Raw genomic sequence first — 143,141 nt, forward strand, 5'->3', positions numbered from 1 at the left:
GCTGTCGTCAATTTGATCCCATATGAAAGAGCATAATGTTCAAGTGAACTGCCAACCTTTTGGTTAACAATGGAGTGCTTAACCATTTTTACCACCCTTAAGGGGGTGAAGGTGGGGAGCAATTAGATCTGTATTGTTAAACAAAAACCCATTGAATCCATTCTGATTCCTAGGGACCCAATAGAATTAGCACTAAAACTGCCCCATAGCCTTTCCAGGGAACAGCTGGTGGATTGGAACTGCTGACCTTTTGGTTGGCAGGCCAGTTTTTTTTTTTTTTAATAATTTTTATTGTGCTTTAAGCGAAAGTTTACAAATCAAGTCAGTCTCTCACACAAAAACCCATATACACCTTGCTACACACTCCCAATTACTCCCCCCCAATGAGACAGCCTGCTCTCTTCCTCCACTCTCTCTTTTCGTGTCCTTTTCGTAAGCTTCTAACCCCCTCCACCCTCTCATCTCCCCTCCACATAGGAGATGCCAACACAGTGCCAAGTGTCCACCTGAGCCAAGAAGCTCACTCCTCACCAGCATCCCTCTCCAACCCATTGTCCAGTCCAATCCATGTCTGAAGAGTTGGCTTTGGGAGTGGTTCCTGTCCTGGGGCAACAGAAGGTCTGGGGGCCATGACCACCAGGGTCCTTCCAGTCTCAGTCAGACTATTAAGTCTGGTCTTATGAGAATTTGGGGTCTGTATCCCACTGCTCTCCTGCTCCCTCAGGGGTTCTCTGTTGTGTTCCCTGTCAGGGTAGTCATTGGTTGTAGCTGGGCACCATCTAGTTCTTCTTGTCTCAGGATGATGTAGTCACTGGTTCATGTGGCCGTTTTGTCTCTTGGGCTCATAATCACCTCATGTCCTTGGTGTTCTTCATTCTCCTTTGATCTAGGCAGATTGAGACCAATTGATGCATCTTAGATGGCTGATTGCTAGCATTTAAGACCCCAGATGCCACTCTTCAAAGTGGGATGCAGAATGTTTTCATAATAGATTTTATTATGCCAATTGACTTAGATGTCCCCTGAAACCACGATCCCCAGACCCTGCAGGCCAGTTTTTAACCATTGTGCTGTTTGATGATTGCAAAAGCCTATTCTGTAGAGAACAGATTGGGTGGGAGGGAGTGGAGTGAGATGGAGGCTGAGGACTAGTTACAGAATTATATTTGTTGGATCAATACAGTGGTGATGATGAAGAGAAGTGGAGGGACTTCAATATGGATGTGTGGAGTGGAGGTGGGGGGAGGCAGAGGAATGGCTGAGTTCAGGTAACAATGGGTAATTCAGCTCTTTGCAATGTGAGGTTGTGTGAAGTTCAGTGGGAAACTAGGTGGAAATGTAGGCAGGAGGTCAGATCAGGGAGGCCCTGAGTGCCAGGAGACAAGGTCTGTAGGTTTCCATTTAGTGGGTTCCCTGGAGATGGCTGCAGCTGGTAGTCACCAGCAAAACTGTGTTCTAATCCTAACTCTGTTAGTTCCTGGCTGTGTGACCTCGGGCCAGTTACTGAAGCTCTTTGTGCCTCAGTTTCCTCATCTCTAAAACGTTCATGTGAGTGTAAAGATTAGTTTAGTAAACGTTCACGAGATGTTGACTGTTACTATTAATCTCTTTGTCTGCATTGTCCAGATAGCAGCAAGCCGAAGCTCAAATGCAGCCAGACTCGCGCGCCCTGCCCCGCTGGCTGACGCGCATGCGCGGCGCTCCGGTCCAGCTCTGCCTGGGATTCCGTACCGGGCTTTGGCGTCCACCGTGTGGCATCTCGCGCACGCCCTGGGCGGGGCTGCCTCGAGCTTCCTCCGCGGCTCCGGTGTCCGACGCCGCTTTAGGGCTCAGAAGATGGACTCCCGCGGGCTGCCAGTCGCTCGGGCCGCGCGTGGAGGCCCACACGGAGGCCTCGGCCCCGGCCCCGGCCCCGCCTGGTTTCGCCGGCTCAGCCCGGGCCCCGCTCGCCGCCGGCTGCTACTGCTGTGCGGCTCCGAAGATGGCGGACCCGGGCCACGGCGCGAGCAGGCCCCGGCGGGCCCGGAGCTGAGCTCGCCGGCTACGGAGGACGCCTCCCGCGACGGCTCCTTCGTGGTGCTGCTGGAGGTGGCGCGCGGCGCCGCCGAGGGCCCCGGGCGGGCGCGGGCCGGGCGCGTCGTGGGTCCTGCGGGCCGCCCCGGGCAGGGCCCCAGCGGCCCGGCCGCCGGCCCCGCTGCGGCCTTGGCGGGCGCCGTCACCGTCGCCGGCCAGGACCTGCTGGTGCGCCTCGACAACGGCGTCTTCACGCTGGCCTCGCCGCCGCCGCCCGGGAGCCCGCCAGCGCCGCCCGGCGCCCTGCTCCTGGGCGAATCGGCCGCCCCCGCCCCGGCGCCGAGCCAGGACGCCGCGAGCGCCGCCGAGGGCCGCCGCGGGAGCGCGGGCGCGCCGGGCTACCGCTGCCCCGAGCCGCAGTGCGCGCAGGTCTTTGCCAGGAAGCATCAGCTCAAGGTACACCTGCTGACCCACGGAGGCAGCCAGGGCCGACGACCCTTCAAGTGCCCGCTGGACGGCTGCGGCTGGGCTTTCACCACCTCCTACAAGCTCAAGCGACACCTGCAGTCGCACGACAAGCTGCGGCCCTTCGGCTGCCCTGTGGGTGCCTGCGGCAAGAAGTTCACCACCATCTACAACCTCAAGGCGCACATGAAGGGCCACGAACAAGAGAACTTGTTCAAGTGCGAGGTGTGCGCCGAGCGCTTCCCCACGCACGCCAAGCTCAGCTCCCACCAGCGCAGCCACTTTGAGCCCGAGAGACCCTACAAGTGTGATTTTCCCGGTAACCGCGCGCGCATGCCGGCAGGGGCGGGCTCCGACGGCGACTGTTTGGCCCTGAGGGCCACCAAACCCGAGTGTGCGGGGCGGGAATGCAGGCACCACTTTGTATTGTTTTTTCCGGGTGGCTCCATGTGAAATCCTAACCCGTCATTGTGCGGGCATTTGCCTGTGCGGTAGGGACAAATGAGCACAGCCCTGTTTCCCAGTGGTGTAGGCAGCACGGGCTTGTCACCCGCTTTAGTTAGTGGGAGTGTTTATTCTCCGCACAGCCAGTTGCACTATGAACCAGGTCTTATAGTTTTCTCTTTATTTAAAAATCACATATTCGCCGAGTGCACACTGTGCCAGAAGGAGGTGACTGTGGTCAGGGCCAAAGCCTTGAAGCGCAGTGGCAGCACGGAAGGCGTCATCCCAGTGTGGTGCTGCACAGCTTTTGTGCTTTTCATACTTTTTTGTTTTAATAGACTTTATTTTGTAGGGCAGTTTTAGGTTTACAGAGAAATTGGGCAGAAAGTACAGAGGATTCACGTATACCTAGTGTACTTTTATATTCTTTGAGCTTGGTAGTTTTGTGAGGTTTTAAAAATATCCTCGTTTCACGGATGTAGGAACTGAGGTCCGGGAATGTGGATAAAACCATTGTGGATTCTTCCTCTTCTATTTGCCTGCAGGGGGCGGGGTGATGTCTAAGACACTCGGGCAGGCAGACTTAGGTGCTCCTGGAGGGACAGTGATCCTCCGGGGGAAGAAGAGAAGATTCTTGGCTGTAGAGCAAGGAGGCCCCTTTGGAGCAGGAGACAGGAGGAGGATATGGCCTGGGAAAATAGGGTGGAGAGCGGGGCAGGCTGGAGGAGCCACTTGGAGAATGTGGGCCGTGGTAAGGGGGCGGGGAGTGAAGTTGGAAGGGTGCTGGAGGGTCAGGTAGGGGGTGGCAGACCTTCTATGGCGGTGGACTGTCTCATGCATCCCCCTTCATGGAGAACGTGGCTTTAGGCCCCTGATTCAGAATGTTTTTCAGTCATACGTTCTTGTGGGAATCCCATGGTGGTTATAGACCCTCTCCCAAGTAAAATGCACGAAGAGCATCGTTCTGTGTATAATACTGGGAGGATCAGGGGTCTAACATGAGTCCCCGGAGGGTTTTGAGTTGGATGATCAGTGGGGGCTTCAGTGTGTGAAATGGGCAGAAGCAGGAGGGAGACCTGTGAAACAGCATTAAATGACCCAGACGTGAGTTTATTGAGGGCCCGAACCAGGTAGTGACGGGGGAAGATTTCCACGTAAGGAAGATACTCCAGAGATAGAATCAAGGGGCATGATTACTAATGGAAGGTGGGTGGCGAGGGCATCTTGCTAAGGCAGAGATCCGGAGTGTTCACTACCTAACTGACTGAGATAGTACACAGAAGCCCAAAATAGGGAACCTGTGAGGCCGGGGGCCAGATTTAGGCCAGAGACGACAGTTTCGGGGCATTTAGGAAGATCAGCATTGCCCAGTTAAGTGTTCTTGGGGAAGTAGGCTTCTGTTGTCTGATACGCCTGTGCAGTGCTGTGTGGCGTGTATCTGCTCGGTGATTCACAGGCACAGTGGTAGCATGTTAAAGGCTCCGAGAAGAGCTGCAACAAGGAAACCGGCTAAACATCTTTCAGCTTAATAATCTCCACCCTATTTGAGCACTGAACATTTCTGTCCAAGGAGAATGACTGTTGTGGGGAGTTTGGGAATTGCCGAGGTGGGCTCGTTAGGCTGGTGGCTCAGCCCTGGGGGCTGAAGACAGAGGTGCAACAAGTCCAGTGAGTGAAGATGACTCTCTTACTTTAACAAAGCTGTGAGAGCAGCAGGGTGGGGGTGGCAGCTGCAGGGAATGTCTGCTTACATTTCTGAGTAAAGATTGCAGTACAGCCCCAAAGGGTGAGAAAATCTGTATTGTAATAGTTTCTGGCCCTCCAGAGCTCAGCCTTACTAGGCCACGGCTGTTTCCTTTTTTTTTGAAATTTCTCTTGGATTTTTTTGGGTGTCACGGGAGCAGCACTGACGTTTGACCCTGAGGGCTTGGGCTACAAAGTGGGCCAGTAGATGACCGCGATGGGGGACTTTCTCTTGATCAGTAGCTCTATCTGGAAGTCCAGAGGTGGCCTGGTTGTACCTATTTCCTGCCGTTGACCCCTACTTTAGCTATTTCAAAGCCAGACATTAAAGGCCGTATCTTTTTAGAGGTGCGCCTGAATGAAGCATACCTCAGTATGAACAGTGTCCTGGCAACGTGACTAGCATTGACTGTGTTGTAGGATTTTTGCCACACCAGTGAGCAGAGCTTGTTTTTCTTTCTCAGGCTGCGAGAAGACGTTTATCACGGTGAGCGCTCTCTTCTCCCACAATCGAGCCCATTTCAGGGAACAAGAGCTGTTTTCTTGCTCCTTTCCGGGATGCAGCAAACAGTATGACAAAGCCTGCCGGCTGAAAATACACCTGAGAAGTCATACAGGTAAATGAGGTAGAGAATGCCACGGCATGGGGACACAAGGTTTGTCTTTGTAGTCGCTGTTACGTTTATAACGATGCTGTGTCGTTTTGTCTTTTATAAGGTGAAAGACCTTTTGTTTGTGACTCTGATAGTTGTGGTTGGACCTTCACCAGCATGTCTAAACTCCTAAGGCACAAAAGGTAATCTTTACATTTTGGTATGTCTTACCAGTTTTGAAAATGAATCATTTGTCAGTGTCACGAACTTATGGATCTATAGTTTTTTTTTTTAATATTGTGTTTAAGGTGAGAGTTTATACAGCAGATTAGGTTCCCATTTTACAGTTTCTACAGATACTATCCGGAAACCCTGATGGGATAGCGGTTAAGAGCCATGGCTGCTGACCAAAAGGTTGGCAGTTCAAATCCACCAGGCACTCCTTGGAAATTCTATGGGGGCAGTTCTCCTCTGTCTTACAGGGTTGCCATGAGTCGGAATCGACTCGACAGCAACGGGTTTGTTTTTTTTCGGGTTTACACATTCAGTGGTATTGGTTACATTTTTCTCAGTGTGTCATTATTCTCATTCTGTTTTGGTTGTACCATTTCCAGTACTCTAGTTTTCCTGCCCCCTTACCTTCTCATCTTTGCTTTAAAGTAGTAGTTGACCTCTTGATCTCCTGTAGTTGATTTTTTTTTTTTAAAGAAGCTCATTATTCATGGATGATGATCTGTATTTTAGGATCCATTTTGTTATTTCGCTAACAGGTGACCTCAAGGGATAATTTTTGTTTAAGGTTTAAAGTATATCTCAGGGCAATAGTTTCAGAGAGTCCTCTAGCCTCGACCAGTCCAGTAAGTCTATAGGTACTGTAGGTACTTCTATTTGTGCACACATATGTATTTACATATCTGTACTCATATATATATATTTGTGTAACCACACCCATGTTTTTTGGTCATATTGGTGTTTCCAAATTATATTCGTCGTATCCTTTACCAAAGACATACTTTTGTACACTTCTTAGTGACCTCATTTACCTTGGTCAAGCTATGTGTACTTCACCCATGTTCGATGCTATCTTTCCCATCACCAGAACTAACAAGGGTCTGCTATCTTGAGAGTGTTTCCCCTCATCTCTGGTAACCAACAATGAGTGTTGGTCTGTGTGTGTGTGTTCTTCATATAAAAGTGCAATCATACAGTTATTTGTCTTTTCGTGATTGTATTATTTTACTCAGCATAATGTTCTCCAGATTCATCCATGTTCTGATGATGTTTCGAGCACTTATTATGTGTATGTAGTATTCCATTATATGTGTGTACAACATTTTGTTCATGATTCATCCGTTGATGGGTACTTAGGTTGTTTCTGTCTTTTTGCTATTGTGAACAATGCTGAATGTCTATTCTGTGTCGCTTTTATTAGATCTTTAGGATGTATACCTACCTAGAAGTGGGATTGCTGGATCATAAGCTATTTTTATTTCTAGCTTTTTGAGGAAACACCATACCATTTTCAGTAGTGGTTGTACCATTTTACAATCCCACCAACAGTGGATAAGGGTTCCAATCTCCCTGCAGCTTCATCAGCATTTGTTGTTTTCTGTTTCTTTTTAATTAGTGTCATTTTTGCAGCAATGAGATGGTATCTCATTGTAGTTTTGATTTGTATCTCTCTAATGGCTAATAGGAAACCCTGGTGGTGTTGTGGTTAAGAGTTCGGCTGCTAACCAAAAGGTCTGCAGTTGGGATCCCCCAGGTGCTCCCTGGAAACCCTGTGAGGTAGTCCTGTTCTGTCCCATAGGGTCACTGTGAGTGGGAATTGACTCGGTAGCAGTGGGTTTGGTTTTGGTTTAATGGCTAATGGGGAGGAGCCCTGGTGGTGCAGTGGTTAAGTGCTCAGCTGCTTACCAAGGGTAAGTGGTTCAAACCCACCAGCTGCTCCACGGGAGAAAGATGTGTCAGTCTGCTTCCATAAAGCTTACAGCCTTGGAAACTGTGGAGCAGTTCTACCCTGTCCTATAGGGGTGCTGTGAGTCAGAATCGACTCAGTGGCAGTGGGTTTGGTTTGTTTGTTGGCTGCTTGAATGTCCTTGTTGGTAAAGTGTTCTGTAGTTTTGCCATAAAACTAGGAACTCAACGTAGACAATTTGGAAAATTCAGAAAACTATCAAAAGAAAATCACTAAAGATAATTTTTGTCTCTGTATACGAATATATATTTTTACTTAGTTTGTGTATTTTATATACAATTATGTATTTTTAAAAACCAAACATTATAGAATAAACTCTGCTTATGTTACACAGACACTCCATACTCATCTGAGTCCCTTGGAGTACTCAGCCTGTGTCTTAGAGGAGGCTGAGCACTTCACTTGTATATCTCATTGGCTCTTCTCAACTTTGAGATTTGGTGTTCTTATTCTCCCTCCCAGAAATGCTGGGTGGTTCATGCAAGGTTACGTACCTGAGGTTGAGGGATTTAATATAAAAACGTTACTCAGGAAAAGAGCATTTCCATGTTGGCCTTACTCTGTCCTGTAGGGTTGCTGAGTCAGAACTGACTCAGCGGCAGCAGGTGAAGACTTACATCCTGCTCTGTGCATATTTCCCACTGAGACCTGTAGCTGGGAGCCTTGTTTGTCATCTGGAGTTTTGAACAGTGGAAACAGCCTCATCAGTACGTTTGGGACTCAGCTGTTGCAGACTGTCGTAGCACTAATTGTTCTGTGTCTGACTCTGGGTTAACTTAGTCATTAAAGGAGTTTTTCTAATTACAGGGTAGTTGATTGCAAATCTGCCCACACAGATTAGAGGCAGGATTAAAACTTCTGAAATGTACTGGTGTTTTTTAAATGCATAGAGCTTGTACTTTCGTATATTTTGCAAAATTTTATTAAAGATTATCAAAACTCAAAGAATTTGAAACATGAAGTTTATTCTGAGCAGTTAATAGTAACTCTGTGTGTGTGTAAGGAGACCATTCTGATTATTAAAAAAAAAAGCATATGGCTCAAAGTAGGCTGGTTACAGTGAGGCTTATAAAGGGAAGAGGAGAGTGAAGAATACAAGATCAACCACTGACTACTCTTAACATGATTGATTGAACCCTGCCCCGCCCCTTTTACTGAGATCAACTGGTATTAGGTCATAAGGTGGTCTCTGGCCTTCTGCCCACCTGCAGCTATGATAGCTTTTGAAATTTAAATTCAGTAAGACTGGCTTTGAACAGGAAAGGAAAGATTAGCATTTTGCATGAAAAAAGCCACCCAAAGGATTTGGTCAGGAATTTTTATGGTTAGTATTTGGCTTTGTGGGAAAGAAAAACCGTAAAGTGAGATGTCTGTTATTATTTTCCTTTTTAACAATTTTAAACAAAAAATTGTCTCAGAGACCTTGTGCCTTTGAGGTGTGTGAGTAATCACTGGTATCTTTTTTTTCCCCCTCTCTGGCAGGAAACATGATGATGACCGGAGGTTCACCTGCCCTGTGGAAGGCTGTGGGAAATCATTCACAAGAGCAGAACATTTGAAAGGCCACAGCATAACCCATCTAGGCACAAAGCCATTTGAGTGTCCTGTGGAAGGTAGATTTTAAAACATTACTGTGAGCTTTAGACGTGTATTTTGAAAGTTAAAGTTAAGTTTTAGTTGCTGGAAGATAAGTTTAACATGCGTCATAGTGAAGCATCAGTTTTACACTCTGTTAGAAGTGAAAGCAAAAAGTTTTTTTGTAGAATATAGTGATTCACGGATTGGGATACACTTTAACATCCAGACAGGATGTCATAGTGTTCCATATTGGAGGGAGAACAGTGAGGTTTTTATCAGGTGAAGCAAACGAAGGGCTGTGTGCTCACAGGCACAAAGGGTGGGGCTACATAGTAAAAAGTTGTAAGGGGGTCGTTAAACTACAACTTTTTCTTGGCATACTTTCTTAACATTATCAACTGTGTTTTCTAACCTCCTAGAGCATATTGACCAAGGCATTCTTCTTGGATCAAGCTGTATAAATGTTCTTTGGCAAACATCTTTTAACAGATACTTCTTGTATAAGCTAAAGTCTTGACTCTTTTGTGCGTTACGAGCAGTTAAGACGTTTACAAGAAGCTGAGTTGTCTTGTCAGAAGAGCAAGAGCAGTGATTTTAGGTCAGACTGCAGTTTTGATTCAAAATGGAGTTTTAATTTAGATCTGGGACAGCCATCTTAGTCACGCCAAGCACCTTGATTTTGGGGACTGCACACGTTACTTCTCCCCTTTGATCAAGCCACCATTAGGTGGTGCAGATCACCCACAAAGGAGTTACCCATCTTTTGCAAGGACTTAGTATCTCAGGATGACTGCTCTGTTTAAGTTTTTAAGACCTCAGAACACTAGCTATTTTATTGGAGGTGGCTGGAAACCATCCGGTGTTACCTTGCAATAGCTTTGGGTCCCTTCTTCACCTTGCTGTAGCTTTGGGCTTCATCTTCAGAGTAAGTTGATTCTGATTGGGGCAAGTGTTACAGACAAAGCTGTGTTAGAGGAGTAACTTGACATTTCTAAAAAGGTCTAATCCAGAACTAAAATTCGTTTTCCTTTGAAAAATTATTGTTAGGTACCGTTGAGTCAGTTCTGACTCAACAGCCCTGTGTATGAGAGAACAAAACACTGCCTGGTCCTGCGCTATCCTCCTAATCGTTGTTATGCTTGAGCCCATTGTTGCAGTCACATAATTGTTTTCCTTGACAGATGTCTCCAGGGTTGGCTGTGGCAATGAGAAACACAGTGCATAGTACATTTAACAAGATTTATAATAATAATTACAGTGATTAAAAGGAGTAGACAGGCTAGTAGAAGGGAGTGTATCCCAGATCCAGTTCTTTGGGGTAACCAGCTAAAAATATCAAAGAAAGAAGGAACAGTATGTAACCAGGAGCCCTTTGGTATGTTTTAGATATGTATCTTGTTCTACTTCTCCAGAGGTATTTATCCACGAACAGCAAGAAGTATTAGCAGTAACAAACTCCTCCTCCTTGTTGAGCTAGGAGGAAATCAAGAGCTAGTCTGTTACCTAAAACAATTTTAGCAAGAGATTCTAAGGATTTTTGTTGAGCTATCATTCCATCAGCAATGCTATCAGCAGTTTGAGTGTCAGGTAAATTGCAAGTAGATTATTCTAATTGTGATATACCAAAAGAGAAAACAAGCACTTTAAGAAATGAACAGCCCCATTCAGGACTATCAGCAATCGGATTATCTGAGAGGACAAATTCTCTTTTATGTGTGGATATTAAGTAATTGTTCCATTGTAAATTGTCATTGTATGAGTGGATATTCACGAGAAGGAGCTCCAAGGGTACCTAAGGTGCATTAGCCTAGTATATTCCAACCATCGAAGCATGGCAAGGGCCAAGTATACATACCTGCCCCAGTTTGAAAATTAGGAAATGGAGTGGACTGATTGGCCCTTTCAAGCCAGCCTGGAGTTAATGAATCCTCCCAAATGGATAATTCTCTTAATTCTAGGGGATCCCGGAATTGAGCACAAACTGGGATATTTTGATAATTTTTAAAAGCTATCTGCTACTGTGGAATAATATCAGGCGTCATTAATGAAAAGACTGCATGGTGTGGAAAGGATAAAACATTCTAACCAGGCACAAGTAATACTTAAACAGGGACCTGATGGATAAGTGCATGATTCTGGAGGTAGCCATAATCTAACATGAATACCCCCGTTTAAGTAGTCTCTTAAAATCAATAGTAAACTTAGGTGTGAACCTATAATCCAGGACTGGCACAGCAAGAGGATCAGCATGTTCACGTGTAGACAGGAGGGGAGTGACGTACACAGCATTTAGTCACACTGAAGAAATTCCTTTCCTAGTAATGTACTATGGAAGGAGGTAGAGTTGGTAAAATAAAATTTGATTCAAAGACTGTAAGTATTAAAACAATGTACAACAATTTCAATAAAAGGTTTAATTCACTGGATTAGGGTTAAAGGTATTTGATTATTATCAAAACTACTAAGAAATAATTTCACAATTGTGCAAACACAGTCAAAATGTTAAAATCCCAGCAGTTAGGAAAGAGTCCAAAAATGTCGGCATCTTGTATGTAATCTTGTTCCATGACCTTGGAATCAGCTACCTGCTTCAGAAGCTTCCGGCTTCTGGTTGCTGGGGCGTTCCAGTCTGAGTTTGAAATCTCCAGCTGGCTGACAAGTCCAGATAGATGCTTAGCTTCCTTTAACTGTGATAAATGAATCCAAGAGTTAATTTCTTCTAGCTTTGCTGTGCAAGGGTATTAAAAGGGCTGGATAAGGCCCCTTCCAGCAAGGCTGTAAAGAATCTGTTAGCCGGTGTCTTTTCCATTAAACACAGTCTCCTGGGTTGATAGTAAGCAAAGAAAGAGAACCAGGTTTTTGCTCCTCAAAGTCTTCTTTAATTTGTGAAAAATGTTCCTTAGAGTATTGCATTAGAAATTGGCACTGTTTCAATAACTCAGATTGTATTAAGTTAGGGTCGGTAGAGGCAACGTAAGGAAGGGTCATAGGCCTTCCAGTAACTATTTCATGAGGAGTAAGTTTATGAGATCCAAAAGAAGTGCTTCTTAAATTTAAAAGGACTAAAGGGAAAACTTTAGTCCAAGACAAACCTAAGGATTCAGAAAGCTTAGAAACTAGTTTTTATTATACCATTAGTTCTTTCTACAAGTCCAGAGGACGGGGGTGATAAGAGCAATGCAGTCTCTGATATATAGGGAAGATTTGGCATAATGCTTGTATACCGTGTTCAGTAAAATGAGTTCCTCACTCTCTGCAAAGAATTTTCCGTGCTCCCCAAGTAGGTATTACGTTTTCGAGGAACTTTTTTGCTACAGAAGAAGCAGTGGCGTGTCTGCAGAGGAGAGCCTCTACCCAATGTGAAAATTTACAAATCATCACTAAGACATATTTATAGCCATTTGAAAGTAGAAGCTGGGTAAGATCTAATTGCCATTCAAGCATAGGTCCAGAGGGTAAAGGGTATTGCCCAGGTAAATTCTTAAGATGTTTCCTAGGATTATAACCAAAAACCAGACCAAACCAAACACATTGCTGTTAAGTCGATTCTGACTCATAATGACCTATAGGACAGAGTAGAGCTGCCCCATAGGGTTCTGGTGGATTCACACTGCCATTCTTTTGGTTAGCAGCTGAGCTCTTAACCACTATGCCACCAGGGCTCCAAGTGGTAATTAGGAAACCCTAAAGCAGGGGTGTTAGTCATAGCCTTTTTCAATTTAATCATTGCCACTTGACCTTCTGGGGTAAGATGGAATGGATCAGGCTCAGAGGTTTTCGAATACTTGGGTAAGGGTTGGACCATGAAAGAGAAGTTAGGAATCTAGGCCTGACAATAGCTGCAGATTTCTAAAAATTCCTTGTTTCTTTGTTTTAGGTAAAGGAAAGGCTGTAGTAGCTTTTTTTCCCTTGGGTTCAATAGAAATACCTTCTGCAAGGATTAAATGACCTCAGTATTTGACAGAACGTTGTGCTAATTGTAATTTTCCCTAGAAACTCTATGTCCTCCAATAGCTAAATGTTATAATAAGGTTACACTGCCCTGAAGGCAAGCCTTTCGAGAGGTGGAGCCCCCAAATAAATCATCAACATATTGTAATAAGGTAGATTCATTTGGAAATTGCAAAGTTCACAAGTCTACCTGCAAAATATGAAAAAAATACGTGGGAGAGTCTGTGAATCCTTGTGACATAACAGTCCAGATAAATTGTTGGTTGTCGCAAACAAAGGAAAATAAATATTGGCTTTAAGCGTCAACAGGAATACTGAAAAATGCACCACAAAGGTCTCTTTCACAGTAAAGCATCCCAGCATCAGGGTCAACATTGGGCAAGTAACAGATGGGGGTTGGAGACAACTGGAAATCTAGGGATAATGTAAGGCCTGAACAAATCTCCAGCCTTCGTTGTGTGGCTTCTTAAATGAAGGACAGGAGTGTGGCAAGGACTAGTGCAGGGGGCAGTTATCCCTTTAGGGAGAAAATCCTGAATAATAGGAGTTAATTCTTCCTTTGCTTCTGGTTTAAGGGTGTATTGGGGAATCTTGGGCAAGGGCTTGGATGTGTGTATTTGAATCTTAATAAGCTCAGTGGATAGAACTCAATGTCTGTAGAAGTTGTGGCCCACAGGGTTTTAGGAATCTGACAAATGATGTCAGTGAATGAAGGCCTGATGGAACGGGGTTTTGAAGGGGCATAATAAGGGTTTGCATATGGCAGAGGGCCTCCTCCTTTTGAATGTTATCCATCCTTAGGCTTAGAGTCTGAGGCAAGATCAGTAATAGTTTCCCTTTTTTATTAAAATGTACGTGGCAATTCTATTTAGACAAAATATCTCTATTAAATTAACAGGGGTAACAGGGCTTAGCAAAAAGGGGTGTAAATATTCTGTGGGACAAAGAGAAATTGGTACGAATGGAGAATGAACTAGTGTTCTTTGCAAAGCCCACTATTTTTGAGGTCTTTTTACTTCTGGTCAGGGGCTTTTGTAAACACTTGGGGTTAATGACAGAGAGAGTAACTCCTGTATCAATTAAAAAATGCAGGGTTCTTCATTAATGTACATAGTTATTTCTGCTTGGAGTTTAGAGCCACCATAGGAGAAAACCATGTATAGTCCCCAGAGCCCCTTCATTCTGAATCAGGGTGGAGGGGCGGTTGGGGTGGAAACCTTCAGTTTATTCTTGATTTTAAAGCATTCATTTTTCCAGTGGCCAGGTTTTTTTTTTTTTTTTTTTACGGTAGTGGCAAAGACTAGTTTTAGGTCCATTAGAGGGTTTAAAATTTCTTTTTACAAGGGTGGGCCCTTGTAACTGCTGTAGTTGAAGGGCTGTTAGTCTGTTAGATCTTAACAGTCTGCTTAGTTTTTAAGGTTTGGCCAAGCTTATAAGCTAAATTAGTCAATTTGGCAGTGGGGGCAGTCTTCCAATCTAAACAACATTTAAACTAAGGTTGAAATTTTAGGCTTGAGCCCAGATATAAATACTATATTAAAGGCCTCCATAGTTCCTTCGTCTGAAGAAATCTAAGCCAGGATGTTCCGAAAACTTCCGGAATAATCAGGCCTGATAATCATATATATACTTTAGTCTCTGTTTTATATGCAAGAATGAACTTTTGTCCAGTCAGTTATGGGGAAAAGCCTCAAGGATCGTTTCATGTAATTTTGTGCCCCTCTCTAGCTTCTGTGAGAAGGGTTTCGGCAGTTTTGTTTGTATCCAAGTGTAAACTGCCTTGGGGATGTTTCCATTCAGCATATTCTAACCACATTTTGGCTTCCCCAGGGCCAACTAACATATGGACTAATTGATATAAAATGAACAACACAGGCTGATAAGTGTTAATAAAGACTTTGAACTCTTCAGCAAATCTGTAAGAATCATCGCCTAAATTTGGAAAATCTTTAGTAATGGTATGTAGTTCTGTGAAAGTCCAGGGGACAAAAGGAAGAATAGTATTCTTTGAATTTTCTCTGGTGCTTGCTCCAGATTCTGTAGGGCGAAGCTTAAAACGCGTTTCAGGAATGAGTTTTGGACTTTCTGGCTTTGAATCCTTAGCATAGTCTTTACGGAAGAAAGGGAAGTTCAGGAGAAGTTTTTTCAAAAGGGTAAGAAGGTCGAGGAGGGTACAGAAGAGAAATGGCAGAGGTGCAGAGGGACCTGCAGCAGAAGGTGAAAGTATAGCTCTGAATTTGTAATTCCTTATTTTGCTTGTGATTTCAGAAACTGTATTCTGCAATTCTTTGTTCTGTTTAGTCAATTTGGAAACAGTATTATGCAGAGAGGTTATTTTGCTGTTTTGATGTCTTCTAGAGGCCTCATTGCCAATTAAAAAAGGCTTTCAGTCATATCTGCTTAATCTGTGAGTCTTTCTATTCTCATTTGCTGCACAGAAAAATTAATTTAGAAAGGTCAAAGACTTCCCAAAGTGGCCAGTGTTATCTGAACTGCCATTAGTTAGGCCATGCCAAGTACACAAAAACAAACATGCCACAGAACCAAAATGTTTGTGTAATGAGCAAGAGTCCCCAGAGGAGGCTCAGTATCACTCTTATATTTGGCATTTCTTGTATGCCCAAAGGCAGCATAAAATTAGCTCCAGAGACTTTTAAACAAAATTTTGGAGCCTCCAGGGTCTCAGAACAGGCCTAAAGAAGGAGTGCCACAGAATTTTGTGTAGTGTTTTTGACCTGGCCTGTGTCGTCCAAAGTTCTTAGTGACGTTAAGGTTCTGAGATTATTAGGCAATGACCTTATGGAACCTAAAAACCAAAGAAACTTATGTCCCATTTTAAAAAAGACAGAGAAGAGACAGACAAATCCCACAATAAAGCTCAAGAAGTGTCTACGCAAAGAAAAGTGGAGGCACGGACCCTAGAGGTGTTTACCTTGCCGCAACTCCTGAATTCAGCTGTGAAGTCAGAGGGCCCAAAAATGGTCCAGCCTGATACCGTGAGCCTGAATTCCTGGCGTCTTGGATGTTGCAAAGTTCAGTTCAGCTTTGAGTCCTTTTGGGGTCCCAAGAAATGTAGCGAAGCATCAGTCTTACACTCTGTTAGAAGCGAAAGCAGAAAGTTTTATTGTGGAATGTGGTGATTCACAAATCGGGATGCCACTTAACATCCAAGCAGGATGTCACAGTATTCCAGATTGCAAGGATAGCAGTGAGGTTTTTACCACGTGGAGCAAGCAGAGGGCTGTGTGCTTGCAGGCACGAAGGCGGGGGTGGAGGTATGTGGCAGAGAGTTACAAGGAGGTCCTTAAACTACAACCATAACAAACTTTCTTAACATTATCAACTCTGTGTTCTAACCTGCTGGAGCATGTTGACCAAGGCATTCTTCTTAGATCAAGTTGTGCAAACATTCTTTGGCAAGCATCTTTTAATAAACAATTTCTCGTACAAGCTAAAGTCTTAATCCTTGCTCCTTTGTGTTACAAGCTCTTAAAACTTTTAAAAGAAGCTCAATTGCCTTGTCAGAAGAGCAGGAGCAGTGATTTTAGGTCAAACTGCAGTTTTGATTCAAAATGGAGTTTTAATTTAGATCTGGGACAGCCATCTTAGTCATTTCAGGCACACCAGTTGTGGGGTCTGCACACAAGTTGTAAGCATTATATTTAACTGGTTAATTAATTGTTTTATTTTGGGGAGCAGCGTATTAGAAAGAACAAGCCATGGTGGCACAGTGGATAAGCACTCTGTTATCAACTGAAAGGTCTGTCGTTTGAACTTACCAGCTGCTCCATGGGAGAAAAATGGGGCAGTCTGTTTCTGTAAAGATTTACAGTCTTGTAAACCCTATGTCCGTAGCTCTACTCTGTCCTGTAGGGTTGCGCGAGTCAGAATCGACTTGACAGCAGTGTGGTATTTTAGAAAAAAGATGCCCTGGTGGCACAATTGTTAAGCACTGAGCTGTGAACTGAAAGGTCAGTGGTTCAAACTCACCAGTGGCTCTGCAGAAGAAAAGATCTGTTGATTTGCTCCTGTAAAAATTACAGCCTAGGAAACCCTATGTGGCAGTTCCATTCTGTCCTGTAGGGTTGCTTTGAGTTGGAATCAACTTGACAGCATACAACAGTAATATTAGAAAGAGACCAGACTTCAGAATCAGACCTGCTCTGAATCCTAGCTCTACCACTCACTAGATTGGTGACTTTAATTTTCTGTTTAATTTGGTGGTTGTGAGGATTACACAAAGTAACATATGAAAAATGCAGGCCAACATGGTGCTATAGACAAAACATGAAAAATGCCTATTTTGACATCTGGGACATAGTAGATACTTAATACGAGGTAGTTACTCATTGCTATTGGACAGCAGTAAAGGTAAGCTGACTTTTAAAAAAGGGTATTTTGAGTAAAGTGTTGTGAAGATATAATTCATTTAGCAAAAATCTGTTTCCTGTGTGAATCGTTGGTGTCATCCCTGCCCTAGGGGTGTAGATGCACTGGTGAGGCAGGGCTAAGTTAGTCAGATGATCAGGACCTCAAATCCTAGTTCTACCTTTAGCCAGGTTGTGACCTCAGGCAAGCTTCTTTGCGGGCCTCAGTTTCCTTATCTGGAAAATGGGCATAATAAATACCCACTTAAAGCTGTGATCAGTTCTTAGAACATAATGAAGATTTTACAAGTGGCATAAACAAGACATAACTTTCTCCTCTCATCAAAGTTCCAGCCAGGGGTACAGACAGGTAAACAGGTAGCATTCAGGTTGCAAAGGATGTTCACCCAAACCGCTTTTAGGAAATGGCCTCCCAGTTGACTGAAGAATGAGGAAGAGTTAGCCAGGCACACATGGGTCTCGGTGCTGGAGGCAGAAAGACCTGTGTGGGAAAGACCTAGAGGTGCAAAAGCAGTAAGCTGAAGAATGCTAAGGCAAGGGAGTAATGTGATCATACATGAGTGTAAGCCGTTTCAAGGCAGCAAGACTCTTGGGAGGTCCTGCCATCATCTTGGTGAGATAAGATGGTACCCTAGCCTGGGCTTTGGCAGTGGGGAGGGGGAGAAGTGGATAGGTGAAAGAGATAGCTGCTACCAAAACAAAAAACCAAACCCAGTGCCATTGAGTTGATTCCAACTCATAGCGATCCTATAGGACAGGGTAGAACTGCCCCATAGAGTTTCTAAGGAGCGCCTGGCAGATTCGAACTGCTGACCCTGCGGTTAGTGGCCGTAGCCCTTAACCACCATGCCACCAGGGTTTCCGGAGATAGCTAGGCGTTAGAATTACTTGGTGATTGATTTGGATCCAGGTGGGGCTTGAGGGAGAAGGAATGAGTTCAGTAACACGGGTGAGATGGGAAGCACAAGTGGGCTGGTTTGGGGGATGAGGTGTTTGGGGTATTGAACATTTTGCGTTTTAGGTACCCACAGACTTTCCTAGTTCAAATGCTCAGAAGGCAGTGGGACATGCTGTATTGAGGCTCTGGTGTGTAGGTGGGCCTGAAAGTGCAGTGGGTGGTACATGACTAAGCCTTTAAACTGTGGAAGTGGATCACATTCTCCAGAAAGTGTGTCAGTTGAAGAGAGGCAGTATAGCAGAGTGATTAAAAGCTTGAATTCTGGAGTCACACTGCCTTGGTTCAAAACCAGAGTCTGCCACTTATTAGCTGTGTGACCTTGGATAGGGAACTTAAGCTCTCTGGGTCTCTTTTTCTCAAGCAAGGTGTTAATAAAACCTCGTAGAATTGTTGTGAGGGCTCTGTTAGTTAATAAGTTTAAAGCATATAGTAAACATGGATATATGGCAGCTACTGCTGTTATTATTACTGTTAAGTAAAAAAAAGGGAGCCTAGGAAAAAACCCTGGAGAAAGCCTCAAATTCGGGTGGGAAAGTAGAAGGGGAGCCCCAGAAGGAGACTAAAGAATAGCGAAAAGAGTGCTCTAGGGTGGTGGTGTTGAAGCCAAGAGAGGGGGTTTTTGAAAAAGGCGGGAGAAGTCAGGTTTCAGTACTGAGGTGAGTCAGGGTTGAGACTGAGAAATGTCCCTTGGACTCCCCTGACAGGATTAGTAGTGTCTTGCTGAGCAAGGCTCAGTGCAATAACTAGGGTGGGAACCTTGCTTCAGGGCCCCAGAAGTGAGTAGAAGGTGGACCAGGAGCTGGTATTGCCAACACCTTCTAGAGGTGATTGAGGGAAAGCAGAACGGTAGCTGACTGCGCAGGGGAGGGGCTTTGTTTGTTTTATAATTTTTCAATAACATTACATTCTTGAGAACTTCCAGCAAGTCTCAGTGTTGAGGAGCTGGTCGAGAGGTTGACTATAATGGGAGAGGAAAGGGGTGACTCTTCAGTGGTTGGTTGAGAGCTTCTTTGGTGAGGTGGTGGAGATCAGGCCAGGAGCCCTGGGGGTGGAGCGATCTCAAACCTGTTTTTCAGGTTGGCTTTTTGTTGATAATTTTTATTATTTTTGAGTTTATTATATTGAGAATATACACAGCAAAACATACACCAATTCAACTGTTTCCTACATGTAAAATTCAGTGCCATGGAGTACGTTCTTTGAGATGTACGATCATTCTCACCCTCCTTTTCAGAGGTGTTCCTCTCCCACTAACATAAACTCGCTGTCCTCCCCCCCAACCAAAAACCTGTTGCAGTGGAGTCGATTCCAACTTGTAGTGACCCTGTAGGACAGAGTAGTACTGCCCCATACGGTTTCCAAGGAGCGAGCGCCTGGTGGATTTGAACTGCTGACCTTTTGGTTAGCAGCCATAGCTCTCAGGCACTACACCACCAGGGTTCCCCCACCTCCACCCACCCAAGGTTCCTGTCTAATCTTTCAAGTTGCTCTTGTCACTTTGATCCTATATATGCTCTTAAAGGAGCATAATGCTCAAGGCAGACATTCCTTACTAAATCCTTAATAGTTAAGCTAAACGGTTGGGTTTTAAGAAGACTTCTGGGGACATTTTTGTTTTAAGGTTTAAAGATTATCTCAGGGAAATAGTTTCAGGGATTTGTATAGCCCCAGAGAGTCTGGAGTCCATGAGAATTTGAAATTGTGTTCTGCATTTTCCCCATTTTGATCAGGATTCTTCCATAGACTCTTTGATCAAAATATTCAGTAATGGTAGCCAGGCACCATCCAGTTCTTCTGGACTCAAGGCAAATGGAAGCAGTTAGCCACACATTCCATATCCTATACCTGACTCTTCTTCCTGTTGCTCTAGGCGAATAGAGATCAGTTGGCATGTCTTAGATGGCCACTTTGCAAGCTTTTAAGACCCCAGGCACTGTGCAAGAACTAGGAGGTAGAACAGAAGCACTAAACACATTGTTAGGCCAGTTAACTGGGATGTCCTGTGAAAAAGTGACCCTAAACATCCGAACCAAGGAACCAGATCCTGAGGTTTTTTGTTGTACATAAGCAGTGTCAGCAGCTACTCTTTTTTTCCTTTTGTCATTGTTGTAAATACATATATCACAAAACTTTTGCAGTTCAACATTTTGCTGGTGTACAGTTTACTGACATCAGTTACAGTAATTGCCTGTGCAGCCCTACGCTTAATCAGTGCGATTTTTCCATCACTGTTAACCCCCTTCTATCCCCTACCTCTTCCCCCTCCTGTTGTTGTTAGGTGCCGTCAAGTCGGTTCTGACTCAGTGACCCTACGCACGACAGAATGAAACACTGCCTGATCCTGCACCATCCTTACAATCGTTATGCTTGAGCTCGTTGTTGTAGCCACTGTGTTAATCCATCTTGTTGAGGGTCCTCCTCTTTTCCACTGACCCTTTACTCTGCAAAGCATGATGTCCTTCTCCAAGGACTGAGCCCTCCTGACAACATGTCCAAAGTATGTAAGGTGCAGTCTCCCCGTCCTTGCCTCTAAGGAGCATTCTGGCTGTACCTCTTCTAAGACAGGTTTGTTCATTCTTTTGGCAGTCCATGGTATTTTCAGTATTCTTTGCCAACACCACAATTCAAAGGCGTCAGTTCTTCTTTGGTCTTCCTTATTCATTGTCCAGCGTTCACGTGTGGATGATGCGATTGAAAATACCATGGCTTGGGTCAGGCGCACCTTAGTCTTCAAGGTGACATGTTTACTTTTCAACACTTGAAAGAGGTCCTTTGCAGCAGATTTCCCAAATGCAATGTGTCGTTTGATTTCTTGACTGCTGCTTCCGTGGCTGTTCATTGTGGATCCAAGTAAAATGAAATCTTTGACAGCTTCAGTGTTTTCTCCGTTTATCATGATCTTGCTCATTGGTCCAGTTGTGAGGATTTTTGTTTATGTTGAGGTGCAGTCCATACTGAAGGCTGTGGTCTTTGATCTTCGGCAGTAAGTGCTTCAAGTCCTTTTCACTTTCAGCAAGCAAGGTTGTGTCATCTGCATAACGCAGGTTGTTAATGAGTCTTCGAATCCTGATGCCCCGTTCTTCATATAGTCCAGCGTCTCGGATTATTCGCTCAGCATACAAATCGAATAGGTGTGTTGAAAGGATACAACCCTGACACACACCTTTCCTGACTTTAAACCAGTCAGTATCCCCTTGTTCTGTCCGAACAACTGCCTCTTGATCTATGTAAAGGTTCCTCATGAGCACAATTAAGTGTTCTGGAATTCCCATTCTTCACAGTGTTATCCATAGTTTGTTATGATCCACGCAGTTGAATGCCTTTGCATAGTCAATAAAACAGAGGTAAACATCCTTCTGGTACTCTCTGCTTTCAGCCAGGATTCATCTGATATCAGCAGTGATATCCCTGGTTCCACATCCTCTTCTGAATCCAACCTGAATTTCTGGCAGTTCCCTGTCGATACACTGCTGCAGCCGTTTTTGAATGATCTTCAGCAAAATTTTGCTTGCGTGTGATATTAATGGTATTGTTCTATAATTTCTGCATTCAGTTGGATCACCTTTCTTGGGAACAGAAATAAATATGGATCTCTTCCAGTCAGTTGGCCAGGAAGCTGTCTTCCATATCTCTTGGCATAGATGAGTGAGCACCTCCAGCACTACATCCATTAGTGGAAACATCTCAGTTGATATTCCATCAATTCCTGGAGCCTTGTTTTTTGCCAGTGCCTTTAGAGCAGCTTGGACTTCTTCCTTCAGTACCATTGGTTTCTGATCATATGCTACCTCTTGAAATGGTTGAACATCAACTAATTCTTTATGGTATAATGACTCTGTGTATCCCTTCCATTTTTTGATGCATCCTACGTCTGATATTTCCCCCATAGAAATCACTATTGCATCTCGAGCCTTGAATTTTTTCTTGTTCTTTCAGCTTGAGAAACGCTGAGCGTGTTCTTCCCTTTTGGTTTTCTATCTGCAGCTTTTTGCACGTCATAGTACTTTGTCTTCTCAAGTCGCCATTTGAAATCTTCTGTTCAGTTCTTCTACTTCATTTCTTCCTTTTGCTTTAGCTGCTTGACATCGTGAGCGAGTCTCAGAGTCTCCTCTGACATCCATCTTTCTTTCCTGTCTTTTAAGTGACCTCTCGCTTTCTTCATGTATGATGTGCTTGATGTCCTTGCACATCTTGGCTGGTCTTAGATCACTACTGTTCAAGGCGTCACATCTATTCTGAAGATGGTGTTTACGTTCAAGTGGGATATACTCAAGGTGGTATTTTGGCTCTTGTGGACTTGCTCTGTTTTTTTTTTCAGTTTCAGCTTGAACTTGGATATTAGCAATTGATGATCTGCTCCACAGTCGGCCCCTGGCCTTGTTCTGACTGATAATATTGAGCTTTTCCATCATCTCTTTCCACAGGTGTAGTCAATTTGATTCCTGTGTGTTCCATCTGGCAAGGACCATGTGTAGAGTCACCGTTTATGTTGGTGAAAGAAAGATATTTGCAACGAAGTCATTGGTCTTGCAGAATTCTGTCATTCGATCTCTGGCATTGTTTCTGTCACCAAGGCCATATTTTCCAATTACTGATCCTTCTTTGTTTCCAGCTTTCACATGCCAGTCACCAGTATGCATGTTCGATCAGTTTCAGACTGCAGCAGCTGATAAAAATCTTCAGTTTCTTCATCTTTGGCCTTAGTGGTTGGTGCGTAAATTTTAATAATAGTCTTATTAACTGGTCTTCCTTGTAGGCGTATGGATATTATCCTATCACTGACACCATTGTACTTCAGGATAGATCTTGAAATGTTCTTTTTGACGATGAATGTAACACCATTCCTCTTCAAGTTGTTATTCCTGGCATAGTAGACCATATGATTGTCCAATTCAAAATGGCCAGTACCAGTCATTTCAGCTCACTAAGGCCTAGGGTATCGATGTTTATGCATTCCATTTCATTTTTGATGATGTCTTATTTCTCTGGGTCCATCTTTTGTATGTTCCAGGTTCCAGGTGTTAATGGATGTTTGCAGCTGTTTCTTTTCATTTTGAGTTGTGCCACAACAGCAAACGAAGGTCTCAAAAGCTTTACTCCATCCATGTCATTAAGGTCGACTCTACTTTGAGGAGGCAGCTCTTCCCCAGGCATCTTTTGAGTGCCTTCCAGCCTGGGGGACTCATCTTCCAGCACTATATCAGACAGTGTTCCGCTACTATTCATAAGGTTTTCACTGGCTAATTCTTTTCAAAAGTAGATTACTGGGTTCTTCTTCCTAGTCCGCGTTAGTCTGGAAACTCAGCTGAAACCTGTCCTACTTGACCCTGCTGGTACCTGAATACCAGTGGCATAGCTTCCAGCATCACAGCAACACGCAAGCCCCCACAGTACGACAGACTGACAGACACGTGGGGGCTGCCCCTCTGAACCACTAATAAACTTTGTTCTCTATACATTTGCCTTTTCTTGTCTTTTTATATAAATGACCAAAAACCCAAACCAAACCTATTGCTGTCTAGTCGATTCCAACTCATAGTGACCCTGCAGGACAGAGTAGAATTGCCCCGTAGGGTTTCCAAGGAGTGGCTGGTAGATTCGAACTGCAGGCCTTTTTATTATTTGGCTGAGCTCTTAACCACCGAGGCAACAGGGCTCCTGTGTAAGTGAGATTGTACAGTATTTCTCCTTTTGTAACTTATTTACTTTATTGACTTATTTCACTCAGTATAATGTCTTTAAGTTCCATCCATATTGTAGCATGTATGAAGACTTGATTTCTCTTGCTGTGTAGTATTGTATGTATGTACCACAATCCGTTGATGGGCATTTTAGGTTTTATCAATGGGCATTTGGGTTATTTCCACCTTTTGGCAATTGTGAATAGTGCTGCAGTGAACATTGGTGTACAAATCTCTGAGTGTCTGCTTTCAAGTCTTTTGAGTGTATACCTAGGAGTGGAATTGCTGGGTCATATGGTAGTTCTATTTTTAGTTTCTTGAGGAACCGCCACATTGTTTTCTACAATGACTGTACCATTTTGCATTCCCACCAATAATGGATAAGGGTTCCAATTCCCCCACATCCTCGCCAACATTTGTTATGTTTTTAATCTTGGTTAACCTAATGGAAGTGAAATGGTATCTCACTGTGGTTTTATTTGCATCTCTCTGATGGCTTATAGGAAACCCTGGTGGTTTTTGGTTTTGATGACTAATGACGTTGAACATCTTTCATGTGTTTGGTGGCTATTTGAACGTCCTCTTTGGTGCAATGTCTCTTGAAGTCCTTTGTCCATTTTATTATTGGGCTATATTTATGTTTTTGTTGTTAAGTAGTCGAAGTTTAATATATATTTTGGTTATTAGAGTCTTATCAGATACATGGTTCCAGAATATATTGTCCCACTTGGTAGCTTGTGTTTTCACTTTTTCGGTAAGGTTTTTTGAAGAATAAAAGTTTTTAATTTTTATGAGATCCCATTTATTTTCTCTTTTGTTCTTTGTGCTTTTGTTACTATATTAGATAATCCACTGTTAAAAGCTAGGCCTGACAGTGGTGCCCCTGCATTTTCTGCTGAGAATTTTATGGTTTTAGTTTGCACATTTAGGTCCTTAACCCATTTTGTATTTGTTTCTGTGCATGATGTGAGACATGGATCCTGTTTTATTTTTCTGTGTGTGGAAACCCAGTTTTTCCAGCACCGTTTATTGAAGATTCTTCTTTCCCCATTGAATGGACTTAGCATCCTTGTCGAAAATCAGTTAGTAGTGTATCTGTGAGTTGATTTCTAGACCCTCTATTTTCTTCCATTGGTCTGTGTGTCTTTTGTTATTACCGGTACCAGGTTGTTTTGATTACTGTAGCTGTACAATATGTTTTAAAATCAGAAAGTGTGAGTTCTTTGTTCTTTGAACATTACTGGAGCTATTCGGGGCCATGTTGAGGATTGTTCTTTAGATTTCTGTAAAGAAAACTGTTGGGATTTTGATTGAGATTGCGTTGAATGTATAGATGGCCTTGGGTAGTATTGCCCTTTTAACGGTATTAGGTCTTCTAACCCAAGAAAACGGAACATCTTTTTATTTATTTAAGTCTTATTTAATCTCTTTCCACAGTGTTTTTTATAATTTTTATGGTATAAGTCTTTCATGTCCCTGGCTAGATTTATTCCTAAATATTTTATTCTTTTAGATGTTATGGTAAACGGAATTGTTTCCCTCAGGTTTCGCATTTATTCTCCTTCTTGTTCCAGGGTGCTGTGCTCGATTCTCTGCGCGCAGTAGTCTGTACATTCACTCTAAGAAGCACCTCCAGGATGTGGACACTTCGAAAAGTCGCTGCCCGGTCTCCAGCTGTAATCGACAGTTCACATCCAAACACAGCATGAAGACTCACGTGGTCAAACAGCACAACCTGCGTCAAGGTCTTGTCACTTGATATGTTTCTTAGGGAGCGACAGAGATATATGTGCTTGACACGTGTAAGAGTTTTCTACTGAGAGAAGTGAAGCAAAAAGAGTGTAGCTCCTTTCTTATCTCATTTCAGAAATTATCCAGTTCTTAGTTCAGATTATTCTGTTATAGTGAAGGTTTACCAGCCCATGGACCACGGTCACCAGGCCTAGTGGCTTCTCTTTAGACTCTGCTGCACTTCCCTGCCTCTGACCTCTAATCCCTCCCTTGTCTTTAAAGTGCTTTCCTTGAAGAATTTTCAGTCTTCCCCTTGTTGGTTTTTCCTAGCATAGGTCTCCTAAATCTGTCTTCCACTGCAACCTTTGTCCTGAATTCTGAGTCTGTTCCTCCAGTGTTTCCATCCCCTTTGACTCTGATTCCTCTTTCTAAGTCACGTTGTTCTTTCTAAGGAGTGGCACTTAAATCTGTCTCCTTTTCTCCATCGGCACTGTGAAGTTGATTTCAGATTGTTGAGGAAACTTGTTTCCTCTAGGAAATAGGAAGCCGCTGAAGATCAGAAGAGAATTGTGTTTAAGGATCTGCTCTGGTGGGGGATGTGAGGACCAAGAGAGGGGAGAGATCAGAGAGTGGAAAGAATACAATGACCCGGATGCATATAGAGGGAAGAATTTTGGAGCGTGGTTCTCTCAGACCTTCTGCAGCATTGTGGCATGGGACTTAGATACCTGCCTCTGGGACCTTGTCCACATTCTCACAGGCAGGAAGTTGCGTGAGTCTGGGTAGCAGCAGTGGCTGCCTCTCCCCTACCCTTTCCAGGCCAGAGACTAGAGAACTCACACCACGCTGTCTGGGCGTGTGGTCTGAGACCTGTGTGTCACTAACCAGGCCCTTCTTATTTGCCACCTGTTTGACAAGGAGCATCATGGTGTGGGTGGAACATCTGCCTAGGGACATGGCCATTTCCCATCTGTTTGAGCCCCAGTCTCCTCATTTTTAACATGGCGAGATAATTTGAGTAGTTCTCAGAATGAAAAGCCTTGTTAAGATGCCTAGTGCAGAATTTTTAATTTTTCAAAAGAAGTATACCATTTTCTTTGAAAATGTTTCCTTGGTACTTCTTGTCAGCTACCATCAAGTTGGCCCCCAATTCATGGCAACCCCACGTATGACAGAGTAGAACTGCTCTCTAGGGTTTCCTTGGCTATGATCTATACGGAAGCAGATCGCCAGGTCTTTCTTGCATGGTGCCACTGGGTAGTTTGAAACCACCAACCTTTAGGTTAACAGCCAACCACAAACCACTTATGCTACCGAGGCTCCCTTCATTGATAGTAAGAGATATTTATTGAAGAAACGATAATATATCGATCCTTTTTTTGTTTGTTTGTTTAAACTGAAGAGTATGGCAGCTAGAGAAGATATATTCTGAATTTGGTTTTTCCTTTTGGGTCTAGAGTAGATTTCTTTCACAGGTTGCATTAAAAATACAATAGGCACTCTGGGCATTCACAGCTTTGGAGTGGGGATGTGGGCTTAGCTAGCAGTTGATGGGGAGGGGTAGAACATAGAAGTGAGAGCACTTTTCCCTCTGGGCACTGGGTGATTTAATCTAGGAAGCTGTAGCTAGAGATTTCTTGGGAAAGAATGTAGAGGCTTTATTTGGTTCTTTTGCTCAAATTCATTGTGCTCCCATTTTCCTCTTTGCTTGGTGTTTAGAAAGAGGTCTTAGATTTGGTATGATTGGTATGTGCTTGTATATGATCCAACCTGGGTGTTCATTGAAATTTTTTTTAAGTATGTTAACATTCATTATTCTCCCAAGGGTATTCTGATTATTTAAGTTACTTAACTGAATAATAGATAATCCTCATCTGAAGAATGTTATGGTCAAAAGTTAAAACTCCAAATGAAGAGGCATCTGTTAGATTTATTTCTACTATAATCATTAAATGCTGCTTATGGGCCAGGCACTGTGCTAGGTGCTGAGGGTACAGAGATGGGTCAGACAGGGTTCTGCCCTCAGGGTGATTGCTGCCTGGGAGGGCAGGAAGAGGGGAGAGGGTACTCGAGGTTGGAAATAGAATGGTGGGGGAAGGGCGTCACGCAGGATGGAATGGTCCGTCTCTGGGCTGGGGAGCCCAAGAAGAAAAACTTCACTGAACTGGACACATGTCCAGAGCACTGGGTAGAGCCTGATATCCTACTTCTGTGTTTTGCATCCGCCTAGAGCTAGGCCAGGCAGGACAGTTTTGTTCCTATTGGTCACCCCCAGATGACTCAAGTCAGTTTTGGGGTAGCAGCTTGTTATGGAGTGAGGGTATAGAGTTTTATGAGACATAGCTGACACAAGCTGATTCCAAAAGTATACTTAGAGTCAGAGTTCAGCTTGTAACTGACTTCTTCTGAAGGTTTATGTTCCATGACAAATTTTGCATTCTTCTCAGGGGTAGTTGCTGTGTTATAGAAGAAAGAGTACGAGCTTTGAAGCTTGAAAGATATGGATTCAAATCTTGCCCCTTAACGTTATCAGTTAATGTGACTTTCGAAAAAGTTATTTACTCCGTTTGGAGTCTTTTCCTCTGTCTAGAAGAATCCCTGTCAGCTTGAGAAGTTGAGAAAATGTATGTATGAAGCACACCATTGAGCATTCTTTTCCTTTAGTTGTGTTTTTGGTCTCCTTTGATGGGCCAAGCATGGAGTCCCAATCAGTCATAACTAGGCAACAGGGTAATGAAGGAGACAGTAAATGTTGCTTTGGTGGGTCACTTGCTTACATCTTGAGCATAAACAAAAAATTCTTAGTCTTCTGAGGTCGTAAAATAACTGGAAAATTCCTTCCTTTTTCAGATCTCTTGTCTCAGCTAGAAGCTGCAAGTTCTCTTACACCTAGCAGTGAACTTACCAGCCCAGGACAAAGGGAGCTCAATAATATAGACCTTGTGTCTCTCTTCTCTAATGCATCTAGTGATAATAATAGTTCAGCAGTTACATCGGACATGGCATTGGTGAACTCTGGAATCTTGACTGTTGATGTTACTTCTGTGAACTCATCTCTGGGAGGGAACCTTCCTGTTAACAGCAGTTCCTTGGGACAGATGGACCCACTGGTCCTGGTGGCCAACAGTGACATTCCTTCCAGTCTGGATAGCCCTCTCATGCTTGGGTCAACAGCCACTGTTCTTCAGCAGAGCAACCTAAATCCAGGTGTTGTGCAACCTGTAAGAGCAGAAGCGTTAGGTTCTGTGGTGTCTCTGCCTGTGAAGAACTTGAGTCAAGAGCCACAGGCTTTGAGCTCCAGCAACAATTCAGCATTGAACAAATCCACACCAACCCCTTCAAACAGCCCCAATGGAAACAGCCACGTCCCAGAACTGCGGGCTCCAATCAAAGTGGAACAGAACTCACCTCCTGGCCCAGAAGTTGGGCTGCAGGAAAGAGGCAGAGTGCTCTCCAACCCAGCAGAAAACTGCAGTGCTCAGAAAGACACAGACCTCAGTGCAGTGCCTGGAAACTTGTATCTGGTATGAAGTACTATATTCAGTCACCGCCACATAGCTCACTCCCATTACTCTCAATTTTGAGGAGATTCTGGATCAATCATTTATATGCAGACATTTCTTACTGGTTTACAAAAGAGGACAGAGCCCTGGCCTACAAATTTGGAAATCTGAATTCTGATCTTGAGTCTGGAACTGACTAGCTTTCACAACCTTGAGCAAATCACTTAACCTATCTGAGCCTTAAATTCTCACTTATTTCTAAAATGAGGGGTTTGGCTAGATGGTTTCTAAGGTCCTGTTGAATTCTCTGATTCCATGATAATGTGTTCTTTTTCTTGAAAAATATTGGGATGTTCTTAATGTTACAATGTTTTGCCTTTGTGCTTCTCACATAATAAAATGACCTTAGAATTACTAATGACCAGAGGAGGAGGAATCACGATACAAACTACCTTTAAGGTTTAGTGGAAACTTTAAAACCATGCCAAATATTTTTTTTTAATTAACAAGAGGAAAAAAAAGGGAATGGTCTGTGAACCTTCATTCCTAGAGGATTGTAAAAGTACTTCACCAGTTTTCAGGCTGGACGTTAAGTATGCTTTAATTATTTCTCTCAATTACACATTTAATATAATTTAGAATAATTTAAAGACTCATGGGTTAATCGTCTTAAGTCTCAGATGGGAACGATCAGACAGTTTTTGTGGCGCAGGTTAAATTTGATGGTGATCTTTATATTGTGAACATATGTTAAATCTTTTAAATTAGAATTAATTGTGAGGGAACCTAGTAACTGATCTAGCATGGAGCCAGCTTTCTTTATTTTTAGTTTGAAAAAAGTACAGTCTCTCTGTCCTTTTCTGATGTCTTACTTTGTCACTGTCATAGCCATACTTTGTAGCATTTGCTTAGGTTGCCACAGTGATTGCTAAGTGGACAAGTGAATGGGCAGTGAGTGAGAGATGGGCTGCAGTGCAGAGGTTAGGGGGCAGTCAGCCTCTGTGTGCAGGGGCCTGGTGTCTTGGAAGTTGTCTCATGCCCCACTCTATCTCCCAGAAGCGGAACTGTGGGTGGAGGCAGGAGGAGCTAGCAGGACCTCGATCCTAACCCCTTGTTCATTTTCTTGCTAGCTATGTGACCTTGGGCAGCCTAGCTTCTCTGAGTACAAATGGTGTGTGGTGAATGGGTTTCAGGTATGCCACGAGCTGTTGAGGGGTGTTCTTTATTCTTTTTTTTTTTTTATAGTAATAAATATTAAACCACTTTTCTTATAAAACATACATAGATTTACAACAGTTGAAGTCCTCTTTGCGTACTGTTTGTCTGGCTCCTCAGTAAACTTCTGAATTCATTAACTTAATTATAGTTTTGGTGGATGAGACTTTGAGGATAGCACGTGCTGCCAGGGAGGCCTCTGCAGGGGGTCTGTCGGATAGGACCTCCCCCAGTCTGCTGTACAAGTACTGCTTTGTGGCATATTTTCGGAAATGTTGGGAAATGCTGCAGTAAATTAACCCTGAGTCACCAAGGGAAGGCCGGTTATTCATTTCAGAAAGCAGAGAAGTGTGTAATTCACTTGATAACAGTTTCTATGTAAATATTTTAACATGTTTTAGACTGGAGGAATAATTTGCTTCTCTGAATAATGAAATTATATTGTTCCAACTCTGAGTTTGTTTAGCTATCGCTAATTGGATGTGGCATCCGATTATTCCTATGCCTTTGCATGTAATCGTCCTAGAATGGTTATTGGAGCTTTAATATGTCCCAAAAGCAGACTTCTAAATTTCAGTAGTTCCTTTGCTACCCCTTCCTTTGCCATTTAGATCCAGTGACTGACACACTTTTCTTTGGTCTCAGGAAAGTGGGGGCTCAGCAAGAACTGATTACCGAGCCATTCAACTAGCCAAGAAAAAAAAGCAGAAAGGAGCTGGGAACACTGCAGGTGAGGACGTGCGTGCTTCAGTGACTGCGGCTTCCGAGTGCTCTTTTCTTCTCTTGGAAATAACAGTTAGCTTGTTAACTTAATTAAGCACAGAGGAAATGCATAGAACAGGCATTTCTATATTCTTTGCATTACTTTTATGTTCCAAGTACTCTTTTATCCTTCATCAACTCCTTAATTTTTTTTTTAATTGTATTTTAGATGAAGGTTTACGGAACAAACTAGTTTCTCATTAAACAGTTAGTAGACACATTGTTTTATGATATTGGTTAACAACCCCACGACATGTCACATGTCCACACTCTTCCTTCTTGATCTTGGGTTCCCTATTACCAACTTTTCTGTCCCTTCCTGCCTTCTAGTCCTTGCCCTTGGGCTGGTGTGCTCCTTCTGTCCTTTTGTTTTACGGACCTGTCTAATCTTTGGCTGAAGGGTGAACCTCGGGAGTGACTTGATTACTGAGCTAAAAGGGCGTCCAGGGGCCATATTCTCGGGGTTTCTCCAATCTGCTTCAGGCCAGTAAGTCTGGTCTTTTTGTGTATCAACTCCTTAATTTTATCAACTTAAAAAAAAATTAGTAACAAAATTTCCAGCCTCAGTATAGCCAAAGCCCATTGCCGGCGAGTTGATTCCAACTCATAACAGCCCCACAGGACAGAGTAGAACTGTCCTGTAGGGTTTCCAAGGATTTGAGTGGCTGATGGATTTGAACCGCAGCCGAGCCTTAACCACTGTGCCACCAGGGTATCGGTATGGACATGTTTTATTTACCTAAAAAAGCTGTGTGAAAGTTGAGGATTGCACACTCTGTTACCTGGAAGGTTTCTGAGGTAAATGACGAAAAACAGGCCAGGTGTCAGTAAAGCGGAGGTGAAAACTGATAACAAATGGCCTTTGGGATTGAGAAGACCCTGAGAGTGGGACTGACGCTATCCCCAGGGGCAGCCATTCCATGGCCCCAGCCACTGGGTGCAGTGCGGCATTGTAGGCCCCAGTTCAGAGTGGTATTGAAATCATTGTAAAGGGTTAGCAATTTTGAATTTTTAAAAGACACCGTGTGGACCAAACATAACCTGCTAGTTTGTAACCTTGTGTCTTAGTTCCTCTTGAAAATGTAGTAGTGGGACCCAGTGTTTAAAAGAAACTGGAAAGTCCTTTTGTAAAGGTAACAGTGAACTCTTTTAATACCTGCTTCCCCCATGTATTTTTTGTGTATTTTATTTGTCTTACTTATTTAAAAAATGTTAAGGTTAAAAAAGCCCATCGTTGTCAAGTTGACTCCAACTTAGGTGACGCTGTATGTTACAGATTAGAACTAAGCCCCATAGGGCTTTCTTGGCTGTAGTCTTTACTGAAGGAGATTGCCAGGCCTTTCTTCCATGGAGCTGCCGAGTGGGTTGGAACCACCCACCTTTTGGTTAGTAGTCCAGTACAAACTGTTTGCTGCACCCAGAATGCCTATGTAGGATCAACAATACAATTTTATATCTTGCTGTCAGTGCTTGGTAGTATCATGCCTTTTTATTTAAAATAAATAACCATTTTCTGTTAATTTTCTTAAAACAAATATTTCCCTGTAATGAATGTCGTACATCTCAGTGTTAATTGTGATATAGGAAGGGTTACCTCCACAGTTCGTAGAGTATCAAGATGGAGTTGACAAGAGACAGTAGAATAAAGTGTGGTGGTGAAAATCTGTAGAATGACAGAATTCACATACACCAGACAAAATTAACGAAAGAGACCAAATGCCTTTTTCAGGGATTTATCTGGTAGATAAGCTTGAACTGGAAGGAAAAAGAAAACTACAAACATTCAGGTAAATAAAGCATTTTGAATTCCCGGCATTGCATCAGAGTGACACCTGTAGAGGTGGTTTTTTTCTCATTGTTTTTATAAATATTTCAATATTATCTTTAAAAAATCAGGACACTTTAAAAAAGCATAGCCACATTCTTTCAGGAGGCACCTGAGGGCTGATGGCCTGTCTTTCTGTGTTGAGTAGCCATTGAAGATCAGTGAGTAGATCTGTTCTTCAGGGTTTGAAGAAAGCAGATAGTCTAATTCTGTCATTCCTTTTTCGTTTATTGGCGAGCATGCTTCTGTAAAGAGAAACTTCTCATACCTTGAGGCACGGTTCGTACAGAAATGTCAGGGTAAATGTTTTAATCTTTATGTTTTCAAAATAATGAGTTGGTTTCTTGGCATCCTTCATTGGTGATCAAAGTATTCTTATACACTCATCAATTTAGACATTTTTCACTAGTGTTCTTTTTTCTGGTCCAGGATGCCATGTTGCCTTTAGCTGTTTTATCTCTTTAGTACCCTGTGTGTCAGTCAGCTCCTCAGTCTTTTGATGTCGTTCATGACACTTTTGAAGAGTACTGGTCAGTTATTTTGTAGCATGTCCATCAATTTGGGTTTGTCTGATGTTTTCTCATGATTGCACTAGGGCTGTGAAGTTTTTGGAACCAGAGTGATATGCCCTTCTCATTGCATCCTACTGGAGTACATGGTGCCAGCATGATTTATTACTACCAATGTTAACTTCTCGTCACTTGGTTAAGGTGTTATCTGCAAGGTTTTTCCACTACGAAGTTACTATTTTTTCCTTTGTAATTAATAAGTATTTTGAGGGAGAAATTTTGAGACTGGGTGCAAAGTTTAGGGGTCCCCAGGACCACCCTCAATTCCCACACCAGCTACAAGTTCGAGGGTCCCCAAGACCACCCTTAGGTTTGATAATTCTCTAGACAGACTTACAGAACACACTCAAACTTGTTAGTTATACTCATGGTGTAGTTTATTACAGGGAAAATCAGCCAAAGGAAAATAACAGTTTCGTATCACAATAATAGGTCACTGAAGAATTTTATTATTTTCTCAACAAATCCTGTATTTGATTTTTAAAAAATTGATACTCATTACTGATGGAAATAGGAATGAAAAGGCGCCTCCTGGATGTAGTAAAGATTGTCACCCAAACCTCCTTCATAGGGAATTACCAAGGACGTTCTAGACACACAGCTACGAATTACGTAGGGAGTTAGTTGTATCACCGTTGTTACCTTTGTCATTTAACATGGGTCCGGAGGCTTTTGCCATTGAAATAAACCAAGAAAAATATGGTAGGGAAGAGACAATAATTTAGAGAAGATTTGACTCTTCATTAGAAAACCCAAAAGAATCATTTGAAAAATGACTAGAATTAGAAGATATTTAAGTGACCAGTTACAGAATAAATGTATGCCATCCGGAGTTGTGCTACGTGGCTGCAGTACCAAAAAGAAAAGCCAAAAACCTGTTGCCGTCAAGTCAATTCCAACTCATAGCGACCCTATAGGACAGAGTAGAGCTACCCTCCTGGGATTTCCTAGGAGCGGCTGGTAGCTTTGAACTCCCGACTTCTTTGGTTAGCAGCAAGCAGACAGGAACTAAATGGAGGAAACCCCAAAACCTGTAGCGTGAGAGACAGAAGAATCAGTGCTCTGGGTGGGATGATGCCTCCCTTCTGTCCTGTGAACGCCTCCTGCTGTGCAGGCAGTCTTCTAGTTTCAAAACGTGGCAATGGGCAGAACGGGAAGCGGCCCTGCTTGCGTTCTAGTGGTGGGGTGGGGAACATGCCAAAGCAACGAAAACAGAGTAAATCAAATTACTAACGTGATGAGGAAAAAACAAGGAAAGAGGTCCCTGACAATGTGTATGACAATAAGTAGGATAGACTGGACAGCTTCAGAGAAAGTAACACCTGAGCAGAGACCTGAAGCAAGTGAGAAAGGGAACCATGTGTGTCTAGAGGGAAGAGCATTCTGGGCAAAGGGAGTGATCAGTGCAAAGGCTTCGAGGAAAAGCCAGGAGGCCAGTGTAACTGGAGCAGATTAAGCCAAGGGGAGAATTTTAGGAAAAGATCAGAGGGAACAGGGAGCCAGGTCATACAGAACCTTGTGGGTCATTGTCAGGGCCTTGGCTGCCACTTGGAGTCTGGTAGGAAAACGTTGTTGTTACCTCCGACTCATGGTGGCCCCTTATGTTGCAGAGTAGAACTGCTCCATAGGTTTTTCAAGGCTGTGATCTTTTGGAGGCAGATGGCGAGGCCTGTCATCGAAGGCACTTCTGGGTGGGTTCAGTCCGCCAACCTTTTGGCTGATAAGCCCCACCCATAATTAGAAACATGATGTGATAATTTTCAAAGGATCAATTTAGTTGGTTTTTTGAAAATAAACTGTAAGGTGGCAAGGGAGGAAAGGAGGAGAATAGTTAGGTATTTATTGCCATCATCTAGGCAAGAGATGAGGGTGGGTTAGTGGTGGCTGAGAGGTGGTGAGAAGTGGGCAGATGCTGGGTTTCCTTGAAGGTAGAACCAACAAGATTTGCTGACAGATTAAATGTGGGACGTGAGGTGGGGCAAAGAAATTTCTGCAAAGATGTTATTTCTTCCGAAGTATTTTAATGCGATTCTATTTGAAATTCCTAAACGATTTTCAGAAAATTGTGGAAGAATTTACGGACAAGCATCCTAAGAAGACATTGGGAAAATAGCGGAGGGGATTTGCGCTGTAGTTATTAAACTAGCACAGGGCTACCACGGCTAAAGATGACGTAGCCCTGGTGCCTCACAACCCTGAGCCAGAAACAAACGTAAGAGCACGTTCACCCTCTGTATGTGGTAAAGGTGGTTTCCAAGTTATTGGCAAATGGGAGCTGATGGGCAAATGAATGCTAGCCTTTTGGGGAAAAATGTGTTAAAATGCTGTGCAGAATAAAGGTCTACGGATTTTAAAAAGTATACAAAGGTGTAGAAATAGCCAGTACTTACATTTGCTTTGTTATTCTCTGTGGGGCCCTGGTGGTGCAGTGGTTTAGAGTTTGGCTGCTAACCAAAAGGTTAGCAGTTTGAATCCACCAGCTGCTCCTTGGAAACCCTATGGGACAGTTCTACTCTTTCCTGTAGTGTTGCTATGAATCAGAATCGACTCAACAGCAGTGGGTTTTTTTGTTTCTTTGTTCTGCATTATGTGTGCTTTACACATATTAAGTCATTTAGTCCCTACAGCAACCCTGTAAGGCAGATACTGGTATTATGGTTGACCCCTGTTACAGTTGGGCCGCTGAGCCCATAAGGTATGTGATTTCTTAGTGTCACTGTGATGGGCCAAGTGCCCTGGGGGAAGGAGATGGCCTCGCAGGCTGACAGCAGAGGCACCAGCCACAGAGAAGAAGGTACCAGTGGATCTGTCAACATTATTTCTAATTGGCCAAAAATAACTTCACATGACAAGAAAGCAGAAACTGATAAGAAAGATGAACGGCCTGTGGAACAGTGGGTAATGGGATGAGCAGGCACTTCACCGAAGACGCTGCTAGGCATAAGGGACGTCCTCTCCAAGGTCAGAATGGAGCGTGGCTGGGCCTGCAGATGGGACGAAGACTCTGCGCTGGCTGAGGTGAATGGGGACACATTCTCATGCTGTGCTGATGAGAGTTTCGCTGGGGATCCACTCTGACATTGTTGGAGGGCCATTTGGTAATGTTTTGAAAAACTAAGAAAAATGCCTAATGTTCACCCTTGACAATTACATGTCTTTGGAATTCATCTCAAGGGACTGTCCAGGGATGTAGGCACAGGTACAGTGGACCAGCTGCTGTTCAGTACGGAACTGTTGCTAGTGAAATGCTTAGAGCCAGAATGTCCTTTGTGAATGTATTTGCATAGAAACAAAACTGGTAGAACATATTACCAGTGAATGGATAGTGGTTCTTCTGAGTGTTAAGATAATGGATTTTTTCGTTTTATAACCTTTTCCTTTTTGTATTTGAAAATAAATTAATTGTGTGAACAAAAAATTAATAAAACCCCTGTTTAAAGAGTGAGAAAAAGAGAAACTGGGATAGAATACATCAGCTGAAGGTTTTTTGAGTGGTACCTGGGTTCAGGGATAGCCTTGTAAGACTTCCTATGAGGATCCTCGGTTGTCTTCATCTGTAAAGGAATCTAATCTAGAATCATTTCCCCTTCGCAGAGCTGGGGAGTGGGAAAGGAGAGGGCAGTGGGGAAGGAGAGCCTGTCACCAGTATGACTTGGTAGCATTGGGGTGACCCCTGGATTCTCCGACGCACGTGGGGATGAGCTTGGTGCCACTCATCGAGGAGGGATGCAGCTTAAATCTGTTGTTAAGTTACCAGCTCCTCCCTTTCTCCCTGTAGCTAAGGTGGGAGAGCTGAGCTGGTCCCTAGGGCTGACGGGCAGAAGGGGAGTGGAGGCCCTGCAAGCGGCAGTGCTGGCCAGGTGAACGGAAATGTAGTGAACTGGGCTTGTAGCAGTTTTAACATATTCTCGTAGAATTCTTGTAACACTCACATGCAAATTTAAAAACTGTTGAATTTTTAAAACATCAGACCCTGAAGCAGTGGTTTGTGACCTTGGGACCAGGCATCACCTAGGTGGGTCTGGGTGGGTGGGCTTTGGGCTGCTGTTTCAGAAACACTGCTCTGGGGGCAGTGGAGGGAAGTGTGTATCAGAATCCCCTAAGTGGGCTTTTCACAAAGTACTAGGGTACAGAGAGGGAGGGAAAAGAATTGCAGGCCTTGCCAGACTCTTGTTTTTCCTTTCGTTTTCTTTACAGAATGATTTTGTTCTAGCTGTCCATATTTTCCTCTTCACTGCTCGGCTCCATGTATTCAGGGTTAGAATCCTGAAGGTTAACAGTAGAGAGCAGTTTCTTGAGGACAGCTGCTTGTCAGTGCCTAGGCCTCTGCAGACCCCTGGTAGCCACAGGGCTGGCCGCAGGGCTTCCGGTACTCTGGAGACAGGCTAGCTCACTCGGGTTCAGATTGGCACTGGGTTCAGATTGGCGCTGGTCGCATAACTAAAGCTTTCAGTGCTGAGATAGGCAGGGGTCTTCTGAAACGGGTAAAGGGTGCTTGGTGGTAGCTGAGGTCCTCTCGTGACTGTAAAGGATTTCCATCCATGGTCAGCTCACAGGCGGTGTGTTGTTTCCCTCTTGGGGCACCCAGTGCAGGTGTGTTGTGTTTCTGTGGTCTTACATGCCTTCCTGGTTGTTTCTTATGCTGTTTCCTCTGCTTGGAACATGCGTCCCAATGCCCATGTTGTCTGCTGGGCAAACTCCTGTCCTTCTGCAGGTCCTGCTGTTGCCCCCTCCAGCCTCTTGCACATTGCTGTCAGCGGGACTGAAGATGACACCCCGTCCGGAACCCTGCTTAGGATTCTGCACTGGCTTCTCGCCATCTGTACCAGGTTTCTGACCTTTTCGAGGGTGAGGACATCTAGTGAACACGAAAAAGTTTAATCAGCTTCTCACCACATTCAGTAGCTGTGCTTTTACTACTGATTTAATGAGAAAATTTACAGTGAGCCTGCTTCTGAGAGGCAGTGTAGAGGGCTTCATGACGCTAGTTGTGGAGTAGGAACGTGAGGCCGTAGTCTGGCTTCTGTGGCTGTAATGGCCTTAGACAGGCTGTTCCCGCTCTGTGCCTCTGTGACCTTTTCTATATAGTGGGGGCAGTAATGAGGCCTGGCTTTTAGAGTTGTTGTGAGAATTCTGTGGAAGAATTCTTGTAGAATACTTAGTACAGGCTGACTAAAAAGATTGAGTGATACGTTTAAATGTAGATTTTGTTCATTACAACATCTGCTTCACATATTCATTTTACATTTTGTTGGAGCAGACTAAATCAATGCCAGGGCTTTGTGTGTATGGGGCTTTAGACCCTGGCCCTTTGTAGTTCACGTGATAGAGGTCAGAACCACTGACCTGTAGGACAGATTTCCTCTTTCAAACTGGCTTCGCTAAACCCTAGAGCCCCAGGTCCTATCATTCTAGTGGTACAGAGCTGCGGTCCCCTTGGACCTGCTCTTGTCACCCTGGGAGTTCCTGTTCATCCTCTCTGTGAGTTACAGGCTTGTCCTTCTCTGCTTTGCGTCACCACCATCGTATTCTCAAATCCTCGCACAATGTGTTTCCCAGGTACCTTGTCAGCTGGCTTCCAGCTAAGTTGGACCAGTGGGAGGCATTGAGCTAAGTTGGACCAGTGGGAGGCATTGGCTGTAGGCGATTAGGAGGAGCAAGGAAGGGGGAAGCCAGGATCAGTCTGTGTGTGTGTCTGTATGTGAGAGTTTTATGATAATGGCTGTGTCTTCTCTGTGGTGCAGTTCTTGCTAGGCAGCCCTGTTGCCCTGTTGTAGTTTGGCTCCTGTGAACTGTCCCTCTTCTGAACTCCGGTGACATCACCTCCTCCTCTTGCTCCTTGAGCCTTGAGGGCTGGGAGGTAGTGGCTCCTGCTTTGTGAATCTCTGGATGTGTGACCACTGTGTATATACTACCATATGTATAACCAGTTTTCTGTATGGAATTCCTCTGTTTGAAATACCTAGAGTGTTCCTGTGTCTGGTTGAACCCTGGCTGATACCCCCTCTACCGACAGCTTCCCAGGGGCAGTGAATTACAGCCACCTCAGTGTCCCAGACGTTGCCCTGGCCCTCCTGCCAGTGGCCCTTCTGTGTCCCCAGGGTGCCTGTACTCATCCTAGCAGGTGTCACATGGCATTTTGGTTTTAGGTTTGTTTATATGTCCCTGGAAAACATACATACCTGGACTTGGAACACTAGCCAGCAGAAGTAGGCCTGCTGATAAGGTGGGTGTCTGTTCACCATTATAGCCCAGTGCCTAACACCTAGTGAGGCACCAGTAAGTACTTGTTGGATGAACTGTAACACATGAACAGGCCACCAGTCACTGAACAAGTTTTACATAAAAGATGTTAAGTTTATGTAGTTAGCATAACCCTAGTACTAAAACCTGACAAAAGCGTGATCTCTAACATCTTAAGGCTTATTGTGTACCGCCATCGTTCTGAGCTCCTTACGTTCATGGCCTCATTTAGCACTCACAGCAACTCTGTGAGGTGCAGGTACTAATATCTTTTTTTTCCAGATGAGGAACCTGTAGCAGAGAGATTGACTTGATCGCCGGGGCTGAGTAACTAGAGAGGGAGCCCTGGTGACACAGTGGTTAAGCACTCAGCTACTAACCTAAAGTTTGACGATTCAAACTTACCAGCTGTTCTGCAGTAGAAAGATGTGGCAGTATGCTCCAAAAAGATACACATCTTTGAAAACCCAGTGGGGCAGTCTCCTCTCCTCTGGGTTGCTATGAGTTAGAATTCGACTTGATGGCTTTTGGCTCTTGGTATGCAGCTAGAATGTGGCAACCAGAAGTTGAGCCTGAGGCAGAATGGCTAAGAGCCTCCATCGAGTGGCTTACTTCTGGAGTGGGGAGCTGATGTGGAAGGTGAGTGGAACACGAGCACCTTGCCTCCAGGACGAGGAGGGCTTATTCAGGGTTTTGAGTGACTCAGTGAAGTCGTCTACCAGCAAAATATACCATCAGAAGATCAGAGGAGAACCATATTATCTTCACAGACGCCGAAAAGACAGTTGATGAAACGTAGTGTCCATTGCTGATTTTAAAAACATTGCAAACCCTAATCAACTAGGAACCAAAGAAATTTCCCTAATAATAGCGAATTGGACTCACAATCAACATTATTTTCAGTGGAAACACTCTGGAACTATTCCTATTACAATCACAAAAGGCAACAAAGCCAATTATGGGATAATACTTGACGCTTTTATGGAAGTTTTAGAGAAAAATAGATTAGCAAATAGAAAGGAGGAATGGATGATTGTTTATAGATATGATTAGAAAACCTTAGAGAATTGACACAAATAATTAGAAGGAGGATGTGGGAAGTTAGCAGCTTTTCTGTTAGAATAATCAGAAAAAAATCATGAAAAATAGATCTCATTCATAACGATAAAACTAATAACATATCTCGGGATCACTGTTGACAAACATGCTGTGTAGGTTTGGGTGGAGACATCCAGTTCTCCGTAATTTTCATATTTTATTCACTTCCTTGAAATCCCAAAGGAACTTAACAGAAAAATAAAACCTGTCAATTTTAAGTTCATCTGAAAGAACTGAGAGGAATAACGTGGGAAACCTGCCCTCTGACTTCAGAGTAGAGCTGCAGCAGTGGGCATGTGAGATAGATAGGAGACGCGCGTGAGAGCAGCGCTTTTCAAGTCGTCAGGGCAGGGAGGGAGTGGTCAGTAAGTGGGTCTGCTCACACTGGCCTACTTTTTGGAAAAAGTCAATTTGTATTCCATATACACTTTGACCTGCAATTCCACCACCCAGAGAAAACCACCTTTAACCTTTTGATGTTAACGTTTTCTTACGTTTGTAACCTACACAAGACATTATTTTATTTGCTTTTTGCTATTAGTAACGAAGTTTTTTCCTCATGAATATATAGATGGGTACAGTATGTTCTATAGCTTTGTAGTGCAAAATGCGTCAGGAATTTACAGGGTCCAGCAAGGGAATTAAGTCTTATTGCCCCCTAGCATCTGTTCTATGTAATAAGTCAAATCTCCCATCCTGGAATGGCGGTAAAAATTGTCACTTAGATCATTTTCTGTGTTCTGTGGTTCAGATGAGGAGCCCCAGTAGAGAAGTTCCAGAAGATTCCAAAGTGATTAAGAGCCCCCTACACATCAGTTAGGGGAAAGGGAGAGGCTCCTGAGACAGCGGCTTGGAGGATAGAGCTGTAGTGTTAACATTCTGTCGTCTTTCCTTCAGATCCTTCCCAGGGTAAGAGTGATGGCCCTGGTGGTCAGCTGTTACCTGCTGTGGGTGTGTGTGCACCGGGCTCTGTGCTGTCTGCCTCACTTGGTTCTCATGATGGCTCTGAGATGAAGGCACTATTCTCCCTTAGTTCACGGATGAGTCACATGACCAGTGAGCCTGGAGTTCGAACCCACACAGTTCAGGTCTAGGCTCTGGGATCTTGACTGCTTTGCAGTTTAATACCCAAATAGAATTTTTTTGGGGGCATATTTTTATTGGTACAAATATATATATATAGCACATTTACCAATTCAGTGTTTTTCATGTGTACAGTTGAGTGACACGAATTACATCAGTCATGTTGTACAACCACCACTAATACCCATTGCCAGGTTTTCCATCAGCATAAACAGAAACTCAGTGCTTCCGAAACAGTGATTTATCCTTCCCACCCTTGCCCATGGTAATCACAGATGAACCGTGTTTTTCTACGTTTGACTATTCTAGATATTTCATATAGTTGAGATCATACAGTGTTTGTCTTTTTGCGGTTGATTGATTTTACTCAGCATAGTATTATCAAAGTTCATCTGTGTCGTAGCATGTATCAGGACTTCATTTCGCTTTATGGCTAGGCAATATTCCCACTGTGTGTATAAACAAAACCATGTTTTGTTTATTCATCTGTTGATGGGCGTCAGGGTTGTTTCCACCTTTTGGCTATTGTGAGTAGTGCTGCAGTGATCATTCCTGTACATGTGTCTATTTATGTCCCTGCTTTCAAGTCTCTTAGGTATATACAAATAGGGTTATCTTTCTAGATTTATTTACATATCTTCAGAAGAGTGCTTGCTGGTTGGAGTTACTTCCTCCCCCACACCTTAAAGTTACCTAGAGTAGTAAGTGTTTTAGATAAATTCGACAATGTTGAAGCAAAGTTCAGTTCAGTATGAAGATTATCTTGCTATGTAAGGGTTTGCAGTTTTCCACAAAGAGAAAGAAATTTATTATTTTTCTTCTGGTTGGTTTATTAATTAGATTGGTCATGTCGCCACTCATCTGTGACTAGTGATGACTGGGGCTTTGTGGTTATTGTGGGGATTCAATAACGTAGATCTTTTGCTTTGCCTTTGCATGCCTTTAGACATCCTAGATAAACATACTTGCTTAATTAACTCAGGAAGTAAATAGCTAATTTTTAGCCACCTTAAATGGTCATGACGCATTAGCAGATGGCAAGATTTATCTTTGGGCTCATGTAACAGCACACCCTTCCCCAGTGGCTTTAACAGGTAAAAGTTTTTTTTCTTGTCCTCTTGAGCCAGGAATCTAGGTGAGGGCTGAGGGGCAGCTCAGCCGTGCCCTGTGGGGCCCATGCCCCTCCTCATCCTGTCCTTCATGCGCAGCCCTCTTCCCATGGTGCCTATGGGCAGCCTTCAGCCTGGGCTCCAGTACCCTTGGGAGTCTGAGAAGAGCTTTCAGGGGGTGCAGGCATGGATTGTTTTTAAAGGAGCCAACTTTTAGACCCTTACCTTCCACATATGACCTTCCCTAAAAGTAAATTGCCTGAGAAAGCATGTTTTAGTCCAGGTGTTCGCAGATGATTCTTCCTCTCACAGCCGTCTCTCTTCTTTACCAACAAACAAACAAAAGATAGATTGCCCAACCAAACTGACTTTTACCATGGTGCATTGCCCTGGGGTGTAAAAACAAACAAAATAATCTTCCAGAGCCTCAAACCCAGAGTCAACTCAAAATATTGGCTTCAGGGAAGTGTCTTTTAATAGATTAAGGCATCAAAAAGTACCAGGAGGCATTGTAGCCAGCATTCCCCTTTGCGCAGGGCTTTTTCTAAGGGTGAAGTTTGAGATGTCCTGAATTGAGAGATTGTGTAGAGGGGGATGGAGGAGTGCTGACAGTTTCTGTTTAAAGTCCTCACCTTTTCCAGCCCTTCACTCTTGTGTGAGAATGTGCTGTGTTTGAGGAAGGTGTGCCCTGAAAGCAAAAGCGCTCAGGCATGTGAACATAAGCTGTTGACTTTGCAACCCCGGATGAGTTATTATCTGGAAAGGAAAATACTTTCTGATGTGCAAGCAGTACAAGTTAGTGGTGATGGTTCTTTTAAATGTAACTACAGTGTTTGCAGGCCTACCAGGTTTTCAGAGACATTAGATTAAACCTGCAAATTAAAATCAATTTATACATCATGAAATATTCTAAAGTTTATCTTATTTCCTATTGTTAACATCTCTACATCCTATTAACAAAAATGCTATTTTTAATTACGTATAAAGGAAAAGTGTAATTGTGATGTCTAGCAAAAGTAGTGGAATTATTCCTGGTTTTTCACACACGATTTGTACTTGATTTTCCCAGAGTTGAATAGCATGCATACTTGCCATATTTAGTGAACGGGTACCATGCTTTAATTACATTTCTTACTTTGTAGATAACTTAACGGCCTAACTTAAACATACTTGACATTGGATTATTACAAAATAAATAACACAAAATGGCATAGTAGTTTATCTTGTTTTTATAAGTTAGGAAAACAGGTAATAAATATTAGATCTATATCATTTAATTCTTGACTGGTTTTAAAAGTAACCTAGAAGGATGCATTACTTGATGACTTTCTTAATTTATTCTTCAGTGGTTTTGTAATATTCCTAGAAACATGTTTCAATGTGTTTATCTGAATTAAAAAGGGAAGTCAGAGTTTTTATCTGGAACAAGTGTGCTGTGAAGGGGAACTCCTTGAAGAGGCACTGGCAGGGCCAGTTGCCCATGGCAGGTGCTTCCTGAAATTGAACAAGCCATGTCTGCAGCTTCAGGGTTGTGATGAGATGATATTTAAAGCACACCATACTCTGTTTTTAAGAGATGTATTTTTAGTTGGCAAAAGCATATGCTGTCCATGTTGAATTCTAGCAGTAAGTGGGATTTACGCACATATGCATGAATATCTGGGGAGACCAGTCTGTGTGCCCCCTTGGCATCAGGTACATTTTTGCTTTTGGTGTTTCTTCGTTACCTGTCAAAGTTTCTTACATATTTTGTTTTGATTGGTTTTGCATCACGCTTAATTGGAATGCTAACTCAATCTAAAAGAAGAATTTCAACAAGCCGTCTACTAGTTGACTGACTCATGGCAACCCGATTTGTGTCAGAGTAGAGCTGTGCTCCATAAAGGATTCAGTGGCTGATTTTTTAGAAGTGCATCTCCAGGCTTTTCTTTGGAGGTGCCTCTGGGTGGACTCGAACCTCCAACCTTTTGGGTAGCAGCCAAGCGTGTTAACTGTTTGGACCACACAGGGACTCCAGCAAGCACATAAAAACAAACCCGCTGCCGTCAAGTTGATTCCAACTCATAGTAATCCTATAGGACAGAGCAGACCAGGCCCATAGAGTTTCCAAGGAGCGCCTGGTGGATTCGAACTGCTGACCTCTTGGTTAGCAGCCATAGCTCTTAACCGCTGTGCCACCAGGGTTTCCAGCAAGCATATAGGAAATTTGAATAAATAAAATTTTAGTTTATATACATATTTGTATTACAGGAAATGTGCTAGAGTGATAAAATACTTTAAAGTCTATAGATGTGCTCAGGTGAAATTCTGGAGGTGAGTGGAATAGTGTCCAAGTTCAAAGAGACTAGGGCATGATGTCAAATCTCCAACTGTTGGAGAAGAGGGAGTAAAAGGTGCACCCAGGTACCTTGCCCACTTCACCCTGACCCAGCCCCGCTTTGCATTCTGAACACGATTAGAGCAATGAGAACAATTAAAAAGGAGGAAGTAGAGGTGGAGAACAGTCAAGAGAGACTTCACCTTGAGGCTTATGGGGTTCCCTGAAGCAGAGAACCCGACAAATGGGACCAAAAAGGAAATACCAAAGCTCTAATGGAACCGCACGTTCCTGCAGGGAGGACAGCAAACAGCAGACGTGGCAAACAGCAGACGTGCTGGCTAGGAATTGCAGGTGGCCAGGAGGAAACAATTCATCCACACGGGGAGAAGATGGCAGGCTGTCCCCAGGAGGGCGCAGTGCCTAGGAGGGCTGAGGGTCAGGGAGTGTGGTCCCCAGGGTTTTATGTGTGCAGCCAGGCTGTCTGCTGAGTGCATGAAGACTGTGAGGACAGGCAGGGCAGGGAAAGATGCTGAGGTGCTGTGTGACCATCCACTCCAACCACCCGTGAGATGAGCAGGATCCGAGGAGCAGCAAACATCTTGCTGAAAAGCACTGTGGCTCTCCCGGGGAGTGGCTCTAGGGATTAGGGCCTCACCAGCGTGGCCAGGGCACCCTGATGTAAATGCATCTGCAGCAACAGCCAGTACGTCCTGTGAACAGAACTTCCTGTGCCTCCCGAAACGGGAGCCTTAGTGCACAGGGGTCCAGGCGGAGGACCGGCCTCTTCAGGCTTTGTCTCTTTCTTCCTTAACTTTAAATCAAGTAGAAATTCTTAGGAAGAAATATTTTTCAGAAGTTTAGCAATTCTTTCAGTTTCTTTATCTTCAGCACTTGTTAAATTTGACAAGATAAAATGTAATATTTTTATGAAAGATAACTTGTATGGTAGACAGCTTGTGAAATTACCAGGGTAAATCCATATGTATGTGTCCAGGGGCATCTGGACAGAGCAATAACAACAGCTAAACGGGCTTTGGAGCTTCTGTGAACCAGGCACTGTCGACATATTTACTAACATAGTCCTCCCAACAACTTTACGATGTACAGGCTATTATTCCCATTTCACAGGTGGAGAACACTGAGGCCCAGAGGTTAAGTTATTGCCCACGGTCACACAGCAGGGTCAGTGGTGGAGCCATGACTTGACTCCACAGCCCTTGATCTGAGCTACTACTCTCTGCGGCTCCAGTGTTTCCTATTGCTTACATGGTTACCTCTGGGTGTTAGGATTTTCCTTTCTTTGTACTTTAGTTTAATGAAAAGTATATTTTTATAAAACCAGTGAAGTGGTCATTTTTTAAAAAGGAAACTGGACAAAAACTTGCTGAAGGATTCGGTAGTTCTTCAGCATTCCCTGAGTTGAATACGAGTGTGGTATGACGGCCTGCCACCTTCCCATCTTCCTCTCCATGGTGCTGCTGCTCAGTGTGGTTGGTCGTACCAGTGAATGAATGTCCTGGGTGCCAGCAGCTGCTGAGATAGAGGGATAAGGAAGCGCCTCTGCCCTCCAGAAATAGGCAGCTTGGGTCTGATGACTGGGTGTCTAAATGATGGGTATCATACATTTTTTAAATTTGTCCAAATAAAAATCCTGGGTTTTTAAAAATTATTGGTTTTTACCTCTTACTTTGTGGCTATTCCTGTTGAGCACTTCTAAATCTGCTGGTCTGTGCAGAGTCACACAGTGTAGACTGTTTTCCTATAGTGTGACCCCAGTAAGGGAGGGGTCCTGACCAGTAGATTGTGTATTGGATGTGTTGGTTTGTCTTTCATTTTAGGATCCTCAGGGCCTGCTCAAAGAAAAATAAAAGGTGACAAAATCAGTCCTCACCTCCACGCAAACCAGAGCAGTTGGCGGTGTGGGGATGTTGTAGTGCCACGCAGAGGCCTGATGGGACCAGAGCCAGCGGCCGGGGTGCGGTGTGTTCAGGTCCAGCTACTCCAGGTAAGAGCCAGGGACCCGGAGGAGGCAATCTGCAGACACTGGAGGCGGGCCAGGGTGGGCAAGAGTGGTGTAGACTAGTCCCCTGTGGCCTGCTCCCCTCAGCTCCCCACAAGCCCTGCCTCGTGATTTCCCTCATCTCAGCTGACTGCCTTTTCACCACCTGCCTCCATCCCACGTGTGACCACTCCCCGAGTCCTGTTGTTACATCCTGAACCTCTTTATAGCCCTGCTTCTTCCTGTTTCCCGCCGTGTGACGCTGCATTTGTCTAGGCATCTGCCTTTATTTGGTCTTCACCATCGTCTCTATGTCTGGCTTTCCCCCAGTGCAGTGTACCTTCCACTCCTCTGAGTTATCCTAAAATATGAGTGGACTCATAGCCCTCTCCTTGCATCAGGATGAAGTGCTGGTCATGGCTGTTGCTAGTTTGGCCACAGAAAGTCCTTGCAGTCTTCTCTGGCCATACAGACTCCTGGCAGCACACTTCATGGGCCCAGCCCCAGAACCCTGGCTCACTGACTCCCCGCCAAGCCTCTGCTCACTTCCTCAGGCACATTGGTTGCCCCTTTCTCTGTGCGCTGGGTGCTGATGTGCCCCCCGCACCCCTGGCAGTAGCCTTCATTGTGCTTTATTGAAGGTACTTTATTTTCCTACCAAACGGAGCCCCTCAGGGACAGGGCACTATGTCGCAGACCCTGCTGTGTCTGGCCAGCAGGTACCTGCCTTGCAACCATTTCTTCACTGGCTCCACATATGCCTTAATTTTCAGTTTCATTTTTAGTGGCCAGAATGGGGAAGTTAGAGGATTTGGGGAGAGAAGCGATTTAAAGCTGAGTATATATACATGGCTGTGACTGGCTGTGACTGGCCCAGTGACATACCACCTCTTTATCGAGCATGTCCCGTACTCCTGGCTTCCTGGGCCCTGGATTACTGTGTAGCTAGGAAGGCAGAGTCGTAGCCGTCTGAGCATGTCTGCATGGCGAGCTGGCTGGTTGTGACACTTGGAGGGAGAGTTAGAGGGAAAATCAGTGGGCCTGTAGCTGGGGAGTGCTCACGAAGGGAACGGGCTCACTGGCTGCGAAGAGGCAGGATTCAGAGAGGTGCGGTGGGACCAGCAAGGGGCGGAGGCTTGTTGGTGGGGTGAGTGGGGATCATGGTGAGGGGGCGTGGGGAGGCCTTAGAAGAGCAGCACAACAAGGTGCTCTTGCTCACGTAGAAAATGAAAGGCCCTTGTGAGTATTTGGCAGGGGCAGGAGACTGAGGAAGGTTTGTCTGCAGAGAAGAACAGGAAAACCTGTCCTTTCTTCAGGCTTGGGACCAGTGCTGGCTCGGAGCTTGTGAAAAAATTGATATAGGACCTCCAAAGATAGGGGCAGTGTGAATAGGGAGGGGAAAGGGCCAGTCAGTGACCTCTGAGCGTGGAGCTTCTGAGCATGGGCACAGCTTGCAGATCAGAAGTGGACAGGGAGGATCACAGGGAGTTTTTTTTTTTTTTTTTTTAATTGTGCTTTAGATAAAAGCTTACAGATCAAGTCAATCTCATACAGATATTATACACACCTTGCTGTGTACTTGTAGCTGCTCTCCTCTTAATGAGACAGCACATTACTCCTTTCTACTCTATATTCCCCAGGTCCATTCAACTAGCTCCCGTCCCCCTCTTCTCATCTCGCCACCAGACAGGAGCTGCCCACATAGTCTCATGTCTGCTTGAGCCAAGGAGTTCATTCCTCACCAGTATCATGGTCTGTCTGAATAGTTCAGGCCAATCCCTGTCTATAGAGTTGACTTCGGGAATTCTTCCAATCTTGGGCTATCAAAGCGTTCGGGGACCATGACCGTCAGGGTCTCTCCAGTCTCAGTCAGACCATTAAGCCTGTTTTTTTTTTTTTTTTTTATGAGAATTTGAGATCTGCATCCCAATGTTCTCCTGCTCTGTCAGTGATTTTCTGTTATGTTCCCTGTTGGGGCAGTGAGGATCAGAGGTTCTGAAACGGAAACTGGAAGAAAGCTGGTGCCATGGGTAGATAAGGAGTTGGTTGGGAAGGGAATATTTTTTAAGAGGCATCCAATTAAAGATGAAAACTTTGATGTCAGAGAAACCTGAGTTTGAGTCCTCTATCTTCGCCTTATCAGCTAGTGTAATCTTGGGCAAGTTACTTAACCACTCTGGGCCTCCATTTTATCACTACAAAATGGGAATGATAGCGTTAAATCCTTGACACATGGAAGGTTCTTGAGGCTGTAGGAAGAATCAGAGATGTGAGCCTGAAATGTTGTAATGATGGGCTGCGAACTGGCTGGACTTGGAGATTACAGGCGGGCAGGTGCCAGATAGTACTCATTTTCTTAATTAGATGCTTAAGGACCTGGTATGGTAGCCTGGCCCCTCTCTGGGCACCCTCGATCTGCTCTGGTCCTTCCCAGCTCTCCTGTGAGGTGGCTGGTACAGAGGGGCTGTTGGAGAACATCTGCGGGCAGAGGCATGGCACTTGGGGCGGGGTGGGCAGCCCCTGAGAGGAATACAGAAGCAGCCCTAGCAAGAAAATGGGCATCAGGACTGAAGAGGAGTTCGGACTGCAGGGCAATATGGGCACGCAGGAGAGTTCCCAGAGAGGAGTCTGGGGAGGGTGGATGAGCAGGATGGTGGAAGGTTCAGGACCCAACTTGGTCTTTGGGCCTGCTTTCTCACCTGGACTGTCTGGGTGGGGCTTAATTCTGCTTAGTGCCACAGGAAAGAGGATTTTCTGGCAAGGATGAAGATGTTGCCAAGCTCTATATAAGCATGTGAAAGATGTTTTTCATTGTTGCTTCCCTAGGATGATCCCTCAGGTGAAGGAGTCTTGCCATTCACACTCAGCTTGCAGCCCCCCCTGCTCCGTCCCCTGCTCACCGTGGACTTGCCCGTCTACGTCCTCCAGGTCTGGATACCTTACAGCTCCTTATCTTTATTCTTAGAACTCGTAGAGAGTTTCCTGGCTCCCTGGAGGCTCTCTGCAACAGCAGGTTAGTCACTGAGCTAGGCTCACTGTAGAGCCTGGGCTGGTTTCCGCGGACGTTGTGCTGTTTCTAGAAGAGGCGGGTAGATGACAAGGTGGGGGGCATGGATAGCTCGGATTGGCTCGTCTTGGAGCTCACTGACCAGGTAAGATGTAGTATGCTCTGGGAGTATTTTATACTGAAAACTGCTAGTTACTTTCTCTTATGGGAAGCAGGCTGGCCAGTTTTTCATATGTGAAGAAAAGACCCAGAAGAATTACTGTTAAGTAGTTGCTTAGAACAGGTGGCGTTGGAGAGTTCAGATCTGGATATAAAAGAACGGAAGCATAAGCTTGCCTAATTTCTATCAGTTAGGTTTCCATAGTTTTTTAAATGCATGCAAACAGTCGTTTTAGTTTTGCTGCACTCAGATTGGGCTGTTCATCTTTTTCTTTAACATCAGAAATAAATACCGACTAAAGCGTTGGCGAGAAACGGGGCTGGCGCCCAGACTGCCACGGGCGTGTAAATTGGAGCGTGGTTTATGTATCCACTGCATAGCCCAGACCCCAGTAGTGTCTCTTCCATATTGTTTGGCAATTCCACTCATGAGGCTTTATTCCTAAGGAAATACGGTGGTGTGTAAGTAATCAGCCACACGATGTTCATTGCGTCATTGAATCTAATTGTGAAAAGTTATCTTTGAACAAGACGAGATGGATTTGATGGGTATGGTATAGCCGTGTGGCTGCAATACTTCAGCCATTGAAAATAATATAGATGAATACTTAGTAACTTGGGAAGATGCTTACCATGAGTGAAGTGGGCTAGAAGGTTACAAAACAAAATAACCTCATTCAGGTCGTTCTCATTTTTGAAAAAGATACATGGATGCGGGTGCTGCAGTGTGTGTGGGTGTGTAACACACAGTATGTGTGGGTGTGTATTCATCAGTGTGTGTGTAACATACACCTGCACAACAACACAGTCTTCAGTCCATTTTCCCTCCATTTTGTTTATATTTTTAATTTTTTTCAGAGTATGCTTTTAAAATATGGGAAGACATGTTATTTTTAATTAAGAAAGGTCAGATGTGCCTGCTGGGTTGGCCTCATTGGTTTCTGTTGCTCATCAACACTGAGACCATGAGGACATTTGGGTGAGAGCTGAGGTGTCGCCTCCTCTGAGGTGCACGTGATTCTCCTGGTCCCAGTCAAGTCACCGGCCCTCAGAGCCCCACGGCCTGTTTCTGGTCCAGCCCCACTCCCTTGTCCCTCACACTCTCTGCTTGGCTCACAGGAGGTGTTCCCGGCTTCGGAGGATGCCACTAGCCCTGAGGCTGCGCAGTTTGCCAGAAGCACCATCAACCTCCAGGACTTACAGTGAGAACACTGGCTGCGGGAGCCCCTGAAGACTCAATTAGATGGTCCTGGTGGCGTGGCTAGGACTCCCACTCAGCTTCTGCTCCAGAGTCTGGCCTAATTCTTCAGAAAACTTTTTGGTACATTTATGGAAAGCGTTTTTCTTACATTTTATCAGGAATCAGTCAGGGGCTATGCTGTTTGAATGTGCCCTGTACAGATGCAGTGCTTTGGGATGTTGGGCTCACGTCCAGAGAGGCTCGTGTTGGGTCCTCACCAGCCACCCACGCACAACATCCTTTCTTTCCTGCATGGCCTGGGCTGTACAGCCCTTGTTGCATCAGAAAGAAAAGGGAAAAGACGTCTGTAGGAATAGGTAGAGTTCAGGTCTTCCAGTCGAATATAGCTTTCTCTGTAGTAAACCAGATGAGGTCTGTTAGCTTCAGTGTTTTAGTGTTTTGCCTGAGAGGTACCTAGAAAGACCATTTTCCCTGAGAGCTCATGTAACAGGCCACCCCCCAGTCACGGGGACGGTGTTTGTGGTCAGGCAGATTTTGCCATGTTGTCAGGTGGAAGTGGCCACGTCAACAGGGAAGCTAAATTGTAGTCCACATTCTTGGTGTGAAAGCAGACCAGGCAGGGCCAGGCAGGTGCAGGACCAGCAGGCAGCCCATTTGGGAGGTAGTTGTGGTGAGTGCAGCTGGCTGTCATTGGACCTGAGTGAGCCCTCTTCATAGGCCCCGTCTATTGTTCATAGTTTGGGTGCAGTAGAGTTAACACTTCTAAAATAATCTTTCTAAATTCTGTTGTTGGGTATTAATGTTTAATGATAATTTGACAGTGGTTTATACAGTGATGTTCTGAATACTATAAATTATGTATAGGACTGTAATGATGTATGTGTATGTTTTTATTGTTGAGGTTGAAGATGTGCATATACTACGTCAAGGTATATTTTTACAGAGTAAGGTCTGTCTTGAAAAAGACAAGTTGATAATCTTGCACATATTTATTTGTTAATTCCAGCTGATGGGATGGACACAGGGTCATTCAGAAATGCTTTTATGCCTTGTGCCTTTCGAAGTGGCTGATTGTTCAACAGATGCCGTTTTGGTTCTCAGACTGGAGTCATCCAGACTCTTCCAGTTTTGTTTGTTTCTTGAATTTGGGGCTTTGGCTTTTTGGAATGACTCCAGCATTCTCTGTGATTCCTCTCTGTCTTGCAGAGGTGCATCTGCCCAGGCTGCCTCTGCCTGCAAGAATTAAAACGCCATTTGTAAATGGTTCTTTTCCACAGACATCTGTGCTGCATCACAGACTGAAGTTCAGGGCTTGAATGTGCCTACCTGGTCCTTGCCCCAGACCTCCTAAGGCTGACAGATAGTGACCCCCTCTCTCTGGGGAGACAGGCACCCCCTGCTGGCATGGTTGTGGGCCCTGTGCGGCCTGATGGGCCCCCTCACACCTCCCCTCCCGAAGGGAGGAGGGTCTGGGCCACAGGAGTGCTTCCTCTCAGAGGTGTTGTTTGGATCTCTTTCCTGCCCATGCCTTGGGGAACACACACCACAAACGATTGGGGTGGGCTGTTAGCCTCTTGTGGGCACTGAGGTTCACTACTGGCAATGGGCCCAACTCCCAGTGCAAATGAATAAAAGTTTTTGTATAGTCACACACCAAAGGCTTTGTTTGGTTTAATTCAAGGAACTGTGGGTATAGATTGTTGAAACCTTTTTGTTTTTTCAGTCAGTTAGTAGTAAGCTCCTGTTCATCTGCCCAGTTTGCTGCTTACTTTCCTTGTCTTTGCATCGGGGATGATCAGTGCCACACTGCATCTCTTCAGGAAGTTGGAGCTTCCACCCAGTGCCTGTGTCTCTTAAAGAAGCTACTTTAGAGGAGAGCCAAGATGGTGCTCCTTCAAGCACAGGCTTAAGGCTAAACAATGAAGGAGGGTTTCTGATATTGGTAACAGCATCAGCTTCCTTACACAGGCCTCAAGACACCAGAGAGACACGGAGTTTATTTCACTGGGAGAAAGGGAATGTACAGAAGAGAATTGCTGGAATGCCCAGGGCCTGGCATGAGCCCTGTCCAGGCTCTGCTCCCACTGCTGGCTTCTTTCGTGCACTGTCAGCCACACTCCCCAGGTGGCTCCAAGACAGTTAGGTGAAGAAGAAGAGCTGCTCTTCCTTGTCCTTATCCATAAGCGTGTGGCTGGGCGCCATCTTCGTTTTGAGAATTGGGGGCTGGGAGCGGCACACCAGTTTTCTGCCTTTCTGCCAAGAGGAAATGAACGTCATCAGTATCTGCTTTATGTCATCACTGCCCCAAAAGCCCAGCTTAGAGTGATGATTCTCAGACACCCTCAACCCTTAATAGGGGAGGAGGGCAGAGAACCTCAGGGCAGGGGCTTGGCCTGCCTGGGGGCCTTCTAAGTGGCCCCAGTCAGTACTCCTGGCCAGCCCAGTGGGACGAGGGCTGGATTGATTCTGATACAGCTCAGGTGTGTAAAAAGTCTACACTGGCATTTACTAAAATCAGCGCCATAGAACACTAACTCCTGGAGGCTGAGGGGGGGCAATTGCCTGGCTGCATCACTTGGGAAATGCTGGGTTGGACAGTCCGTTTCCTTGGCTGTGGGAATCGTGGAGACCCTGCAGCATTTGCGGGGCTCAGGGGGGAATGCTGGTCTGAGCAAGAGGATGTCTCTCTGCCTTACTGGTCAGTTGGGAAGATGCATCCAAGCTCCCGGCCTATTTTGGGGACACACTCCTTCTGTTGTCAGGGCTTCCTTTGGCCAGAACTCTCCTTGGCCCCAAGGCCTGTGGCTCTTCCAGCCCATTCATGTCGGAGGGGAAGCCAGGTGACAGCATATGAGGGGCTCTGAGCGACAGGCCATGCTCTGGGCCTGGTGGGAGCATGGAAGCGGGGACTGACTTGTCCTTACCAGCTCCTTGGGTGGAGTATGTGGCCGAACGGGGATATGAAGGCTCTGCCTGGTGGCCAGTCATAAACCAAGAGTGTGTGGAGGAGGGGAGGGTGCTTGTGGACCTCTTGAAGGGAGAGCTGGTAGCCCCATTCCCGAGGCAGAAAGGCTCCCCAAGAGAGGGTATTCCTGGGAGGAAGCCAGTCCCACAAGGAGGTAGACTCCAGGGCCTGAGTGTGGGAAGCCCTGCTTCCACTTGCCCAGCAGAGCTTCAGTGATGCCAGAGGCAGGGTTGGGGGGGGAGGTGGGGAGGTACAGGGCTTGAGCCCCTTGCCAGCACTGTGTGCCTGGTTTTGGGACCTTGCCCCCCAGGCTGGCCACTTACTTTCTTCTTGATCTCAGCCTGGGCCCGGGCACGGGCTCGCTGCAGACGCTCTTCCTGGAGCTGCTTCTGTATCATGGCCTTTTCTTCCCGCAGCCTGGGTGGCAGGAGAGGGCATGAAGAACTGGGGAGACCCCGCTTACCTGCCCACCTCAGCCACACAGTCCCGAAAATCAGGCCATACCTGGCCTTTCCCTGCCTTGGCAGGGCCTTGCCACCTCCCCACAGCCAAGGATGGTGCTTTTCTGGCAAAGACACCTGGGCCAGAGGGATGGACACAGCCCTGCCCAGAGCCCTCATCTTGAAGGCCCATCAGACCATCCCCACAGGAGGCACAGACTCCCATCTCCCCGACTGTCACTGCATGGGGCCATTGTGGCGCCAGCCCCCACAGGATGGGTCAGTGCAGTCTTTGTCCTGTCCTTTGGGTCGGCTAGCATTTACCGATCCCTGCTCTGAGCAGGTTGCCAGGCCAGGGAGAACAAGCTCCTATGCTTGTGGGTCAGACAGACCAGTGGTCCTTGGCAGGTAGCGTGGTCTCAGGGCTGGGTAGGCAGGGCCATGAGTGCTCAGGGCTGCTGGGCCCCTGTGGAGACCTCCCAGGTCTCCCACCAAGGATGGGCCAACGCTGGGCTGTGTCGTGTTTGACACCTGGAGCTGGCACCACCTGCTCCAGCCCTGAACTCTGAGCCTGGGATGACCTCAGGCTCCCCCACATCCCACCTGCCCCTCCTTCATCTCCAGCCTCTCCCCCCACCCAATCCAGCCAGAAAAAAAATTGTAACCAGGTTAGATCTGCCCAAATTTGTCCCCTGTGTAAAGCCCTTGCTGATGACTGTTGTCTTCGGGGCCAAGTCCCTGCTGCCCACCTCTCACTCTGGTCCAGTTCTTCTAGACCCTTCCCTGAGTTTCCTGGCTTGGCCCTTGCTCTTTGTCAGTCAGCATTACTGTCACCTCTGAGAAGCCTCCCTGGCCGCCCCCCCCCACCCCCCGCCCAGGCTGGGTGGTGCCCCCCTCTAGCCTCCAGTCAAGGCCTCTGGGCTGCTGTCTCTCAGCATGATGCTTGTGGGTCCTGCCCCCTCCCCCCCCCCGCCGCCAACTAGGAAGCTCTCGGAGTGCAGGGTCCACATTTGTCCTCACGCCAGCCCTTTGAGGATCCGTGAAAATGCAGGTGGCCCGCTGCCACCCCAGCCCGTCCTCCTGTGTGGGACCCCTGCTATCAGCCCTGCAAGAAGGCTGGCGCCCACCTTATGCGGCGCTCCTTCTCCTTGGCCTTCTCAGCCTGTTCGATCTTGGACTGGGGCACCCGCTCCAGGCTCTCAAGCAGCTCGTCCAGCTGGTGCTCGATGACGGTCAGCATCTGTACTGTGCCCAAGTTGGCCTCCTGCTGGGTGCCAATGCAGTGCCGGTACACGTCCAGCACCTTGCAGTTCAGGCTCTCCAGCAGCTTATCCTGCAGGAGATGGGTAGGCTTTTAGTGGCCTGGCTACTCCACAGCCACCTGAGGTCCCCTGGGGGGGGAGGGGAGGAGGACAGTGAGTGTGCCCCAGGTGCTGCCTGGCACAGAATGCAGAGTCCAGGCTGGGAAACTCCCTCACCCTGCTGTGGTCAGCCAGATGCTGGGCTCCTGCTCTGGCAAGGGCTCACTCCTGCTCCTTGGCACCTCTGCCAGCTGCTTCAGTGTGCCCATCAACACCTGGCCTGTGCTCCGGGAAGCCTCCAAACTGCTCCCCCACAAGACCACTTCCTGTTCCCTGCTTTCTGTGTGGCCTAGGGCAAATGACCCCCCTTTTCTGAGGCTGTTGGATACTTGGGGGACGGTTTATACCACCCGCCTCCCAGGTTGGGTGGAATGAAGTGAGCGGCGGCAGCGAGAAAGCCCCACAGAGGGCCTGGTATGCAGTGAGTGGCTGTGAATCTCAGAGGCAGGGCCATGCTCTCTTGCTCATGGCTGTACCCTAGGACCTGGCCCAGCACCTGGTACACTGTGTATGAATGGGTGAGGAAACCAGGTCCATGTGGGTGATGGCCCTGGGTGTGTGATCAGGGAGGGTGCCGACTAAACCTGGAGCATCACTGGCCCCCTGTTCCCTCAGGATCTCTCGCCCTCCCAGCTAGGCTTGGGGACACGCCTCTTCCTCCCCACAAGGTCACTTTGCTGGACACCTATGTATTTAAGAAACAGAGTTGTTGCATGAGACCAAAGGCTGAGTGATGTGTGGCTCTCACAGGGCTGGCTGGGGTGGCCTCCAGGGTGGAGCTCCCAGCCCGTCCAAGGGAGGGCTGCAGGCAGCCCCGTAATGCCCAGCCTCACTCCTTAGTGGCACAGTTTACTCACCTCTTGGGCTGTCAGAGCTGAGGGGCTCCTCTCCCGCCCTGGGCCTGTGGCCATCCCAGGTTCCAGGGTGACATCTCTTCTGCCCTCCCCTGACCCTGTGTCCACTGCCTGCTGGCCCACCTGCTGAGCGCCATGGTATTCTCCGAAGTGGAAGACTCGGGATTTGAGCTCCAGTTCGGCGGCTGTCTCCTCCTCCTTGGCGATGGACATCATCATCGTGCTGATCCACTGCTTTAGCTGGTTGACCTCCCGGTCCCTGGGTGAGAGGAGGACCGGCAGGGCTGGCTCACTCAGCCAGACCCAGGCCTAGCCACTGTCCTGGGGGTTAACTCAGGTTGTGTGTGTTTGCACAGGGCCGAGCGTGCAGTAGCGGCCAGATCATTCACGTATCACAATATTCTCTTTTCTAAAGTGTACATACAGTTCAGTGGTTTTTAATATATTTACAAAGTTGTCGAACCATCACCGCAATCTTAAGTTTAGAACATTTTCATCACCCTGAAAGAAAAGCCTGTACCCATTAGCAGTCGCTCCCTGTTCCCTCTCCCCTAGCCCCTGGCAATGACTGTGATCTACTTTGTTTCTCAGGATTTGTCTATTCTGGACATTTCATATAAACAGAATCCTATAATATGTGATCTTTTGTGTCTGGCTTCTTTCATTGAGCATTGAGGTTCATGTGGTGGCAGATATCAGAACTACATTCTTTTTTATGGCTGAATAGTGTTCCATCGTATGGATATACCACACTTTGTTCATCCATTCATCAGACATTTGGGTTGTCTCCACTTTTTGGCTCTTAATACTGCTATGAACATTCATGTAGGAGTTTTTGTGTGGACATACGTTTTCAGTTCTCTTGGGTGCACATTTAGGAGTAGAATTGCAACAATCAACTTTTAATAGAAGTTAAATCTTTATCGTTAACGGCCCAGACATTGGCCATCATATGGGGTTGGGGTTTCTAGAGTGGTAATCCCAGCACTCGGAGAAGTGGCAAGGGTCCAACCAGTGTGTGCCAGCTGCAGGCACGTCCTGGTCACAGTGATGGCAGTGACAGCCAGCGCTCAGCTGGCAGTGCCTGGGAGCCTCGGGTGCCCCTCCTCCCCCCATAATGTCCATCAGCTCCCCCGTGATGGAACCGCCTGATGCTGTTTCATCTTACATAGAACACCAATGGCTGCAGCTGCTTCTGCCCACGGGTCCCCTGATCCATTGGCCACAGAGGTGCGGGCCATAACCCCCCAGCAGTCCTCAGGCAGCACTCCTCTTGCTAAGGGTGGAGTTGACTCTGGGCTGGGCTCCTGGGGAGACAAGGCGAAGGCCAGGAGGCCAGGAGCCAGTGAGAAGTCCAAACCCAAAGTCCGCAACACGTGCTGGTGTGGGCCCACTGGGGAGGTGAGTGTGCTTGGCTCCAGAGAACTTGTAAAGAATACCCAACTGCATTGTTTTTCACTTCCATTGTCATACTGGTAAGTCGGCTGTCACAGCTGTGACTGTGCTTGAGCTCTGCCTTCTGTCTTTTGGTACATGGACTGTGCGTCACGCTATTTCTTCTTGGAGTGACTGGGGAAAATATATTTTTTCTTCTAGTTATCTTTTAACTAAAATTCTTGGGTCATAACCTTTTCTCCTCAAATTAACGCCAACTGCCAATGTACAGGAACTACAAAGGAATGACGACTCCACGAAATTCTTCTCCAAGGGTGGCCCATGGGTGTCAGAAATGCAGAGTGTCAGGCCTCCCCCAGACCTGCTACATCAGACATTTCATTTTAACAAAGTCCCAGGCGTTGAATGCACATTCAGCGTGAGAAACACTTCACTACAGGAAAAATGACCTGGTTTCTTAAATAAACTGCACGGGGGAAAAAGATGGAGAAATTTATAGATTAAAAGAGATTTAAGACACATACCAATAGTAAAGTGTGGACCTTGTTTGGATCCTAGTTCAAACTGACAATTTAAAAACCTTCAACTATTTGTGGCATTTATGAAACTTTAGAAAATTGAACATGGATATTTGATGATGCTAGGAATTACTATTTTTTTTTTTTTTTAGGTGTGATGGTGTGATTGTTATATTAAAGAGTCTTTATCTTGAGAGGTACCCACTGGACTATTTGTAGATGAAATATGTACTGTCTGGAATTTGCTTCAAGTTAATATGGGAGTTGTAGAAGTGGGTGATGTCTAGAGGGACCAACTGGCTCTGTGGGATCACAGGTTAAACTGGGGGATGGGAACCTGGGGCTCATTATACGTTCTGTCTACTTCTGTATACGTTTATATGTTTGAAATTTTCTTAATGTTATTGGACTGAACGGGAAAAGAAGTTTAAGAAGTTAAAAAAAAAAATCCCTTCATAAATGCCTGGGGACACCAAAGCAGAAAATTTATTAGCCTGGTATTAAAAAGAAAGACCACCAAACCCTAATAAAGGCCATTCACAAGATCAAGCAAAACAGATCCACCATGCTTTGCAGATGCATCAGCAACAGTACCGCCATCAGCACACAGGACTCCAGCAGCCCAAGCACCAGCTCCTGCTGCTCCTCACTGGCACCTAGGATTTGCGAGGGAGGAACCGGGTGAGGCACGTGGTTCTTGGTTCCCTTATAGGCGCCTGGGTGTTTTGTTTGTTGTCTTGACTGCTTTTTTTAGTGGTTAAAGATATACTTGTTTTGATTTCTGCAGTTCCACTGGGATGTGTCTATGTGTGGGTCCCTCCCCCAGCAGGGCCTGGGCCATGAGCTGCAGGGCCTTTTCTAATCAAGAAGGTTCTCCTCCACTGTGCCACTGGCTTCTGCTTCTCCTCCATTTGGTCTGTCTTCATCTCTTGGATTCCTATGGTGTCACTCAGCGTGTCCTCCTCATGGTCCTTACATTTCTCCCTGTTTCCTTCTCACCCTTTTCATCTGAGTTCTGGGAGGGTTCCCCCAGTACCTGGCTTCCTGCTGTTTCTTGTCTTCCTCATGGTCTTACCTGTGTTCTCCCTGCTCGAGAGGGGTTTCTCAGGCGGCATGGATGCAGTACCTTCAGGAAGAGGAATTGGATGTTTTCTCCCACTTCTTGCAGTATCTACATTGTAGGAAGACATGGCCCCTTTTCTCATGTCCTTGGTGAGGCTTTGTTTGTCCTTAAGAGCTGGAAGTCAAGACAAGTTGTGCCATTTTCATCGAGTTTTGGGCTAGGATTGGGCTGGGGCTGGTGTGCAGGATGGTTCACCTGAGCCATGGAGTTTCGTTTTCACATGGGTGGTAGCTGCCCATGACTTGCCACCTCAGTGCCCTGTCCTCTGCTGGGATTGGGGTACCAGGAGCTGGCTGAAGTGCCTCATCTGCAGCTGGTGGCCCTCCCTGCCAGAGGCTGGTGCTTCCCTCTGGCCCTGGTGCTTGTAGCAACGGGGAGTCTGGGATCCTGCAGGGCTCAGACTGGCTCATTTTCTGACTTATTGGCTGGGCTGGGCTTCCCTGGAGAAGCCAGAAGCTCTGCACATGTCCAGGAAGGGGTTCAGGCTTGGTTTCTTGCTTCTATTCCCTTGGTCACTGTGGTGGGAACCTAGGAAGGCCTGGGTGCCCAGTCAGGGTTCCGTCTCACCAAACACCTCTGGTCGCCTTCCTCTTTTTGGTTCATGAGATCGCGTACCCTGCAAGTCCTTCCACATGTGCTCTGGTTGCCAGGAAGCGCAGCACTAACTCTTGTGTTCAAGCTCTGTTGCTTCCCACTGCCATGCTCTGGGACACTTGTGTTCTCTCCGTGTCCCAGGCTACATCTTCCTGGGTCTGGGCTCTCCTCAGCCCCTACTGGAAGGGGCTGGGGTGTGAGCATCTCAATTCACTCTCAGCAAGGTGGGCAGAGAACAGGGCTGGCACTAGGGAAGGTAGGGGAGGTGCCAGGGGCACATACGTTAAGGGGACCTCACTCGGGCGTGCGCACACCTCCTTAAACTTTGTGCCCTAGGCACCCCCTTGCTCACCCTGGCCCTGTGGAGAGAAATGATGCTCTGTCCTCTTGTCCAAGGAGGTGGCAGAGATGGTTCAGCCTAAAACTCTTAGGCCCCTAAAGCCAATGTGTGAAGTCAGGTGACAATGTCAGCCATAAAAAGTCCTAATTTGCGACTGTGTATTTTGTTATTGAGGTATACTTTACAAATCATAAAACACCCGTTTTCCAGCTACAGTTTGATGAATTTGACACATTTATACACCTGTGTCGGCAACACCATCAGGATACAGAACACTGACATCACCCCCGAAGTTTCCCATGCCCCTTTGCAGCCGTTCCCTCCCCATCCCAGCCACAGGCAACCAGCAAGCTGATCTCCCTCTCAGATAAATTAGCTTTGGCTGTGCGGTAAGCAGCCCTCTAAGAGGCTCCATTGACCCCCGCCTTGTGGTGCTAACACCCTTGTGTAACCTCTTCCCCTCAAGTATAGGATGAACCTAGGGACTTGCTTCTAACCGATAGACTATAGGATGGGATGTTACTTGTGGGATTAGGTTATAAAACATGGTGATCTCCATCTTGCCAGCATTTCCAAGCTGCCATTTGGAGAGTCCACAGGGCAGGGGACTGAGGGCAGCCTCTGGCCAACAGCCAGTGAGGAACTCAGGCCTCATTCCACTGCTAGCAATCACGTGGCAGCAGTTCCTCCCCCAGTGGAGCCTTGAGATAACCACTACCCAGCCAATGTTGATGGCAACTGTGAGAGTCCTGAAGCAGGGGACTCGCTAAGCTGTGCCTGGATCCGTACCTACAGAAATCATGAATTAATAAGTATTAAGTTACTAAGTTTGGGGGTCATTTGTTACGTGGTAATAATATGGGTGGTCCTAGAGCATTTTTCCTTCAGTGTGTCTGTGAGGTTTATCCATGTCGCTGCCCATGTTAAGCTTGTTCCTTTTTTTGCTGAATATTATTCCAGCCCCCACTTCTTCTGCCTCTGGGTGTCAGAGGTCAAATGTTATGCTGGTTCTTATGCATTTAGCATCAAGGTGGGTCCCTTTTGAAATGTATAAAGCTCAGTAGACTGGAGTTGGAGCCTCATTGTGTAGGTTGAGCATTCTTTTAAGTGATGCTTCCTGGATGTTTTAGTTTTGTAAACTTTTGCCTTTTTCCTTTATTTCTGTGAGATAAGGCTTGCAAGCATAATTATGGCTTTCCTGAATGACAGTTGGGAGCCTTGGCAGGTTTGTTTTGGTTTTTGTGTGTCATACTTAGAAAACCAAAGGTTCCCCATGTAACCTAATGAAGGGCACCGGCATTAAATTATTTTTCTAGCTCTCATTGGTATATTGTTGTACCACAGATCTGTGGCGCCAGAGTGCCACTCGCCTCATTGGTGGCTTGTATTACCAGATCATATTTCTCAAAGTCCATATTACCAACCCAAAATTTAATAAATACACTCAATTGGTAAGCATGCATTCCAATATTGAAAACACATGTCATCAAAAAAAAAAAAGAAAAAAAATGTAGTAATGAAAGGTAAAGACCTCCCAAAGATGTCTACATCCTAATCCCCAGCACCTGTGAATATGTTATTTTTCCTTGAAAGGGGGAATTGAGGTTGCGAATTATCTGACCTTGAGATGGGGAGATGATCCTGGATTATCTAGGTGGGCCCAATCAGATCACCAATTTCGTATAGTTGAAAGAGGGAGGAGGCAGGAGAGTCAAAGAAAGAGATGTGAGGAAGACTGAATACGCCATTGCTGGTTTGAAGGCAAGAAGGGCCCACAAGCCAAGGAACATGGAAGCCTCTACAAGCTGGAGAAGCAAGGAAATGAATTCTCCCCTAGAGCCACCAGCCCTTCTGACCTCTAGAACTGTAAGATAATAAGTTTATGTTGTTTAAAGCTTCTCAAGTGTAGTAATTTGTTACAGCAGCTCCAGGGAACTAATACACATGGTATGGAAGCACCACACTTTGTTTATCCAGTCACCTGCTGATGGACATCTGGGTTGTTTCCGTTCTTAGCAATTATGACTGACTCTGCTGTGAACATTCTTGTTGATATGTTTTTTTTTTTTTTGTACACTGTCTCTAACACAACCACACTCTCTTGCTTCCAGTGTTGGAAAAGATTGCTCACTCTGTGGCCTATACTTTAAAAATTGTATTTTGTTTTTGCTGCAAAAGGGTGGTTGAGTTCATGGAAGTTAAGTGCACCTGGGTTGGGACTCCCTGGAAGTAAAGTGCTTTCAGGGACAGCTCACCCTCAGAGTGGCTGCTTCCACTGAAGACCAGCTCTGGGGCAGCACCTGCAGGTTCTGCTCTGGTATGTGTGTGAGCACGTGTATGTGCAAATGTACGTGAGTGTGCATAAGTGTGTGTGTGTGTGTGTGCATGTGCTGGGGACGGACTGTACTCTCGCCAGCTTCTCTGGGACACAAGGAGGCTGCTTGCCTCTCCCCGGCTCACCTGTCTTTGTCTGTGCCACCTCCCAGCTTTCCAGGGTACAAAATCTTGCCTGAGAACTGGTGGTTTCACATCATCCTGTAGACTCCTACCCCCTGGGTATCACAGGACATGGGTACTTAAAAGCATGGCTCACCCATGGGACACTGAGGCCATCAGGCAGCCCACACCTCAGGGCCTTTGCACTGTCTGTTGCCTCTGCCTGGAACACTCTTCCCCCAGGCCTGCATGTGGCTGGCTTCCTTCCTGGTCCCTTGGTGAGTTCTTGGCCTGTCCCTCCCATCTGCTGTCACTGTCCACCTCAGTTCCACCTTGGTCACTCAGTTTTATTTTCTTCCTAGCATGTGTCAGTATTTAGGCATCTGTTGTCTGTGCCCTATGGGAAGGTCAGCTCCAGAAGGGCAGGGCCTTGCTCTATCCTTGCAGGGCCTAGAATCAGAGCTGGCCCAGGAGAGAGGCTCGGTGAGTGTTGTCTTAGGAATGGGTGACTTCCTGTTCCCTCCCAGCAGGCCTCACCAGTACCCTGCCCAGCTTTCCTGGGCCCAGGTGGCAGGTACCTGCGGAGCCCCTGCCTCCACCAGCAGCTGGTGGCCACACCCAGCAGGAGGGACAAAGCGCCCAAGGCTCCAGGGGAGAGCTGGGCAGCAGTCTGCCATTGCCCACCCCCCTTTAGCCTGACTCCCTGGGACTGGAATTTCCCAAGGATCTTGCCAGGACCCTGGCTGCACTGACAGGCTGGACGCACTGGTACGCCTCCCTTCCAGGAATGCCATTCTGGCTCAGGCTGCAGAGCTCCTGGCCTGCTCCCTGGGCCCAAGATCCTTAGCCTTGGCCCCCACTGTTCTTGAGGTGGCCAGAAAGCCCCACCTGGCCCAGGCCCAGCCCACATGGGTCCCAGTTGCCTACCTGTCAACCCTGACTCTCCATGCCCTCCATCCCTGCTCTCTCATAGGCCTGTTCCTACCCCATCTGTGCTGCCTGGTCCACTGAGCAATGGCTGAGGGCAGAGCAAGTACAGCTGCACCTAATGGCATGGGTCTCCATTCTGCGATGGGAACACCTGTACATGCAAAGGCAACTTCCAGCCACCTGGACTCAGTTTTCTGCTCTACCCTCTGAGTGAAGCCTTGGGCACCTCCAGGGAGCAGGGCTTCCAGGCTGGCTGTGCACCTTTGTTCCTCCTCGGGGCTCGCTGGCCTTCTTCAGGGCATCAGGGGCCCAGCAGAAGGAGCCTGGGATGCGGAACACTTGGGCATGCCTCTTCGCTCTGGCCACCTGCCTCTCCAGAGGGGCAGGACCAGCCCTGGAGGGTCTCCCATGCCCTAGGACAGAGCCCTGACCCACCAAAATGCAGGACCTACATGCGGATCTGGGTGTTCTTCAGGGTAAAGTTCAGCTCCTCCAGAGTCTCCTCCATCTCCTGCGTGTTCTGGATCAGGGAGAGGTTCTGCTCCTCCAGCTGGTTGAAGACCTCCAGGAGCTGCTGGGGCTCGGTGAAGTACAGCTCCAGCTCCTGCGACCAGAGGCGCTTGGGTGCCAGCCTGGCCCGCCCCAGCCTGACCCCACCCCCACCGGGCCACTGACCTCACTGTCGCTGTCCGGGTCCTCCTGCCCCAGGAGGAAACTTGACCTGAGGAGAAGCAGGGCTCAGCCAGGCCAGCGGAGGGCCGAGAGGGGCCGAGCTGCAAGGAGACGGGACGGCCAGGGGCGCAGGATGGCCCTCCCCCCGCCCCCGGCCGCAAGCTGCCCCCTCGGGTCACGAACTATCTTGCAGCAGTCCGGGGGGACTTGCCACCTCTCGGTCAGCACGCTTCTGTCCCCACTTCCAGAAAGGCTTCCTGCCACATTGGGCAAAGTGCTTCCATCCCTCGAGTTCCCGGGCTGCAGCCTGGTGGGTGAGGTCGCCTACCCGCACCCCATCCAGCCGTGGCCACTGGTCCTTGGTGGCGGCACGGGTGGTGGTTGTGGGGCATCCGCGTCCAGGGCTAGCCTAATGAGGGGCCTGGGGTGCGACATGGAGGCGACCAGAGGGCGGCCGGATGAGGACCCACCTGGGCCTGATGATACCTCTCAGCGCCTGCCCAGCCTGGGTCTCTGCCCAGGAATGCGGGGTCCTGTGGCTAAGACCGCGCCCCTGGGACCGGGCTCTAGCTCCTTAGCAGCACAGGCACCCAACGGCCTGGGGGAATGGAGAGGTTCCCAGAGGAGGGGCTAGTCACAATTAGACCTCCAGCAAGCAGTGCCCTGGGTGTCAGGTGCACATGCATTTATGGCCACTTTACAAAGGAGGAGGAGCCCTGGTGGTGCAGTGGTTGAGTTTGGCTGCTAACCAAAAGGTTGACATTGAAATCCACCAGGTGCCCCTTGGAAATCCTGTGGGACAGTTCTACTCTGTCCTGTAGGGTAACTATGAGTCAGAATTGACTCGATGGCAATGGGTTTGGTTTTGTTTTGGGTTTTACAAACAAGGAAGGGGCGGCTTAGAGAGGTGGGTCACTCACTACGGGTCACCTGAAGGGCACCAGGAGCCCATAAGATGCCTTTAGAAAACTCACCAGGTGGAGGGGCCAGGATTCACAGGTCTGCTGTCAGCCGCTCCCCAAATGGGGACTCCTCTGTGAGAGCAGTATTTGCATACCTCCCCTTTAGGGGTCTCTGTTGTCCCCCCTGTAAGGAGTGTGCCTGGCCTGCCCTAAGGCTGCTCGTGGTAGCTGTCTTCTGGACAAATTCACAGCCACAATGGGTAAGGATTAAAGCTTGGAGGGATGAGAGCCAGCTTGAAAACTGGTGACAGTTCCTCACCCAGCCTGAGAAGCAGCTGTTGGGGACATGGGAGGCTAAGGGTGGACATCCAAAAGGGTGTACAGCTCAGGGACAGGTGGTGACACACCCAGGGCAGTGGTTCTCCAGGTAGTTACAGAGAAAGGAGGGCAGAAGATGGGACGTGCAGGGGATGAGCTGAAGACAGTGAGCTTGCAACAGGGAGGATGAGGGAGCGCAGCTGGGATCCCCATTCATGTCTGAAGCCACTGCCACTGCCTCATCAAGCCACCAACACCTCCAACTGGATTATTGTGGCAGCCTCCTGGGGGTCCCCACTTCCACTCTCACCCTGCAGTCTGATCTCCATCCTGGTCAAGTTTCAGTCACTCTCCCTTACTCAAGACCTAACTCAGAACAGTCACAGACCTACTTGTTAAAAAAAAAAAAAAATTGCCATTGAGTAGGATTCCAACTCATAGCAACCCAATAGAACAAAGTAGAACTGCCCCATAGAGTTTCCAAAGAGTGCCTAGTGGATTCAAACTGCCGTCCTTTTGGTTGGCAGCCATAGCACTTAAGCACTATGCCTTCAGGTTTTCCTAGTTGGAAAAGGTAAGCGATAAAGCTTCCTGAAGAAGACACGGGTGAGTATCTTAGTGACTTCAGGGTTGGCAAAGATTTCTTAAAACACAAACACACCAACCACAAAAGCCTGGTAAATGGGCTTCCTTAAAATAAGAATTTCTGTTCCTAAAAAGACAGTATTAAGACGGTAATGAGGCAAGACACAGACTGGGAGAAGATATTTGTAATACACTTATCACATAAGGGGCTGAATATATGGGCAAAATGTATGCAGAACTATCAGCCATAAGAAAAAGGCCAGTGAACCAGTACAAACGTACAAAAACCGAACAGGCACCTCACAAAGAGCGGTGTCGGAATGGCAGAAGTACATGAAAAGTATTCATATTTGTCATCAGGAAAACAAAACCATGATGAGATCTCACTTCACCTCCATCAGAATGGCCAAACTGGTCATCAAACCTGAAATTGATTCTGCTCAGCCAACAGATCCAGCCTTAAGTCCCCAACCCCTACTCCCTGGGGCCGTAGGCAGGCACTGCCACGGCTTCCCTGGTCCTGCCAGCTGCCTGCTAGGGCCCCTCGTCTGGGGGGCCCAGACTCTACGGCGCAGGCCAGGGCTCTGGCAGCAGCCCTGGAACTCTGAGGGGCCCCTCATCACAGCCATGGAGGTTGAACATCACCCCCACTGGCACCTCGAGGCCAGGGGGCTGGATAGGTTGTCGCCAGGGAAACCCCCCAAAAAGAAGGCAGAGGAAGCTTAGGAGCAAGCAGCAAAAATTCTTTACAGCTCTGGAGAGGGGATGGTCTTTCTAATCACAATTCAAAGCCAGATGCCACAGAGAAAGCCTGGCAAACCGACCTACATTCAGAACAAAAGAAAACAAACTTCTGCATGGCAAAAATCACCCTAAGCAAACTCAAGAGGCCCATGACCAACTCATATCCAAGAGCTGGCCTTACTAACAGGTGAAGGTTTCCTAAACATTGAGCTGAAGAAGACCAACATCCCAGGGGAAATAGGCAGAAGATACAGACGGTTCCCAAAGACCCATAAATGGCTCATAAAAAAACCCTGTTGCCGTCGAGTCAATTCTGACTCATGGCAACCACCATGTGTGTCGGAGGAGAACTGTGCCCCACAGAGTTTTCAATGCCTGATTTTTCAGAATTAGATTGCCAGGTCTTTCTTCCAAGCTGCCTATGGGTTGGACTTGAACCTCCAACCTTGCAGTTAGTGTCTGAGTACATAAACCGTTTGTCCCACCAGGGGTGCCAAATGGCTCATAAAGAACTAAACCCATCGCTTAAGTTGATTTTGACTTATACTGACCCTACAGGACAGAGTAGGACAGCCCCGTAGGGTTTCCAAGGAGTGGCTGGAAGATTTGAACTGCTGACCTTTTGGTTAGCGGCTGAACGCTTAACCACTGTGCCACCAAGGCTCCAAGTGCCACACAGATATATGAAAAGAGGCCAGCCTCACTCACTCCAAGCGATTGTCAGATACGTTTCTCAGCCTTGGTGAAGAACCTTGCTGGGGAGGCTATGGGGTACCTGGTTCAGCAAGAGGAGGAGGATCAGCCACAGCTGGCCAGGCTATAGGTGAACCCCTGACTCAGCTGCATGCTCCTTTGGCAATGTCTGCTGCAGCTCCCCCTGCACACCCGCCATGACACATGTATACAAACAGCATAGTACAGAATGACCCAAGCACCCGCCTACAGAGGACGTAAGTCTACAAGGGCGTGCATGGTGGGGCAATGGTGCAGGAGGCAGAGGACAACCTGGACATGAAGCCAGTGCAGCTTGCAGCCCCGGTGCTGAGAAAGAAAGGAAGTGTGCGTGGCCAGCTTCCTTTTTGACAGGGAGGGGTCACAAGAATATAGCCTTTACTTCTTTTAGGTAGACTGAATCGTAAGAACATTCGAATATGAGACTATTTTTGGCCTACAGAAGCAGCAAATTCATTTGGTTCAACCTACGCATGCATAAAAAGGGCTGGAAGGAAACACAAGAGGACAACCACAGTCGCTGCAGGGCCCACCTGTGGCTTCCAGCGGCTTGGGTGGGGGCTGGAAGGAGAGGGACAGAGGTGGGTTGAGGAGGACTGCTCAACTCACACCTCTTTCTACAGTTTTGGTTTTTCAACCATGTGATTGTATAACCTATTGAGAAAATTTAAATTTAATCTAAAAAAAGAAAAAAACTTCCCGTGAATGGGGGAGTAATGCGATGTTGCCACAGCAAGGGGGTGAGTGAGGGGGTAGGCCTGGCCTTTTGGGACAAGTTCTTGTAAATGGGGTGGAGAATGCAAACAGCCCACAGATGAGTTTGGAGTTTCTGTTTGGTCCCCATCATATTTTTAAAAGACTTAAAAGAAATTGTTAAATTTAAAATCTGGGTAATGTTACCTAAGGTTCAGGTTTTTGGCTTCTCTTGAAGGACTCTGAAGTTCTGGCCTCCTCCCAGTGTCTCCCCAGGCCCACAGGACCAGCCGGGGCACGTGTTGCCTAGTTCCTATTGGTACCCGCTTGGCTGGCCTCCCTCCGTCATTGGCCCGTCAGCACTGAATGCAGGGGAGCCCCCTCTCTCCCAGGCTCCAGTTGATGGAACCAAACAGAAATGACCTGCCTCGTGGCAGCTTCCACCACTTATAAGACATGTTGGTTTCTGGGCTGGGAGCTCCAGAAGATGGGCCCTGGCCTGGTGTCCCGTCTGGGGCCATGGTGGGCAGGACACTGACCCTGGCCTGTGGCCGTCCCCGCCCACTCACCCTTTGGACTCCAGCCCGCTGGGCACACTGAACTGGCTGCTTGGCTGGAGGCTGCTGCTGCTCGACAGGGTCGGCCCCAGCCGGGTCCCCTGGAGCAGCTTCAGAGCCTTCCTTGAGGTCTGCCCCTCTGGAGGAAGCAGAAGAATGGTTTCCAGGTGCCCCCATAGGGGCTTGGAGCACCCTCCCACCTGGGGCCACCAAGTACCTTTGGCCCATGGGGAGACAGTCTTATTCCTGCTTCCCGTTCCTACAGGAAGCAAAGAGAAATCCTAGTGGCTGCAGCTGGAGGCAGGCCTCAGGGGTGCTGCTCATGGACACAAAGCCTCCCTGTCTTTCCCCGGCCTCAGAAGGAGGGAGGGGCTTGGGAGAAAACCCAACTTTGCCACGCCAGTGCCGGCCTGGGCTGAGTGGAGCTGGCGGAGCTGGCTAGAGGGCCCTGCCCTGAGACTGGGCTCCTCCGAGTCTTATCAGCTGAGCATGGGTCTCAGCCGGCCACTAGCAGACCTGCCCCTGTGAACCTCCCTTCCCCTTCTGCTACCTTTGTTCCCTGTTGTGGAGGGCAGGTTGGTCTCCTTGGGGGCTTCAGCTGTCTCCTTGGCCTTTTTGAGAGCCTGCTTCTTCTCCTGCTCCTCAAACCACTCCTTGGGTGACAGTTTGTACAGGAAATCCTTGTAGACCTTGTAATGCTGCAGAGTGTCTTCAAACTTGGAGATTTCGCTAGACTCAGGGGAGTAGGACAAGGCCAGGCTCATGCCTTGGGAAGGCCATGTAGGTAAGACTATCCTACCCTCCACTCTGGCCAAGCCTGGGGTGGCTCTTTGCTGTCTTGCCATGTGAGAGAAGGAGTGCTCACCCAGGGGATATCAGAGTGGGGAGACCTCCTGAGTTAACGTGGGGTTACTAGCTCACCGTGACAATCAGGTTCTAGTCTGCCCTAGGGGCTCTGCCTGTCCCCCTCTCTGGATGTCGAGCAGAGGTGGCCTTTGGCCAAGTCATCCTTGCCTGCAGTGGCCAGTGGTATGACTTTGGGAAAGCCACTGACTCTTTTTTGGTCTCCTCATTTGGAAAATGGGCAGTACCATCTCCTGGGGTTTTGAGACAATCCCTTTGGCTACCAGAAGAAATGCTAGAGGGATATCAAGGCAGGGCTGTCTGAACTTCTGCTCAGTTTGTGGTTGCTAGCCTCACCTTTTGATGTTCATGATGTGGGTGGTGAGGTCCCGGATCTCACAGACCTTCTCTATCTTCGCTTTGGTCTCCTTCTCAGCCCTGGGGTAGAGTGGTTGCAAGGAGCCAGTGGCAGACTATTAAAGGACAGAGCGAGTGGGGGACAGGGGCCAGAGGTGGCAGGGGTGGCCAGGCTAGGGCTAGGCAGGGGTTCAGGCCGGGGCACAGGACCAGGGCATGTGAGGGTCAGAGTCATGCCCTTGCGGCCCCCGCAGTCCCCACCCCACAGACTCACGTTCTCATGGCCTGAACTGAGCTGCGGTCATTCTCCCTGAGGAATTCGTCAAACAGGGCCACATCCTTCTCCAGGGACTCCTCGGCCCGGTCCAGCCTGGCCTCCTCCCTGGCTGCCAGCATCTCTAGCCGCTGGATCTCGTTCCGCTTCATCTCCAGGGAATACTGAAGGCCACCAGAGCAGTCATGGTGCCACACCAGACTGGCATGCCCACTGACAGCCCCTTGCTAGGCAGCTGGGCCTACCTGGATGAGGAACATCTGCCGCTTCTGCTTGATGTACTTGCTCATGCTATCCAACTCCCCTCTCCTTTCTGCAATGAAACAAGGGAGGCACCTGGGGAGAGGGTGGGAAGCCCTGCAGCGAGGAGGGCACACACACTCCTGGTCTGGGGCTCTGCTGTGTGCCCGCTGCCATGCCAGGTTATGCTGGGTTTGTGGGAGATGGTGCTCTTGTTCTGTCTCCAGCAGAAGTGGAAACACTGCATTCTCTATGGCTGGAGATTGTACCAGGTGAGAAGTCCTTCCTTAAGTCTGACTTGGCCCTCTCTTGCTATAGCATCCTTCTCACTTAGAATGAGGCCCTCGGACACCCCACCCTGGAAATGTCACCTACCTGGACTTAATATTGGCCAGTACCTGAAGGGGGGCTCTTGACTTGGGACGCCCTAAGCTCTCAGAGCCCGGTTTGGGCAGCAGCAAAGCCTACACTGCCAGGGTTTAAACCAGGCAGGACAACATTAAGGTACACATCTGGACGAGCTTCCTGAGTCCCGGCAGAGACACTGAAGCCAGTGGCCAAGGCCACTGGGGCCTCTTCCTGGCCTTTCTGGAGGGGAAGGTCTCAGCTCCAGGACTTTGGAGAGCCTGGGGGGTGTGGAAAGGACCTTGAAACTGTGTAGCTCTCTGGCCTTGCCACTTGAGTCCTTTTCTTTCCCAAAGAAAAGCCCTGGCATACTGGCAAGAGCCCCTGCCTCCCTGGTAGCCTTGGAGAAGGCCCTGGCCTCCAAGAGACCCAGCTTCCTCCCTGCAGAAGAAGGTTGGGGCACTGAGGCGTCTGCAGCCCAAATGCACTGGGGGCTCACCCTTTCTGGGGGTCCACACCTGTCTCCTTGTTGAACCTCATCTACTTCTCTGCTTGGGAGCATTTCTGTATTTCCAGAGGAAGGCATAACTCCCCATCCAAATACCACCTCTCCCAGGTATTAGGAGTAGAAGGTGGACAAGAGAACTTAAATGTCTGGTTAGTGGCCAGCCTTGGTACAAGAAACATCCACACAAACTCGGGGTTTCCTAACAAAAATAACAACCCACCTGGCCTGTCCGAGGTGGAGGCTAGGCTGTCCCTTTAACGTTTTATACTTACAGTTAATACCACTGTAATTCTTCTATATTCTGGAACTCTCCAGTCCCAATTATTTCTTTCTGGCTTTGTGCTATTGTGCTTTATTATCTAGGTTGGTAGGATACTAGTGTGTATTTAGTATATAAGATTTCCTAAGGGTACTACTATTACTAATAGCTCACACACACGTAGTTCATTCTGTGTGGCGGGCACTGTTCCAAACATGTTAGATGTATGAACACATTTAATCTCCATGATCCCATGAAGCTGGCAGAGGAGGAACCGAGGTGCAGAGGGATTATGTAACTTGCCCACCATCATACAGCTAGTGGATGGGGGGTGGGAGCCTGAGATGTGAACCCAAGAAATCTGGTTCCAGAGCTGCCGTGTGTAACCGCTGAGCCAAATTGCCTGTATTTGATCTCTTGTACAGTCTGCGTTCATTGTGTGTAGTCAGTATTCAGAAAGCAAACAGTATTGTGATTCAGATGGCTTCCTCACCACCTTAGCTTTGCACTCCTTCTGGACTTATATTTGTGATCGGTCTGAGGTAGGGATCAGACCCTTTTTTCCATGCAGATATGAAACGAACCCAGCACCATTTCTTTCAAAGCGCTTTGAAACACTTGCATGGCAAATGGCACTTGGGTTCCAGCTTCTTTGAAAACAGGGCCTTCCCCTGCACCAGCATGTACAAGGCTGGAGTCTTCTCAGAGTCCCCTGAGGCTGGTGGCCAGGCGGGAGTGAGGTGGGGGGTAAAGGAGGTGCTAACCTTTGGTGATAGAGAGTTTCCAGGCCGTGTTGTCATGGAAGGTTTGCAGCTGCTGGGCCTCAGCGAGTATCTCGCGCTGGTCAGCGTCATCCTCCAGCTGCAGCTCACGCCGCAGGCTCGTGCTCTTGGACGACGCCTTGGAGGCGTACGTCATCTTCTCGTGCACGCGCATGGTTTTCTTCTGCTCCCTCTCCTAGGGGTGGATTGGACCACGTCAGGGAGTCTCTCCCACCCTGGGCCTGTGGACTGAGCCTGCTTTCTTCATCGTGCCCACCTGGGGTTACAGTTGGGATGCAGAGAGGCTGTGTGAGGAGGGGTGATTGGGTCTGTGTGCTGGGGAGCCGGGCTCTGGGGACAGGGAGTGGACAGGATGGCAAACAGAGAGACACAGGGAAATCATGGGGCACCCAGAAGGACAGCTGTGGCCAGGTGGCGCCACTGACCACCCAAGAACAGAGTCCAGGTAAAATGTACGATGCCTAGTTAAACTTGACTCTCAGATAAATATTGCAAGGGACATGCTTACACTAAAAGATCATTCCTTATTTATCTGAAACCCAAATTTAACTGATTTTCTTCTATTTTGAATAGCTAAATCTGGCAATCTGCAGTTCCGAAATAAACTTGAAGTCCAGAACTTAAGCCCCATCAGCCTCTCCCCCACCCTGCCCCTCCTGCTCTGCTCTGGGCCCCCTTGCCCTCCAGCTGGGGTAGGGGTGGGGGCAGGATCTCCTTTCCTCTGGCCCAGGCCCCAGGGCAGGTCTCTGAGAGTAGGCTGTCCCATTCCTCCTGGCGGCCCAGCCTTCTGTGGCTGGGGCACCCTGGCTGGCTCCTGTGCCTTCTGGGAGTGAGGGTCTGCAGAGCTCTACCTGGTCTGGGCTGTGAGCTGGGGGTAAGAGCTGGGGCTGCCGGGCTGAGGGCGGAAGACTCAGGAGTCAAGGAGAGGAAGGCAGAGGAGGCCTGAGGCTGGGCCGGGCCTGGAGAAGAGGAAAAGCCTGCAGTGAAGGGAAGAAACGGAGGGTTTCCAAGGTGGAGGCCTGAGAGGTTTGTGTGTGTGCTTGCAGCCACTCCTTCTCCACCTCCATGTGGGAGTTTCAGGGACATGGGGACCACAGCACCAACGGGTGAGTGCTCCTTCCAGGCAAGCCTCTCATGTGGCTGCATCAGCTTCGTAAGCAAAGAACACTTCTGAATCAGTTCATCTGGGCCAGGCCAATAATGTGTATTTCCAACAGGTTTCCAGCTAGCGCTGCTGCTGTTTGTCGAGGACATCCTGAGAACCAAGTGCTAAGGAATGTCAGGGGTACTAAGCCCTGAGTTGGAGGAGACAGGCTGTGTGTACGCCGTGGGGGCTGGGACTCCAGTTGACTGCTGGGCGAGGCGCTATACATGCTGTGCATGTCTGCATGGGTGCCAGCACCGTGCCCCTTTCACCGAGGCTGGGGGAGGCTCCAGGCCAAAGCAAGGAGGTGTGAGACTCCTCTGACCCACCTGGGCATTTCCCATGGCCGTGGAGATGCCTGGCTCTAGTAGGACCTCTCCAGGCTGTCCTGGGTGCTTGTGGGGAGTGGGCTGTCTTGACCTCTGGGCACACAGCTCTCAGGGATGAGAGGACAAGAGAGACCAGGAATAGCTCACACGATAGGAGCTGGCCCTGGTGACTCCAGGTATGGATGAGGGACGTGTGTGTGCATGCGTGTATGCATCTGTGTGCATATCTGGCCTCCAGGAACTCCAATGAGCAAGGCTGAGTAGTCACGGTGGCTCCTGGAGAAGGTGAGCAGGAGGGGGAGGGTCAGCAGGGTCTGTGATGGCCTTGGAGGACAGAGGTCTTGGAAGGGGGTGGCATCTCGTGCAAGGAGCAGCAGAGGAGGAGGCCTGGTGGCTGAGGTTGTTAACATGTGCAGTTCCAAAGAGCCACCCTGCCCGAGGCCCAGGAACAGTGGGGACCTGACTGGGTAAGATGGAGGCAACCAGGTCAGAAACGTGAGAGCCAAGAAGAGCTTTGAGTTGACTTAGAAGGAAATGGTGGGCCATTGATTGTTCTTGAGTAGGAGAGTGACCCAAGTAAAATACTGTTTTGAGAAGGGAAATCTGGGTTTGAAAGAAGGAAAATTTGAGGGCAGGGAAGCTGCAATGACAGGATGGGGGACAGGCCTGGCCCCAGTGCTGGGTACTCACTGAGCGAGCCTTATTCCGCTCCTGGTCTCTGAGCAAGAAGAAATCCACGTCTCCAGACATGTGGAAAGGGTTAACTGGATGGTCAGGAACAGCCACAGGCACTAGGGAAGGAGACAGCTCCGTTGGCTGGGGGACCTACTGTGCCCTTCCAGTCTGCACAGGGAGGGCTACAGCAGGTGCCAGGCAGCTTCTTTGAATGTCCTCTTGGAAGCACCCCTGTACTTCTCAGCCTCCTGGGCCAATAACTTAACCACTGGGCCCTCCCTCACTGACTGTCCCTCAGCCTTGCTGGCCTATCCTCCCAGACCCATCTTCTCTCTGCACCTGGGCTGCCAACCTCCACCTGCAGGAGGGCACTGCCACCACAGTCCTTGAGTCTCCCCCTCAGCACTCCTGGGTCACTTGACACCACTCCCTGCTCTCAAGGCCCTTTGTCTCCACCTGTGTTCTCTCGATGACTCTGGGCATCCTCACAGTGGGGCCATCTGATCTCCTTGGTGTCCACCCACCATTTCAGCAAAGGGTTCTAGTTGCAGCCTTCATGGTCTCTGCACCAGGACTCTCCACAAACAGCTCTTCTCTGTCTCGATGCACTGGTCTCTCTAGAACTGGCCCGCTCTGTGCTCAGGATCCCGCATCCTCCAGCCCCTGAGCCCTCACTTCCACTCAGCTCATCAGCACCAGGCTGATGGGTTCTCTGAGCATTGGCTGGGGATGACAGATCGTGTACAGGAGAGCTGGTTGGGGTACAGGGTGCTCCCGGTACCAACTGCTGTACCAACTCCCCATACAAATGCCTTTTGGGTCCTGGTAGTCCCTTTCCCTTTGCCCTGTCAGACCAGGGTGGGAAAGGCTCTCCACTGTTAGAGCCCAGAGTACTGATCATCCCTCATTGCTTCCCTTACCTGGTAAATAGTCCCTTACTAAATATGCCTCAAATTAATCTGCTTGTGTGGGCCTGGGTTCCTCCTGGGGTGCTGACTGTGGCCCTTCCTCCTCTCTGCACTGCATTCCCTCTCCTGTCACTCAGCCTTTTCTTGAGGGCTGTCCAAACTCATAATCCCCCATAACTCTGTAACACCCCCCCCCCATTCTGGCTTCTGCCCCCATCACCCACCATAGCGCTCCCTCTGAGTTCACTGAGAACCCCCCTATTACTCTATCCAATAGCACTTCACCTCTCAGGTCAACTGTATGGTGTCAGGCCCCCTCTACCACTCTCCTTCTCAAAACCACTTTCCTCTGACCTGCTTGGCTGCTTCTCCTCAGCCGGCTCCTCTACTGGTCAGAACCCTTCAGGCTATGTCCTGGGCCTTTTATTTTTATTTATTTTTTCCCCTTCTCCCTGGATAGCTCACCTATGACCATGGCCTCAATTGTCATCTATTTGCTCACAAGATCTGAATTTCTACCTGTAGTCAACAGGACTCTTCTAATGCTCAAGCCCAAATCAACAGCAGCCTCTTTAGTGTTTCTACTTGGGGGTTCCCACAGGCACTTAGACTCAACACACCCCAGACTAAGCTCCTGGCCTTCCTTCTTCTCCCAAGGCTGCTCCTCCCTCTTTGCCATTTCAGCAAACACCACCACGAAGCACACAGGTGTTTGGGGTCATCTGACCCAACCTCTTCTCTCTCATTCCCATACCCAAGCAGTTGCCAATCCTGTGGACTCTATCTCCTGAAAAGCTTTTGAACCCACTTACCTCTCTCCAACCCCACTTGCTACCACCCTAATCTAAGCCATCCTCTTAGCTGGTTTTCTGTGATTGCCTCTTCACCAGCCTTCCCACATCAAGTCTTGATCACTCCCCAAAGCAGCCCGACAGATAACTTCAAAATACAGATCACAAGACCGGTCATATGTGTATATCCTTTGTGGTAGCCAACATCTAAAATGGTCCCCGATGGTCACAGTTTCCTGACATTTGGAGATTATATAAAAGAATCAGGGGAATGGCATGATTCAAAGTGTAATTCGGCAGACTAGAGGCTGGTATAACTTGGACTGGGCTTGTGGCAGCTGATGGGAAGATGGTTGGGAGGGAGACACAAGAGGACACTAGATATGGAAATGAAGGATGTAGAGGAGTCAAGGATGGCGTCCAGGTTTTTGGCTTGAGCAGCTGGATGACGTTTTTGAGATAGAAAGCCTGGTGAAGGGCAAGGAGGGGATCAGGTTTTGCTGTTGTGGGTTAAGTTTGAGCGGCCTATTGGACACTCAAGGGGAGAGGCTGGGTAGGCAGTTTGATAGAAGTTCAAGGGAGGGTTTGGGCTGGAGGTTTGAACTTGAGAGTCAGTAGCACACAATACTGTATACCATCGATCCCATGGCTCTGAGTTTAGCATTTCAGCCTTTCTGAGGCTGGAGTGTGTCTTAAATCCATGGTAAGTCAGGTGAGGTAGGATGTGGTGGTCACTGTGTATGCATACACATCAAATGCACAGGACAGTTACCTTGTCTAGGTAAAACTCCCTGAAATGATAAGGAGCTTATTTAAAGAAATGTCACATCACAGAGGGCAATCAGATGTGCAGCATCACATCCTGGGTCAAAAGTGATTCAGAATACTTGAATTTGGATTGTGAAGGGGTTTAAGAATATTTTAACCAATTGGTTCCACTTATATTTTTAATGTATGCACATAAGTGGTATATGAAAGAAACCTAAGTCTAAATACATCTATCAGAACTGTTTCAAGAGGCTCCCTTTAGACCCAAAGAAACAAATGGGTTGAAAGTGAAAGAATGGAAAAAAAGTATCCCATGCAAATAGTAACCAAAAGAGAGCTGGGTGGCTATATTAATATCAGATGAAATAGACTTCCAGTAATAGAAACCATTAGAAGAGACAAAGAAGAATATAATGGTATAAGGATCAATTCATTAAGAAAATATAATAATTGTAGACATATGCACCTAAGAACAGAGCCCCAAAATATATGAAGCAAAAGTCAACAGAAATGAAGGGAGGAATAGACAATTCTGCAATAATAATTGGAGACTTTAATACACCACTTTCAATAATGGATAGAACACCTAGACAGAAGGACTTGAACAACACTATAAACCAACTAGATCTAACAAACATATGTAGAATACTCCACCCAACAACTGCAGGATACACATTTTTCTCCAGAGCACACGGATTATCCTCCAGGATAGACCATATGTTAGGTACAAAACAAGTCTCAATACATGTTAAAAGATTGAAATGGTACTAAGTGTCTTCTCTGACTGCAATGGAATGCTACTAGAAATGAATAACAGAAAGGAAACTGGGGAATTCATAAATATGTGGAAATTAAACAACACACTATTTAGCAACCAATGAATTGAAGGGGAAATCACAAATGAAATTAGAAAATACTTGGGGACAAATGAAAATGGGATGCAGTAAAAGCAGTGCTGAGAGGAAAAGTTATAGCTGTAAAAGCCTACATTAAAAAAAAAAAAAAAAAGATCGCAAGTGAAACTAGAAAAAGAAGAGCAAACTAAGGCCAAAGCTATTGGAAAAAAGGAGATGATAAAGAATTGAGTGGAGATAAATAGAGAATAGAAAAACAATAGAATGAAATCAGAAATTGGTTCTTTGAAAAAATCAATAAAATCGACAAACTTTTAGCTATGCTGACAAAGAAATAAAGAAAGCAGATGCAGATAACTAAAATCAGAAATGAATGTGAGAACATTACTACTGATCATACAGAAATAGAGGATTATAAGAGAACACTATGAACAATTGTACACCAACAAAAAACAAATAATCTAGATGAAATAGACAAATTCTTAGAAACACACAAATTATCTAAAATGATTCAAGAAGAAATAGAAAATCTTAAGATGTTTGAGAAGAAAAGAAATTGAGTCAGTAATCAAAAAACTCCACAAAGAAATGTCCAAAAACAGAACTTCACTGCTGAATTCTACCAAACATTTAAAAAGGAACTAATACCAGTTCTTCTCAAGCTCGTTCAAAAAATAGAAGTAGAGGAAACACTTCCTAACTCATTCTATGGGACTAGCATTACCCTGACACCAAAGCCAGGTAAAGAGACCATAAGAAAAGAAAACTATAGACTAATGTCCCTTATGAATATAGATGCAAAAATCCTCAACAAAATACTAGCAAACTGAATTCAACATCATATTGAGAATTATATACCATGGCAAAGTGGAATTTATCACAGGATACAAGTGTGGTTCAACATATAGTCAATCAACATAATATAGCACATTGATAAAGAGAAGGGGTAAAAACAAAACTTGATCATCTCAATTGATGCAGAAAAGGCATTTAACAAAATCAAATAGGCTTTTATGATAAAAACACTCAGCAAACTAGAAATTGAAGGGAATCAACATGATAAAAGACATTTATGAAAAACCCATAACTAACATCACACTCAATGGTGATAGGCTGAAAACTTTCCCATAAGATAAGGGTCAACACAAAGATACCTGCTTTCACCACTGCTATTCGACATTCTGGGATTTCTAGCCAGAGAAATTAGGCCAAAAAAAAAAAAAAAAAAAGAACTAAAAGGAATCTACATCAAAAAGAAAAGTAAAATGTCTTTGTTTGCAGATGACATGATCCTAGAGCTTATAGATGAATTCAGTAAAGTTTCAGAATACAAAAATCAGTTGTGTTTCTATATACCAACAATGAACAAACTGAAATGGAAATTAAGAAAACAACCTCTTTTGCAACAGCATCTAAAAGAATGAAGTACCTAAGAATATATTTAACCAAGTAGGTGAAAGACTTGTACACTGAAAACTATATAACATTGTTGACAGAAATTAAAGGAGGAGACTTAAAGAAGTCCTCTGTTCATGGATTGGAAGGCTTAATATTGTTAAAATGCCAAAATCACTCAAAGAGATCTACAGATGAAACAGAATTCCTATCAAAATTCTTTTTGCAAAAATGGAAAAGCAGGTCCTCAAATTCATATGAAATTATTAGGATTCTAGAATAGCCAAAACAGTCTATAAAAAGAGGAGAAAAGTAGGAGGGCTCAAACTTCCTGATTTCAAAATTTACTACGAAGGTATAGTAAGCAAATCAGTGTGATACTTGTATAAGGATAGACACATAGATCGATGGAATACAACTGAGAGTCCAGAATTAAATCCATACGTGTATGGTCAATTGATTTTTGAGAAGGGTACCAAGACTATTCAGTGGGAGAAAGAATGTTGCTGTTGTTAGGTGCTGTCAGGTCAGTTCTGACTCATAGCAATCCCATGTACACAAAGTGAAACACCACCCAGTCCTATGTCATCCTCACGATCATTGTTATACTTGAGGCCATTGTTGCAGCCACTGTGTCAATCCATCTCATTGAGGGTCTTCCTCTTTTTCGCTGACCTTCTACTTTACCAAGCATAATGTCCTTCTCCGGGGACTGATCCCTCCTGATAACATGACCAAAGCATGTGAGATGTATTCTTGCCATCCTTGCTTCTAAGGAGCATTCTGGATGTACTTCCAAGACAGACTTGTTCGTTCTTTTGGCAGTCCATGGTATTATTCAATATTCTTTACCAGCACCACAATTCAAAGCCATCAATTCTTCGGTCTTCCTTATTTGTCATCCAGCTTTCATGTGCATATGAGATGATTGAAAACACCAAGAGAACAGTCTCTTTAACAAATGGCGCTGGGACAACTGAATTTCCATGTGCAGAAAAGTAATGTCGGACCCCTATTTCATGCCATGTGATGGTTAATGTTATGTGTCAACTTGACTAGGCCATGAGTCTCAGTGGTTTGGCAGATATTATGTAGTCATCTTCCATTTTGTGGTTTGATGTGAGCAGCCAATCAGTTGGAAGAGGAGTTTCCTTGGGGGTGTGGCCTGTATCCGATATATATGGATGTTCTGGCAAAGCTCTCTCTCTTGATCTTGTACTCATTTCGTGGTCTGACCTCCGGTTCTTGGAGAAGTCTTCAGCCAGCCACCAGCTCCTGCAACCCTGTGAGCCAGCAGTCTGCCATCTGACCCGCAGATTTTTGGTCTTTTAGCCCCTGCAACCATTGTCAGGAGAAGCCTCCAGCCTGACCCATGGATTTGGGACTTGCCAACCTCCACAATTGCATGAGCCATTTCCCTGAAATAAATTTCTCTGTATATATTTACATATATGCTTCACTGGTTTTGCTCCTCTAAAGAACCCAGCCTAAAACAGTTGGTACTGAGAGCGGTTCTAGAGGAACAAAATCTTAACGATGAGTTTTCTGAACTGGTTTTCAAGTCTGACTAGTCTTAAATGCACTGAAGACTCTGTCCCCAGTAGTAAAGAGAGCACTGATAACCCATGGCATGAGGTGGCAATAGAAATAAAATATCACCATTATTGGATCAAATATTTGTGAGAGACAAGGTTCTGGGTGATCATATATTTGATACTTTCAACAATTTTGTCAGACTGAGCAGGACAAGAAAGCTGGTCTGTTGGTTCTGCTTTCTCTAGACAAAGTGGTGCAAGAAAGGGATGAGCTCAGGGCTTCCGAGTCACTGCACAAGCACCGCATAAAATACCTGAAAGTTGACACTTGTGACCTAAAAGAAAGTCTTATTTCTTGTAGTAGTAGAGCTGATATTGATGAAAACCAGACCCAGGGTCTTATTCGAAGAGTGGTAAAATTACAACGCCAATTGAAAGGTGTCTGAAGTTAAAATGAGGACGTTTATTGGGAAGAAATGGGATCCTGAAACTGAGGATGGAGATGTATGGGCAGATATGGATGAAACAGGAAACAATGAGCCCCTAAATTCTGTTGAATTACCCTTGGAATTAGAACCAGCCCTTTGACCCCCATCTGAAGAGATTAACCCAGCTTTGTCTGCTAAATCACTTTTGCCAGTAAAATCAGCCCTCTTACCCTCATCCGATGAGATTAACCTAGATGCCTCTGAGGAGTCCTTGCCTGAGGCGTTGCTGGGGGCATTGCCTGCAGTAGTATCTGAGGTGTCACCTGAGGCAGATGCCTTGCTTAATGTCTCCATTTCTTAATGTCCCCAGGACCCACCCCACTACCCATTTTTGCTTCTAGACCTATAGCTAGACTTACGTCCCAGTAAGCACCAAGAGGCAAGTACAAAATGTGACCAAAGAGGAGGTACACTACACCCCAAAAGAGCTGTTTGATTTTTGTAATATATACAAACTGAAGCCTGGGGAATATATGTGGGAATTGCTGTTAAGGGTGTGGGATAATGATGCAAGGAACATAAAGTTGGATTAATCTGAGTTTATTGATATGGGTCTACTTTTTTAAAGCAGATTCTTCAATAAACTTTTCAGCTAGAGAGGTTAGAAGAGGATCCAATGGTTTATTTGGTTGGTTGACTGAAGCATGGACTAAGAGTGGCCTACACTAAATCAAGTTGAAACACCAGAACTGCCTTGGTTCATGGTAGAAGGTGTCCAGAGGCTTAGGGGAAACTGCCATGTGAGAATGGATTTATCACATTAGACCCACTCACTCACTCATGGAGTGCCCAAAGGACACACCTTTCACCACAACTATGAGGAACAAATTTGTGAAGGGAGCCCCAGCATCGTCGAAGACTGCAGTGATTGCTATTTTATGTAAGTCAGATTTGACAGTGGGAACTGCCCTAACTGAATTGAACCCTGGGATGGCAGGACCAAAGTGACAGCATTTAATTGCCAAAGACAGAGTGGGTGTGGTTACCATAATGGACAGCAGCGTCAAAGCAGTAATCGTAATAGTCTGAATCCTATGGACTTATGGCACTGGCTACTTAGTCATGGTATCCCTAGGAGTGAAATAGACAGGAAATCTACTAAATACTAAATATTTACCTGATTTGTACAAGCAGAAGAATTCTAGGTCAAGTGAATGTCAGTCTAATGAATTGCCAGAATATAGAGTCATGGCCCCTCAATCAGTTCCCAGATTTGAGCCAGTTTATAGCCCCACATGGAAACTCTGGTGGTGTAGTGGCTAAGTGCTACAGCTGCTAACCAAAGGGTCAGCAGTTCGAATCTGCCAGGCGCTCCTTGGAAACTCTTTGGGGCAGTTCAACTCTGTCCTATAGGGTCGCTATGAGTCAGAATTGACTCGACAGCAATGGGTTTGGTTTTTTTTTTTTTTTTTTGGTACAGCCCTACAATCCCTTGAATGAAGGGGAGGCTGGGTCCCCTTGAAGAAGGACCCCACTGTACTGCCAAAAATTTATACTGTTAATCTTTCTTCCAGCCTTCCCCAAAGAGAAATGGCCTTTTATGAGAGTGACTGTTCATTGGGAGAAAGGAAATAAACGGACTTTTTGGGGATTACTGGATACTGGCTCTGAAGCGACACTAATTCTAGGAGACTCAAAATGTCACTGTGACCCACCAGTCAGAGTGGGGGCATATGGAGATCATATTATTAATAGAGTCTTAGCTCAGGTCCATCTCACAGTGGGTTCAGTGAGTCCCCAAACCCATCCTGTAGTGAGTTCCCCAGCTCCAGAATGCATAATTGAAATACACATAACAACTGCCACAGCACCCACATTGGATTTCTGACAAGTGGAGTAAGGGCATTATGGCAGAAAAAGCCAAGTGGAAGCCATTAAACTGCCCTTACCTAGGAAAATAGTAAACCCAAAGCAATACCACATTCCTGGAGAAATTGCAGAGATTAGAGACACCATCAAGAACTTGAAGGATACAGGAGTAGTGATTCTCACCACATCCCTAATCAACTCACCTATTTGGCCTATGCAGAAAACAGATGGGTCTTGGAGAATGACAGTGGATTATTGTAAACTTAACCAAGTGGTGACTCTGACTGCAGCTGCGTTCCAGATGTGAGCAAATTAATACATCTCCCAGTACCTGGTATGCAGCTATCTATCTGACCAATGCTTTTTTCTCAATTCTGGTTTCGAAGGGCCACCAGAAGCAGCTTCCCTTCAACAGGCAAGGCCAGCAATATACCTTCACCGTTGTACCCAAAGGATATAACAACTCTCCAGCCCTATGTCATAATTTAGTCCGCAGGGAAGTTGATCACTTTTCCCTTCCACAAGACATCACACTGGTCCACTACATTGATGACATTATACTGACTGGTCCTAGTAAAGAAGAAGTATCAATGATCTTGGACTTATTGGTAAGAAATTTGTGTGCCAGAGAGTGGGAAATTAATCCCCCCAAAATTCAGGTACCTTCTACCTCAGTGATATTTCTAGGGTCCAGTCGTGTGGGGGATGTTGAGATATTCTTTCTAAACTTATGGTAAGTTTTAACACCTGTCCTCTCCTACAACTGAAAAGGAGGCACATCTGGTGGGCCTCTTTGGATTTTGGAGGCAACATATCCCTCACGCGGGTGTGCTTCTCTGGCCTATTTACCAAGTGACTTAAAAAGCTGCTAGTTTTGAGTGGGGCCCAGAACAAGAGAAGGCTCTACAACAAGTTCAGTCTGCCATGCAAGCTGCTCTGACACCTGGGCCATATGATCCAGCTGATCCAATAGTTCTTGAAGTATCAGTGGCAGATAGAGATGTTATTTGGGATTTTTGTTAGGCCCCTGTTCGTGAATCACAGAACAGACCTTTAGGATTTTGGAGCAAAGCTCTGCCATCCTCTGCAGTTAAATACTTTCCTTTTGAGAAACAGCTTTTGGCTTGTAACTGGGCTTAGTAGAGTGTGAACACTTCACCATGGGCCACCAAGTCATCATACAGCCTTCCCCAGAGCCAACAGAGGCAGAAAGCCTTCCCCTGGAGATGGTGCCCTGAATTTGAACTGCTAGCCTATTAGACTGTGGGAAAATAAGTTTGTTTGTTAAAACCATCCACTTATGGTATTTTGTTATAGTAGCACTAGATAACTAAGACAAATGGATCACCATAAAGCCTATTATATTAAAATTTGAGGTAAATGCAATTGACCATAATAACAAATGCAGACACCACTTTGTGATGCTCATGAAAACATTGCCCAGTTTGGCAGTTTTTCTTAAGTGTTTTATATGCATAACCCAAACCCAGTGCCGCATAGCGACCCTATAGGACAGAGTAGAACTGCCCCATAGAGTTTCCAAGGATCGCCTGGTGGATTTGAACTGCCGACCCTTGGGTTAGCAGCTGTAGCACCTAACCACTACGCCACCAGGGTTTCCTTTATATGCATAGAAAGGTAAAATATATACTAAGACAAACATTTGACTAACTGATGCTAAATAAGAACAGTAAGTACCTGTTCCAACTTACCTACAAATTCAACTTAAAGACACTTAGGAACGAATCTTGTTTGTAACTCGGAGACTGCCTGTGTATACATTTTATCACAATAAAAAAAAATAGGCAGATAAAAAGAATATGTTTATCTCAACTATCTTCTCAATTCAGTTAGAAGTATAAAAACATAAAAGGTATAAATAAACCCCAAAGACAGAGAGAACATAAGAGGAAAAAAATGAAAGATGTCAACAAAACATTGAAAAAGAAAAAGTGAACAGACTGGTTAAGAAAAGAAAAAGAAAGCTGGAGTAGCTATATTAACTTCAGAAAAAGCAGAGTTTAGAGCAAGGAAAATTATCAGGGATAAAGAGGGGCATTACATAATGACAAAGGGGTCAATTCTCCAAGAAGTCAGAACAATCCTGAATGTGCATGTGTCTAACAACAGAACATCAAAATACGTCAGGCAAAACTGATAGAACTTCAAGGAGAAATAAAATAATCCATTATTATAGTTGGAGACTTCAACACCCCTCTGTTGGTAATGGACAGACTTAGCAGGCAGAAAATTAGTAAGGATATAGTTGAACTGAAAAGCACCATCAACCAACTGAATCTAATTGACATTTATACAGCATTCCATCCAACAGCAGCAAAATACACATTTTTTATAAATGTCCATGGAAAATTTACCATGGTAGGCAAAATTCCAGGCCTAAAATAAACCTCAACAAATTTAAAAGAATACAAATCTACAAAGAGGCTCTCAGACCACAATAGAATTGAATGAGAAATCAATAACAGATAGCTAGAAATCACAAAATATTTGGGGATTACACAATCCCCATCTACATAACACATGGGTCAAAGAAGTCTCAAGAAAGATTAAAGCATTTTGAACTAAATGAAAATGAAAGTACAGCTTATCAAATTTCTTGGGATGTAGAAAAAATAGTGCTTAGGGGGAAATTTATACCATTGAATGCATATATCAGACAAGAATCTCTAAAATCAATAGCCTAAGCTTCCACCTTGTGAAGCTTGAAAAAGAAGAGAAAATTAAATCCAAAGTAGGCAGAAGAAATTATAAAACTTACAGGGGAAATAGATAAAATTGAAAATAGGAAATAGAGAAAAATCAACAAAACCAAAAACTGGTTCTTTGAAAAGATCAATAAAATTGATAAGCCTCTAGCCAGGCTAGCAAAGGAAAAAAGAGAGACTATACAAATTACTAACATCAGAAATGAAAGAGAGGCCATCACAATTGATTCTATGGACATTAAAAGGATAATGAAGGAATATTACATACTACCTTATAGGCACGAATTTGATAACACAGATGAAATGGGCCAAACTCTTGAAAAACACAATCTACCAAAACTCACTCAAGGAGAAATAGATTATCTGAGTAGGCTTGTACCTATTAAAGAAATTGAAGCAACAGTTAATAACCACTACACACCCATTGGAATGGCTAAAATCCAAAACTCTGCCAACACCAAATGCTGGTGATGATGTAGACCAACGGGAAGCCTTATTCATTGCTGGTGGGAATGCAAAATGGCACAGCCTCTTTGGAAAACAATCTGGCAGTTTCTTACAGAGCTAAACATAGACTTACCATATAACCCAGCAATCATGCTGCTAGGTGAGTTACTCAAGTGAGTTGAAAATCTATGTCCTCACCAAAAAAATGGCACACTAATTTTGATAGTAGTTTTATTCATAATTGCCAAAAATTGGAAGCAGCCAACATGTCCTCCATTAGGTGAATGGCTAAACCAACTACGGTGCACCCAGACAATGGAATATCATTCAGGCATAAAAAGAAATGAACTATAAAACTACGAAAGGAAATGGAGGACCCTCAAGTGCACATTGCTAAGTGAAAGAAGCTAGTCTGAAAATGTTACATAATGTATGAATGACTCCAACTTATCACAATCCGGAAAAGGCAAAACTGTAGAGACAGCACAAAGATCAGTGGTTGTCAGAGGTTCGGGGAGAAGGGGGGGAAGGATGGACAGGGGGTTTTTAGGGGGGTGATGATTCTGTAATGGTGAACACACGACATTGTGTATTTTTCACACCCAAGGGACTGTACAGCACACAAGGTGAGCCCTAATGTAAGCCGTGGACTTTAGTTAATAATAATGTATCAGTATTGTTTCATCAGTTGTGACAACTGAACCACGTGAATGCAAGATGTTAATAACAGGAGAAACAGTGTGCAGCAGGGAGAGAGTGCATATGAAAACTCTCTGTAGTTTCTGCGCAATTTTTCTGTAAAGCTTAAACTGCTCTAAACAAGAAAATGTATTAAAAAAAAAAAAAAGAAAACCAAGAGCGTGTTCATGCATGGATAAAAACTAGAAACTAGTTTGTGAAAAAGTGGCCTCTGGAGCTTCGGTGGTGCCTGTCTCTTCATCCTATGACTTTTTCTGTGGGTCATTGGTGGGGTCCCTGCTGAACCCCCTGCCTTCCTGGGTCCCTGCCACATGGCTTGCCCCTCTGCTCTGACTCTGGGCGCAAAGACCCACCCGCCCATCTCTTGGGCAACTCTGCTGAGAGCTGGGAGGGGACCTGGGCTCCTCCAGCCACTCCAGGCCCCTCTTCCCCCCCACCCCATGTGCCCTCCTCCCAGCAGCCAGAACATTCCCAACTGGGTTCAGCTATGTAGATGGAGGGGACACAGTGCTGCCCCTCAGAGGAAGTGTGTGGCAGGGCACATGGGAAGCCCCATGAGAGAGCCAGTATGCAGGAGCACTGCTTTGTGCAGTCTCCTCCAACCCCTGAGAGCAGGGACCACCTCCGCGCCCCCAGCCCAGCACCATGCCTGACACACAGTAGGAACTCAGTATCAGTCCAATGCTGGAACAAAAGTGGTCCCCAGAGTAGCCTGGTGTGGGCAGCCTGTACAGTACCCTTTTCACACCCAACTGCCCAATACTGCAGCTCCCTAGATGAAGACTAGGTTGCTTAAAACCAGTTTTTCCCAAAGTGCCAAATTAAAATACTGCATGTATTATTTATGCTTTCTATACATACATATGTATAAGTCACTTACAACGTGACATTAGAAATAGAAAATGCATGAATTTAGAAATAAAAACAAAGAAGTTTGTGAGGTATGTAGTAAACAATCTCTCTAAGACAGTCATGCACCTGCATGCTGTAATAAAGAAAATGTAACATACAGTTAAATCCCTGTAAGATGAGACATTAAGTAAGTCATAAACAACCCCTTTAATCTCTAACCTTAAAGGAAATATGCTGCATACAGCTCATCACTGACATTAGAAAAAAATATATACACATCAGTCTTTGTTAGACATTACATCACCAGGCCCTTATTATGAGAAGCCAAGGTGAGAAAATCATATAGAAACCATGGGCTTTTAATCAATCACTGAGAAATGGCATAAACAGAAACTCCCTATAGAGTCTGACTCTCTCTGAAGACTGAGATTCTGTCCTCCACCACTGGCCCTGAACCTTAGCTATAAGGTACGTCTGCCAAGGATGGGCCATGGTCAGGCTTTCCTCCCAAAACACCTTGTTAAAGATAAAAGCCTAAAGTCTAAAGATTTGGACTTTAAGCATTTGGCTAATCTTACATTTTCAAGATTCTCTAGTCCTAACTGAATGTCTTAAATGAGTTTAAACCCATTGCTGTCAAGTCAATTCTGACACATAAGGACCCTATAGGACAGAATAGAACTGACGCATAGGGTTTCCAAGGAGTGGCTGTGGATTTGAACTGCCAACATTTTGGTTATCAGCCAAGCTCTTAACATAAACCTAAGCATTTCTTAATTTTTTCCCTAAATTTTATTTATTTTGTTGTTGTTGTTGAGGATATACACAGCAAAAGGTACACCAGTTCGACAGTTTCTACACATACCATTTAGTGACACTGATTACATTCTTTGAGTTGTACAACCATTCTCACTCTCCTTTTCTGAGTTATTCCTGTCTCATCAACATAAACTCACTGCCCCCTAAAGTTCTCATCTAATCTTTTGAGTTGCTATTGTCAATTTGATCCCATATAGACAGTTCTTAAAAGAGTATAATGCTCAAGGCAGACATTTTTTACTAGTTAAGCTACCGTTCAGTTTTAAGAAGACTTCAGGGGATATTTTTGATTTAAAGTTTAAAGATTATCTCAAGGCAATAGTTTCAGGGGCTCATCCACACTGGATAGTCCAAAAAGTCTAGAGTTCATGAAAATTTGAAATTCTGTTCTACACTTTCCCCTTTTTGATCAGGATTCTTCTATAGAATTTTTTATCAAATGTTCAGTATGGTAGCCAGGCACCATCCAACAGAATATTAAAAGAGTCATACAGGGATTCATTCCAGGAATACAGGGATGGTTCAAGATTAGAAGATCAATCAATGTAATATACCACATCAACAGAACAAAGGAAAAGAACCACATGATCATCTCTATGGATGAATGAAAAGCATTTAATAAAATCCAACACCCTTTCTTGATGAAAACCCTAAAGAAGATTGGAATGAGGGGAAATTCTTCAATATGATTCAGGGCATATAGGAAAACCCAGAAGCCAATATTATACTTAATGAAGAAAGACTGAGAGCTTTCCCCTTGAAATCGGGAACAAGACAAAGGTGACTGCTCTCACTACTTCTATTCAATATCGTATTAGAAGTCCTAGCCAGAGCAATAAGACAAGAAAAAGATATAAAAAGTATCTAGGTCAGAAAAGAAGTAAAATTATCTCTATTTGCAGACGATATGATCCTGTATACAGAAAATCCCAAAGAGTCTGCAAGAAAACTTCTAGAGCTAATAGAGGAATTTAGCAAAGTTGCAGGGTACAAGGTCAACAAACAAAAATCAGTTGCACCAGCAATGAGAAATCTGAAAAGGAAATTAGGGAAAAAATTCCATTTATAATAGCATCTAAGATAATTTTTTTTTAAGAGAATAAAATACCTAGGAATAAATCTAACCTGGGATATGAAGGATTTATACAACAAAAACTATAAAACCCTGCTGGAAGAGATTAAAGAAGACTTAAATAAAGGGAAAGATGTTTCATGTTTATGGATTGGAAGACTTAATACTGTTAAGATGTCAATACTACCCAAAATGATCTATGGATTCAATGCAATCCCAATAAAAGTTCCAACAGTCGGGGGCGGGACCAAGATGGCTGACTAGGTAGAAGCTACCTCGGATCCCTCTTGCAACAAAGACTCAGAAAAACAAGTGAATCGATCACATACATGACAATCTATGAACCCTGACCATCAAACACAGATCTAAACAGTTGACCTGAGTGACAGAGACTGAGAATGAACAACCACGGGGAAGCAGCAACTGTTTTTGGAGCCTGGAGCCAGCATCCCAGTCAGGAACCTTGGCACCGGGCTTTGGACTGGGCGCAGGGGAGCTGAGCACGGCATCCTGAGACGGCACAAACACGGGATGCAGCCCTAGCCCCCAGAAGTGACCTGGGGGGAAGCCCAGCCAGTGCACGCAGGCAGCGCAGCGACGCGGCTGACAGGAGGAGAAGTCACCGGGAGGCAGCAACTGGTTTTGGAGCCTGGAGTGCGGTGTCCCAGCCGGGGAACCTTGGCGCTGGGCTTTGGACTGGGAGCGGAGGAACTGACCACAGTTTCTGAGACAGCACAAGCAAGGGACGCGGCCTGACCCTCGGGGGCAATCTCTACCCAGCCAGCACACACAGTCAACACGCCCCTCAGGAATCTCAGATAAAACACTCATCCCAAGCAAGATAAGTAACTTTGTCTATATTCTGGGGTGCTACTCTCTCCTATTTATCTGAACCCTCCCCTCCCTTTCCAGGTGGTTTCATTAACATTGGAATTTCCTGAGCCAAAGAGTGAAGTGCGCTGTGGTTTTTCATTCTTTTTCTTTTTTTTTTTTTTGGCCTCTTCCTAACCCATTCTCCTGGCCTGAGAGAAGCAGCTACAAAAAACCCAGGGACCAAAAATCCTTCCCTAATTGGACTAAAAACACAGAACCAGCTCCAGCCAAACATATGTGATCCACAGTCTTGGGCTTTCATCCCTACAGGGAACAAGGTGGCTATTATAATGCAAAGGCATTTCTGATAGGGATCTGACTGTAATTGTTTTTGCGGATTACTGGAAAGACAAGTTTCCCAGGTCTGATATCTCTGCGTATTCAACAGAGCCCTCACTGACCCACAACAGGGAACTGAGGGTTGAAGCTCCCCCCAGACCACCTAGCCTCCTGCCTTAGGGGTCTAAGGAGGGTGACACCTACCAATCTGTAGAGGTACTTGCATTGGGGGTCTAAGGTACAGCTGCAGAGCTCACCCACCAAAGTGCTTTAGGAATAGAGACACACCTACCTCACTGGCACTTGGGGGAAGCCTGTCAGCATCCTGCCCCCCCTGGAGTGTGAAACCCTGCTGCTACTAGAATCTGGTGCACACAACTATCACCACTACTTCTCTAGGTGGTTAGGTGACAGTCTGCACCACACACTTCATGACCGAAAATCAGATTCTACTCAAGAATAGTGAATGGACTCTTAGGCTTATATATCTGGTAACAGCCCAAACCAGCTGGTAATAGGACATAAGTGATTCAAGGGCTACAACAATCAAGACAGCACAATCTAGTAGCCCGTCTACATGTATTGAAAGAAAACAAAACAAGATAAGACTCAGTGAGCAAATATAAAATAAATCATTACAATATCTTATAGATGGCTCGGAGATAGCAGTCAATATCGAAACACATAAAGAAGCAGACCACGATTGCTTCTACAACTCCCCAAATTAAAGAATCAAAATCTTTCCAAAATGAAGATACAATCCTGGAATTGCCAGATGCAGAATATAAAAAACTAATTTACAGAATGCTTCAAGACATCAGGGATGACCTCAGAAATGAAATGAAGCAATCTACAGAAAAAGCCAAGAAACACACTGATAAAGCCATTGAAGAACTCAAAAAGATTATTCAAGAACATAGTGGAAAAATTAATAAGCTGCAAGAATCCATAGAAAGACAGCATTCAGAAATCCAAAAGATTAACAGTAAAATTACAGAATTAGACAACTCAGTAGGAAGTCAGAGGAGCAGACTCAAGCAATTGGAATGCAGGGTGGGGGATCTGGAAGACCAGGGAACTGACACCAATATAGCTGAAAAAAATCAGATAAAAGATTAAGAACAATGAAGAAACCCTAAGAATCATGTGGGACTCTATCGAGAATAACTTGCGTGTGATTGGAGTCCCAGAACAGGGAGGGATAACAGAAAATACAGAGAGAATAGTTGAAGATCTTTTGGCAGAAAACTTCCCTGACATCATGAAAGACGAAAGGATATCTATCCAAGATGCTCATCAAAACCCATTTAAGATTGATCCAAAAGGAAAATCACCAAGACATATTATCATCAAACTTGCCAAAACCAAAGATAAAGAGAAAATTTTAAAAGCAGCCAGGGATAAAAGAAAGGTCTCCTACAAGGGAGAATCAATAAGAATAAGTTCAGACTACTCAGCAGAAACCATGCAGTCAAGAAGGCAATGGGATGACATATACAGAGCACTGAAGGAGAAAAACTGCCAGCCAAGGATCATATATCCAGCAAAACTCTCTCTAAAATAAGAAGGTGAAATTAAAACATTTACAGATAAACACAAGTTTAGAGAATTTGCAAAAACCAAACCAAAGCTACAAGAAATACTAAAGGAAATTGTTTGGTCAGAAAACCAATACTATCAGATACCAGCACAACACGAGGTCACAGAACAGAACACCCTGATATCAGCTCAAATAGGGAAATCACAAAAACAAATTAAGATTAATTTTAAAAAGAAAAAAACGCTCAAAACAGGGAATCATTGAAGTCAATACGTAAAAGATCACAATAATCAAAAAAAAAAAAAATTAAAAAAAAGAGAGACTAAATACAGGTGGCATAGAACTGCCATATGGAGAGGGAAACAAGGTGATATAGGACAATACAAGTTAGGTTTTTACTTTGAAAAATAGGGGTAAATATTAAGGTAACCACAAAGAGGTATAACAACTCCATAACTCAAAATAAAAACCAAGAAAAACATAACAACTCAGCAAACATAAAGTCAAATACTATGAAAATGAGGAACACACAGCTTACAGAGAAAAATGTCTCAGCACAAAACAGTAAGTGGAAAAATGAAATTGTCAACAACACACATAAAAAGGCATCAAAATGACAGCACTAAACACATACTTATCTATAATTACACTGAATGTAAATGGACTAAATGCACCAATTAAGAGACAGAGAGTCTCAGACTGGATAAAGAAACACGATCTGTCTATATGCTGCCTACAAGAGACACACCTTAGACTTAGAGACACACACAAACTAAAACTCAAAGGATGGAAAAAATATATTAAGCAAACAACAAGCAAAAAAGAGCAGGAGTAGCAATATTAATTTCTGACAAAATAGACTTTAAAGTTAAATCCACCACAAAGGATAAAGAAGGACACTACATAAGGATTAAAGGGACAATTGACCAGGAAGATATAACCATATTAAATATTTATGCACCCAAAGACAAGGCTGCAAGATACATAAAACAAACTTTAACAGAACTGAAAAGTGAGATAGACACCTCCACAATTATAGTAGGAGACTTCAACACACCACTTTCAGAGAAGGACAGGACTTCCAGTAAGAAGCTCAATAGAGACACGGAAGACCTAATTGCTACAATCAACCAACTTGACCTCATAGACTTATACAGAACTCTCCACCCAACTGCTGCAAAGTATACTTTTTTTTCTAGCGCACATGGAACTTCCTCTAGAATAGACCACATATTAGGTCATAAAACAAACCTCTGCAGAATCCAAAACATCGAAATATTACAAAGCATCTTCTCAGACCACAAGGCCATAAAAGTGGAAATCAATAACAGAAAAATTAGGGAAAAGAAATCAAACACTTGGAAACTGAACAATACCCTGCTGAAAAAAGACTGGGTTATAGAAGACATTAAGGTGGGAATAAAGAAATTCATAGAATGCAACGAGAATGAAAACACTTCCTATCAAAACCTCTGGAACACAGCAAAAACAGTGCTCAGAGGTCAATTTATATCGATAAATGCACACATACAAAAAGAAGAGCCAAAATCAGAAAACTGTCCCTACAACTTGAACAAATAGAAAGTGAGCAACAAAAGAATCCATCAGACACCAGAAGAAAACAAATAATAAAAATTAGAGCTGAACTAAATGAATTAGAGAACAGAAAAACAATTGAAACAATTAACAAAGCCAAAAGCTGGTTCTTTGAAAAAATTAACAAAATTGATAAACCATTGGCCAGACTGACTAAAGAAATACAGGAAAGGAAACAAATAACCCAAATAAGAAATGAGATGGGCCACATCACAACAGACCCAACTGAAATTAAAAGAATCATATCAGATTATTATGAAAAATTGTACTCTAACAAATTTGCAAACCTAGAAGAAATGGGTGAATTCCTAGAAAAACACTACCTACCTAAACCAACACAATCAGAAGTAGAACAACTAAATACACCCATAACAAAAAAAGAGATTGAAACGGTAATCAAAAAACTCCCAACAAAAAAAAAGCCCTGGCCCGGACGGCTTTACTGCAGAGTTCTACAAAACTTTCAGAGGAGAGGTAACACCACTACTACTAAAGGTATTTCAAAGCGTAGAAAATGATGGAATACTACCCAACTCATTCTATGAAGCCACCATATCCCTGACACCAAAACCAGGTAAAGACAGCAAAAAAAAAAAAAAAGAAAATTACAGACCTGTATCCCTCATGAACATAGACGCAAAAATCCTCAACAAAATTCTAGCCAATAGAATTCAACAACATATCAAAAAAATAATCCACCATGACCAAGTGGGATTTATACCAGGTATGCAAGGCTGGTTTAATATTACAAAAACCATTAATGTAATCCACCATATAAATAAAACAAAAGACAAAAACCACATGATCTTATCAATTGATGCAGAAAAGGCATTTGACAAAGTCCAACACCCATTCATGATAAAAACTCTCAGCAAAATAGGAATTGAAGGAAAATTCCTCAACATAATAAAGGGCATCTGTACAAAGCCAACAGCCAACATCACTCTAAATGGAGAGAGCCTGAAAGCATTTCCCTTGAGAACGGGAACCAGACAAGGATGCCCTTTAACACTGCTCTTATTCAACATTGTGCTAGAAGTCCTAGCCAGAGCAATTAGGCTAGACAAAGAAATAAAGGGCATCCAGATTGGCAAGGAGGAAGTAAAATTATCTCTATTTGCAGATGACATGATCTTATACACAGAAAACCCTAAGGAATCCTCCAGAAAACTACTGAAACTAATAGAAGAGTTTGGCAGAGTCTCAGGTTATAAGATAAACATACAAAAATCACTTGGATTCCTCTACATCAACAAAAAGAACATCAAAGAGGAAATCACCAAATCAATACCATTCACAGTAGCCCCCAAGAAGACAAAATACTTAGGAATAAATCTTACCAAAGATGTAAAAGACCTATACAAAGAAAACTACAAAGTACTACTACAAGAAACTAAAAAGGACCTACTTAAGTGGAAAAACATACCTTGCTCATGGATAGGAAGACTTAACATAGTAAAAATGTCTATTCTACCAAAAGCCATCTATACATACAATGCACTTCCGATCCAAATTCCAATGTCATTTTTTAATGTGATGGAGAAACAAATCACCAACTTCGTATGCAAGGGAAAGAAGCCCCGGATAAGTAAAAAAAAAAAATACTTAAAAAGAAGAAGAAAGTGGGAGGCCTCACTCTACCTGATTTTAGAACCTATTATACCGCCACAGTAGTCAAAACAGCCTGGTACTGGTACAACAACAGACACATAGACCAATGGAACAGAATTGAGAACCCAGATATAAATCCATCCACATATGAGCAGCTGATATTTGACAAAGGGCCAGTGTCAGTTACTTGGAGAAAAGATAGTCTTTTTAACAAATGGTGCCGGCATAACTGGATATCCATTTGCAAAAAAATGAAACTGGACCCATACCTCACACCATGCACAAAAACTAACTCCAAGTGGATCAAAGACCTAAACATAAAGACTAAAACGATAAAGATCATGGAAGAAAAAATAGGGACAACCTTAGGAGCCTTAATACAAGGCATAAACAGAATACAAAACATTACCAAAAATGACGAAGAGAAACCAGATAACTGGGAGCTCCTAAAAATCAAACACCTATGCTCATCTAAAGACTTCACCAAAAGACTAAAAAGACCACCTACAGACCGGGAAAGAATTTTCAGCTATGACATCTCTGACCTGCGCCTGATCTCTAAAATCTATATGATTCTGTTAAAACTCAACCACAAAAAGACAAACAACCCAATCAAGAAGTGGGCAAAGGATATGAACACGCACTTCACTAAAGAAGATATTCAGGCAGCTAACAGATACATGAGAAAATGCTCTCGATCATTAGCCATTAGAGAAATGCAAATTAAAACTACGATGAGATTCCATCTCATTCCAACAAGGTTGGCATTAATCCGAAAAACACAAAATAATAAATGTTGGAGAGGCTGCGGAGAGATTGGAACTCTTATACACTGCTGGTGGGAATGTAAAATGGTACAAACACTTTGGAAATCTACCTGGCGTTTTCTTAAAAAGTTAGAAATAGAACTACCATACAACCCAGAAATCCCACTCCTAGGAATATATCCTAGAGAAATAAGAGCCTTTACATGAACAGATACATGCACACCCATGTTTATTGCAGCACTGTTTACAATAGCAAAAAGCTGGAAGCAACCAAGGTGTCCATCAATAGATGAATGGCTAAATAAATTGTGGTATATTCACACAATGGAATACTACGCATCGATAAAGAACAGTGACGAATCTGTGAAACATTTCATAACATGGAGGAACCTGGAAGGCATTATGCTGAGTGAAATTAGTCAGAGGCAAAAGGACAAATATTGTATAAGACCACTATTTTAAGATCTTGAGAAATAGTGTAAACTGAGAAGAACACATATTTTTGTGGTTATGAGGGGGAGAGGGAGGGAGGGTGGGAGAGGGTTATTTACTGATTAGTTAGTAGATAAGAACTACTTTAGGTGAAGGGAAGGACAATACTCAATACACGGAAAGTCAGCTCAACTGGACTGGACCAAAAGCAAAGAAGTTTCCAGGATAAACTGAATGCTTCAAAGATCAGTGGAGCAAGGGTGGGGGTTTGGGGACTATGGCTTAAGGGGACTTCTAAGTCAATTGGCAAAATAATTCTATTACGAAGACATTCTGCATCCCACTTTGAAATGTGGCATCTGGGGTCTTAAATGCTAACAAGCGGCCATCTAAGATGCATCAATTGGTCTCAACCCACCTGGATCAAAGGAGAATGAAGAACACCAAGGTCACATGATAACTATGAGCCCAAGAGACGAAAGGGCCACGTGAACCAGAGACTTACATCATCCTGAGACCAGAAGAACTAGATGGTGCCTGGCCACAACCAATGACTGCCCTGACAGGGAGCACAACAGAGAACCCCTGAGAGGGCAGGAGAACAGTGAGACGCAGAACCCAAATTCTCATAACATGACCAGACTTAATGGTCTGAATGAGACTAGAAGAATTCCAGTTGTTATGGTCCCCAAACCTTCTATTGGCCCAGGACAGGAACCATCCCCGAAGACAACTCATCAGACATGGAAGGGACTGGACAATGGGTCGGAGAGAGATGCTGATGAAGAGTGAGCTACTTTTATCAGGTGGACACTTGAGACTGTGTTGGCATCTCCTGTCTGGAGGGGAGACAGGAGGGTAGAGAGGGTTAGAAACTGGCAAAATTGTCACGAAAGAACAGACTGGAAGGAGGGAGCGGGCTGACTCCTTAGGGGGAGAGTAAGTGGGAGTATGGAGTAAGGTGTATATAAGCTTATATGTGACAGACTGACTTGATTTGTAAATGTTCACTTAAAGCTCAATAAAAATGATTAAAAAAAAAATTCCAACAGCCTTCTTTACAGAAATGGGAAAAGCAATCTTCAACTTTATATGGAATGGCAAGAGGACCCAAATAGCTAAAACATTGTTGAAAGAGAAGAACAAATTAGGAGGACTCACACTGCCTGATTTTAAAGCATACTATACAGCCATGGTGTATGGCTCTTTTAATATTCTGTTGGATTCTGCTAGCTAGTATTTTGTTGAGGATTTTTTGCATCTATATTCATAAGAGTTATTGGTCTGTCATTTTCTTTTCTCGTGATGTCTTTGTCTGACTTTGGTATCAGGGTTATGTTTGTTTCATAGAATAAGTTAGGGAATATTTTTTCCTTCTCTATCTTTTGAGCATTTCTTAATTTTGAAACTAAATCCCATAGGGCAGCATATGTGTTCATCTCCCACCTCGCACACAGAGTAAAAAATGGCAGGGTAAGCCTGGTGATCTCTGTGTAAGATGTCTCTTTGGTCCCGTGTCCTCCTCTGGTCTCCCAGGGTGGGAATGTGGACTTGAGGTGCTAAGTGCCTGCCGCTTAGGTGTCCTTGCCAGAGGTCTGTTCTCCCTGGGACTGTGGTGCCCATAGCCTGAGTTCTTGGGAAATAAATTCATCCCCTTTAATGGATGAACAACCTCCCACTCCTACCTCAGGGCCAGGTTCTGACCTGGCTTTCAGAAGTACCATGAGGAGTCTCAGCTGCAGGCCAGTCTCCCTGGAACTGGCTCTGCATTGGAGTGGGGACAAAGGGTATAGGGGCCAGAGGTAGGATGCCTCGAAGTCTACTCTCTGGCCTTGTCCAAGGTGTCCTATCAAGTGTCCTCTCTCCTCCCTCGCTCTACCCCAGGGGAAGGGCCCTTCCCATAGTCTTGAGGGAGGTGGTGGGCAAACTCACCTCTTTGCCCATGTCTTAGGGAATGGCGTCCCTAGTCATAATAGCAGAAACTGGGCAATCTCCCTGCTGAAAACTCTCCCCATCGTGAGTAGAATTCAATAATCCTCCCTGTGGCTTGCAAGGCCCTACCCAGTGTGGTCTACATTGGCCTTCTGTCTCTTCCTTGAATACTCCAAGCTCATTCTCCATTTTGTCCAGGTTGCTCCCATGGCCCAGAATGCCCTTCCCCCACTCTTTGCCTTGTTAGCTCCTACTCATCCTTCAGGATGGTCCTTGATACTCAGAGATCACCTGCTCAGGGAAGTCTTACCTAACTGCATCTCCCATCTAAATCACTCCCTCCACACTTGCTCAAAACTTCTAGTTATTTTCCTTTATATCATTTATTGGCCTTCATCAATACAGATTGGTTGTTTATTTTCCAATGTTTGCCTTCCTTACCAGAATGTAACCCTACGGGGAAGGAACTGCATTGGTTTTAGTCATCCGTGGGACCTAGTGCCTAGAACAGATGGTCAGCACATAGCTGGCCCTTAATAAAGGTCTATGCAGGAAAGAACAAGCTCTGAACTCTTGCAACCCAGCCCCTGAGTCCATGGTACTCTCAGCAGGCACCCCCTGAGCACAGATGCTCTATGTAGGCAGGGGGACCCAGGCACTGCCCCAGGAGCCACTGGTCTGCTGAGGAAAAAGTGAGAAGAGGACTTGAGGCAGGGTATGACGAGGATGTGATGGGGCCAGGAGGATTTCCTGGAGGACCTGGGCTGGGGCTGCATCCTAAAGGACAGACATGGTGTGCAGTGCAGAGGTGGGAAAGGGTGCGAAGGAGGAGAAGGAAGCTCCCAGTTGTCAGGGGTATGGGTTGTTGATCCTCAGGGGTAAGGGAGGGGGGAGTCTCAGACCCTGAAAGGGAAGTAGAAAAAGCTACTTCCCCGAGTACTTTCCCCAAGATATTTTTTAGGTACTATATAGTGTCGTTGTGAGTCGGAATCGACTTGATGGCAACGGCTTATGTAGGCACAAAGGTCTTTAGGATGATGGAGTAAAACATGACAGGTCATCATGTGAGCGTGTCCTTTCTGATGGGTCCCTGCCTCAGCCCCTGACCCTGGCCCTCCCTTTGTTCCTTAATCTCTCAGTATGTCTCTCCTTTCAACTTCCAACTCAGGCTTCAGACATGTGGAGACCAGCCTATGCCAGGCAAGGGCGGTGGTAACAAAAGCAGTAACAGAAATAGGAATAACAGTATCAACATGGCTACCATTTATAGAGCATTTAACATGCACCATGTACCTTGTGGAGTCTTTGACATGTGTTTTCTCATTAATCTCACATAGCTGTAGGGAATAGGATGAGGAAGCTGAGGCTCAGAGAGGTGATGTGACTCAGCCAGATGACACAGCCAAGGAACAATGGGGGCCTGAAAGCATGTCAGCTCTTAGCCACAACCAAACAATTGGCCGGGTACCCCACGTAGACACCTGGACCAGGCTTGGAGCTCAGCATCTCCAATCTCTCCTTCTCTGTCACTCAGTCTTCCTGGTTCCTCCCTCTGCCCCCTGCTGACCCCAGGATGCTGGGCACAGCAGTCCTCCTGGCTTGAGCCCCTTGCCCATGCACCCCAGCCCAGGCGATGTTACCTGGCCAACTGCTAGGTCTGTCTGGTCGTCTGTGCCCACAAGCCTGTACTCCTCAGAAAGGCACAGTCTAGTGGGACCCTGGGCCTGAGCTGTGCCACTCAGCTCAATGGGCTCCTGTCTACATGCTGTCTCCCAGGGAAGCTATCCACCCAAACTGGGGCTCTTCTACCTCCACAGGGGACAACATGTCTTTTGTATATGAAGGCATCAATGTGTTCTATAAATCCTTCAATTGTCTTGGGATAGCACAATGATTTCCCATTGTTTTGTGTGTGTGTTACAAGAGTTAAATTTGTTATTTGTAAACATTTCAAAGTTGCAGTATTTTTCTTTTTTGTAGCCCTGTTTCAACCTTTCTTCATTTTTCAATTTACTGTGGACCAAAGAGTGAGAGTGAGAGAGACAACAAGTGTTTTTATTAGCACAAGTTTTGAAACAGCTAAATGACCTTTTATAGTGGACCTGTTAAATAAATTATGATACATTCAGACTAAGGGATTCCTATTGTGCTCAAGGAAACCCTGGTGGCATAGTGGTTAAATGCTATGGCTGCTGATCAAAAGGTTGGCAGTTCAAATCCACCAGGTGCTCCTTGGAAACTCTATGGGACAGTTCTACCCTGTCCTATAGGATTGCTATGAGTCGGGTCCCTATGAGTTGGAATCGACTCGACAGCGATGGGTTAACAGGCTATTCTGCTCAAAAACACAGAACCAAAAACCAAACCAAATCCGTTGCCATTGAGTTGACTCCAACTCATAGGGACCCTATAGGATGGAGTAGAACTGTCCCATAAAGTTTCCAAGGAGCACCTGGTGGGTTCTGTAAGGAAATTCTTTATGTATTGATAAACATCAAGCTGCACAATGTATCGGTTAAATGAAAAAAGTGAGATGCCCAAGTGTTTTTGTTGTGTGGCTGTTAGTGAGGGAAAAGGAAAAAACCATCTGTGCGTCTTTGCTTGTATGTGTGCAGAGCACACTTGGAGGGACAGCAGGAGGTGATGTTAGCTGCCTCAAGGAGGGGACACTGGGTGTCTGGGGACAGGGTGGGGGTTTTAAGAGTGGAAGGGCAGAATACTCTTTGGAATTTTGAACCACAGAAATACTGTACCTATTCAAAAACAAATTAAACTTTAAAAAAAATGAAGGAAATTAAGAACACCCAGATGGACAGGTGGGTGGTAGTGCCCATTCTGCCCACCCAGCCGCTCAGCACAAGGATAGGTCACATAACCAGGGCCTGGTGCCAGCTGACTGTCTGTCTGCCTGCCAGGTACACAGGGCTGGAGGAGGCTGAGAGGCAGCCTCCTCTGGCACTTTCCTCAGAGCCTCTCAAGGGAACTGGGCAACTCTGTGGTTTCTGTCTCATGGCCTGACTTTAGAACCAGCCTAACTCTCCTGCCTAAGTCTAGACTCCACCGTCCCAGGTCTCAAGGCTATCTTTCATCTTTGATCGAGTTGCCCCCACCTATGGGCCCAGTCCAGCCAGAACTTACTCTCAGGGCTCATCTTCTTGGGGACCACAGTGTCCACTGTCTTGGACATCCTGGCTGAGGACCAATGGGTTGCAGCAAAGCTTGATCTCGGCTAAAGGAGATGCGGACCTGGGGAGCGACATAGTGCTTGAGCGGGGTGGGTCACAGCCCAAGTCAGCCAGCCCCAGGATGGCCGACAACAGGGACATTTCCTGAGGTCTTACCGTGTGGGGACCGCCTTTCCCATCTCCACTCCCGTCACGCTCCCTTCCTGGGTTTTGCTCTGGGTGTCCAATCTATCTGTTTCTAGAACACTTCAACCCTGGTCTGCGTCAGGGCCTTTGCATTTGGGGTATCCTCTGCCAAAAACATTTCCCACCCCCAGTTGGGGGCGGGGCTTCAAAGAGGACTCCCTCTCCCACCCCTTGCAGAGTGGCTTCTTTCTCCCCACCCCCATGTGACCTCACTTTATTTTCTTCTCTGCAAACACCACTGTCTGACTGATCACTTTAAAACAGCAGTTTATTGATATTTCCCCGTAGCATGTGAGCTCCAGGAGAGCAGAGTCTTTTCTGATTTGTAGCGGCTGCGCCCATCAAACTTAGCGCTCCATAACTGTTCATTGAATAGTTTTCCGTTTTGCAGAAGCAGCAGCGAAGCAGAGATTCAGAGAGGTGCAGCAACCGCAAGAAGTCACAGAGCCGGAAAGGCAGGAGCCGGGATTCCAGCCCAAGGTTCCCTGACTCTAAGGTTTTCTTCCTTCCGACCACGTTGCCTCCCAGGCACCAGAGAGCCTCGGGTTAGCCAGGCCACCGCTCCACACCCCCAACTTGCCCAGCACTCGCCCTCTGGCCATTTAACCCTGGACCTAGGGATGGAGGAAGGGCTAGATGGGTAGTAGAGCTGTAAAGAAGGGCGGGGCGCCTTGCCAAGGGGCCCTGCGAGGAGCGCCCGGAGCGGTCCAAATCGGCCCCACGCGCACTGCGGCCCGGCGAACCCACCTGCCGCGCGCACCCACTTGCCGCACGTACCCACCTACGGCGCGCGCCCCGACTAGCTCCAAAGCCTCCGTGCCACCGTTCCTTGCTCTACACGCTCCAGCCCTTGGTTTACGTCGCCATGGCAACCATTGTCCCCTGACGGGATCATGACGTCACAAAGGCCACAAAGGCCCGGCCACATGGGGGAGGGGTGCTCCCGGCGCGGAGCCGGCTTGCTGCGGGTTCCCGGTTAGGAGAGGGAGAAAAGTCCTGCTGCCCCAACTCGGGAGGAGCCCTGGTGGTGCAGTGGCTAAGCGCGTGGCTGCTAACCAAAAGGTCGGAGGTGCACCAACCTCTTCACGGGAGAAAGATGTCTCTGTCCAATAGGGTCACTATGGCTCAGAACCTTGGGGATTTTTTTGCCCTAACTCGGGGACTCCTGTGAGATAGCAGGAGGGACAGCAGGATCCAGTGGGGGAGCAGAAGTTTGCTTCCTTGGCATTCACTATTCCGTCTTGGCTAGGGCTCTGGCTCTTTTCCTTTCATTTCCTGATTCATTAATTTCCCGAGGGCGGGGCCCTTGGGATGCATGTGGAGCCCCTTCCTGTGGAGTGGACCTCATTTCTAGAGAGGTGGTTCTCAAAGTGTGGCCCCAGGACCGGAGCATCAGAAATGCTGAGAAAAGTACAGTCTCGGTCCCCAGCCCAGAATCAGAAACTCTGGGGGTGGGGTCCCGGGTCTGTGCTGTAGCAAGCCCTTCTGGTGATTCGACTCTCCAGTTCGGGAACCACCTCTCTAAAAAAAAAAAGGGTGAAAAAAAGAAAAAAAAATTTTTTTTTTTTTTAGAGGGTGAAGGGAACCTTTAATGAAGACACACAGTGATGATACGAAGAGGGGAGGGGAGGACGTGACAAAGAGCAGGGACAAGTTTAGATGCCCAGGCCTCCCAGCTGTTGTGGCCAGGGGTACCAGGTCTGCTTTCTGTACAAGGAGACCGCAGGTATCAGAGGTGGAGAGACCAGTTCCTCAGCAGCAACTCCTGTGGAGCCGGGAGTAGGAGCGTGGAGGGTGGCACCACTGTCTAGAAGGAGCAGAGATCCTGCCTGCATCATCATTGGGAGGACAGCGTTCCAACCAGTAGCACCCACAGTGGACTTCGTACAAGGTAGAAAGAAACTTTAATTGTTTTAAGCCACCTATGTGATTTGTGTGTGTGTGTGTGTGTGTTACAGCCGCTATGAATAAATACACTGAATAGACAAGTAGCTCCCCATCACCCTTGAGATAGAGGCCAGGCTCTTTACATTGTCACTTAAAGTCCTAAATGGTCTAGCCCCAGCCTATCTCTGGTGGCTGAGTAAGTTCAGCCAATGGGAGGCACCAGTGGAAGATGGGAGGGCAAGAGAATGGAGGTGCCAGGGTATTTATCCCATAACTTCCTTGCTGTGACATCAGTGACTGTGGCTCCTCTGGCTCCTAGACTTTGGCAATACCACCTCCCATCTCAGACTGAAGCTCTGCTCTTGCTGATTTCTGATGGCTTCACCATTCTTCTTTTGGCATCTAGCTATCTATCTCCATTGATTGTGTAGCCAATTCCCTGTGTCAAATCCCCTTCTTTGTCATTCCTAGAGGATTGAAGTTGTGAAGGATTTCATTTTACTTGGATCCACAATCAACACCCATGAAGTAACTGTCAAGAAATCCAATAATGCTGTGAAATTTATCAAATCTGCTGTGAAAGACCTCTTCAAGGTGTTAAAAAGCAAAGATGTCACTTTAAGGACTAAAGTGCACCTGACCCAAGCCATGGTGTTTTCAGTCATCTCATATGCATGTGAAAACTGCACAATGAATAAGGAAGACTAAAGAAGAATTGATGTCTTTGAGTTATGGTGTTGGTGAAGAATGAACAACTCTGTCTTGGAAAAGGTCCAGCAGAATGCTTCTTAGAAGCGAGGATGGCAAGACTTCATCTCATATACTTTGGACGTGTTATCAGGAGAGATCAGTCCCTGGAGAAGGACATCATGCTTGGTGCTGCAACAATGAGCTCAAGCATAACAATGATCATGAGGATGGCGAAGGACCAGGCAATGTTTCATCCTGTTGAACATAGGGTCGCTATGAGTTGGAACCAACTCGATGGCGCTTAACAACAACAACAACAACAAAGACAGCAGATGGTTTCTATTTCTGTCTTGGTATCTGCTTCCCGAGGATGAGGATCTGTCCTGACCCAGAGAGCGAGTGTGGAGACAGGGCTGAGGTCCATTCTAGAAGTGCTGAGTCTGAGGTGCCCATGGAACATGCCCAAGAGCAGATGCCCAGGGCCAGGTGCAGGTGTGGGTCTGAAGACCCAGGAAGAGAAAGGATGGGCCAGGGAGAGAGATCTGGCTTCTCTGTCTTAGAAGTGAGGTCGATGTTAAGAGAATGCCCTGGGGAGAGCTTGAAGGAAGAAGACAGGAGAGCCTAAAGAGGAAGAGGGGCCTCAAAGAAGAGAGGGAAAGAAGTAACAAATAGGCAGGAAGAAACTAAGGAAAATTTGTTCTTTAGAAGTCAAAAGAACAGTTTTTAAAAGAAAGGTGGGTTGCCAAGACCATTCAATGGGGGGAAGAATAGTCTCTTCAACAAATGGTGGTGGGACAACAACTGGATTTCCGCATGCAAAAGAATGAAGCTGGACCCTATCATAGATTGAATTGTGTCTCCCCAAAATACGTGTATCAATTTGGCTAGGCCATGATTCCCAGTATTGTGTGATTGTCCACCATTTTGTCATCTGATGTGATTTTCCTATGTGTTGTAAATCCTATCTCTGTGATGTTAATGGGATGGGATTAATGGCAGTTATATTAATGAGACAGGACTCAATCTACAAGATTAGATTTTGTCTTAAGCCAATCCCTTTTGAGATATAAAAGAGAGAAGTGGTCAGGAGACATGGGGACGTCATATCACCAAGAAAGCAGCGTGGGGAGCAGAGTACATCCTTTGGACTCAAGGTTTCTGCATGGAGAAGTTCCTAGACCAAGAGAATATTGATGATGAGGACCTTCCTCCAGAGCCGAAAGAAAGCCTTCCCCTGGAGGTGGCACCCTGAATTTGGACTTTTAGCCTACTAGACTATGAAAGAATAAACTTCTGTTTGTTAAAGCTATCCACTTGTGGTATTTCTGTTATAGTAGCACTAGATAATTAAGACAGACCCCTACCTCACACCACATGCAAAATTAAAAATGGATCATAGACCTAAGTAAAGAGCTACTCTAAAACTCTTAGAAGAAAACTTAGGAGTAAATCTTGGTGACCTTGAGTTAAGCAATGGTTTCTTAGGTATGACACCAAAAGCACAAGTGACAAAAGAAAAAAAATAGATAAACTGAACTTCATCAAAATTAAAAACGTTTGTGCTGCACAGAATACCATCAAGAAAGTGAAAAGAATGGAATATTTGCAAATCATGTATCTGATAAAGGACTTGTATCTAGAATATATATTGAACTCTACAACTCAATAATAAAGACATATAATCCAATTAAAAAGTGTGTGGAGAATCTGAATAGACAGTTCTCCAAAGGAGATATACAAATGGCCCATAAGCACATGAAAAGATTCTTGACATCACTAGTCATTAGGAAAATGCAAGCCAAAACCGTAATGAGATAAGACTTCACTCCTACCCATTAGGATAGCTATAGTAAAAAAGAGAAATAATAACAAGTATTGTAGAGGATGTGGAGAAATTAGAGCCCTCATAAATTGCTGGTAAGAATATAAAATGGTGCAACCACTGTGGATAAATAGTCTTGCAGGTCCTCAAACTGTTACACATAATATTACCACATGACAAAGTAATTCTACTCCTAAGCATCTATCCGAGAGAAATGGACCACACAAAAACTTGTTCATAAATATTCATAGCAGTGTTATTCATAATATCCAAAAAGTAGAAACAACCTAATATCCATTAACTGATGAATGTATGAACAAAATGTATTATATACATACAATGGAATGTCATTCAGCCATAAAAAGGAATGAAATACTGATACATGTTACAACATGGATGAACTTTGAAAACAATACGCTGAGTGGAAGAAACACATATAGAATGATTTCATTTTTATAAAATGTTGAGAATAGTGAGACCTATAGAGACAGGATTGGAGGAAGACTCATTAACAACCTGTATTATGCAGATGACACAATCTTGCATGCTGAAAGTGAAGAGGACTTGAAGCACTTACTGATGCAAATTAAAGACCACAGCCCTCGGTATGGATTACACCTCAACATAAAGAAAACAAAAATCCTCACAACTGGGCCAATAAGCAACATCATGATTAACAGAGAAAAGATTGAGGCTGTGAAGGATTTCATTTTACTTGAATCCACAATCAACACCCATGGAAGCAGCAGTCAAGAAATCGAAAGACGCATTGCATTGGGTAAATCGGCTGCAGAAGACCTCTTTAAAGTGTTGAAAAGCAAAGATATCACCTTGAAGACTGCTTTCAGTCGCTTCATATGGATGTGAAAGCTGCACAGTGAATATGGAAGACCGAAGAAGAATTGATGCCTTTGAATTGTGGTGTTGGCGAAGAATATTGAATATAACATGGACTGCCAAAAAAATGAACAAATCTGTCTTGGAAGAAGTACAACCAGAATGCTGCTTAGAAGCAAGGATGGTGAGACTATGCCTCACATACTTTGGACATGTTATCAGGAGGGATCAGTCCCTGGAGAAGGACAGCATGCTTGGTAAAATAGAGGGTCAGCAAAAAAGAGGAAGACCCTCAAGTAGATGGATTGACACAGTTGCTGCAACAGTGGGCTCAAGCATAGCAACAATTGTGAGGATGGTGCAGGACGGGGCAGTGTTTCGTTCTGTTGTGCATAGGGTCGCTATGAGTCAGAACCGACTTGAAGGCGCCTAACAACGACAACAGGGCTGAAGGTCGCAGGGATTGGTGGGATATGGGCAGTGACTGCCAGTGGATATGGGGCTTTTCTTTGATGTGGTAAAAATGTTCTAAATTTAGATTATGGCGATGGTTGCACAACTCCGAATATACTAAACACACATTAAATGGGTGAATTGTTGGTATGTGAATTGTATCTCAACAAAGATGTTAAAAAGAAGAAGAAAAGTGATCCACATTGCCAAATGCTCTCGAGTGGCCAAATAAGAAAGAGATTGGATTTGTGAAATAGGAGACCACTGGTGGTCTTGGTAGGGCAATTTCAGGAAATACTGGAAGGGGAGGGAGCGGGTATATGAATAGATGATAAGGGAGAGTTGACAGTGCATGTGGAGGACCCTTTCAAGGGTCTTGGCTATGGCCCAAGCTTGCTCCCTCATGAGTTGGGCTGGTGGTGACCTTCTAAGGGACTGGGGGGAAATGATAAAGTTCTTTTTTGCAGCTCTGGTGGAGAACAGGCCATCACAGCCCAGATTCAATGCCAACGGTGTGTTCAGAAGTAAGACCTCCAAGGCTTGGGGGACCCAGCATCCTGGGTGGGAGGTCACATCAGCATCGGTCTGGGTCACAAGGGGTGCTCCAGTGCCAAGTCTCCATGGTCTTGCGGGGAGTTCCCAAGTGGTTAAGGGGACTGTGTCAGCCATGAAGAGGAGCTGAGGCTAGACTGGGCTTAAGGTTATAGAGGAAATGAAAGAGAGGGAGGGAGAAGGCAAAAGAAGAGGGAGGAAAGAGAGGGAAAGAGAAGAGAATACAAATGCAGGAGGAAGAGGGCAAGATGGATGGGCCATGGTGCTGAGGAGGCTGAGGCTAGAGTGTCAAATTCAGACACATTCCCTCCATTTGAGCTGCAGGCCTTTGTCCCTTGGGAAGGTGTGACTGTGCTTCAGGAGCCCAGGAGAACACAGTAGGTCTCAACAATAGCTCCTGACATCATTTAGGTTGCATTTGGCTGCAAGAAACAGAATACTAGATTTGGAAAAGGATAGCGAGAATGGCTTCATGACTTGAAGAATGTGATCAACGTTACTGAATTGTACATGTGGAAATTGTTGAGGTGGTGCATGTTTTGTTATGCAGATTTCTACCACAAAACAAACGAACAAAAACTCCACTAAAAAAAAAAAAAAAAAAAACCACTGCCGTTACTAGAATTGATTAAATAATAAAGAAATATCCTCTCACATAATGAAAGACCCCTTAGAACACTTTTTGTCATGTCTTCTTAGCCAAAAATATTTTTCATGCAAGCCTAAACCAATCTCTGGCATGGAGGATGGGACCTGTGTGGGAAAACCTACCCCTGGAGCTTATGGAAAGAGCCCCGGTGGCTCAGTGGTTAAGCGCTCATCTGTTAACCAAAAGATCGATGGTTCAAAGCCATCAGCTCACTCCTGGGGAGAAAGATGCAGCAGTCTGCTTCCCTAAAGATTTACAGTCTTGGAAACCCTATGGGGCAGTTCTACTCTGCCTTTTCCAGTCGTCATGAGTCAGAATCAACTCAGCAATGGGTTTGGTGTTTTTTGGTTTGGAGCATATGGGGTGCCAGGACAGCATCAGGTTGTGTTAGGAAGGAGGTGGAGGATTTGGGTAAATTTGGCTTGGCTACCAATAGGGTCTACCATATCCATAGCACCCCCACTTCACAACAGTGACCACACTTGGATTGTCTGTAAGCCACCGAGGCAGGGACTGCGTATCCTGCTCACTTCCATCTCCTAGCACTGTGCAGCACCGAGAGGTACCAAGCGGGCTTTTTCACGGACGCGCAGGGAAATCTTCATATATGCATACACACTTCATATGTGCACATCTTGTCTCTGGGCGATACGATTATGGATAATTATTTTTTTCCTCCACATCTCCTCTGTCAGTTTGTTGTACTGTGGTGGCTTACATGTCACTGTGATGCTGGAAGCTATGCCACTTGTATATCAAATACCAGTAGGGTATTTCAAATACCACGGTGGACAGGTTTCAGCAGAGCTTCCAGACCAAGTAAGAAAGGCCTGGTAATCTACTTCTGAAAATTGGTCAGTGTAACCTCTATAGATCAGAAAAGAATATTGTCTGATATAGTGCTGGAGGACGAGCCCTTTAGGTTGGAAGGCACTCAAAATACACAGTGGCTGGACCAATGGAGTGGAGTGTACCAATCAGTGATCATGAAGATGGCACAAGACTGGGCAACAGTTCGTCTTGTTGTGTATAAGATCATGAGTTGGAGCCAACTCCATGGCAACTAACAGCAATGACATTTTTTCTCTGTTGGTCTTTAAATTTTACAGTGAAGTTGTAGAAATGTATTAATTGAGTAGTAGAATAGTTCAAAAGTAAAAGAGACCCCTGCGTGTCACTCCCTGCCCCTAGGGCCAAGTCCGGGCTCGCTGGCAGCTGGCAAGCCCTGGCGGGATGGGGCCTCTCTTTCCTGGCTCCCTCCACACCCTCTGTTGTAAGCTGACCTGGCTTCCAGGCCCTCGCCTCTGTTGAGCCCTCTGCCAGAAAACTGCCCCTTACCCGCCTCCCTCCTCCTTACCGCTCATTCCCAGTGCTTCCCTGAATCTCCGCTACCAGGGCATCTTAGTCAGGCCTTCCCTGGGCCTGCAAGTCTGGGCCCCTGCGTCCTTATTGTGCCCTGCACTGTCCTTTCAAAGCAGCGATCTCTCTAGAGGACGTTGGCCTCTCATGGGTATGTCTCCTGTTGAATCCCACCTTTGCACAGTGCCTCACAGGTGGAAGCTGCTCACTAAGCATTTTTTTTAAACAGAGAATGCATGGTGGATGGATAGTGACATGAAAGATGAGAATCCCCCTGTGCGGATGAGAGATGGGTAAATGAGTAACGGAGAATGTTTGTATGGCTGAGTTATGCATGGATGGGTGAGTGGGTGGCTGGATGGACAAATGGAGCAATCGGCAGATGTTCTATGGGTGTGTGGATGGATGATGGGAAAATCAGTGGGTGGATGACTGGGCGGATGTCTGGTATGAACAGGTGGATGTATGGGTGAGTATGGTTTAGCTGGACGATGGGGGGAGGCAACGGGCAGATACATGGGAGGGTGCATTGCTGGAGGGAGCTGCCCTCAAGGGATAGCAGCCAGGCGCCCTGTCCACATCCGCCACGAGGTGTCGCCCTTCACCAGCCTGAATATCTGGCCCTGGTGAGTGCCCTTTCTACCCAAAGGGGACTTACAAAAGAGGGACCTTTTGTCCCAGGCAGTGGTGAAAGGTTCCCGGTGACGCAGGCGTGTAAACAAGTTGAAAAGACGCTATGGGCCTACGTCAAGCTAGACTGCGCAAACAGGCCGGTCCCGACCTTGGCCATGCGCGCGCCCGCGGTCGGTGTCCTCGAGGTGCCCTGCTTGCTCGCGGGACTCCGCGGTGGGCGCGTCGCGCACAAAGTGTCTTGGAGGGGCCCGCGTTGAGCGCGGCCACAGGTGCATAGACTGCCTCCACCCTAGCCACAGTGTCCCACTGGTCACCCCGAAGGCACCTTCCTTGGATTGCGGCTCTCTCCACCATCTTTACCAATTCTGACACCAACCTTCCCTCCCATGGCACTCTCTACTTCTCTACTGGGTTCAATAATTATTGCAAAGGCAGCACATAACTCACTGACCAAACTCAGGATTATAGGTTTTATTTGGGAAGGAAGAGTTACAATTCAGGCTCAGGAACCCTCCCAATACAGTTCTTGCATTAGGACAGCTGCTTCCCAGCTGTGCTCAGAGGCATGCCTCTGCGTAGCCCTTGGCCTCTCTGCCCAAAGGCACTCAGTTTTCTCACTCCTTGGGCCAGGAAGTCCAGCACACTGTCTCCTGCTGACCAGTCTGCGCTGGATCTCACCGTCTTCAGTGTTACAGCTCCATCTGTGTCTCCTGGGTCCAGGAGCTTCTTTGCATGGGTTTCCTGCATCCAAAGGAAGTGCTGGCTCCAGGCTGTTCTTCCTTGGTGGTGGTATAGTTCTCTCTTTCCCGCCCCTGGGGTGGCTCATTTCAAGCCCAGCGGGATGGAAGAATTGATCAATCCCTTTGATGGACCACAATTAACCTATACACAGTCCTGCCTAATCTCCTGGGTGGGAATTACAAAACCATGTCGAGAAAAGCCACACAAAATCCATTGTACCACAAAACCCCATTCTCAACTCCAACCCCTCATTTTCTGACTCTAATCAGAGCACCCCTAAACCTACTATAAACCTTAATCGACCTCAATTTGAACCAACTTCAAACCCAGCCATAGACTGACAGACTTGAAAATACTGTTTGGAAAAAAAAAGATAATGTGCGAATGCATCGTGGATGTAAAAAATCCCAACAATAAACATGAAGGTGGTAAAAAGTGGGCAACCGTGCTCTTCTCCCCCAGGCTCTCCCCAACAGGTGGGAGGGAACACATCCTTCGTTCATAGAATCATCCCGCAGGTGTTTTTCTACACTTGGCATTTTAGACAACACTATAGTCTCTCTCTCTCTTTTTTTTTAATAGTCTCTAGCTCTTTTCCTGTCAATCTGCATTATAGTGCATTATAATGGCTACATTGTAGTCCCTGTAAAAGTCCCTGTACGGGGTGGTTATTCTCTGTTCCCTCCCCTGAATGTGAGCCCAGGAGAGCTGCTCCCTGCTGCATTACAATATACTATCAATTTTAGATAATGACCAACAGACTTCCTATGATGAGGTGTGAGGGTTTCGTGCCCCTCTACAGTCCTGCATTAAGTTTGTCAGCCTCCCAGCTGATTCAGTGTCTGGCAATCAAACTTTACGTTACTTTATTATGAACTTCATTAGTGTTGTTCCCTTCTGTGATGATTAATGTTATGCGTCGACGTGGCTATGCTATGATTCTCAGTGATTTGGCAGACACTGTGTGCTCACCTTCTGCTTTGTGATCTGATGCAAGCAACCAACCAGTTGAAAAAGGAGTTTCCTTGAGGGTGTGGCCTGCCTTCAGCATATAAATGATGTTCCTCTCTCTCTAGACCCTGCACTCTTCTCATGCCCTGAACTCTGGTTCTTGAGACGTGAGTCTGAAGAAATCTTCAGGCTGCTGCCTGGCCTGAAGATTTTGAATTTGAAAGCCCCTGCAACCTAGTGAGCCACCAGAGGCCTCCAGCCTGTCCCCTGATCTGCAGATTTTGGTTTCATTAGCCCCTGCAACCATGTGAACCAGCAGAAGCCTTCAGCCGGCTGCCTGAACCATGGATTTGGGACTTGCCAGCCCCCACAATTGCGTGAGCCATTTTCTGAAAGTAGATCTCTCTATATAAATTTATATATGTCCTTCACTAGTTGTGCACCTCTAGAGAGCCCAGACTAAGACATTTGGTACCAAAAGTGGTTCTAGAGGAACAAAATCTTAAGGATGAATTTTCTGAACTGGCTTTCAAGTCTCATTAGATTTAAAGGCACTAATGCTTGTAATTCCAGTAGTAAAGAGGGCACTGTGAATCCATGGCATGATGTGGCAAAAAAGATACACAAAATATCACGACCATTGAATCAAATATTTATGAGGGACAAGTCTCTGGGTGATTGTGTGCTTGATATCTTTCAACCTTTTTGTCAAATTGGCAAGTATAATAAAGCTGGCTGGTTAGTCCTACCTTCACTAGAAGAAGTGGAGAAAGAAAAGGATGTGCTCAGCGCTTCAGAGTCCCAGCCCAAGGAACACATACGAGACCTGAAAGTTGCTATTTGTACTCTGAAAGAAAGCCTTGTTTCTTGTAGTAAAGAGCTGATATTGCTAAAAACCAAATCCAGAGTCTCATACTAAGGGTGGCTGAACTACACCACCAGTTGAATTCCCAACCTTGGAAGGTGTCTGAAGATGAAGTCAGAGCATTGATTGGGAAGATGTGGGATCCTGAAAAATGGGATGGGGACATATAGGCAGATATGGATGAAGCTGGGAACATCGAGCCCCTGAATTCTGTTGAATTACGCCTGGCAGTAAAACCAGTCCTCCGTCCCCATCTGAAAAGATTAACCCATATGCAGGCATCACTTGAAAGTGAATGGCAACAATACTGTAGCCCCTTTCTGGGACCTCCCTGAAAGACAGCGGTGAGGAGAAATCCTTCCAGTAGGCAGAGCTTCAAGCAGTGCACCTGGTTGTTTATTTTGCTTGGAAGGAGAAATGGCCAGACGTGCGATTGTATATTGATTCATAGGCCATGGCCAACGGTTTGGCTGGATGGTCAGGGTCTTAGAAGGAACATAATTGGAGAATTGGTGACAAGGAGGTATGGGGAAGAGGCATGTGAATAGACCTTTCCAAATGGGCCTAAGAAGAGAATATATTTGCATCTCATGTGAATGCTCACCAAAGGGTGACCTTGGCAGAGGATAATTTTAACAATAGAGTGGATAGTGTTCTGTGGAAACCAGTCATCCTCTTTTCCCAGCTACTTCCATCATTGCCCAATGAACACATGAACAAAGTGGCTATGATGGCAGGGACGGAGGTTATACATGGGCCCAGCAACATAGACTTCCAATCACCAAGGTCAACTTGGCTACAGCCACTGCTGAGTGCCCAGTCTGCCAGCAGTAGAGACTAACACTGAATACCTGACATGACACCATTCCTGTGGGTGATCAGCTAGCAACCTGGTGGCAGGCTGATTACATTGGACCACTTCTGTCATAGAAAAGGCAGTGCTTTGTTCTTACTAGGATAGACACTCTGGATACAGATTTGCCTTCCATACATGCAATGCTTCTGCCAAAACTACCATCTATGGACTTACAAGACTATCTTATCCACCGTCATGGTATCCCACACAGCATTGCCTTGGATCAAACAACGCACTTTGGAGCAAAGAAAGCATGGCAGTGGGTCCATGCTCCTGGAATTTACTGGTCTTACCATGTTCACCATCATCCTGAAGCAGCTGACTTGATAGAACAATGGAATGGCCTTCTAAAGACCCAATTATGGTACCAATTAGGTGGCACTACCTTGCAGGTTTGGGACAATGTTCTTCAGGAAACTGTATATATTCTAAACCAGTATCCGATATGTGGTGCTGTTTCTCCCATAGCCAGGATCCACAGGTCCAGGTCTCAAAGGGTGGAGATGGGAGTGATACCACTTACTATTACCCTTACTGACCCATTTGCAAAATTTTCACTTTCTGTCCCCCTGTCCCTATGCTCTGTGGGTCTAGATGTCTTAGTTCCAATGGGAGGAATGTTTCCACAAAGAGACACAATACTGATTCCATTGAACTGGAAGTTAAGAATGACACCCAGCCATTTTGGGTTCCTAATGCCTCTGAATCAACAGGCAAAGAAATGACTCACCATATTGGCTGGTGTCATTGATCTTGATTAAAAAAATTACCAACGGGAAATTTGACTGTTATTACATATTACAGATAAAGAAGAGTCTGTCTGGAATACAAGAGATCCCTTAGTCTCTTAGCACTACCATGCCCTGTGATTAATCAGTGGAAAACTACAGCAACCCAATATATACAGGACTACTAATGGCCCAGACCCTTCAGGAATGAAGGTTTCGATTACGCCATCAGGAAAAGAATCGTGGATAGCTACAATACTTGATGAGGGCAAAGGGAATAGGGAATGGGTAGTGCAAGAAGGTAGTTCTAATACCAGGTATGACCATGTGACCAGTTGCAGAAATGAGGGTTGTAATTGTTACATTTCTTTCCTGTTTTATTACACATGTGTGTACCTATACAGTATATAAAATGTGTTTGTTTTTTCCCTCCCTTGTCCCATTATTATAAAATACAAGATGTAAAAGGGGCTAGTGAGTTTTCAGTTGTATGCATGTTAGTTATATCATGTTCGGTGCAAGTATGACTTTTAATTGTCTTTATCTGGAGATTACATATTTTTAAGGATATGTGTATAGGTGCCAAGTTGACAATGGGTGGACTGTGATGGTTATTGTTATGCATCAACTTGTCTAGGCTCTGATTCTCAGTGATTTGGCCAACACTATGTACTTACCTTTCATTTTGTGATCTGATGTGAGCAGCTAATCAGTTGAAAGAGAAGTTTCCTTGAGATCGTGGCTTGCCTCCAGTATATAAATGGGTGCTCTGGCAAAGCTTGCTCTCTCTCTTGACCCTACACTCTTCTCATCACCTGACCCCTGGTTCTTGTGTCGTAAGCCTGTGGAAATCTTCAGCCTGCTGCCTAACCTGCAGATTTGGGGTTCACAAGCCCTTGCAACCCTGTAAGCCAGCAAAGGCCTCCAGCCTGATGCCTGATCTACAGGTTTTGGCTTCATCAGCCACTGCAAACATGTGAGCCAGCAGAAGCCTTCAGCCTACTGCCTGACCCATGGATTTGGGACTTGCCAACCCTCACAATTGCATGAGCCATTCCCTTGAAGTAAACCTCTTTATTTATATTTATATTTGTATATGTGCTTTACTGGTTTTGCTTCTGTAAAGAACCCAAACTAAGACATCTTCTGAGACTTCCTTGTACAACATTTTGTTCTTCCTGAAGTTAAACACTCCATTTTCTACCTTCTCAGTTTTTTTCCATTTTTTGTTATGAAATATATAAATCACACAGAAGAGTGTATAGAATATACATGTACAGTCCAACGAATAATACATGTATTTTAAAAAAGAACAAGTATCCAGGTTAAGAAATAGACCTTGACCCTTCCCTGATGTATCCCTGTGTACCACTATCCTGCGTTGTGATACACATTCCTTTGCTTTTTTAGTTTTATCTTCCATGTAGGTATTCTTAAACAATGGTTTGTTTAGTTTGCCTGGTGATGAACTTTGTGGAAATTGAGTCATTCATCCTTATTCTTCAGGACAATTAAAGTTTTTTATTTTAGTGAAAGTATACACATCCAAAATATACTATTTCGACAATTTCTACGTGTATAATTCAGTGACTTTGGTTGCATTCTTCAAATTGTGTTACCATTTTCCGTACCCTTTTCCACATTATTCCATCACCATTGTCTTAAACCTACTACCCACTAAGCTTCCATTCAACTATTCAAATTGCATTGTCAATTTGATTTCACATAGGTAATTCTTTAAAAGAACACAATGCTCAAAGCAAATGTACTTTACTTGTTAAAACAAGATATTTTATTATTCAAAGAAGACTTCAGGGGATAATTTTGGTTTAAGGTTTAAAGTTTAAAGATTGTCTCAGGGCAATAGTTTTGAGGGTTCATCCAGCCTCAATGGCTCCAGAAAGTCTGGATTTCATTGAGAATTTTATATTCTGTTCTGCATCTTTCCCCCTTTTGATCAGGATTCTGCTGAAGAATTGTTAATCAAAATGTTCAGTAATGGTAGCCAGGCACCATCCAGTTCTTCTGGCTTCATGGCAAAGGAGGCAGTTATTCATGGAGGCAACCAGACATGCATTCGATTTCTTCTTCTGATTCCTGACTCTCCTTCCTCTACTGCTTCAGGTGAATGAAGGCTAATTGTTATACCTTGAATGGCCACTTGCTAGCTTTTAAGTCATTATGCAATGAATTAAGAAATAGAACATAAGTACTGAGAAACAATATTAGGCCAGTTGATTAAGATGTTCCTGGAAACCATGACCCTAAACCTCCAAACCAAGAAAACAAATCCCATGAGATGTTTGGTTGTACATAAGCAGCCCCAACAGCTGCCCTCCTTTTTTGTAGGAATATATACGTAGCACAATATTGAATAGAGCACAATTTATTCACCCATTTTACCCTTGATGGCATCTGGGTTATTTTTAGCTTATCCTTTTACAAACAATTCGTCTCAAACCAATTTTGGACATATCTCCTGATGCACACACATGAGTTCTTTGGGGGCACACATCTGTAAGTGGAATTGCTGGGTCATAGATGTATATGTATCCAGATTTACCAGGAAACGCCAAAATGTTTTTCAAAGTAGTTGTACCAGTCTACACTCCATCAGCAGGGAATTTAAGTTCTTTTTGATCTACTTCCTTGCGACACTCTGTATTGCCAGGTTTTTTACTTTTTGCCAGTCCGATAGGAAAGCCATATCAAATTTTGGTGTTTTTTTCAAACTTTGGTAAATATATATGTAATTATTTGCCATAAAGCTTACGGCCAGCAGAGGAGAGAGTTGTTAACCTGATGAAGGAAGTGAAACATCGAGATCGAGCATAGGGCTTCCTGGGATAGAAGGCATGACCACAGACTGCTGGCCTCACCTCTCCTACTTCACCAAAAGTCCCTCACCTCACCATCAACAGTCCAGTGTGTGGAGTATTGGGAGGGGAGCAAACAAATACGTAATGGCAGATACGATGACGCTCTGAAGGAACAGAGGTGGGGCAAGAAGTGAGAAAACAGAGGAACTTTCATAAAGGGAGGCCAGAAAACACCTTTATAAATGTGGCCATTTAGCTGAAATGTAAAGGCTGAGAAAGAGCTGACTATGGAAAGGCTGAGGTGAAAGAGAGCTAGATGGAAAAAAACAAGTATGAGAGAGTGCCCAGAGGTAGGAAAGGCCTTGGTGAGTTTGAGGAACTACAAGGTATTAGTTAGCTTTTGCTGTGTAACAAACCATCCCAAAAAGTCATGCTTAAAACAACTACCCTTTATTTTGCTCATGATTCTGTGGTTTGGCAATTTGGGCCTGATTCTGTTGCTGCAGTTCTTCTGCTGGTCTCTGCTGGGCCCACTCATGCACCAGGCCAGCTCCCATGTTGGCTGACCTGGCTGGCCTGGGGTACCTTGGTTGGGACAGCTCTTCTCTGCTTCCTGTGTCTCTCCTCCTCCAGCAGGCTAGCCTGAGCTTGTTACACGGCTGCTGGGTAGGGCTCTTAAGGTGTAAGAGGGGAAGCTGCCATCTCTTTTGAGGCCCAGGCTTGGAGCTGGTACATCCTCACTCCTGCCACATCGTGTTGACCAAAGCAAGTCGCAGGTCAGCCCAGATTCAAGGAGTGGGGGAAACAGACTCCTCCTGTTGGTTGGAAGAGCTACAAAGGACTGTGGCCGTTTTTCATTTACCACAGGCGATATACCTAGAGTAGAGGGTGAGCAAGGAGACCGGGTACTCTGGATTCTAACAGAAGGCCCTCCTCTTCAGGGCAAAGCAAATGGTGGACATTTACAAGCCTAGGTCTCATAGGGGGCACCTTTCTGGCTAGGGACCACTGTTTCATCTTCTTTATAAACCTCCCCAGGGAAAGGGTTGTGACTTTTCTGTGTGGCCTGAAGCCTGCGCAAAATATGAAAAAGTAGCTCCTTAAAAGCGTGGGCTCTGGCTTCATACTATTGTTGTGCGTGTTGAGTTGATTCCAATTCATAGCGACCCTATATGACGGAGCAGGACTGCCCCATAGGCTTTCCCAGGCTATATCCTTTATGAGAGTAGGTCACCCGGTCTTCATTCCCTGTTGAGTGGCTGGTAGATTTGAACTTCCAACTTTTCAGTTAGCAGCCATGTGCTTAACCATTTCAGCACCAGGGCTCCTTGGTTTCAGACTACCTGGATTCAAATTCTGGCTCTGCCACCTTCTAGCTCTGTGTCCTAGTGCAAGTTACTTAGCCTCTCTGTGCCTCAGTATCCTGGTCCCTACGAAACAGGACATAAAAGTACCTGCTTCACAGTGCTGTGGTACACATTAAATGAGCTAATACATGCCAAGTGCTTGGAGCAGAGCCTGGCCTGGGCTAAGCTTTCAATCCAGTTAAGGACCCTGTTAAGGATTCACATACAGCTGCCACTCCCACCTCAAACACCTGCACCCAGATTACAGGAGTGACCTTACCCCACCCCACTCCCACATACTCTGGTCTCAGGAAGCCGGATGGAAAAGCCCGTTAGAGACAGACTTCCGACCACTTACCTCTGCTCAAGACCTCCAGTGGCACCCAGTTCCCTCAGTGAAATCTTCTTTGGGACACTGCCACCCCTTTGATCCCTTTTCCTTTGAGTCTTGCCTCACTGCTGCAGCCATACTGGACTCCACACTGCCTCTCAACGGTGCCAGGCATGCTGCCTCAGGGCCTTTGCACTGCCTGTTTCCTCTTCCCTTACGTGTCTGCTCCCAAATGCCCGCACCATCTGGAGGCCGCCGCCACTTCTTACAGACTGCACTGCCCCTTCCACACTGTGCCCACCACCCAGTTGGATCTCCTGAGCACCTTTACCCTGCTCCACTTCATTGCCTCATAGCCTGTCTCCCTCCTAACACACCACCTCGTTTGCTGCTTGTTAATCCTGTTGTTTGCTTTCCATTTCCCCCTGAGAGAGAACAAGGTCTGTGGGGCAGAAACCATTGCCTGCTTGTTCCCTGCCACGTCCCCAGTGCCTGGCAGAGTGAATGCTTCATGCACTGCCATCTCAGGATCAGCAGGGCCTTCTGAGAATGCACATTCCCAGGGCCCTCTGAGTTGCATGCCTGGGGTGAGGTTCCAGGCTCTCTTTCATTAGTACCACCCCCACACCCAGCCCTAATCTGATGCAGGCTCTCATTTGAGAGCCACGGCATGGAAGAGCGAGGTGGCACCCCCAGACCCCTGCTCTGCGTGACTGTTGTGCTCACTCAAGGGCAGAGACCTTGTTCTGTGTTATGGGTTGAATTGTGTCCCCCCAAAATATGTGCTGTAAATCCTAATCTATGACCCTATAGGGTTGCTATAGGGTCACTATGAGTTGGAATCAACTTGACGGCAATGGGTTTGATTTTTTTTTTTTTTTTTTTGATTTATGCCTGTGGTTATAATCTCATTTGGGAGTGGGTTGTCTTTGTTATATTAATGAGGCAGAATTACTGTAGGGTGTGTTTGGAATCAATCTCCTTTGAGATATAAAAGGGATTAAACAAGCAAGCAAGAGAAGCAGAGACAGGGAAAAGAGATGCCAAGCCACATGAAGATCGCCCAGGAGCAGAAGCTTGGAAGAGACAAGAACTTTTCTCCAGAGTCAACAGAGAGAGAAAGCCTTCCCCTAGAGCTGGTGTCCAGAATTCAGACTTCTGTTTGATAAAGCCACCCACTTGTGGTATTTCTGTTATAGCAGCACTAGATAACTAAGACATCCTGTCTGACTCCATCCTTGGATTCCTGAGGCCCAGGCTTCTCCAGTCCCAAATTTTCCCAGCCCCTTGCACAGTGGCAAAATGCTGAATATTGTATGAGAAACATTTGTTTTTGTATGAAGTGGCCAGAGGCATGGAAAAAGTCCCAGCCAGGATCAGGTCCAGGACCAGATAATGGTGCATTTCCAAGGGGTTGAAGAGACCTTGGCCTTGAGGATGGAGGGTGGCCTAAGGTTGGGGGAGGGGTGTAGGAAAAGCAGCTGCAGAAAGACCTGTGCACCTGGGCGGCCTCAGAGACTGGGGGGCAGTGGGAGGGAAGGCTGATGGGGGAGGTATGCAGCAGAGGGGGCACCCCCGTCAGGGCTGATGCAATGACTCCCCAACCCTCAAGGGGAAACCTGGGCTGGGGCAGGGCTGTTAGTGGGTGCTGGCACTGCCAGGGGAGAGAGGGCCAGAAGTTGTTTCTGCTCTGTGATCTTCACATAACCAAGAGTCGATATGATTCCTTGGAGATATTAATCAAACTCTAAAAATGGAAATGCCCTTTGCATTTTTAGTTATCCCTCTCTTTCATATGTGCACCTCCCTTCAAAGGATTTACCCGTAGACTCCTCCCCACCTGTGAGTAGAGAAGGTTCTGGAAGGATATTCATGCCACATTGTTTATAACAGGAAAGGAAATGTCCATCAGTAAGAATCTGGCAAAACAGATCATGCTTCATGTGCACAGTGGAATTGCCTGTAGGTCAGAGACTGTCGCAGATGTACTGATATGGAAAAATTTCCCCGTCGTAGGGTGAGGTAAGGGAAGCAAGGCCAGAAGCCTGTGTGTAGTATGAACCACTTTAAGCTTTAAAAATGGACAGACATTTCTGTTTAGGCTCTCAGTGGCAATGGTCACAGTAGTCATCTCTGGGAAGGGGCTGGAGGATGGAACAGGCCAGGAGAGAGACTGGCTTTCGTAATGTTTGGCTTATTTACTGTGGACATAAATTACCAGGAAAAATCTGCTAAGCTGAAAACAGACCCACATGGCCAGCTGGTGCCCACCAGCTGATACACAGAGGGAGCCCCTCCACCACAGTGTCCTCCTTGGGCTGGACCAGACTGGACACTCTCCTCCTTGGCTAACTGCACTCTGGACACACTGGCCTTCTCAGTGTGTCACACCCAGGGCCTTTGCACGCACTAGGCTTGCGGCCGGAATGATCTTCTATGCCTCTTGGCCTGACTGGGCCCTCTCATCCTTGGAGTTTCCACTCAACCGTCGCCTCCTAAGAAAACTTTCTACTGAGCATCTGTCAGTTTGTAGTACTGTAGTGGCTTGCATGTTGCTGTGATGCTGGAAGCTATGCCACCAGTATTTCAAATACTAACAGGGTCACCTATGGTGGACAAGTTCTAGCAGAGCTTCCAGACTAAGACAGACTAGGAAGAAGGATCTAGTGGTGTACTGAAAAAAATGTCCAGTGAAAACCTTATAAATAGCAACGGAACATTGTCTGATGTAGTGCTGGAAAACAGGTCCTTCGAGTTGGAAGGCACTCAAAATACAACTGAGGAAGAGTTGCTTCCTCAAAGTAGAGTTGACCTTAATGACGTAGATGGAGCCAAGCTTTCAGGACCTTCATCTGGTGATGTGGCACTACTCAAAATGAGAAGAAGCAGTTACAAACATACATTAATAATTGGAATGTGGAATGTAAGAAGTATGAATTGAAGAAAATTGGAAGTCGTCAAAAATGAAATGGAACTCATAAAGAGCCATATCCTAGGCATTAGTGAGCCAAAATGGCTGGTACTGGCCATTTTGAATAAGACAATCATATGGTCTGCTATGTGGGGAATGACAAATTGAGAGGAATGGGTTTGTGTTCATCGTCAAAAAAAAATTTCAAGGTCTATCCCGAAGTACAACCCTGTCAGTGATAGGATAATATCCATATGCCTACAAGGAAGAACAATTAATACGACTATTATTCAAATTTACACACCAACCACTAATGCCAAAGTTGAAGAAACTGAAGATTTTTACCAACTTCTGCAGTCTGAAATTGATCACACATGCAATCAAGATGTATTGATAATTACTGGTTGTCGGAATATGAAAATTAGAAACAAAGAAGAATTGGTAGTTGGAAAATATGGCCTTGGTGATAGAAATGACACAGGAGATTGCATGATAGAATTGTGCAAGACCAACGACTTCTTCATTGCAAATACCTGTCTTCAACAACATAAATGGAGACTACACATGTGGACCTCACTGATGGAAAGCACAGGAATCAAACTGACTACTTCTGTGGAAAGAGGTGATGGAAAAGCTCAATATCATCAGTCAGAACAAGGCGGGGGTAGACTTCAGAAGAGACTGTCAATTGCTCATACGCAAGTTCAAGCTGAAGCTGAAGAAAATTAAGAGAAGTCCAAAAGAGCCATAATACGACCTTTAGTATATCTCACCTGAATTTGGAAGCCATCTCAAGAATAGATCTGACACATTAAACACTAATGACTGAAGACCAGATGAGTTGTGTGATGACATTGAGGACATCGTAGCTGAAAAAAAAAAAAGTTAATTAAAAAGACAAGAAAGAAAGAAAATACAAAAATGGATGTCAAAAGAGACTCTGGAACTTGTGCTTGAATGTATAGTAGCTAAAGCAAATGGAAGAAATGATAAAAAATTGAAAAAATTTAAGCTCTGAGTTACAATATTGAAGTCTTCTACTGGGAAAATACCGAATGACACAGGAAGCATCAAAAGAAGATGGAAAGAATACACAGAGTCATACCAAAAGGAATTTGTCAATGTTCAACAATGTCAAGAGGCAGAATATAATCAAGAACTGATGGTATTGAAGGCAAAAGTCCAAGCCGCACTGAAGGTGTTGGTGAAAAACAAGGCTCCAGGAACTAACAGAATACTAATCAGGACGTTTCAGCAAACAGATGCAGCGCTGGAGGTGCTCACTTGTCTCTGCCAAGAATTTGAAAGGCAGTGACCTGGCCAACTGACTGGAAGAGATCCATATTTGTGCCCATTCCAAAGAAAGGTGATCCAACAAATATATCGAACAATATCATTAATATCCCAAGCAAGTAAAATTTTGCTGAAGATAATTCAAAAACAGTTGCAGCAGTACATGGACAGGGAACTGCTAGAAACTCAGGCTGGATTCAGAAGAGGACATGGAACAAGGGATATCTTTGGTGATGTCAGGTGGATCTTGGCTGAAAGCAGAGAATACCAGAAAGATGTTTACCTGTGTTTTATTGACTATGCAAAGGCATTAAACTGTGTGAATCATAACAAATTATGGATAACATTGTGAAGAATGGCAATTCTAGAACATTTAATTGTGCTCATGGGGAACCTGTCCATAGATCAAGAGGCAGTCATTTGAACAGGGCAAGCAGATACTGGGTGGTTTAAAATCAGGAAAGGTGTGTGTCAGGGTTGTATCCTTTCACCACATTTATTCAATTAGTATGCTGAACAAATAATTTGGGAAGTTGGACTATATGAAGAATAGTGCATCAGGATTGGAGAAAGGCTTATTAACAACCTTCCATATGCAGATGACACAACATTGCTTACTGAAAGTGAAGAGGACTTGAAGCACTTACTGATGAAGACCAAGAGCCACAGCCTTCAGTATGGATTACACCTCAACATAAAGAAAACAAAAGTCCTTACAACTGGACCGATAAGCAACATCATGATAAAGAGAAAAAAGATTGAAGTTGTCAGGAATTTCATTTTATTCAGATCCACAATCAATGATCATGGAAGCAGCAATCAAGAAATCAAATGATGAATTGCATTGGGCAAACCTGCTGTAAAAGTGTTGAAAAGCAAAGGTGTCACTTTGAGGCCTAAGGTGTGCCTGACCCAAGCCATCGTGTTTTCAATCGCCTCATACACATGTGAAAGCCAGACAATGAATAAGGTAAGACTGAACAAGAATTGATGCCTTTGAATTACGGTGTTGGCAAAGAATATTGAATATACCATGGACTGCCAGAAGACCAAACAAGTCTGTCTTGGAAGAAGTACAGCCAGAATGCTCCTTGGAAGTGAGTGTGACTACTTTGGACATGTTATGGTGGGGGTGGGGGGGGGTAAGGGGGGGTAAAGGGTGGAAATCAGTTCCTGGAGAAGAACATCATGCTTGGTAAGTAGGGAGTGAAAAAGAGGAACGACTTCGATGAGACGGATTGACACAGCGGCTGCAACAATGGAGCAGGACCAGGCAGTGTTTTGTTCTGTTGTGCATAGGGTTGCTATGACTCAGAACTGACTGGATAGCACCTAGCAACAACAATGTTCTGTGGGGTGCTTGTTCACAAATATCAAATCTAGAAATATCCTTTGACTCAAAAATCCTACATTTCAAAATTTATCTTTAAGAAATAGTAGGGTAAGTATACAAAGACATATGTATTAGGACTGTTTACTGTGTGCAAAACGCACTACTGTCGAGCAGATTCTGACTCATAGTGACCCTATAGGACAAAGTAGTTTGGTATATGATAGAGAAAAATTGGGACCAACATAAATGTCCTTCGGTAATGGATTTGCTAAATAGATTTTGATGCATCTACCTCTATGGAATATAAGGCAAACTTTGAAAATGATTTCTATTAATCTATAATTATTGACATAGAATGTATACAATGTATTGTCCTGTTTAAAAAAGGCTCCAGAACAGTGTGTAGAATGTGGTCTCACTTTGGTAATATCAAGAGGTCATGTTAACAAAGATGTCATTATCAATGATTTTTAAAATTTATTTATACTTGCTTGCATTTTCTGATATTTTATTCTCATAATTAAAAAGAAAAATGATTTCAAAATAACATACTAAATTGCACAATCAAAACAAACATGCAATCAAAGCATATTTTTTTCTGGTTATAAGAGAAACACATGCTTATTAGAGAAAATCTGAAAAATTGAAAAATATGCTAAAAAGAAAGCTCCCTTCCACTCAAAAATCATCAATAAAAATATTTCTGTATTTATTTCTGGAAACCCTGGTGGCATAGCGGTTAAGTGGTATGGCTGCTAACCAAAAGGTCGGCGGTTCAAATCCACCAGGCGCGCCTTAGAAACTCTACGGGGCAGTTCTATTCTGTCCTATAGGGTCGGTATGAGTTGAAATTGACTCGAAGGCAATGGTTTTTTTTTTTTTTTTTTAATTGTGCTTTAAGTGAAAGTTTACAAATCAAGTCAGTCTCTCACACAAAAATTTATATACACCTTGCTACATACTCCCCGTTGCTCCCCCCCTAATGAGACAGCCCGCTCCCTCCCTCCACTCTCTCTTTTCATGTCCATTTCACCAGCTTCTAACCCCCTCCTACCCTCTCATCTCCCCTCCAGGCAGGAGATGCCAACATAGTCTCAAGTGCCCACCTGATCCAAGAAGCTCACTCCTCACCAGCATCCCTTTCCAACCTATTGTCCAGTCCACTCTGTCTGCGGAGTTGGCTTTGGGAATGGTTCCTGTCTGGACCAACAGAAGGTCTGGGGGCCATGACCACCAGGGTCCTTCTAGTCTCAGTCAGACCATTAAGTCTGGTCTTTTTACGAGAATTTGGGGTCTGCATCCCACTGCTCCCCTGCTTCCTCAGGGGTTCTCTGTTGTGTTCCCTGTCAGGGCAGTCATCGGTTGTAGTCAGGCACCATCTAGCTCTTCTGGTCTCAGGCTGATGTAGTCTCTGGTTTATGTGGCCCTGTCTGTCTCTTGGGCTCATAATTACCTTGTGTCTTTGGTGTTCTTCATTCTCCTTTGATCCAGGTGGGTTGAGACCAATTGATGCATCTTAGATGGCCGCTTGCTAGCGTTTAAGACCCCAGACGCCACTCTCCAAAGTGGGATGCAGAATGTTTTCTTAATAGATTTTATTATGCCAATTGACTTAGATGTCCCCTGAAACCATGGTCCCCAAACCCCTGCCCCCACTACTCTGGCCTTCAAAGCATTCAGTTTATTCAGGAAACTTCATTGCTTTTGGTTTAGTCCAGTTGTGCTGACCTCCCCTGTATTGTGTGTTGTCTTTCCCATCACCTAAAGTAGTGGCAATAGGTTTTTATGGGTATTTATTTCTATGAATTTTTTTTCCTTTACCCAATCAGAATAGTTCCTATATAGAGTTTTTGTTTAGAGTTTATATCCTTCACTTTCATCAAAGTCTTTTAAAAAAATCTGATTTGTAATCACTAAGTGATATCCCACTGCAAGGATGGAGCAGGGTTCCTTGTCAGTTTTCCTTTTGTTGGACATTAATTGGTGTCCAATTTTTATCAACGGTAAATAGCATTGGGAAGAACAAGTTTGTGCATAAAATTGACTGCAAATCCGATTATGTCCTTGGGATAGGTTTCTGAAAGTAGTTTGACTCAGAAGTGATATATAAATTTAAGTTTGTTTTCTGGAAATGTACTGGTCTAACCTCTTGCCAGCAGTATGATACACTGAGTACCCTTGTCGCTTCGACGGAGATGCATTGTTTGTGTTCCCTGAGCAGTGGGGAGGTTGAGATTCCGGTGCATGGACTGCCATTTATTCGTGTATTTTTTTCTCCTTGGGCTGGTGTTTTCCCGTGCTGTGATTTGAGGGGACCAGGATTCCTCTCAGAGTCTGGCTGGTGTGGGCGGTGCCTTCCATGGCTCCGTCTTCACGTGCCCTCTGAGGGGCAGTTTGGAGCGGCCAGGCCTGGGCCCGTGGCCTGCCCCAGCTATCTCCTTACCTGCCTGTGCCCAACAGTGGTCATCCCCACACCCACCCTCGGCTCCTGGTGAGTTGCCTTGTGGTTTGCTCAGGCTTACAGGGCAAATACCCTGGGGAGAAAAAAACCCTGGGGAGAGAGGACAGGAATTTCAGCTCTGAGACTGGCCTGAAAACATGGGGTAAACTGCCAGGACTTTCACCAGGCAGGAGTGACTCATTAACTCCCGGTTACCGGTTCACACCCTGGACTGGGGCAGGCTGACGGTAGGGAGCTGGGCGGGGGGAGGGGAGGGACGGATCTAGCCATAGAGGGCAGGCTGGGCTGGGCAGTGGCTTCGATCTGTCTCCAGCCTTGAATGTGAATTCAATTCTTTTCCAGCCGACACTGAATCCTAGGCTGTGGAATTTTTCTGTTATGATTTCCATCTGTCTTTTCTATTTGGTTCTCAGGCATGTCCATTCTGTTATTTAGTCCTTTGCTGAATTTTTCATTAACTTACCATCGAGTATTAAATTTCCAAGAAATTTTTTTTTTGCTCCCTGAGCACTCCTTTTTTTTTTTTTTGTAGTGGGCCTGCTCTTCTTTTTAATGGATTAAATATTCCCATGAAGATAATAGTGGTACCAATGTCACAGGGAAGTTGCATCATTTAAGTGAGGTGAAATTTGTAAAGCACTTGGAACAGTGCCTGACATAGAGTTAAGTGCCCATAAGTGTGAGCTCTTATCTCTGTGCATGGTATACATTAAGCACTTAGTAAAGCTATCTATTGCATCAATTAGCTGTTCAGAGACACTTTTCCAAGAAAGCTCGGGGGTTCCTGCTGCGACTGTGGCCTGCCCTGCCTTGAGCCAGTGCCCCCACCATCTTTCTCCAGTGGCATTGCCTCAAGGGTTTCTCAAAGAGCTGTGGGTTTAGAGTCCTCCACTGGTGACCCCCCGAGGCTATTTTGGCCAAACTCTGGGTGCAGAGGAGAAAACAGAGACCCACAGGGATGGGAAATTGCTCAGATCCCCATATCCAGTTAAGGACCGAACTGAGAATAGAACCCATTGGCAAACAGAACTGAGAATAGAACCCATTGGCAAACAGACACAGCCCTGGGCCACGCATGCTCTGCCATGGCCTTATTTCCGGGCTCCGCTGCGTTGTGCCCTGAAGGGCAGGCACGCCCTTCTCTCCCCCTCCCCTTCCCACTTAGCTGGAGCCTAGATGCGGTGTGGGTCATCTGGGACCATGTGGATAACCTGGCAAGGGCAGAACAAGTCAAGGAGCCTGGGCCAGTGTTGGGCCACTGCCACACCAGTCCCTATAGCTAGTAGCTGGGCTTGGTGGTGAGGGAGAAATAAACACTCCTGGTTATGTTTGCACCTCTGACCCAGCGTCTGGGCTTGATCCTGACAGCCCCATAGTGCCTGGCACACTTGGCTCAGCCTGCTCTCACTTTGCGTCTGGCCCCTGCTTGACCCTGCAAATGCAGGCTTTACTCTCCTTCCTGGGCCAGCCTGTTTAGGGGCTCTTGCAGAGGTTGTGGTGGGCAGGAAAAGGGAGTTCAACAAGAGACAACATTGTGGTGAAATGGCATAAGGCTCCCTGTCCCTGCAGATCCTTGGCCCTTTCCTGCCCTTGGTTACTCCCATGCCCCAACCTCTCCTACAGCTCCAACCCCCCACCTACTGAGGCCTCTAGATCTTTCCCAGCCTCCTTTCCCAGGGACTCAGAGCTTCTCCAGGAAGCAGCAGGTGCTTCCCAAGTTCCCATTACCTTGGTTTGGCACTCAGATGCCCCCTCTTGCTGCCTGCGTGATCCTGGGTCAGTCACTTCGCCACACAGCTCTCTCCCCACCGGTAAAACGGGCCTTGTCTGAGAGGAGCCATGAGGATGAAATGAGCTCATCATGTCTGTGAGCACAGTGCTGGGTTCCCAGGAGGTCACGGATAAATGTGGCCTGTGATGGATCCCGCTTCCCTGCTCTTTCACCAAGCTGTGCCCAGGGCACTTTTGCTTCTTCCAACCAAATGGGTCCAGTAAGTAGTTTCCCAAACAAAGTTGCAGAATATTTCCCAAGAGGAATCTTTCCTCTTCCACCAACTTGCTCAACCAGAAGCCACCTTTGACAATGACATTTCCTCCCTTTCTGTTACGGGGGATTGCACATACGTTTTCTCTGATTACTCTGGTGGTTTTATTAAAATGACTAAGCCAGGTAGAATTCATGTTGGTGCAAGGTTTGAATGGGACCCTGACTCTCTTTTCCATTTCATGGCTGTCCAGTTGTTCTGACACTATTGTTGCCCAGGTGAGACAGATAGGGTTAACTGTGCCGGTGGCTGAACAAAAGAGCTTTTAAAAAGATTACCATCTAGAAGTTGGGTAAACAGGAACCCACCCTGTCAACATGAGATAGGATTGGGTCAGCCCGTGAATTACTATCTCCTTCTTACTGTCTTTCTAGTCCCCTCCTCTTTTGTAGACTCTGTATGCGCAGAGAAGCAGAGTGTGACTGCTGTTTGACCTTCCTTAGCCCTCCGAAGATGGCGATGTAGTGCCGAAGATCAAGCCTAATTCCCACAGGGTTGCAGAGAGGACTCCATCTTGAATATCAGTGGGTTCCATCTTGGATTCCAGATGCACGCGCAACCTAATTAACATGCACAGCCATTCTCAGAGGTACCCGCCCTTTGAAAAAAGCCCACTAACTATTCATTACTCTATTGTCGCCACTGAACCCATATAAGCCCTAGCCTTCCTTCCCTTTTCGAGTCAGTCTTTTGGAGAGGCTTAGATCCCCACTGATTCCTTTTGCTTTAAACCCAGTAAAAAAAACTCAAGCAAAATAAAGCTTCCTGAAGATAAAGTTTGTCTTTCGTGTGTATTTTTAGTCGGGAAAAGACAAGCACCCTTTGTGTCAGTCGGCAATTGGTAACATAGGCTAACCCTGACTCCCACCTAAATACCTCCTTTATCTCATGTTATTCTTATTTAAGGAGCCTGGGGCCCTAGTGGCACAAACCCTGTGGTGCAGTCCTACTCGGTCCTATAGAGTCACTATGAGTTGGAATCGACTCAATAGCAATGGGTTTGGTTTTGGTTTTGGTGGCACAAACAGTTAAGCACTCGGTGGTTCGAACCCACCTAGCAGCTATGCAGGGGAAAGACCTGGCGATCTGCTTCTATAAAGGTTGCAGCCAAGAAAACCCCATGGGACAGTTCCATTTTGTCACATGGGCTCACTGTGAGTTGAAATAGATTTGATGGCACTTAACAACAACAGCAACATTCTTATTTATATTTGGAACTCTTTCTGCACTGTCTTTTGGATTGATCTTTTACCTGTGGGTGACAGGGTTAAGGTCCAGTTGGCTGGAGATGGCAGGGTGGTATGGATGGAGCAAAAATGTGGGTGGTGTCCGGAATGGGGTGGAAGTTGAGGGGGGGGGAGCGCAAGGCTTGAAGTCACACTCCTCAGTAGGTGATAAACCCCCCAAAACCCAACCCATTGCCGTTGAAGAAAGGAGAATAAATTCAGAGTGAGACTCATTTGTGCTCTAATTTTGGCTTTGCCATTACATTTGTTGTGTGAGCTTGGGCAAGTCCCTTCACCTCTTGGGCCTCAGCTTCCTTTTCTAAAAAATGGGTCATCTTGGACCATGTGGATGAGGGCACTCTGCAGGCCCTTCCCTGCTTCATCTAACTGAGTGCCCGGCTCTGAAATGCTCAGCGCGGGCCTGCACATAGCAAGTCTAACTTATTTATCCCCCTCCCTCTTCAGTTCCTTGAGACCCATGGTTACAAGTCAGATGAAGCTCTTCCTCCTCTCCCTGCTGGTAGTGGGTGTCTGTAGCTTATCCAGTGGCCAGCGGGGGAGGGCTGGCCACTGTGATTGGTGCTGCTGTGCCATACCATGACTCACTGTGATCCTCACCAAGGGGCCCAGAGCAGGTAACCTGGCTCATGTGTTGGGGGATGGGGTCATGGTCCAAGTGCCTGCTTCCAGTGGTCTCTGCCCTGGCTGTTCCCTCCCCACCCCCATCATTTGCACAGTCCTTTAGGTGAATTCCAGAGGTTTTTAAATTTATAAACTGTACCCCGTCTCTTGGGAAATCACCTAAAATGACATTTTTTTTTTTTTTTGCATTAGATAAAAACTCTGAGCTAGTTTATGGTTAATAAATGTCTTTGTCAAAAAGGGGTTTGCAAAGATTTAATCGCTCTGTTAAACTGGGCCTCAGTTTCCTTATTGTTAAAGCTTGTTCAGGATAGGGGGAAATGCTGCAAAATAGTTTAGCAGTTCCTAATGAAAAACACAAGTTAATAACTCTATAGTTTTGAGGGGGTCAGGTTTTTATTGTTAATTTTGGGCTCGTGGGTGAGAGAAGTACCTTGAAATTAAAGTAAGATGTCTATTTCTAATTTTATTTCACAGGAGGTAGTTCGAACCCACCCAACTGCTCCAAAGGAGAAAGACCTGGCAATCCACTACTGTAAAGATTACAGCCAAGAAAACCCTATAGGGCATTTCCACTCTGTCACATGGGGTCACTGAGTCAGAATTGACTCAATGGCACTCAACAACGACAACAACATGGAGAAAAACAAAAACCAGAAATGGTTAGTGGGACTGGGGTGGGGTGGAATTTTACTTTTTATTTCATGCCTTTTTGTAGTGTTTGAACTTCAAAAAAAAAGTGCACATGTTATTTTTAAAAGAATTAAACAGATAAACAGCCTTGAATGTCAATTGAGAAGCTCTGGCTTTAGCTTGTAGGGGACAGAGAATCCCATGCCCTTAGTCCTATTGGCCACGTGGCCACTGCTTCATAGCCTTCTTGCATGTTCCGAGCTTTGAATGCTCCTCCACCAGAGGCCCTGAAATGCCTCCAACTCCTTCTCCAAGGGACAGACTACCCACTCCCAGCTCCCGGTCCCAATTCCCCGGATGGAGTTCCTGTTACTTCCAGTGTCTCCCCTCAGGGTGGCACCGACAGCCACATTGCGGTATTGCTCACCACACTACTGTCATCATTCTGGCCCCTGTTGGACTGGAATCTTGGGAGGCAGAAGCTGTGTTCCTGTCCAGGTGCATGGTAGGTGTCAGGGTGAGAAGTGAATAAATGTTAGGAAAAGTGATGGCTCTTGTCAATTTTTGTACTTTCCAACACCTTTTCCTACCTATTTCTTTATTTGATCTTGAAACACCCCATCAGGTAAGTAGGGCAGGTGCCATAGCATCCATTTTATAGAGGAGGAAACTGAAGCCCTGAGAGGCAAAATGACTTGCCCAAGGCCATTCAGCTAGTGAAGGTCTCTGCCATAACCAGACTGATGTTTCTACATACATGGCCGCATTGGGCTGAGAGCCAGGCTGCCTCCCAGTCTGGAATTCTGGCAGGTGCCATAGAGACCACAGTTCGTGGCAGAGATGCAGGAGGTTCCCCAGAGCTGTACCAGTGGGCTGGGCCATGGAACACGAGGGCTGGATCTCTTGGCCCAGAGTTAAGCTTTTCTTCTCTTCCTGATTCCCTTGGGGCTGAGGTGTTCCGGGAGCCTTTGCCAATGATCAGGACTGGGGGTACAGGCTCTCAGGACTCAGGCCCTCTTCTGATTTCTTCCTGGACTTCCATGTCCCCAGGGCCCTTGTCTGAGGTTCCTCAGAACTGCATGTGCCTGGGGCCTGAGGCCTGGGGGCCTGGGGACTAGTTGCTGTTCCCAGAGTGGGACAAAACTGGCTATGAAAGAGGGTGATATGCCTTTATCTGAGCCATCCGGCTTTAGGAAGACCTGGCCTCTTGCCAAGGAGCAGCTTGGTGAGGAAAGGGTCTAGGCCCCAGCCTGAATAACCCCATACAGTATATTTTTATCCAGCCCCTTGCCACATCCACGGCCTTTCCCTTCTGCCTGCCTACCTCTAGCTTCCACATCCAAACCATTTCCTGAACCCATATTGGTGAGGTCTCCTCCATACTCTAGTCCTTTGCTGATGAGAAGAGATGGCCAGAAGGTAGGGCACTCTGACCAGTGGCTCCTGAGGCTCAACTGGGGTACAGAGGAGCTGAGAGAGGGAGAATTGTTGCTTGCCACCTGGAAAGGGTGAGAGGTCAGTTAATCTGGAGGTCATAGGTCTGGATGGCCACAGGTGGTAGTTTTGTACCCAGACAACTAAGCCACTGAAAGGGGGTCCCTTAAGTGGTTGCTGGCTGATGGCAGGCTTAGCTCACGCTCCAGGGCAGATGTGAGCTGAAGGGAAGGCAGGAGGTCTCAGCTATTGGGGGGAGTGTGTGGGCATGTGTGTGGGACAGAGGTGAGGCCAAGATCACTGTCCACAGTGTCGTGGGTGACAATGCCAGATATTGAGCAACTTCTCCAAAGATTCAGTATCAATCTATTAGATGTTTTAGAAGAAAGCAGAAAGAATATCCTCTATGAACACGCAGTTCACTAAAGAAGATATTCAGGCGGCTAACAGATACAAGAGAAAATGCTCTCGATCATTAGCCCTTAGAGAAATGCAAATTAAAACTATGATGAGATTCCATCTCACCCCAACAAGGCTGGCATTAATCCAAAAAACACAAAATAATAAATGTTGGAGAGGCTGTGGAGAGATTGGCACTCGTATACACTGCTGGTGGGAATGTAAAATGGTACAACCACTTTGGAAATCTACCTGGCGTTTCCTTAAAAAGTTAGAAATAGAAATACCATACAACCCAGAAATCCCACTCCTCGGAATATATCCTAGAGAAACAAGAGCCTTTATATGAACAGATAAATGCACACCCATGTTTACTGCGGAATTGTTTACAATAGCAAAAAGCTGGAAGGTGTCCATCAATGGATGAATGGGTAAACTATGGTATATTCACACAATGGAATACTACGCATCGATAAAGAACAGTGACGAATCTGTGAAACATTTCATAACATGGAGGAACCTGGAAGGCATTATGCTGAGTGAAATTAGTCAGAGGCAAAAGGGCAAGTATTGTATAAGACCACTATTATAAGATCTTGAGAAATAGTTTAAACTGAGAAGAACACATTCTTTTGTGGTTACAAGGCGGGGTGGGGGGGAAGGTGGGAGGGTGGGAGAGGGTTATTTACTGATTAGATAGTAGTAGATAAGAACTACTTTAGGTGAAGGGAAGGACAACATTCAATACAGGAAGGTCAGCTCAACTGGACTGGACCAAAAGCAGTTTCCTGAATAAACTGAATGCTTCGAAGGTCCGTGGAACAAGGGCAGGGGTTTGGGGACTATGGCTTCAGGGGACATCTAAGTCAATGGGCAAAATAAATTCTATTAAGAAAACATTCTGCATCCCACTTTGAAGTGTGGCGTCCGGGGTCTTAAATGCTAGCAAGCAGCCATATAAGATGCATCAATGAGTCTCAACCCACCTGGATCAAAGGAGAATGAAGAACACCAGGGTCACAAGGTAATTATGAGCCCAAGAGACAGAAAGGGCCACAAGAACTAGAGACTTACATCATCCTGAGACCTGAAGAACTAGATGGTGCCCGACCACAACCAATGACTGCCCTGACAGGGAGCACAACAGAGAACCCCTGAGGGAGCAGGAGAAGAGTGGGATGTAGACCCCAAATTCCCATGAAGTCTGACTAAGACTAGAAGAATTCCCGGCGGTCATGGTCCCCAAAACTTCTGTTGGCCCAAGACAGGAACCATTCCCAAAGACAACTCATCAGACATGGAAGGGACTGGACAATGGGTTGGAGAGAGATGCTGATGAGGAGTGAGCTACTTTTATCAGGTGGACACTTGAGACTATGTTGACATCTCCTGTCTAGAGGGGAGATGGGAGGGTAGAGGGGGTTAGAAACTGGCAAAATGGTCACAAAAGGAGAGACTGGAAGGAGGGAGAGGGCTGACTCATTGGGGGAGAGTAAGTGGGAGTATGTGGTAAGGTGTATATAAGTTTATATGTGAGAGACTGACCTGATTTGTAAATTTCACTTAAAGCACAATAAAAATTATTAAAAAAAAAAAAAGAATACCCTCATTCACTCAATGAATATTTCTTGTGGCTCAGCTCAGGGCACACTATCCTCTCATGGCCAGTTTTATCTCACTCTGGGAAGAGCAGCTAACCCCTAGACCTCCAGGCCCCAGGCCTGGGTGCATGCAGCTCTGAGGAACCTCAGCCGAGGGCCCTGGGTCCTATAAGTCCATGTTCTTCAGGGGCTTACAGAGAGAAGACAATGAACAAAGAAATAAATGAAGAATATAAAATCAGGGCCACAAAAATAAAATAAAGCAAGCCCAGGGAATAAAGAGCAATGGAAGTGCTGCTTTAGGTGGAATGGTCAAGGAAGGCTTCTGTGGTAAGCTGGTGTTTGAGCAGAGAGCTCAATAAGTGAGTGAACAATTCATGCAGATATCTAGGGGAAAGGAGAAGAAATAATACAAGAAAATTTCCCTGAAATGTTGGAAGACTTGAGTTCTCAGTTTAAAAAGAAAAACCAAACAGAGCAGGAATAATGAAAAGAAACAAGAGGTGAGAGTCAGACACATCTTGGTAAAATGTGTGAAATTCTAAGGACAAAGCAAGGATTAGCATTCCAAAAAAGGCATCAGGCCCAAATGGTTTTATGGGCAAGGTCATATAGTATTTAAACAATATAGTTTATACTCTTTTAAGATGTTTTTCTCTGCTTGATTATGTAGAAATAGGGAAGGAATTACTTTGGAGGCAAAGTATGTTAGAGGTTTTCAAAAGTGTGAAATATTTCTTTATCTTTCCCATATGTATTTTAAAGAGCACCACTTGTCTTCTCTCTCTCCTCCATGGCAAGAAATCTCAATACCAGATTCTCCCCACTGTATTGGGAGAGATTTTCTCCCTAGATATAGCCTGGGGCAAATGCTGAATCTAGCTGCTCAGGTGGGCCTCCACTAATTAGGCTGCCAATGTCCTTAACTATTCATTTATTTGCTCAACACAGGTGTATTGAACCCTACTATGTCTCTATGAGTCGGAATCGACTCGATGGCACTGGTTTTGGTTTTGGATGTTCTGGGCACTGTGCTATGAACGCTCATTGCTGTCTAGTCATTTCTGACTCATAGCAACCCTACTGGACAGAGTAGAACTGCCCCATAGAGTTTCCAAGGCTGTCATCTTTACAGACTGCCACATCTTTCTCCTGCAGAGCAGCTAGTGGGTTCAAACCGATGACTTATCAGTTAGCAGCTGATTGCTTAACCACTGTGCCACCAGGACTCTTTTGTGCTATGAAAGACAGGTATGTAAGTCCTGACCTAGCCTGGGGTGAGATTTAAGATTAGTATGGGACTGAGTCCCCAAGAAAGTTAAGTTTGAGCTGAAATCTGAAGGACAAATGGAGTTAACTAGACCATGGTGGGTGTTAGAGGGAAGGAAGATGAACCAGGTTGAGGCACAGCATGCACAAAAGCCATTCCTGGTAACTAGCTTGGGGTTCCTGGGTTTCTTTTGGGAAAATCATTCTTCTAATTTCTCTACTGGCCAACTCCTTGATCTGGTTGAGGTTGGCTCCTCACTCCTATTTAATTTCCTCTCAAGCTGACCCTGTTTGCTTTATGTCATTGGGAAACTCATTAATTTAACAATTGGATACTTACTGTGTGCTAGGTGCCACGAATATGAAGGGACCAAATGGACAGAAATCACTGCCTTGGTGGAGCTTACATTCTACTGAAGAATAAATAAAATGTAAAATATATGGTAGGTTCAAAGGTAGTAAGTACCAAGAAGAAAAACAGGAAAGGGAATAAGAAATATCAGGAGGAGTGTTAACATTTTAGTTTGGGTGGCTAAGGCAGGGTTCCCTGAAAAGGTAACATTTGAATAAAGCCTGAAGGAGGTGAGGGGATTGAAGGCTGTGGTGAGGATTTGGGTTTTTATTTACTCCGAGTGAAGTGGGAACCACTGGAAGGTCCTGAGCAAAGAAGGGATGTGATCTGAATCAGGTTTTACAGGGTCATCCTGGCTGTTCTTCAGTTTATGGTGTGTTGGGGTCCCTTCCCTCTGTGCTGAAGCTGCTATGGATGGGTACTTTTGGGTGTGATTTTTGCCTAATGGTTGGGGAACATTGGGCCCGGCAGTGTGTGAAGGACGAAGGACAAATGGCAGACAGGGTAGATGGAGAATTGCTGTGGACATGCCCTACCCAACCTGCTGAGATGAGACGGGGTGCCACTGAGCCCTCCAGGCCTTTCTCTCTTATTTTATCAAAACTAGCAAATTCCACGTGTTCTGCCAGGGTCCCAAGGGCTGCGACACCGGCTCTGAGAGTGAACACTGACTTGCTCTGAGAAACAGAAAACTTCTTCACCATCTTCATTCTCAACCCAAGTCTCCTGCAAGCCCTTTGGCCCAGACAGGGTCTGAGTAGTGGGGCACCAGCAGCTGCATTCCTGGCACTGCGTGGGGTCCAGGATGCTGGGAAGAGAGACTGGCATAGATTTAGGAGTCCAGACCCACAGCATTCCAGAAGGCCCCAGGAAAGGTCCTGGCTATGAATTCTGGCTCTGGTAGCATCCTTCCATGGAGGAGGGGAACTGTTCCCCACCTCCTAGAGCCAGGAGAGGAAAGGAAGTAACTCGCATAGAAGGAGCGTTCACTCTGATGCTTCTGTCTGCAAGATGCCCTCCCTCAGGCAGACAGACCAGGCTCCACCTCGCTCCCCTCTTTACCAGCTGTGTGACCCGCGTAAGTCCCTTTCTTCCAACTGTCCATTTCTTCATCTGTAAAATTGTTGGCTGAGGATCAAACGTGAGGCTGGGTGAAAGTGCGTGGCATGGGCGTATCACCCTCAGCTCACGTGCTTCTCTGGGATCTACTGAGCAAGTCCCTCTTCCTCCCTGTAAGTGGGAGTGCAAACACTTCCCAGGATCGCGGTGGGTTAAAGGAGTGACAGCCTTGTGGGTTGTCAAGCATTGTTTAATCTCCGACATGGTGCCCAGAGACAGGGTGTTACTGGGTGGAGGCTGCAGTCAGCAAACCTCCTCAGGACACCCCGAGGCCTGTTATGTGCCCTGGTGGCCGCGCAGGGCACGCACTTTCCCGAGCGATAACTATTACTGCCTGGGGGAAAAGAACAGATACCGTATTTCTCGGACAACACGTCCATCAGAGTAAGTCCCTACTGCGTCTGGTACTCGACAGACGGGAGACACAGCGCCCCGCGCAGGCGCCGAGGTGGGCCCGGGCCGAGCGGCCGGGCCGGCCCCACAGGGCCCGCCCCCACGCGTCCTGAGCCTCGGAAGATTTCTGGGATTTCCGCACGCCACGGGGACGGTCGCACGCTGCCGGGCTTGGGACTTGGCTTTAGAAGCGGCCCCCCAGGGAGCCGGGAGGGCACGGCAGGGGTGGGCTTCCCGGAAGGCTGGGAGGGGACAGGCGGCCCGAGGACCTGGAGCGGAAGGGCCCCGGGGTCCCGCACTCCTCCCGCGGGCGGACGGACCACCGCCAGGCCAGCTCGGGGGCCGGGCCGCGGGGGCGGGGCGGGCGCGCGTGACGCGACGGCGCGGGCCAATGGGGCACGCGCTTGAGGCCGAGCCTCCTGCGAGCCTTCGCGGCGCCCGCACGCATCACGTGACGGCCGGGAGTGAGCGCCGAGCGAAGGAGCCAGCGAGCAGGCGGGCGGGCGAGAGCTCCGGCCGCAGCGACCCGCGGGCCAGCGGGCGAGCGAGCCAGCTCAGGAGCCGGGCCACCGCCCGCTGCCGCCGCGGGCCCAGGAGTCCGAGCCGCTGCGCCCGCCCAGCCCAGCCCGGCCGGGGCTGCGGGACGGCCGGGGGCCTGGCCGCCGGCCGGGCGTGCGAGAAGTTCAGGTGGGAGAGCGCGCCCCGGGCCGGACCGTCGTGCGGACGGGGCCCCGGGTGCCCAGGGGGCGGGCCGGGACGCGAGGGGGGCGCTGGGCAGCCTCTGGACGCGGGGCCGGGCGCCCACGCTGCTGTCCGAGTTCTGCGCGAGTGTCCGAGGCCACGTCTGAGGAGCGGCTTGAGCCCCAGCGGTGGGGCGCGGGGGGTCGAATAAGTCGGTGGGAGGACGGCCCCTTTACTGGCACTTTACGCGCGAAGGTCCGGGCCCCTGCCTCCGTGCCGGCCCCGCGTGTCCGTGTGCGCCTTCCGGGCCGGCCCTCCCATATGGCGGGCACCCGGGCCAGGCCTGGCTGGGGGCGGGGGGAGCGGACGCGGATGGACCCGTGGCGGACGAGGTTACTGCTGGTCACCGCGGCAGGGGCCTGCGGGAGCTGGGGGCGCGGGCGTGGTGCCCAGCAGGCAGAGATTTAGGGCTCCCCGGAGGGCGTCCGAGCGCCGTCCTTTCCTACGCACGTCCCCACTCACGCGCCGGCACCCTCACGCCGGCTCCACGCGCAAGCACACCACAGACACCTACCGGAACACCCACACCGGCCACCGCACACCCCACCCCGCACACGCGCAGACACACGGCAGAAACTCACACCTCTTCGCGCACACGCCACCCGAGCGCACACGCCACTCGGGCACACCCGCACCGTTCATCCACGTCTCCTACTCCGACTCCAGGCCCAGAGTCCTCCGCCCCCTTAGATCGGACATTAGTAGAGGGGTAACCGAGGGCTGGCAGCGCGGGGGGAGAAGAGAGTCCACCCTCCTCCTATGCCCCACGGCCGGCCGTCAGGCTTCCCTTCTTCCCTCCCTACTATGGAGTTCCCCACTGGCCCCCCGGAGGGCACAGAGGGGCTGTTTTCTCGCCCGGTCCCTGGGAGGTGACAACATTCCAAAATGCTTGAGTCCCTTAAACCTCCATTCGGCTCGCGGGGAGCCCACGCCACCCCACAGGTGCGAGGACGCCGGGACTTGGTGACTTTGGGGCCTGAAGGCGGCTCGGGGAGTGGGGACTTTTATTTTGAAAGGCAGCCCCGCCCGCCATCCCCCGTGATTTGCACGCTGACCCAATGGCTAGCCCTTGGCCGGCGCTCGGCTTGTTATCAATTACATGTTGTTCCTGCGGCCGCTGTGTCCCCGGGAGGATAAACAGCCCGCCTGGCCCGGCCGGGGGAGGGGGCGGAGTCCGGCGGCGGGCCGAGGACGGTGCCCGGAACAGCGCGTCCCCTCCCCCTGCACGCAGCCTGTGCCTCCGGCTGCGCCACGTGCTGCTGTGTTTTTTAGGGCCCAGAGCGGTCTCCCAGCCCTGGCGCGTTCCGGCCTTTCAGTCTGTACTCCCGGGCAGTCCCAGGAACCCCTTCTTGGCTCTTAGCGCTTCAGCGTTCAGCCTGGGCCGCTCAGCTGTGCGTTGAGAATGATGCCTGACTGAGGATGTCCTTCCTTCGCCGCGTTCCCCCTCTGCCGGTGGCAGATACTTGTCAGACGCGGCTTTAGGCTGGGAGACACTCATATTCTGGTGGGGATGGCGGCTGGGGAGGATAGACAGGAAAGAAAGGAAGCAAATGCATAACCAGGATGGTTTACCACAGTGCCAACTGCGAAGGAGAATATAATATGCGGCGATGTAACAAGGTGGTCAGGGAGGGCCTCCCAAGTGGGTGACTTCTGAGCCAGGATCTAAATAAGGAGCCCCCAGGTATAGCGGGGCGATCTCCGCTGGGGGAAGAACCCGGGTAGTGGCCTGAGGCCCCATGGAGCTTGTGGCATTGGTGCACAGTGAGATGAGCTCTGTGGAGAGATGGAGGAGGTGTTGGCCTTGGGCACTGGGACCGGCTTGGGTTGCTTCTCCTTGGGGAGCCATTGGAGGTCTTTTCCTCACACCCTCACCCCCACTGTACTTACTTTACCCAATATTTCTTTTTATATTATTTCATGTGTAAGTATGTCAGTTTGTAGCTCTACAAGGAAAGGCTTCCTTATCTCCACAATACAAATATCATGGAAGAGTGATCACATTGCAGAGAAGGGTTGTAGGCAGGGAGGGAAATAGCCCCACTCGGCCCCTTGCCACCAGTCATGGTCTACTTCTGGGAGCTGGAGTCCCATGATTCTTTCACATCACAGCAGAGGGCCATAAAGACCACGCGTCCCCTACTGAAGGCCCGTGGTAGAGGTCGTAGTGGCTGGTATTGACCGAGCACTTATTGGTGAGGTCGGCCCAGCATGTTCATCTTACGGGACTCTGACAGCATCTGGGACCTGGCACTGTCAGCAGCGTCCCCATTTAACAGAACAAGATGCAGGCACAGAGAGGGTACGTGTGCACTGTGAGGGGATGGCAGGGGTCCTGCACCTCACTGCCCCTTCACTTCACCTGCTACTTTCAGTCCTTTCCAGCACCTGATTTGGTGCAGTGTGTATTTTAATACTTTGCTGACTGAAAACAAAAAAGCAAAATGCAGTCCTGGCAAAACTGCCCCCTCCCTTCCTGTGCAGAAATGCCAAGGGCATCTTCCCTGCCTTGGTTTCCTGGAGCCCCTTGAAGCTTCCTGGATGAGCTGGGAGCTGAGGTCAGAGATCCTGGGGTCCCAAAGCAGGAGAGGGGTGTAGACGTCATGGAGGCATAGTACAGAAAAGGAAACTGGGGCTTTGAGGGGTGCAGGGACTTGCCCGAGGTCACAGCTGCT

General features: G+C 46.1%; 3 protein-coding genes across 7 annotated transcripts in view; 2 read left to right on the forward strand and 1 right to left on the reverse strand.

Moving 5' to 3' along the window:
* The first annotated feature begins 1,727 nt into the window (after positions 1-1,727).
* Positions 1,728-52,422, forward strand: ZXDC (ZXD family zinc finger C). Of its 2 annotated transcripts, XM_049862535.1 has the most exons (10): positions 1,728-2,797; positions 5,130-5,282; positions 5,383-5,461; positions 8,719-8,849; positions 25,367-25,537; positions 28,374-29,047; positions 30,887-30,971; positions 47,089-47,255; positions 50,076-50,177; positions 51,535-52,422. In XM_049862535.1, exons 1-10 carry the CDS (start codon positions 1,837-1,839, stop codon positions 51,619-51,621), a joined length of 2,610 nt encoding a protein of 869 aa, XP_049718492.1. In that variant the 5' UTR covers positions 1,728-1,836; the 3' UTR covers positions 51,622-52,422. The 2 variants fall into 2 exon arrangements, with proteins under 2 accessions (XP_049718492.1, XP_049718491.1); XM_049862534.1 differs by having other exon boundaries at positions 50,076-52,422.
* Positions 52,423-53,755: 1,333 nt separating this feature from the next.
* Positions 53,756-103,952, reverse strand: CFAP100 (cilia and flagella associated protein 100). Of its 4 annotated transcripts, XM_049862538.1 has the most exons (16): positions 103,877-103,944; positions 102,863-102,970; positions 75,547-75,647; positions 73,366-73,558; positions 71,495-71,562; positions 71,250-71,413; positions 70,976-71,056; positions 70,326-70,504; positions 69,993-70,034; positions 69,788-69,914; positions 65,248-65,293; positions 65,025-65,176; positions 57,360-57,495; positions 56,149-56,354; positions 54,905-54,998; positions 53,756-53,869 (listed from the first exon to the last, which is right to left on the reverse strand). In XM_049862538.1, exons 2-16 carry the CDS (start codon positions 102,909-102,911, stop codon positions 53,756-53,758), a joined length of 1,752 nt encoding a protein of 583 aa, XP_049718495.1. In that variant the 5' UTR covers positions 102,912-102,970; positions 103,877-103,944. The 4 variants fall into 4 exon arrangements, with proteins under 4 accessions (XP_049718495.1, XP_049718494.1, XP_049718496.1 ...); XM_049862537.1 differs by having other exon boundaries at positions 69,788-70,034; positions 103,873-103,952; XM_049862539.1 differs by lacking the exon at positions 69,993-70,034.
* Positions 103,953-140,189: 36,237 nt separating this feature from the next.
* KLF15 (KLF transcription factor 15) overlaps positions 140,190-143,141 on the forward strand; it is a 20,321-nt gene continuing 17,369 nt past the window's right edge. The window contains exon 1 of the mRNA XM_049862494.1: positions 140,190-140,412. The gene's annotated coding sequence lies outside the window, so the exon portion shown is untranslated. The remainder of the gene's footprint in view (positions 140,413-143,141) is intronic.

This window comes from Elephas maximus, chromosome 20 (assembly GCF_024166365.1).
Source record: "Elephas maximus indicus isolate mEleMax1 chromosome 20, mEleMax1 primary haplotype, whole genome shotgun sequence".
Classification (NCBI taxonomy): domain Eukaryota; kingdom Metazoa; phylum Chordata; class Mammalia; order Proboscidea; family Elephantidae; genus Elephas; species Elephas maximus.

Bases quoted from the DNA above. Each gene is read 5' to 3' on its own strand.
- ZXDC (XM_049862534.1), top strand. From the start codon at position 1,837: ATGGACTCCCGCGGGCTGCCAGTCGCTCGGGCCGCGCGTGGAGGCCCA. The intron at 5,462-8,718 runs GTAATCTTTACA...CCTCTCTGGCAG, and splicing joins AAACTCCTAAGGCACAAAAG to GAAACATGATGATGACCGGA. The intron at 29,048-30,886 runs GTATGAAGTACT...CTTTGGTCTCAG, and splicing joins TGCCTGGAAACTTGTATCTG to GAAAGTGGGGGCTCAGCAAG.
- CFAP100 (XM_049862537.1), bottom strand. From the start codon at position 102,911: ATGTCCAAGACAGTGGACACTGTGGTCCCCAAGAAGATGAGCCCTGAG. The intron at 75,648-102,862 runs GTAAGTTCTGGC...CTCCTTCCCTAG, and splicing joins CAAGAAGATGAGCCCTGAGA to TGCCTGTGGCTGTTCCTGAC. The intron at 71,414-71,494 runs GTAGGCCCAGCT...GGTGGCCTTCAG, and splicing joins GGCAGATGTTCCTCATCCAG to TATTCCCTGGAGATGAAGCG.